Here is a 137,588-nt window from a genome sequence, read left to right as displayed (position 1 = left end):
TCGTAAGAGTCCCTCAAACTATTTGATGTAGATGGGCAGTACAGTAGATTCAAATGCTGTTACTCTAAACATGAAACTTGATGAAGAAAAATTTGGCCCGACCTCTTTATTATGAGACACGTGGTAGAAACGACAGCTCGGCAAAAGGGGTCAAGCCTAAGCGGGAACAAGGGCACACTTCACCGAACTAACCCACCTTGTAACAGCTCGGGGCAGATTTCCGAATTGCCGCCTTGTAACAGCTCGGGATAGACTTCGCCCAACTAACCGCCTTGTAATAGCTCGGGATAGACTTTGCCGAACTACCACCTTGTAACAGTTCGGGGTAGACTTCGCCGAACTGCCACCTTGTAACAGCTCGGGACACACTTCGCCGAACTGCCACCTTGTAACAGCTCGGGACACACTTCGCCGAACTGCCACCTTGTAACAGCTCGGGACACACTTCGCCGAACTGACCCACCTTGTTGCAGTTCGGGATACCTTCGAGCTCAAGACCGCCTCGCTCAGCACTTCGCATCTTCTAGGCACCAAAGCCAAACAAGTCGTACCATGCCTGGCACCAGGGAATTCCGTGCCCGAGGGCGCCACGCCTGACTGACTTGGGATCTGACGTTTTGGCAGCAGCACTCTAAACGGCCACCTACCACCGCCACTGACGCCGCCATCTCCAGTTAGACGGTTAGGCAGTGACGGTTGGGCAGTGACGGTTCTATCTCAGTAGAAGGGACGACAACCGAGTTGACAAGCGCAAGAGTAATCATACCCGATCTGACAAGGGCCTCGGGACGAGTACGCGAAGCGACTATAAGAGCCCCCTGCCCCCCCCCCCCCCCGACAACGGAGGTATGCAAAAACTTTGCGCTATCTGGTATTACCTTGCTTTTGAAAGATTCTAACTTGAGCTTCGGAGCCTCTACACTGGGTTCCCCCCGGAGCTTTCCCATCTCTCCCGTTTCAGGATCCCTGCTACCTCGTTCGAAAGCAAGACAGCGGACAGCTAAGACGGGCCGGATCGCGCACCATCAATTGGCGCCGTCTGTGGGAAAACGCTTCAAAAAGCCTCCCTCCAAACTTTGATACCCCCTTTCTTCTTCAAAAATCCCAACACTCATGGCCTCCTCCAGCAACACCGGACGCGGCACGGAGACAAACGCCACCGGGGAGCAACTTCAGGTCCTCGTAGTGTGCGTTGGATAGTTCACCATCCCCCTTTCGGCGGATGGGATCCCCATCCTGAACACGCCACAAGCAGTGGCACCCGTAAACCCTTCTACCACAAACGTCCCCTTTCATCTCCCCATTGAGACAACTTTCACTGAACCAACTGCCGTCCCCCTGGCAGCTAGCCAAGATCGGTTGGAGGACCTGGTGCAGTGCATGCGGGCAATGCAAGTCCAAATGCAACAGTTCCAGCAACACCAGCTTCACCAGCACCAAGTGCTGCACAACATCTCCCAGTTTCACTACCAACAGCAGTTCCCCCAACTGCCACTGAACCAACCACTACTTCCACCTCGCCACCCCGCTCCGAGGCCGGTCAAGGCCTCCCCGCAGGATGGGCGCCCCCGCCAGGCGAAGGCCTCCCGACCCCAAAACCACCCCAACAGCCAGGCCTTGTCCCCAGGCCGAAGAGAGAGAAATGTCATCCCTGCCTCGCAACCCGCGGGTGGGTCGGGAACCTCGCCCGCGAGGTCGGCACCCGGGCGCTCCAAGCCCGAGCTCCCGCTCACCGAAAATCAATTCAGCGCCCTGGCGGCGGACTACCAGCACTCCGGGCCCATCGAGGTCGGTAACACGGAGGCCAGCAGCGCCAGCACAAGGCCTGCTCAACGGCGAAGGCGCCGGCGAAGCCGCCAGACCACCACCCGCGCCTTGTCGGAAGTCAGAGGCAAAGCCACGAGCTCGGATGAGGTAGGGGCTACCCCGGCTCTCTCCGTTCCTTCCCCCCTCGCATCGGAACTCCTGGCGGTCCCCTTACCCAGAGACTTCAAACTCCCACCTCTGGACAAGTACGACGGGTCCTTCGACCCCAACGACCACGTTGACGCCTTTCAGTCGCAAATGCACCTCGCCAGGGCTAGCGAATCGTGCATGTGCGTGGCCTTTACCACCACCCTCAGGGGGGTAGCCCGCACTTGGTACAGGAACCTGGCCCCCGGGTCGATAAAGTGCTGGGCCCAGTTCATGCAAGTCTTCACCACACACTTCGTCACCAGCTGACGGTGCCCCAGAACAGAGGAAAGCATCTTCGGAGTGGTCCAAAGAGAAGGAGAGTCTATTCGGGGCTACATCAAGCGATTCAACGAGGCATGCTTGCAAATACCACGGTTGGACCCCGTAGTACAGCTCGCGGCGGCCAAAAGAGGGGTGACGCACAAAGAGTTCAAATGGCACATGGTGGCCAGCCAGCCCGCGACCGTGGCCGAATTCCTCAAACTCGCGGATAAGTTCATGAGGACTGAGGAAGAAATCAACCAACGAACCGAAGGCGGGAACGAGAAAAGAAAGAGAGAAGGCGAGCTCCCCAACCCGGTGAGTAGAAAAAACCCGATCCGGGAGCCGAAGCCGAACCAGTCCTTCCGAGCCCCCTTAGCAGTTCGGACATACTACACTCCATTGAACACGAGGCGGACAGAGATCTTAATGACGATCAAAGACGCTCCGTACGTTAAGTGGCCACCTCGCCTGAAGGGAAATCCGAATGATAGAAACAAGAATTTGTATTATAGTTTCCATAGAGACCATGGTCATAGCACCGAACAGTGTAATAACCTCCGGGACGAGATAGAGGGACTCATCCGTCGTGGATACTTGAGAAATTTTGTACAACACAACAATAACAATAAAGCAGGTCGGCAAGGGGAGCAAGAAAAGGATGCACCCGAGTCTAGCAACAGGCCTGCCGAACCGTTGCAGAAGTAGCCTCCGGAAGAGAGGCCAGTTCGGGGAACCATCCATGTAATAGTGGGAGGATCCGTAGTAGCGGGGTGTACCTCGGCAGCAGCCCGGACTTCAGTTCGCGAAGTGGCCCTCGAAGAAAGGAACCCCCCCAAAGAGGCCAAAGACCGAAGAGCCAATCTTTTTCATGGAGGATGACGCGCGAGGAGTCCACTACCCCCATGATGACGCGCTTGTCATTAAGCTAAGGATTAGCGATTTCGAGGTCAGGTGCGTACTCGTAGATTCGGGCAGTTCAGCGGACATCCTCTTCAAATCGGCATTTGACCAGCTGTAGTTAAAGAGGAGCGAGCTGAAGCCCACGAACACTCCCCTGGTAGGTTTCAGCGGAGAGGAAGTTAGGCCCCTCGGGAAAATAACTGTCCTTGTGGAAGTCGGCACATGGCCTTGTGCGGTCAGACTCAACGATGATTTCCTGGTAGTCGCGACCCCCTCCCCATACAATGCTATAATAGGGCGGCCGATCACGCATGTCCTACGGGCGGCGGTCTCCACCTACTATTTGGCCATGAAGTTCCCTACGGACTTCGGCGTAGGGGTAGCGCGGGGCGACCAGCTCGAGTCCCGTAAGTGCTACGTTGCCGCCCTAAAGGGAAAAACCAAGGCGGCCGACGACCTCGAGCTGGAGTGGCCGGCGGAGCAAGGTGAGGAGCGAGCTTCGCCCACGGAGGAAACAGTTGCAATCCAGGCTTCAGCTACGGACCCAGCTCGCACACTAAGCATCGGAGCTTCCATCGAAGATCCCCTACGAGCCGAACTGGTAAGTTTTTTACTCCAAAATTTAGATGTTTTTGCTTGGTCCGCGGCCGACATGCCCGGCATTAGCCCCAGACTGATAACTCACAAGCTTAATACTGACCCTGTAGTCAGACTCGTTAGACAGAAGAAACGCAACTTAGCCCCAGAACGCTGGAGAGCGGTCGACGAGGAGGTTGAGAAGCTCCTCGCAGCAAACTTCATAAGGGAAGTCCACTACCCGAGCTGGGTGGCCAACCCGGTGTTGGTAAAAAAGGCAAGCGGCAAGTGGCGCATGTGCGTCGACTATACCGACCTGAACCGAGCTTGCCCAAAAGACTGTTTCCCCCTCCCCAGAATTGACCGCCTAGTGGACGCGACCTCGGGAAACGAGTTACTAAGCTTCCTGGATGCCTACTCGGGCTACAACCAAGTTAGGATGGACCCATCCGACGAGGAAAAAACCAGCTTCATTACCGAGTTCGGCCTGTATTGCTACAAAGTCATGCCCTTCGGACTAAAAAACGCTGGGGCAACTTTCCAAAGACTTGTAAATAAGCTATTTCGGCCCCTGATTGGTACGAAAATAGAGTGCTATGTAGACGACATGGTCGTCAAAACTCAGTTTTCACAAGAGTTAATACAAGACTTAGATTCTGTTTTCCAAATCCTGCGACACTTTAGCATGAAGTTGAATCCCAACAAGTGTGTCTTCGGCGTCACCTCGGGCAAGTTCCTAGGCTACATTGTCAATCGGCGCGGTATAGAGGCCAACCCGGACAAAATAAAAGCCATTCTAGATATGAAACCACCTCGGAAAGTAAAAGAGGTCCAGAGGCTAAACGGCCGCATAGCCGCTCTAAGCCGCTTCTTATCTAAGTCAGCAGACCGCTGCCTACCCTTCTTCAAGGCAGTCAAAGGCAAAGGGTTCGAATGGACCCAGGACTGCCAGTTCGCGTTCGACGAACTAAAAGGTTACCTCGCTAGTATACCAACCTTAGCCCGGCCCGAGGTGGGCGAGGTCTTACAACTGTACCTCTCGGCAAGCGACGAGGCGGTCAGTTCGGTACTAATAAAGGAAGTAGACCGGGTCCAACGACCCATATATTATGTTAGTAAAATTTTGCAGGGAGCAGAGGCAAGGTACCCGGAGATAGAAAAACTAGCATACGCCCTAGTAATAGCAGCTCGGAAATTCCGCCCGTACTTCAAGGCTCATACAGTCATCGTCCTAACTGACAAACCTCTCAGACAAGTTTTACTCAAACCCGAAGTCTCCGGTCGACTAACGAAATGGGCCATCGAACTCAGCGAGTACGATCTCCAGTACAAACCGAGAACCGCTATCAAGGCCCAAGCTTTGGCAGATTTTATCGCCGAGTGCACTTTCAGCCACGAAGCCCCACAGGTCGAGCCCGAGGTCCCCATTTGTGACGAACCCGGAGCTCCTGAACCCATAGAGTTTGAACTCCGTGAAGTAGCATCCAGTGTGGCATCTCTCCTGATCAGGCGAAGAGCGAATTGGGATGAGGAGCCCTGGATCCTTCACGTGGATGGTTCCTCGAACCGGCAGGGCAGCGGAGCTGGAATAGTCTTGTGCGGCCCGAGCGGCACAAAAGTAGAGTACGCGCTACGCTTTGAGTTCGCGGCATCCAACAACGAGGTAGAGTACGAAGCGTTAATCGCCGGGCTGGACCTAGCGCGAAAGTTAAAGGCAAAACACTTGGTCATCTGCAGCGATTCTCAGCTCGTGGTAAACCAAGTTACCGACGAGTATGAAGCACGCGATCTCTCCATGATCGCATATTTGGCCAAAGTAAAAGAAGCCCTGCTCAACTTCCGGTCACACATCATCAGGCAAATCCCGAGGTCCGAAAACACTGAGGCCGACGCCCTGTCCCAGTTAGCCAGCACGAGTCACAACAATATGAGAACTGTGTACATAGAGGACTTACCTCGGCCTAGTATTCTCGGGGGGACAGAGGAGGTCGCTCCCATCTTAGAAGCAGAGCCGAGCTAGATCGATCCACTCGCGAGCTTCCTGATAGACGGAACCCTCCCTGTAGAACGCAATGCCGCCAAAAGGGTGCAGCGCCAGGCGGCCAAATATGTCATAATAGACGAACGGTTACACCAACGGTCGTACACGCTCCCCTATTTGCGGTGCCTGCGACCTACCGAAGCCGAGTTTGTACTCCGCGACACTCATGAAGGCCTGTGCGGCGGACACTTGGGGGGCAGAGCACTCGCCCAAAAGGCACTTCGACAAGGATACTACTGGCCAACGATGAAGGCAGAAGCTGTCGAGCTCGTCAGAAAATGCGACAAGTGTCAGAAGCACGCTAACATCCACCATCAACCTGCCTCCGACCTCAAATAACTCGCCAGCCCGTGGCCCTTTGCACAATGGGGCATCGACCTCCTTGGGCCATTCCCACCAGCAACAGGCGGGAGAAAATTCTTAGTTGTTGCGGTAGATTATTTTACGAAGTGGATAGAAGCCGAACCTCTGGCAACTGTTACGGCCCGAAACATACAGAACTTCTTTTGGAAGAACATAGTATGTCGGTTCGGATTACCTCGGGTTCTAATTTCCGACAACGGCAAACAGTTCGAGGATATCAAGTTCCAAGAGTGGTGCCAGGACATGGGGATTCGGCAAAATTTCACGTCAGTCGCGCACCCACAGGCAAACGGTCAGACGGAAGTAATGAACAGAGCCATCCTGCGCGGACTGAAAGCACGTCTGGATCGAGCTAAGGGATTGTGGGCCGAAGAGCTACCAAGTGTATTATGGGCTCACCGAACGACCGAAAAAGCAGCCACGGGAGAAACCCCCCTCAACCTCACCTACGGCACTGAAGCGGTGATCCCGGTGGAAATCGAAATACCAACGTTGCGATTAGAAACATACGACGATCGGACGAACGGAGACGAGTTACGCACCAACCTCGACCTACTGGACGAGGTAAGGGACCTCGCGCACATCCGAACAGTGGCATACCAGCAGCAGGTAGCTCGCTACTACAATAGCAGAGTAAAGCGACGAAGCTTCCGAGTCGGCGACCTGGTCCTCCAAAAAATTATGGTGCCCGAACCCGGCGTCGGCAAGCTTGGACCTAATTGGGAAGGTCCCTATAAAGTAAAAACAGCGCTCGGGGGTGCATATGAAATCGAAACCTTGGAAGGCAAACGAGTACCCCGAACGTGGAACATCGTGAACTTGAGGCGATACTACCTATAAACCACCTAGCGAAGTGGACGAAATCAGGCCGTGCCACAAGGCAAGCCAAGGAACTTCAGCACATTATCAGCTCGACAAAAAATCAGTTTGCGGCATAAAAGACCACGGAAATCTAAAAACCCGGCAAAGAAACAGCTCGGGGAAGATGAGCAAGGGAAAAAGACACTCCATTGCAAGAAACAGTACATTGGCAAAAAAAAAAAAAAATTACATGCCCGGAGCCACTTCTTCGCCATCGGAAGGCACTTCAACAACACCCGAAGGCCCTGCCTCTCCTTCAGAGTCCGGCTCGCCATCGGCAGCATTGGCCATCTCCTGAGTTATGCGCGAAGTGGTTATGGCACTTACATCGAGGTCGGGGTATGTATTCCGGATCATCCACCGGCTCAACTTGAACCCCCTCCTGTAAGAGTCCACCATCAGAGCGTCAAAACGCGGGGAGGCAATGTAGTTTTCAATTGCCTTCTTTTTGGCGTCTTCAATGCCTTGGGAGAAAATCTGTGTTCTCTCCCTAATATCCTCCTGAAGATACTCGACTTGATGCTGCAAATCCAACTTCAAGTCCTCCATGTGCTTGACAACTACCCCCATGGCCTCGGCGTCACGCTGAGACCTCGCCTGTCTGGCCATCGCGACGCGAGCAGCCTTTTCAGCAGCGTAAGCAGCCGCCTCAGTAGCCCGGGTATTTGCCTCTGTAGCACGGAAGGCTTCTTCAGCAGCATGAGCAGCAGCCTCAGCAGCTCGCGCCTGTCGCGAGCTCCTCTCCACTTGGGCAGCCAAGGCATGAATTGAAGAATTCACCTACCAAAAGAAACAAGTGAGCAAATAACAACAGAAGCAATAGAATAAAAAAGGAAGACGAAATCTCACTTACCACCATGGCATGTGTTACGGCGCGGCAAGCGACCTGATTCAAGGGAAGATCGGTCCACGCAGCGACCTCCTCGGGGAAAGTAGCATCCCTACTCTTTTGAAGAGCGTAGTTCGGCATCAACACGCTCCTAAACTCCCCTTGAGCTCCCGAGCCTGAGGGCCCAGCCCGCGTATGAGCAGACCCGGAGTGAGGAGCACTTGAGTACGCAGGAGCGCCCGTATGAGTGGTTTCAGCGAAAGGCGCCCCGGCAGTCTCGTGCACCGGTGGAGTCACTTCGGGCTCCCTGGGCAGATCCTCTGTCGTATGGTCTGGGGCTTGAGGCTCCTCATCCAGGGGCAGCTCGTTACGAGTTCGCTTGGCGAGCCGCTTCCTCCTCTTCATACCTTGGAACAAACGCCAGCCGCGAGTTCTCTCCGCATCCATCACACCTGCAGAATGAGTTCGACATCAGAAAAAATGAAGGAACAGAGCAAGCAAGAAACCGCATAGCCAGAAACCTACCCGAACTCAGGCCGGCTACAAAAAGCTTAGCCTCCGTTAAGTAGTGGTGGCACTTTAAGCCTTGCCGTGCCCACTGCCGGAGACCCTTCACCGTCTCTTTATCAAGAGTTACGCCCGAGTCGGGAGCGGCCTCACCCCACCCGGTCAGAAAGGGCCATCCTTGTGCACTTCGCACGCCGAAGTAGTCCCGCTTCCACGCCGGGACCTTGTTAGGGAGATCGTGCAGAAGCTTAAAACCCTGGCGAGGAGTAAGGTAATACGCCCGTCTCCCCCCAGGAAGAGGACCCGCCTGTCTCTTGAGCATCAAGATAGAGGAGAATATCTCTAAGTCCAAGGGGAAATTCTGCTCGCAAAAAAGGGATATCATCCCCACCAGGTTCCGAATAGAGTTCGGATGAAGCTGGCCAATGGTGACACCGAAGTGGTTTATGACTTCGACGAGGAGGGGATGGAAAGGAAGTCGCAACCCTGCGGTGAGCTGCTCTCGAAAAATCACGATCTCGTTGGGACCGTGTTCCCAAGGAAAGCTACCCGAAGGAATGAAATATGTGTACCCCCCAGGAAGATTGTAGGACAGAAGTATGGATTGAAGCCCCTCAGGCATCATGGTCGAAGGACCAAACCTGTCTAGCATCCGACCTCGGCGGGAGGTAGACGCCAAACTGCCCGAAGCAACTCGGCCCACTAGTTCATAGTCTTCAAGCTCCACCTCGGGGTCACTGAGGCAGTCTGGGGACACGGCTCGGTTGGTGGAACCTACGTCGGCCCTACTCGAAGAATCGTCTGAGCTATCAAAGCTAGACATTGGGGAAAAGATAGATTCAAGAAAGTACTCACCGGAAAGTTTGAAGAACAAGCTAAAGAACAGTGAAGACTGTATAACCAGCCTTGACGCGAGCTGGAAGAGACTCGGACGCGAGTTGGAAGGTTGGACGCGAACTCGATAGACAACCGCAGAAGTGACAAACCAACCGGGGTCCCCCACTATTTATAGCTACAGTAACCAAGAATCGACCGTGCAGACTGAAGACGATCCGACGGCCCACGTTCTTACCAACCTTGCAACCCTTAAAGTCGAGACGTGATTGGCGCACATCTTTCCGAAAAAAGTGAAACGTCAGCACGTCTTTTTGAAACCGACGTCGCTTCGACACGCGTCTTTTCGAATCTGACGCGCCGCACGTCTCCCTGACAGTTGACGGCGTACGTACAGCAGTGGCGTGCCTTTTTGAAATGACCCGTTGTCACGTCCCAGCGGCGCGAGTTGGTTTGAAATTTAAAACGCACGGTCACAACCACCAGCGTTCTTGAGTAAGGCACGAAAACCGAAAAAAACCCTAGCAAAAGCGTCTCATACAGTGAAGGTTTGAAGGACGGGACAAATCTACAACCACCTCGTGAAAACTCCCCGCACCATGGCAAGGCCCTTGGCGCAAGGAGTGGGGGGCAATTGATGAAGGAAAATTTGGCCCGACCTCTTTATTATGAGACACGTGGCAGAAACGACAGCTCGGCAAAAGGGGTCAAGCCTAGGCGGGAACAAGGGCACACTTCGCCGAACTAACCCACCTTGTAACAGCTCGGGGCAGACTTCCGAATTGCCGCCTTGTAACAGCTCGGGATAGACTTCGCCCAACTGACCGCCTTGTAACAGCTCGGGATAGACTTCGCCGAACTGCCACCTTGTAACAGCTCGGGGTAGACTTCGCCGAACTGCCACCTTGTAACAACTCGGGACACACTTCGCCGAACTGCCACCTTGTAACAGCTCGGGACACACTTCGCCGAACTGACCCACCTTGTTGCAGTTCGGGATACCTCCGAGCTCAAGACCGCCTCGCTCAGCACTTCGCATCTTCTAGGCACCAAAGCCAAACAAGTCGTACCATGCTTGGCACCAGGGAATTCCGTGCCCGAGGGCGCCACGCCTGACTGACTTGGGATCTGACGTTTTGGCAGCAGCACTCTAAACGGCCACCTGCCACCGCCACTGACGCTGCCATCTCCAGTTAGACGGTTAGGCAGTGACGGTTGGGCAGTGACGGTTCTGTCTCAGCAGAAGGGATGACAACCGAGTTGACAAGCGCAAGAGTAATCATACCCGATCTGACAAGGGCCTCAGGACGAGTACGCGAAGCGACTATAAGAGCCCCCTGCCCCCCCCCCCCCCGACAACGAAGGTATGCAAAAACTTTGCGCTATCTGGTATTACCTTGCTTTTGAAAGATTCTAACTTGAGCTTCGGAGCCTCTACACCGGGTTCCCCCCGGAGCTTTCCCATCTCTCCCGTTTCAGGATCCCTGCTACCTCGTTCGAAAGCAAGACAGCGGACAGCTAAGACCAGCCGGATCGCGCACCATCAAAACTAGCAAAATCAGAGTGAGATTAAGAATTAAGACTGTTGTTTCTAAGGTTAAATTGACTATATTTTTAGACTGCATTTTAAAGGCTCATGAATCATTTGAGACTTTGAATTGCGGAATTAGTAAGGTTCATGCATCAGAGTCCCTTTCTTTAATTTTTCTATGCAAAACTTATAATCACAGCCAAACAACTTCTTTTCCAAAGCTCCCATTAATTTATCTTAAAACTCAACTTCGTTGAGAGCTGATACTGCCATCAGATCTATTGTAAGCACTTGAAATTCTACTAAATGCAAGTATCCTGTTGAACAAATAGCCTTGGTATGTTAGGAAGTGCCAACACAGACAAACGAATACTATTCAGTGGTTTATTAGAAAAGAAATGCACTATTGCCATTAGGCACTGGCTACAATTATTTGCTGAAATTCTATTTTAACAGCTAGCTAATTAAGGGAATCTGGAGACAAGTATGCGTAATTGCAGTTGTCTCACCAGGGCTACATCACCATCAGCTGGTTCCTCAAAGTCCATGTGGCATATTTGTGGTGGCAATGATCCAATTGTTTGCTTCGATGTTGTATGTGTTTCTTAGAAACAATTGACAGTTGTCCTTATTTTTCTTTTTCTTTTTATTTTTTCCTTAACCCGCCATTGGTTTTCTCACTTTTAAGGTCTAGGCCATTCAGAGGTCTAAGACTTTGTCAATTGGTTCTACTTCTATCCATGATTTAAGCCATTCAGGTGCTGGTTCGATTCTGAGAGCAGTCACTTGTTCAAAAAAAATGCCAAAGGTTAGTGCCATATCCGGTCCAACTCTGCCAAGACCCCAGATAGCTGGAATCAACATTAGATAATGGCCTTACTGTGGAGTTTATTTGCATGTAATGAAAGAATTATAGCAATAGTTCTGCCATATCCCTTGACCATGTAGATTTTAAGGTCAGATGAGCTCAGGGCACATGAGTTTTGATGGGAGCACTTAAGAAGAAAGGCATACATCTGATTCTTTCCCTTCTGAAGAGGGTGGCTGAGGTTCTGTTCTGGTGTTGTCAATGAAGTTTGTACTCAGTTCCCCTATTCAAGGTGATGCAGAGGCAGAGTAGCTGGCAAAGATTACTGTCAATAGTTTAGTGGGCTCTTTAGTTCTCCAGTATTTCTAAAGTAGGTGATCCTCTGCATCGGGCCTTGGATTTATAGGGGCACTGAGGAATGAGCTTCATCTTGATAGGAAACCTCCATGATGGTATGTATAGTATAATGCCATTTCTATATGGTCCAGTGGGAATTGTGTCAGGCCTCATCACAAATCATGATAATGAAGGTAGATTGATTTCTTTCACTGACTTTCATTGGATCCATTGCATAACCCATTTAAGAAATTGTCAATGGCAGATGTATATTTTCCTTGCTGCAAAGTTCTTGTATGTTATACTCTGATTTTTGTTGTTGCTGTGCATTTGTTTGCTCTATTCTTTTTGGTTGTATGCCAAGTACCCATGGTGAGATAATGCATGGGCTAATGAAGGAGTTGGCAGGTGTTTTCATGAACTCATCTCCGATGGTTATAGCACCACCAAACCATGAAGCTGCAATTTCTAACCGTTGGACAGAGGCAAATACATTTGCTGGGAGTTGAACCGCCGAAAAGGTATGACACTGGAAGAGCATTGACCAATCAAAACCCTGTAAATTTTTATGAAAACCACCTGATGGATCACCACTTTTATGATACCAGTCAGTTGTAAGTTTTTCTAGCATCATAGTCAAACCTCGATTGATAGGCACTTGAGTTGAGCTCAACTTTGGTTGAAAGACTCCACGTGGGAGATGCAATTTAGATGTGCCCAACCCAAAATTTTATATCTGCTGGGACGGGCCCAGGCCCAGTACGTCGAGCTTTCTTATTTTTGCGTTGGGATTGGGCCCAAGTTCTTAGGTAACTTCAGCCTGGTCTGCTCCTAGCCCAGCTTGAATTTTTTAATATTAAAATTTCAGAAAAAAAAAGTAGCATTATTACCAAAAAATATAACATCCATTTCTTGAGATGACCACTTTGACAATACTTTAAGAATTAGATCAATCCTTTTAAGATCTGTTTACAAAGTGCATTTGATTTGGATTAAATATAACCATTTTTTATAGGTTATGTTAGTTGTTTGTCCCTTCAGCAGTTTAGTTGCTTGTTTGAATTAATTACATAAAACTGAAAATGGGTGGTTCAAGCCCTATGACTTTTACCAAATTAAGTGAACAGTCTTCGACTTTTGCAAATCATCTGGTTTTGTGCATACAAGACAAATCCAGCCTTCTTTTTGCTCAGAGCAGGTATGATAAATTGGTCTTCTTAGTTAAGGAAGAAAACTGAATGATGAAGGAATCTTCCACATGGCAAGTTGGCTTGGTACTGAAAATGGCCAACCCATTTCTCTTGCTCTCCCCATTAATGGGGAAATTTTGATCCCAAAAGCTCTTGCCCTTTATTCAGGATAATCCCTTGACAGAGCAGGTATGAGAAATTGGTCTTCTTAGTTCAAGGAAGAAGTTTTACATAGTCACAGAGCACAAAATATAAAATTTGGGAATTTGTGCTTCACAAATTTCTGAAGGTATGCCAAAGATTCTCCCCGTATTGGTTTAGACATGCATAGCAATTGCTGTTTGTGTTTTCATCGAACATTCATAAAACCAGGATTCTTACTATAACCATATGCATCCTTACCCGATTCATTCTGTAAAAAATCCAAAGCTTTAAATCATGTTTTACCTACCTTGCAATTGCAGGCCAAAACGTCACACTTGAAAGGCAAGGTAATGAGCATTTAGGAGTCCATGGTTTCCTTTTATCTCTGGTTATTCCCTGATAGCCTAGTCATTAACACACCTTAATAACAAGAGCTCTGTTCCAACAAGATCTTTTCCAGTAACGTTCTTTCCTTTCAATAGGTTCATTTCTTTTTTCCATAATATATCTTTAGGTGGGTATGGAGCTTGTAGAAGTCATCCGAGACTCAATGGTCTGTTGTGTCCTTTCTGCAAACAAATTAGACTTTATTACTAATAGCCTCCTTGATTTGCAACAAAACCTTGTGTCCCTGTTGCAGTATTACAGCAATGAAGTAATCCTACCTGCTTTTCAGTTTGCACATACAAGAATTCATGAAAATCCAAAAGGGTGCTGTCCAAATCACAGCACCCGTTAGTAAAGAAAGTGCCACCAAATTCCTTTAACATAAACACTGCACAAAGCCAAGAGGCCTGGTATAATCAAGCAAATTGAAAAAGTTACACCCTAACCATCAAAAGATTGAAAATTAAGTCCTAAACTGTGATGAGTTTATTTCAAGGCAATAGTCCTTGCTTCGCCAAAAGACAGAGCCATCTGATTTCTAGAGAAGAATAACAAAGCAGAAGATGATCCAAAATATTCATTGGATCAGATAGGTTCGAAATAATTCATTCAATGCATCAACATAATGTGCCAGAAAACAAAAAGGATAAAATATTTAGAGATTGAAGAATTGGGTAGGGGCCGCGCGAACGCGTACCCCCTCTACCACAAATTATGACGTACACTCTCCCACTTGGGGAGATGTTAGGCGGGCACCCCTCCTCTGTGCAATGGAGGTCACCAACCTAGGCCATGAGCCTCTTGATCACCCATTGACCCCGTCCAGGTAAGTATGTTTATCTCTTATCCTTTGTTTCTCCTTATACCTCCCTCTCTCACTTGCTTCTTTTCCATCTTACCGATGTGGGACTAGAAGTACATGAAAACCTTACCTTTCCTCTGCTGCTGCCTTTCTACATGAGAGTTTGTTGATTGGTCGAATATGTATATAGGTTTTTCTTTTTCTTTTATTTTGATTAAAAAATTTCCTTGACCGTCCATTAAACTCTCTTTTTAATTGCTTTGATGCATAAAGAATCAACACCCATACAAACTTATGAGACCCCTGAGTCACTCACTCACTCCTTAATATGGGACTTCTACTATCACCATACATCAGCATTCAACATTTTAGAGCAAGGTGTATTGTGTAGGGGTGTTTTCAGGGTTAGGGTTGGAATTTTGTCAATATTTCAATGGCCCAAACCCAAAGCCCGAGCCCTAAACGGCACTCATTTTCAAAACCGGACCGGACTGGAAAAACCAGGGTTCCGTTTTCTTCTAAAACTGCTTTTTCTCCAAAACTGTTGATTTTGGTCAGCAAACCGCTGAACCGGCCGGTTAATCGTTCAAACGGTTTTGACTGTTTTCCAATTTTTTATTTTTTTTTATTTTTTGTCAGAATAGGCTGGCCGTTCGGGTCAAATGGTTGGACCGTTCGAACCGGTATCCGGACCCCTGACCGATTTGGTCACTGGTTTGTTTTTAAAAACCATGCTAAACAGTGTAAGCTGTTAACTCGGGGCAACCTGATTTGCACCCCTAGTATTGTGTATATTGCCTTCCAAAAGCTTCAAAGTTGACATCCTTTGCTGAATTACTTTATTACCTGTATGCAAGCCTACATCATCAGAATATCTTGAACATCTAGCATCTCACCTGGAGTGAATGTCTGTCTTTGCAGATGCTTTTCTTTGCCAACTCTTCAGCTTCTCTTTGAAATAAACATATTTTCAGCTTCATTTCTCTCCTTATGTTTCAGTATCTTGAAATCTAGCAGCTGCAACTACTGTTTTAGGCCAGATTCAGAGGTTCCAAAGAGAGACTGAGAGTTGGTAGGAAAATGCTTTGCCATCCCAAAAAGATAACAACAAAACAGTTACAAAAACATTTGCAGGGCAAGCACCCTTAAAAAATTTGATATATGCCACTAACATCTCATTATAGAGTCAGTGGCGAGTAGAGTTCTCTTACATGCAAATATGGGACTGTTTCATGTGTAATGACTAGCTTTCGGTCAGCTCTGTGACTTCCCAATTTCAACTCTCCTGGCATACTCAAGAAATGTAATTCATGATTTGGTAATTTAGAAGAAAAACCCACCTAGACAACCATTAAGATTTAATCATCTGAGTTGGTTTATGTTTGGAATTATGCAAAAATGTCAAGCCAGATAATCTATAACCAAAACAACCTGAATTAGATGGTGTTGCCTACTCGCCGCAGTTTCAATCAGTTCTGATTGCTAAAACTAGAAATTAGTACTTAAAAGAAGCATAAATAATTTGCAGGGTGGTTCATCCAAGATGTATAACCAACAAATTGGGCACTTGCAATGTTTAATTGATGAAATGTGTTCCAAGTTTTTCCTTCAGTTCTTAGTAAAACCCATTAAAAACCAAGAAGGAACTTACTGCTAATATAACCATGAACTCTACTTTCACTCGTCCCCTATTAGATTCTGAAATCAGTAAGCAACTCCTCTGAGCATGGTCCTTAGAAAATTAAAGCCAAAAACTAATGAACAAAACAAAGAAAAGAAACTCTTGCTGTGAAAATATTATTCATGATTAGAAGCTCATTAAACTCTCCATAACTTTTCAAAATGTACAGGGAGTCTCACATCAGTAAGTTGACATTAAATAAACTAACAAATGTTGGTAGAATAAGTATTTTACCCTTTGTTTTGTTGTAAACGTAAAATAAAAATTTCATTAAAAAAAAAAAAGAAAAACAAAAGTATATATCGAATACTTCGGTCTAAAAAATTTTCTACTCATTTTACATATTTAAGTAAAAAGGGAGCTTCAAATAAAAAAAAAAATAGAATACTTTTTTGATTCACATCAAACTCATCTTGATGCTCCATATCTAATAGTGTACTGAATAAAACTTAAGCTGACATGCCATTGCAGTTTAGTAAAAAAAAGTATGTGGTTTCCTGAACCTTCTGAAAAGTCTTTGGTGAATTTAAGAGATGCTGAGAAGTCAACAATTTCCCTTTTCTTTTTACCGAAGAACACTTAAATTTCATTGTTTCCCCAAAAAATGAGGCCTATAGCTTATTCTAAGTATGAAGACAGATCGGAATGGTACAGTTTAAGTCATCAACTGAACAATGAAGTTAAGAAGAAAGATCAGAATATTAAAAAAAAACAAAAGAGAGGGATGAGGATACAACTAAAGACTCTTCAGTCATCCACTTAACTTACAGAAAACCTTGAGGGTAGATTTGTAAGGGCTCTCAGAAAAGAGAAGATCCCTCCAAAAACTGGGGTATGCCGTTGAATGCAGCGAACACACGGTATTCTTTAGTAAAAGGCGAAAGAATAGTTCGCTCTGTGCTCACTGCGCGGCTGCGTGAGTTTAACCTGTTGCTATGACCATCTTTTATAGTAGGTGGTGTGTTATAAATCCTCTTCTCGTATCCAATGTGGGATATTAGTGATTGGCAATTGTTAACTGCTGTTCCTGGTTACTGTCTCTTAAGACAAACGCAACTCTTCCACAAAGCTAATTCCATCTAATCCGTTCAATTCATGATGTCTACTGGACCGCCTAGGTCAGCCCAATCATAGTCACGATTTTTTATCCAGATGAGCCCGGACGCGTCTTAGTCCAATACACCAAGCCCAGTCTAGGTCAGCTCCTTATTTGGACCTCAGTTGGGGTCCAACTAACTCAAACTCTCACAAAATTTTATGAAATCTGTCCATTTCCATTCTTTTCTTTGGATACAATGTCCAAAAGATGTTCTGAACTTTGCATATTATATGAGGAAAGGTATTCTAATCCAATAAGGATCTTGGCTGCAAGGTGCCAAACGGCTGGTTATAGCCAAAAAGAATCGCATAAACCTGCAACTATATCCTTATTTTTGCCTCCATGAATCGGGGGATTTAAATAAAAACAAAACAAAACCAGCCATGTTTTCAAACGCCCCAAAGTTTTCATATATATGAGTAGTATTATAATTCTGGGAAAACGTAAAACACTTCAAATATTCCTACGTTTTGTGAAATTGACTAACTGTTCCTTTATTCTTCGTAAAATGATTAAACTACTCTCTAGTTTTTTTCACAATAGGACATCGCCATTAAATATGGATGAAAAGATTAAAATGTCTATTTATCCTTCATTATTCTTCAATTTTCAAAACACATTTCGAGACATCCTCCCTTTCTTCATCATAACCATGTCATTTCGTCCCAAACAATGAAAAACCGTTTTCAAAGAAAATTGAAAAGAAAGAAAATGAAAAACTCTATCTAGATTGGTCTCAAAGACACAAACCTTGAAAGAGTTTATGCTTGCAAATGAGACCTTTGAGTGACATGGATAAACAAGAACAACCATTGGAAGTAAATTACCACCCAAGACATTTTCCCAAACTAAGGGTTTGTTTTGTTTAAGAAACTTGTAAAGTGGTTCTGTTTAATCAGGAGTATTGAGTTCATCTATTCAATCTAGGAGTAAGCTAATTTGAAAATTGAAACATTGACAAATCACAAAAGGATCTCACATACCCTCTCCCTCACCTTGAGACTTAAATGCTTGAAACCTAGATTGAGAGGTGACATGGGCATTGACCTTTTTTTTTAGAGAGCAAGTGCTGGAATAGACCATGTTCAATGCTCTCAGATATCTAAATATATACTGAAAATGATCCAGAGCCTATAAATAGGGGTGTAAGTGGGTCGAGCCAACTTACGAACTATTCGGGCTTGGCTTGCTAAATACTCAAACTCGAATTGAAGATTATTAAGTTGAGTCAAGTAGTTAGTCAAACTGAGTTCGGGCTTCATAATACCCGGCTTGAGTAGGACAGAAAGATAACAGGTTTTCCCATCATTCTAACTGGATATCTTTGCAAGAAAATAATTTCAATTCGTGAAGCCACATCCATAGGTTCTGGTGATACAAGAAGACAGTGATGATTAAGAGTGTCAATGGACCGGTTTTGGATTGGACCCCATCCAGTCCAAAATCAGTTTGGACAATGGGCCATTTTGCCTGATTCTATCAATCACTTTGTACATGCTATCCTCCTAAGACCACCACCCCTGCTCTCTCTTTCTCTCAAGGAGTTCCATTAGAAATTCCAATGCTAAAATAGTTATTTGAAAAATACAAAAGTAGTTTTCGGTGCTGTTTCGCGGTTTTTTTTTACAGTTTTTTGACTGTTTACAAGTTGGGAAGACTGAAAATCAGTTTATTCTCGTTTAGCACGCGGAAGATCTAGCCGCCAAAAAATGCATTGCTTAAAAGACGCACGAAACCCATTTTGGGAAGCTCCAAATGAAGCTTCCCGCGTCTTTCACATTTTAATCTCGTGCAGAAAGACCCGAAATGATACATGGAAAAATGTGCATCTGCCAAATGGTCTTCAGGCTGCCCAGATCTTATGTCAAAAGCTCAATGTGTCTATTGATTGTCAGAATTACGAGAAAATGTTCTCAAAAAGACTTGCCAAACGGGCCTTTTATTGGTCTTATACTAAACTTCCAAGCTCATAACTAGTTCACTTCATCTCTAAACTTTTAGACTTTAAACTTGTTAGAGTTAGCCGAATAAGGGTAGATTAGTCATCTCACCTTGGTTAAGTTATGAGCTTATGTGGCAGTCTTATTAGAGGTTCTCTGTCCCATACTTAAGTAGGGGCAGTTTAGTCCTTGTACATTTAATTAGAAGCCTAATCACTATTAAGAAGTCGATTGATAGGGTTTAGCTATCAAGTTCGACAGTTCTTTCATCTTCTTCTTCTTCTCTTCTCTTTCTTCTTCTCCTTACTGGTTCGTACTACTGTAGCTACAGTAACTACAGTGAAAACATGGTATCAGAGCGTGACAATTTCAGTTCGTGACCTGTTTCAGTTCGTGCTTCAGTTCTCTCCTTTTCTTCTCTGGGCTGTCAATGTAGAAAAGTGATTCGTCCCAGGCCTGAAACATCACAGTTTTTTTCTGGTGCTCAAAACCTTCTTTCCTAAGAAAACAACTTCAGTAGTGAATGGTTGGCTGAAGCTCTCAAACGAAGGTTGGTTATCTCTCCTCTGTGTGCTGTTGGTATTTCTGGGTTGAAAATCTTCAAGAACTTGAGAGGACTGATCAGAACCTAGAAAACTAAGTTGGTTGTTGCCCTGGTTCTTGGAAAAAATTCCAATAACAGGTTGTGTTTACAGTGATCAAATGGTGTAAGGGCTACTACTGTAGGTGGCCGAATGGTGCAAGGTGTAATGCAATGGTACTAGTTGAGTTTTTTTTTTGTTGGTCTTGTGGTGCCCTCTTAAAAGCGTTAAAGCAGGTCTGTATTGTGTGTGACAACTATGGCTGTGTGGTGGTGCTTGTAATGCACGAACTCTTGACAACAGTAGTGGTGTGACAGTTAGTTGAGTTTTTGCTAAGTAGTTGTGGTGGTGCTTGTAATGCACAAACTCTTGATAGCAGTAGCGGTGTGACAGCTAGTTGAGTTTTTGTTGAGTAGTTGTAAATGAGCTTGCATGTGGTTAGTAAGTGCTGAGTTAATGTCGGTGTAGTCTGTGTTTTTTTTTTTTTGTGAAATCAATAGTGGTGTGGATAAGAACAAAGGCGTGTGTATCTATCATTGTGTTTAGGGACTGCTATAGGTTCCAGAACATCAAACTCTTGACAGTAGCACTTAGTTGGTGATTGGGAATTCAGATTAGAGGTAGCATTGAAAGAGTATCATGGCAGCAATGGGAGATGGTTGTAGTGATCAGAAACCTAGTGTGGTGGTTTCCTCTGACTATCTAGGTGTACAGATGACCTCAATTAAACTGAATGGTGAGAACTATGTTCCATGGGCCAAGTTGGTGGAAGTTTTTCTCAAGGCAAAGAGAAAAGTGAAGCATGTGAAAGAAGATAAACCACCGGCTGATTCTCCAGGGTTTGATGATTGGGAACAAGAGGATGCTCAAATCATGACATGGCTATGGAACAGTATGGAACCCAAAATAAGTGCCAACTTCATGTTCTTAGATACAGCTAAGGACATATGGGAACATGCCAAGAAGCTGTATTCTGGGCAAAATAATATTATAAGGGTATATAAGCTCTATCAGGAGTACTTTGGTCTACAACAAGGAAATAAAACCCTAGAAGAGTACTATGCCAGTATGAAGAACCTCAGAAATGAACTCAATGTCTATCATCCTCTCACTCCAGATGTTAAAGTTCAGCAACAACAGAGGGAACAACTAGATGTCACAAGGTTCTTAGTGGGGTTGAAATCAGAGTATGAACCAGTTAGAGCCCAAATATTGGGGGGCTCTACCCTTCCTACACTTGAGGAAGTGTTTGCTCGGCTCCACAGGATTTCTTCGGGACAGATAGAGAATCTCACACAGTCTGATAGATCAGCTTTTGTAACAGCCAGAGGAGGTGGACGTGGTACGAAAGGGGGAGGACATGCCTCCCGAGGAGGTCATGGTGGTGGTCGTGACTCAGGGGGAGGCCGTGGCAAAGAAAAAGGCAGCTCTACAAGGAAGTGTACCCACTGTGGCAGGGAAGGACATTCCGTAAATTTCTGTTATGATCTTCATGGCCGCCCTCCCTCTAAATGGGCCAATCATGCTATTGCTGGTGGGGTTGATGTCAGTGATAATCAATAGGCAGACCTAACTCCTTCCACATCTACATCTATTTCCGGAAGGGAGATGGTGAGTGTACCGCGTGATGAGTATGAGCGGTTCCTTTCAGTCCACTTCACAGCACACTACTGCTACTCTTGCCCACTCAGGTATAGTTTGCCTGTCATCTAAAACCTCTCCTTGGATTATTGACTCTAGAGCCTCTGATCACATGACCGGGACTCCAGGTGTGTTCTCTTCTCTCTCTGAAACTTCCACATCTCAAACTGTTACCATTGCCAATGGTTCCTCCTCTCCCATCTGTGGTGTTGGCAATGTTGACATGGCTTCTCTTTCTTTATCATCTGTTCTATATGTTCCTAAGTTTCCATTCAATCTTATGTCTGTTAGTAAATTAACCAAGACTCTTAACTACTCTGTTACTTTTTTCCCTTCCTCTTGTGTTTTTCAGGATCTCAGGACGGGGAAGAAGATTGGTGGGGGGCATGAATCTGGTGAATTGTATTACCTTGACGGTGGTGGATCGTCAGTTGCACTTCAGACTTCACTCACTCCTCTACAGTGGCATTGTCGACTAGGACATCCTTCTCTCAAGGCACTCAAGATACTAGTTCCGTCTTTGAGTCATTTGTTAGTGTTACAGTGTGAGTTGTGTCAGTTTGGGAAACATTGTTGTGTTTCCTTCAGTCCTAGAGTTGAAAGTCGTATGTTGAGTCCTTTTGCTTTGGTTCATTCAGATGTTTGGGGACCGATCAAAATAGAGTCTTATAATGGTTACAAGTATTTTGTCACTTTTATTGATGATTGTTCAAGAATGACATGGATTTATTTAATGAAAGAAATGAGTGAATTATTTTTCATTTTTCAAAAATTTCATGCTGAAATACGTACACAATTTGGTGTTCCAATCAAAGTTCTTTGTTCAGATAATGATAGTGAATATTTTCCAACTTCCTTTCAACAGTATTTAGAACAGCATGGCATCATTCATCAAACTTCTTATGCATCCACTCCTCAACAAAATGGGGTGGCTGAACGGAAGAACCGTCATCTCCTTGAAACAGCTCGGTCTATTATTCATCATATGAGTGTTCCTAAACGGTTTTGGAGTGATGTTGTACTTACTGCGTGTTTCCTCATTAATTGGATGCCCTCCTTTATTCTTCATGGTCGGTCTCTCTTCTCTATCTTGTTTCCCATCTTGTCTCCCTTTCCATTAACACCTCGTATCTTTGGCTGTGTGTTTCCTAAAGGGTACAAGTGTTACAATTCCATTACTCGGAAGTGCTATGTTTGTCCTGATGTCACCTTTTTTGAGTTTGTTCCCTTCTTCTCAGGAACTGAAGCATCTTCGTCTCCACCTTTACTTCCTCTTCCTTTTCCGGTTAGTGATCCCATTCCGGGTGTTCCTGTTGGAGTTGACTCATCATCTCATCCAGTACTGATCCTTACTGAACGACCACCAATTCGGCAAGTGTATACATGTCGAACGACACCGGCCCCTCCTCCAACTTCTACCTTGTCCGCGGATCCTGTCGTTGCTCCTGTTGCTGAACCTTCAGGACTTGACCTACCCATTGCCTTACGGAAAGGTAAACGTAGTTCTACTCTCCATCTCATTTCCAATTTTGTTTCAGTATCTCACCTTTCCGCCTCACATCGCCAGTTTGTTTCACTATTGTCATCTATTTCCATACCTAATAATGTCCAAGAGGCTCTTAGTTCACCTGGGTGGAGGCAGGCAATGGAGGAGGAACTCTCTGCTCTTCAGCATACTCACACGTGGGAGCTCACTACTCTTCCCCCTTGTAAGCATGTTGTGGGTTGTAAATGGGTGTATACTGTTAAATACTTGCCAGATGGTAGTGTGGAGCGTCTGAAAGCCAGACTTGTTGCTAAAGGATATTCACAGTTGTATGGAGTGGACTATATGGAGACGTTCTCTCCAGTGGCTAAGATTAGCTCTGTACGTGTGTTAATTTCCCTAGCAGTTATGTATGATTGGCCCTTATTTCAACTTGACATAAAAAATGCCTTCCTTCATGGTGACCTTATAGAGGAGGTATATATGGAGCAACCACCTGGGTTTGTTGCTCAGGGGGAGACTGGTAAGGTGTGTAGATTGAAAAAGGCAATTTATGGGTTGAAACAATCACCTCGTGCTTGGTTCGGGAATTTTAGTGAAGTGGTGAAGAATTTTGGAATGAAACAATGCCAGGTTGATCACTCAGTGTTCAGCTATGACTCAAAAGCTGGAAAGATTTTATTAGTGGTCTATGTGGATGATATTGTCATAACTGGCAGTGACAAATTGGGGATCGACAAACTCAAGGTCTTTCTACAAAATCATTTTCAAACAAAAGACCTTGGGACATTGAAGTATTTCTTGGGTATAGAAGTTGCTAGATCAAGACAATGTGTAAACCTGTGCCAAAGAAAATATGTTCTCGATCTATTGGACGAAACAGGACTGTTAGGTGCAAAACCGGCTGAGACTCCTATGGAACCAAATGTTAAGTTGAGCGGTGATACAGGGGGAATATTTGATGATCCTAGAAGGTATAGACGACTAGTGGGGAAGCTGAACTATTTGACTATCACGAGATCAGACATCTCCTTTGCAATCAGTGTGGTGAGCCAATTTATGCAGAACCCTCGTATATCTCACTGGGATGCAGTTCTTAGAATTGTAAGATATTTGAAGGGAGCTCCAGGTCGTGGGCTATTGTATAAACCAGGAGGAAAACTTGAAGTAGTTGGGTACACGGATGCAGATTGGGTGGGCTCTGTGTCTGATAGAAGATCTACTACAGGTTACTGCACATTTCTTGGAGGAAATGTTGTGACGTGGAAGAGTAAAAAGCAGACAGTTGTGGCTAGAAGCAGTGCTGAAGCCGAGTACAGAGCCATGGCACACTCTACATGTGAATTAGTGTGGTTGAGGAATCTCCTACAAGAAATCGGGTTCCACATGGATAAACCTATGAAGTTGTACTGTGACAATCAAGCTGCGCTCCATATCTCATCCAACCCTGTTTTCCACGAGAGAACAAAGCACATAGAGATTGATTGCCACTTTGTGAGGGAGAAGGTTCTTACTAGAGAGATAAGCACAGAACATGTAAGCTCAGGTGATCAGTGGGCAGATTTGTTTACAAAAGCCTTAAGCTCAGGGAGAGTGAACTATATATGTAACAAGCTGGGATTATATGATATATATTCTCCAGCTTGAGGGGGAGTGTTAGAGTTAGCCGAATAAGGGTAGATTAATCATCTCACCTTGGTTAAGTTATGAGCTTATGTGGCAGCCTTATTAGAAATTCTCTATCCCATACTTAAGTAGGGGCAATTTAGTCCTTGTACATTTCATTAGAAGCCTAATCACTATTAAGAGGTCGATTGATAGGGTTTAGCTATCAAGTTCGATAGTTCTTTCATCTTCTTCTTCTTCTCTTTCTTCTTCTCCTTAATGGTTCGGACTACTGTAGCTACAGTAGCTACAGTGAAAACAAAACTGATCAAGCCTAGTAAGAATTCAATGCGAGTTAGTAGTAAGGTGGTTAACCTCCTCAGTTTATACTGGTTTTGTCAAATGGAGTGGGAAGGGGAGAGAGAGGAGGGGAAAGCAAGAAAGAAAGAAGAAGGTGAAGAGAGGAGGAAGATCAGCATTGGACTTGGATCACTCCTCTAATGATACCTCTGTGAATTCTTGAGGTAGATCACTTGAAATTAGTGGCTTTTTAGCTCTCTTGCACCAATGAGCATGTTCGTTGGTGGATTCTTGTTGTGACATTCTACTTTTTCCCATTGGGCTTTCCTACATTGATGGAACTCTAAATTCATGGAACGTAACATTCTGATTTATTCTTGTATATTTAATGAGAAATTGCATTTTAACCATTATGGGTTTCTTCTAATCTATTATTTGTTATTTTGATTCTTTTGAGGTGTTTGTTTTAGTGCCCATATTCAAACGTAGACTCAACTCCCTGTATTCATTTACGCTATATTTGATTTGAAGGAAAAAGTATTGTAATTATGTACTCGGTTAACATTATTTTCCTGCTATTTTCTTTTTTCCTTTTTTTTTTTAATTTCATCTACGAGAGTATAGACCAAAACAAAAATAATCAAAACTTGTGAATTTGTATTAATGCAAAATAAATAAAGAACTGAATTACTTGTTAAAACTATTTTATAGGTGGAAACCAAATGTACTTTTGGATCACAACTTTAAATATTGAAATGGGTTTGGTAGGGGTGCACCAGGCCCGTGCAATAGTGCAACGCATGGGCAACGCATGAAAGCCCCAGTAGCAAGCTACTGTGGTGGGCCTTCCCCAAAAGAAATTAATTTAATATCATATGGGCCAATGGCCCACGTATCAGATATTAAACTGATAAGAACAGATACTACACTTGATCTTAGCCAAAAGGCCGAGAAAGGTATGAGTTGTCCAATCTCTTCACATTCATTTTATAACTGAATCATTTTTCTATTGCTCTTCTACATTATCAATGTGGGACTCAACCAAGTCCACTTTTGTGGGTTTGCCAAAAAAATGCATTTAATAGCTATGCAGAAAAAGATAAAGGAAAAGTTTCTTTCTGAAAAATATTTCAATAAAACTAAGGTTTTCCAAATTCAGTTACAACTGGTTGTTGGCTGGGCTTTTCTGTGTACCACATTTTGTTCTGCTTACCAATAATTAATCTATAAGTTTAGTTTGGAAAGAGTATAAATACATACAAAATAATATAAAATACACAGATTTGCACTGTACATATTTGTATTTGTATTCCTTCCAAATTGAGACACAAGGTTAAATACTTCAAGTACCCCTATAGTTTATCAAATGCACAAAAATTTATCCTGCTACTATTTGACAAATGACTCAAAGACCCTTAAATTTTCTAACAATAGACAAAATCCTCCCCTACCGTTAGCATACTGTTACAATTCATTCGTATGTGATGTCACACGATTTATATATATATATATATATATTTTAATTCCAAAACTATCCATTTGTGCTCAATTTTTCCCTTCATTGTTCTTTAATTTTCAAAACAAAACTTAATATACCCATGAAAGAACCCCAAAAGAATTATATTTTTTTCTTCTCTTTCTGCTGTTGCCGATTGATTTCAGGTGAGAAACAGAAAATTTGTGTTTCATGTGAGAAGAGTCTTGAGAAACACAGGAATTTGTGGTGACTTCAGATTTGGGCGGATCTAAAGTAGAGGTAGTAGATCTGGGCAAATTTGGTTTTGAAACTTCAGATCTAAAGTTGGTAGGGCAGATCTGGGTGGAGACCAGGCTAGAAACTTCAAGCTCTATCTCTAGCAGAATGGGGTAGATCTGAATGGAAATCAATGTCAAGTCCATGTCAAAGCCAAAAGAGAATAACAATCTAAGGCATCAAAAGAGATAAAGAAAGCTCGACCTTTGTAGATCCACTAGTTCCCTATGTCCTAAGCTCCAAATAGTCCAAGTACCACTCTAATTATCATGAAAATACTAGCAATTCTAGATATACCTCAGTTTTCCCACCAAAATTATGCTTTGTAGCTAGCTTATGGTGCCGTGGTTAGCATGGAGATAATTACAAATCTAGTAGAGTGAAAAAGAGATGATATGCCAGTCAGCAAGGAGTTAATTGTCATACTTGCACTCCCAATTCCTAAATCTAATGAATAACTTTATTGAGAACAACCTTTTCATGTATAGTTTCTATGCCTAATTATCGGTTTTCATGAATTGATATCTCAAAAATAAAAAATAAAAAAAACGTTCTAAAGTTGGTGTGTTTCATCTAAAAGGCATTTTGTTAGTTTTCTCAATAATGTTACATTTTTTAAAATTTGAAGAAAAATTAAGGGTAAAGTAGTCTTTTCAATCTTTTTGTTACCGATTTTAATGGTTGTCCATTATCAAAAACTATAGGGGTACAAATAGTAGGGTAAGTTCTTGTCTATTTACTAAACCACAAGGGTAGTTTAAATATTTAATTACCCTAATCTACCTCTTTAATTGTTTCATACACAAGTTTTTCAATGAATCTAAACAAAAGGAAAAGGTCAATTAAGAGAGATTTTAAGGCATTCTGGTTACATAATATCTGATTCACGAAAAGAATCATGAATTCACTCTTTTTTTTTTTTTTTTAATTGCAATCCACCTATTTTGTTAACATGTTAAAAGTGTTTCTTACACACCATGCTAGAGTTTTCTTTATTCGGTTAATCCATGTATAGACTATTGTTTGACATACCTTTCAATGAATTAAATTGGTTTTTGCCCTAAAATCTTTAGGTAGATATAGGGATTGTAGCAATCATCCAAAACTCTATGTTTTGTTGTTATCACTTTATTCCTATTGTTGGGTCTCACAACAACCATTCATAGAACAAACCACAAAATATTTGAAATGAAATAATAATAATAATAAAATCCAATAGCAATAAAAATAGTGAAATCCAAGCAAAGACAAATAAAAGCAAACACCACCAATAACACAAAGAATCATCGTAGTCCAGCCTTACCATGCACCAACTATTCTTCACTATAAAGGAAAACGAGAAACAATACAGATGCCTTATGCTTGCAACCGAAACCAACCCTTAACTCTCATACGCTATTTTTCATTTCCTTTCTCAATCTGAAAAATAAAAATAAGAGAAAAAAAATAACTCTAACACCAAAAGCGCTCTCTTTCTCTCAACCTCTCTTTTTTCTTTCAAACAAGAAAATTAACAAAGGATGGACCATACCAAGCGTTAGATTTAAAACTAATCTAATTGTTGAAAAATAAGACAACCCCGCCAAGATCTATGAATGGAAGGATGATTACATTTTCTTTAAAGAAAAAAATGAATCAACTAGAGGAATGTTGAGAAGGTAAAGACTTCCTATAACTAGGCATTCCCGTTTAATTGGAAGACAAGATGGTTTCCAATTTCACCATTTTGTTCATACAATTTGGGTATCCTCAATCTACCCAAATTCTTCATGTTATTACTAAGAATTAGAATAGATAGAGAGTCTAAAAGATGATGGAACTCGCATTACCTCAGTTGCCTTGTGCAAACAAATAAGTCTTTTTATACTGTTTGCATCCTTGATATGTAGATTGTGTTATGTGCATTAAAAACTTGTGTCCCCATAGGAGTATTACAGATGCAGTAATGAAATAATCCTATCTATTTTTCAGTTCACACAAACATGAGTTCATGAAAAACCTAATTGAAGCTGTCCAAAGCACAGCACCTGTTAGTAAAGAAAGTACTGCAGCCAAATTCCAATAAAATAACACAGCAAAAACCCCCAAGAGGCCTGGTGCAATCAAGCAAATCATAACAGTTGCATCCCAACCATCCAACTAATGACTAAGACCATCTGACTTGTAATGAATTTTGGATCTCAAAATTACAGAAAAGAACAATATTTAAAAGAATACAATAAAGAATGGGAAGGGGAAGAACTTGAAAGAAACGAGCCACTCGGGTCTTCTAATCGTATTCAATGTGGAGGATAATCATGAAGGGAACATATTGCTACCAAAATAACATCAAAAGAAGGTTTGTGATCGAAAAAAGTAAATGTACAAGCAATTACTTGAACAACAGAAGCTAACACTAAATGTTGATAAATGAAAATAAAACACCATAACAATCTCTTAACAGTGCAATTTCTTCTTTCTTCATGGCTTTCTGAACTTTCACAATTTGAGACCTCAGCGCACTTGCTACAATCCGAACAGCTAGCATTCTCATTGTTAAAATTTGACAAAGCCAATCGTGTTCTTGACTAATGCTTCCAACTTTTCAAACCATATAGTTTATAAATTAAGGGATACATCATTAGAATAAAAAGTATAGAGCTTGAATGCTAGACTGTGGATAACTCTTGAATTCGGCAACCCAAAAATGTCACCTTCCAGTTGCAGCAACACTTAAAATAATCCAAGAGTCATCAGTAGAGAAACAAAATCTGAGACCTGCTCGAAGGACAAACTGGCTAGCCATAGAATAAGAGAGTTGGCAAAACACGTGAAATAGTTTGGATCGCCAAAAGAAAAATGAAATTTCCAAACTCTAGCACGGGTGAGGATATCCTTGACTAGATACACAACTTACTCTCTTGCAGGGAATTTCCCGACTTTTAAGCTACAGATTAGCTCAAAACAATCAGACTTCAAAACCTATTGCAAAGCCCCAGTCATCTCTGCTAGCATTAATCCTAATCCTAGCTGAAGCTTTAGCCTATAAGACTGAGAAAGCCTTCCACATAACCCAAGAAAGCTCAATTTCAAAAGGGTGAGATATTTTTTGATGGATTACTTTAAAAGTGAGAATTGGGTAGAACTTTTGATGGATTACTTTACAAGTGCCCCCACTGCCACAAATTATGACGTACACTCTCCCACTGGGGAGATGTTAAGCGGGAACCCCTCCTCTGTGCAATGGAGGTCGCCACCCTAGGCCATGAGCCTTGTTGATCACCCATTGACCCCGTCAAGAGTTTGAGAATCTATACTTGCAGCCTTAATGGCTATAATTTTCTCTGGTGTGGACTATGGAGGCAACTCCTTTAGGGGTTTGTTCTTCCTTCAGAATCCAGTGAATGTCTTAGCAGATGCTTTAATTTCTGTCTCCTCTTCATCTTCTGTTGATACAAAAAAAAATTTAGCTTCAATTCTTTCCTTTTGTTTCATTTTCTTGTAATGTAGCAACTGCAACTGTTTTTGGCAATATTCTGAGGTTTCAGAAAGAGAATGAGAATTTGTAGGAAAATGCTTTTCCTTTGGTTTTCCAGTCCCTAACCAACCTTCATAAGCTCAAATCAAATGAGATGGGAGCAAGGTTATAAGAGATGCATGTAGAAGTTCTGGTTTCATCACATTTCTTGCCAAGAGAATTAAACAAAGATATTCTGTTTTTCTATGATTAATAGGCAACCCAAAAAGATTTGAAAAAAAAACAATAATCATGAAATAATTCCTTCATCTCAATCATTATTCAACCTGCAAAAACATTTATAGAGGAAGAGAACCCTTAAAAAGTTTGGCATATGCCCCCAAAGGAAGAAGGAATAGTAAAACTCTGTGCCCCGTTGCCCAGTGTGCAGCTGCTTGAAGCCAAATAGAAGCAAACATCTCAAGCAAACTAAATTCATTCTCAAGCAAGCATCTGCGACTAGGAAAAGCCAAATAGAAGCAAACATCTCGTGTGCCTGGGTCAGCCCAGACCAAAGCCCAAATTCATGATTTGTGATCCTACTGAGCCCCGAACCCATCTTGGTCCAATACACCAAGCCCAGTCTAAGCTCGTTATCTGGGCCTCAGTTGGTGTCCGGCCATCTCAAACCTTTGCAAAATGCTAAAAATATCTGTTATTTTCTTTTTTTTTTTTTCTTACGTCCAAAAGGTTTTTTGAAATGTATTCCATTCATTTGCATATTATATGAAAAAAGGTTTCTTCTTACTTCAGGACGCCACTTATGCCAGTCAAAAATCAAAATATCAGTATTAAGAATTGTACCGAATAGCTTTAATACGGGTACAGATATGAATATATTTAGGAAATGTATGGATATTGACAAAAGATATGGAAAATGCTTAGATATGCTTAGAGGCGGTCACGGGCCATATTAGGCCCAACTTGCACTTATGACAAGGGCTATTGCCTAGACTCAGGCTCAGCCAAACCCAAGGTTCTAGACGTAAAGCATAAGCTCAAGCCCAAGTTTACACGGGCTTGGGCCAGGTTAGGCCTAATGACCTATGTCTTTCATATATAAAATATTATAAATATAATGTTTTGTAATAAATGACATATAGCATGCATATAAATTTTATTTTATATATTATATAATATAAGATATTATAAAATATAAATTACATGTGTCATTATAATAATTATATATTAAATAATATAATATATTATAACATGTGCATATACATTATGCATAAATTGTGTATGTCTAGATATATGCTAGTAGGGATGGTACTAAAAAAAAAACCCAGGCCCAAGCTTGAAAATTTCGGGTCGAATTGAAGTGATCACCCCTATATAACACTACGTTTGGAAGAGGTGTAAATACAAAATTACACCGATGTAAAAGAAAAACGGTCAAATATATCAGTGCAAAAGATGAGCCAGATAGATGTTACTTTTACACTGTTATGTGTTGGGAAGAAAAGTGTAAAATGTGAAAGTATTTTCTACATGTGTTTGGTAGAGTGCAGTTATTGAAGTCGTCAGAAGCTTGGAGCTAGAACGCATTAAAACCATCACCGGCATCCTCCACTGATAACTGCCGGTTGAGACCAATTTTATAGAACAGGAAGAGGCCTCAGAGGCTTGGGGAGCTTTACCAATGCCGTTATTGTAGTCCAAATCCAGAGCATTAGAGTCACGATCAACATCACCAGCACCATCGTCGTAGGTCCGAAGAAGACCTTCATAGGAGACACCATTTTCGCCGTCAATGAAGTCCCTGTAGGCTCTGAAGACCTCATCAAGGATTACACGGATTTGCTCATTTAACCCTAGGATTTTCGGTGACGACGAGATGCATTTCTTGCCTATTGGGACCTCCGTCTTTCATATCAAATTGATGGAATTCTTCCCCGACAAGATATGGCTTTTCTTTCCCTCTTTTTTCTTTTGAGAGGCTCTGGTCTTCTGGGTAGGCGTGAAGGAGTGGAAGAGAGAAGAGAGAGAGAGAGAGAGAGAGGGAGGGAGTGGAAGAGAGAAGAGGGTCGCATGGAGGATGCCGGCGAAACGGAAACAGGAAACTTGACGGTGGAGGATGCCAGCGAAACGGAAACGGGAAACTTGACGGTGGAGGATGCCGGTGAAACGGAAACAGGAAACTTGACGGTGGAGGATGCCGACGAAACGGAAACAAGAAACTTGATGGCGGAGGATGCCGGCAAAACAGAAACGGGAAACTTGACGGTGGAGAATGCCGGTGAAACGAAAAAGGAAACTTGACGGTGGAGGATGCCAGCGAAAGAAGCTCGATGGTGACAGAGCAGAAGAAGAGAGCCGTTGCTTTCTTTTTACACCGATGGGCAGTTCGATTGGTTTCATCGATTGGTTTTACGTTCCAACCAAACGCATACAAAAGTAGACTACGGTGTAAAACTACACCGAACCGGGATTAGTATTTTGCAACGCACATGAAGGGAAGGTTTTACACGTGGGTTTGGCCGAAGCATCTACACCTTGCCAACCACATGCCTAAGCTGATGGAGCCAGAGGAATATAAGAAAGTAAAGACTTCCTATCATAAGCACTCCCCTATGGTTGGAAGGCAAGATGATTTCCAGCTTCCCCATGCTGCTAATACAATTTGGGTGTCCTCAATCTACCCAACCCTTCATCATCATTTGATAAAAATCCTCTTATTGTTACTTCTTGTGGCATGGTGTAACTAAGGACTAGAATAGATACAATATGGAGCTCAAATTACCCCAAATCACATTGTTGGCTTCCTTGATCTGTTGCTTGTGTTTAGTGCAATAAAACTTGTGTCCCCATAGGAGTATTACGATAATATCAATTAATCCTATTTTCTTTTCGGTTAGATAAACATGAGTTCATGAAAATCAATGATGGATTTTGCAACTAAAATTACAGAACAACAATATTTAAAAGAATCCAATAAAGAATGAGAAGGGGAAGCCAGAAAGAAATGAATCGCTCTGGTCTTCTAATTGTACTTAATGTGGCTAATCATGAAAACAAAACGTATTGTTACCAAATAACATCAAAAGAATGCTTATGATCGGTAGAAGTAAATGCATTACCAATTTACTTGAACAACAGAAGCTACACCAAGTGTTGATTAATTAAAAGAGAACACCACGACATGTTCTTAACAGTGCAGTTTCTTCCTCCTCCATGGCTTTCTGAACTTTCACAATTTGAGACCTTGACTAATATGCTGACGTTCTCATTATTAAACTCAGTCAATACCCAATTCGTGTTCCTGACTAATGTTGCTATTCTTCAGTCCTCAGTTTCATTAGAAACTCAAACCAAAATCATATAGTCTGAAAAGGAAAAGATCATTAGGAACAGAGAACAGAATATGTTCGGGAGATTGCAGATGACTCTTGGGATTGAAAATGTTGCCACAATTGAAAGGTGATATTTCCTGGGTCACTAAGAAAACAGACACACAAAGTCACAAACTAAACAGATACATCAAACGCCAAACCAAACTAACAACAGTCTGTCACAGCTTATCTTTTCCAAGGTCTGCAAACAGCCATTCGAGGGGAGAGCCAAACCAAATCTAAAGCCCAAAGAAACCCTTTTCTGCAACTTTGATGGGCCACAGAATTCGAGCATCTGTTCACAAAAGAAAAAGGAAATCTCCAAGTTTCAAGCATGGGAGAGTATCCGTGACCAGAAATATAACTCTCTTGCAGGAGACTCCGACTCAATAAGCTTTTGATCGGCTCAGAACTATCCAATAACGAAATGCAATGCGAAGCCTCCATCATCTCCAGATGAAGCTTTAGCCTTCGGCTTGAATTCAACTCAGAGATACAAATTAAGTTCGGTAGGTTAGCTCTAAATTTGCTTTTAGATTAGGAATAAAGGTTGGGTGATGATAGAAGGTTAGATCCAATTACAACGTCAAGATGGGTTTGAAGCAATAAATGAAGTTTCAGTCCAAAATCCATTTTAGGCTGGCTGAATCAGAAATGAAGCTATGAATTCACATTCAACGAATAAAACATGATTTTAGTATTAGGTAGGGGCCGCGCGAACGCGTACCCCCTCCTACCACAAATTATGACGTACACTCTCCCAATTGGGGAGATGTTAGGCGGGCACCCCTCCTATGTGCAATGGAGGTCGCCAACCCAGGCCATGGACCTTCTTGATCGCCCATCGACCCCGTCCAGGTAAGTATGTTTCTCTCAAATCCTTTCTCTCTAATTATACCTCCCTCTCTCACTTGCTTATTTTCTATCTTACCGATGTGGGACATGAAGTAAATGAAAACCTTAGGCCTACTGTTAGCATCCGACCTTATGCTTTCCACATGAGAGTTTACTGATTGGTTGTCACCTAAGGCATAGAACCAGTAGTGGGATCTGGGCACACAATGACCATGAGGAGACTCCTGAGTCACTCCAAATATGGGACTTCACCATCACCACGCATCAGCATCCTATTTTTATAAAGCAAGGTGTATAGAATATACTGCCTGCAATAAGCTCCAAAACTAAGCATCCTTTGGTGAATTAGTTGATTACATATATGTAAGCAGCCATTTTCACCATGAAAGTTGGTCAGTACCCACCAGTAAATTAAAGAGGGGAGCTTCCTCCACTGTAATGGGCAGATAATTTCAGCATCACACCACTGTTTAGTGTATAATGCAAATATGTAGTCAAGAATGCAATTTATGAATGGTAGTTTAGAAGAAGAAACCCACTTAGACAACTATTAATATTGAATTGTCTCTTTGAGTTTTTTTGGGTTTATGCAAAAATGTCAACCTGGATAACTCTATAACCAAGGGCAATCTGAATTGCCATCCAGAATACAGAAATAGAATACTGTTTCAATGTGATCTTATGTTGCAGTTTCTATCGTTTCAGATTCATAGAACTAGAAACTTTCGTCCTCATACCATGCATAAACAATTTGTAAGGTTGCTCATCCAAGATGTAGAACTAACAAGCAACAAGTCAGGTATTTGGATGTTAAATTGATGAAATGTAGTCAAGTTCTGCTTTCAATTCTAGTAAAAACCAGGAACTCGCTTATACTACAACTAACTCTACTCACTTGTCTTATATTTTGAATCACAAAATTATTTTAACATATGAATCTATATGATTTTGTGTGAGGTTGGCATTTGATGCTTGCTTGAATATGTTGAATGTGCATTAAATTAATTAAGATTCAAAAAATAATTCCAACACCAACTGGAAATTTTCCTGAAAATGAGTTTCAGCAGACAAAACAACCTATCATAAAAGAAAATTTCAAAAAGAGTTGAGAAAAACTTAAAATAATAGAATTGGTAGGTCTTTCTTAAAAGAGAGAGAAAACCGAATAAAAATTGGCGTGTGCCGCTGAATGCGGCGAGCACACGGTATTCTTTAGTAAAAGGCGAAAGAATAGTTCGCTCTATGCTCACCGCGCGGCAAAGTGAGTTTGAAAGAGTGCCGATGACCATCTTTTATAGTTGGTGCTGTGTGTGGAGTTTTGTTCTCTCATGCGATATGGGATATTAGTGTGCTATGCATTTGGTCTGCTCTTCTTGGTTACTGCCTCCTATAGTAAGACAAATGCAACTCTTCAACGTTTGTCTACCTAGGTCAGCCCACACCAAAGCCCAGACCAACAAGACAACCAGTCAAGATTTGTGATCCAGCGGAGCCCGGGCCCCATCTTAGTCCAATACACTAAGCCCAATCTAAGCTCGTTATTTGGAGATCGGTTGGGGCCCGGCCAACTCAAACTTCTACAAAATGCCAAAAAAGTCTGTATATTTTCTACTTTTCGTTTTTTTTTTTTTTTAATTTGGATCCAATTTCCAAAATCTCTTTTGAAATGTTTTTCATTTATTTGTACATTATATGAAGAAAGGATTTTAAAACTCATAAAGAAATTGGCTACAGAACCCCACCTATGCCCATGAGAAAATAGAAAGTTGAGGCAAAGTTTTCAGGGAGTAAGCTAGAAGGAGATCGAATTTCAGATTATTGAGTTGGATGGACGTAGTTGTTGACTGCTTTAATCACCCATATGGGATCAGGTGTTACATTATCATACAATTCTCTGTTTCTGACATCCCATATAAGTCGAAGAGCAATAACAACCCACTGCTGAAACTCATTTTGTTCCCTCTTTGGTCATGTCCGGAGGCAGAGAGCATTTTACCAATCTTGAATCCATGAATGAATCATACCACTTGTTACAACACACACATTGACTTGTGTATATATCAATCCAAACAGCTCTTGCAAAAGAATAAAAGAAATGTAGCTTCCATAAAAACAGTTGGAACCAGAAAGAAACCTTCACCTTCCAAATGCACTTCGATCCATGGCACTATGTGAGTTCCTATCACTGGGTATTCGGTATTCCCCTCTGGTTGGAAGTCAAGATGATTTCCAATTTCACCAAGCAGCTCATACGACTTGGGTGTCCTCAATCTACCCAACTCTTCATCAATATTTGATAAAAAATCTCTTGTTACTTTTTGTGGCACATGTTATTACTTAGAATTAGAATAGATAGACTGAGATAGTGGAACTTGCATCACCTCAGCTGCCTTGTGCAAACAGACAAGACATTTTATATTGTTGGCATCCTTGATCTGTTGCTTATGCTCCGTGCAATAAAAACTTTGTGTCCTCATAGGAGTATTACAGATGCAGTAATGAAGTAACCCTATCTACTTTTTAGTTTACACAAACATTAGTTCATCAAAAATCAAAAGGAAACTGTCCAAATCACAGCACCCGTTACTAAAGAAAGTGCAGAAAATTCCTATAAAATAACACAGCAAAAACCCAAGAGGCCTGGTACAGTAATAGTTGCATCCCAACCATCAACATACTTAGATCATTTGACTTGTGATAAATTTTGGAACTCAAAAAAATTACAGAAAATAACATTATTTAAAAGAACCCAATAAGAATGGGAATCGAAAGAGAATGAAACAAAGAGTCACTTGGGTCTTCTACTGAAAAAAAAAAAACAAGTCACTAAGATCTTCTAATTGTATTTATGTGGATAATCATGAAAAAAAAAACATATTGCTACCAAAATAACATCAAAAGAAGGTTTATAATGGACCAAAGTAAATGTACAGGCAATTACTGTTTGATAAATTGAACAACAGAAGCAACACCTACTATTTGATAAATTGAAATATAACACCATAACATCTTAATAGTGAAGTTTCTTCTTTCTTCAAGCCTTCTGAACTTTCATAATTTAAGACCTTGGAACATAACTTATCACAATTCGTAGAGTCAGCATTTTCATTGTTAAAATCGGTCAAAACCCAATTCATGTTCTTGACTAATGTTGTTATTATTCAATCTGTCAGTTGGATTGGAAACTCAAACCAAAGACATATAGTTTCAGTAGGAACAGATCACTAGGAGAAAAGTACAGAATTTTTATGCCAGACTGCAAATGACCATTGAATTGAAAATGCTGCCACAAACAATTGAAAGTTGACCTTTTGGGTTGTTAAACCACTGCTACGTGTCAAAATTGCATAAACAAGATACAAGACCTGCTCAAAGGGATAAGCCACAAAGAAAAGAGATGAAGAGTATTATTAAGAGAGTTAATATTCCAAATCACTGAAGAAGTCAAGATCAAGAAGTACAAGTGTTTCTTTTCCAGTTTTCAGAGTAATTCTTAGTCATTAAACCAGAAATGAATTCATTGAATTGTATGTTTATAGACTGAAGAGAAAAACAATTTGACAGCTTGCTCATCCAATAAGCAGCACCAACCAATCGAACACCCGGAGATATTAGCTCGACCAAAAGTATTTTAGTTTTTTCCTTCAGTTCCAAAAATAAAAAATAAAAATCCAACAGGAAACAAAACCTTCTGTAGCAGGCTGCCGGCTTATCTCCCGGTTTTCATGAAAACAGAGAATACCAGTTGAAACAAATTACCATCAATGTGCAGAGCTGAGAGATGGCTTGAATCCCATCAGTAGTGATGATTAGTACGCAAAGACCTTTTTCTTTTTTTTTTTTTTGAGATGTTTTAAAAACGAATAATGGATATCGGCAAAAGGGTTTCTCTGAATTCTAAAATGAACAAGAGACCCAGTACTGGACACCATGAAAGAGAATTAAGAATTCATTAAAATACTTTGAACCAATGATTTGTTGAGGCCTTCCAAGAAGTGAGAAGGCTCTCCAAAAGTAAGCTAGGCCGTCACAGTTGGGGGCAACCGAACTGTTATGGTTCTATTTACTACTTATTCGATTAAAAACAGCCTCACTTTTGGTTAAGAATATTTTCCATTAAAATAAAGAAGGAAGAAATGACTCAGAGCTTTATCATCTTCAAGATGTGCAATCAACCAATCTGGGGGAAAGACACTGAAGATTTTGCTGCAACTTGATGAGCCAGGGAAATCGTTGTCCAGAAACATAACCTAACAGTCTTGGAGATTCACACTGGTACTTGAATAACAAGGGAATGAGAAACTAAATTTGATAAAACAATGAGTAATGAGAAATAAACATTTGGAGGGGGGGAAGCGAACGCGTACCCCCATTGCCACAAATTATGACGTACACTCTCACACTTGGGAAGAAGTTAGGGGGACACCCCTCCTCTGTGCAATGGAGGTCGCCAACCTAGGCCATGGGCCTTCTTGTTCACCCAACGACACCGTCCAGGTAAATATGTTTTTCCTTTATTTTTTGTATCTACTTATACCTCCCTCTCTCACTTGCTTCTTTTCTATCTTATCGATGTGGGACTATGAGTAAAGAAAAAACTATGACCAATAGACGTTCCTTTGCTTCATAGTTCATACCTACTGCATTCCACACGAGGGTAGTGAGATATGGGTAGACAATGACATTGATCAAGCCAAAAATCGTGAATCAAATCATGTTTAACCACCTTGATTTGGACCTTGTATATAGATTTTTTTTTCTCTTTTTATTATTTTGATGAATAATTATCCTTGACCTTCCAACAGAGTTGATGTCATGCACACCCAATTGATCTAACTAGGTCCAGTTGTACAAAATATGAAACAAATGGCAATTTACAACTGAGATGGCAGCCTTAATTGAAGCATGAGCAAAGTAGTAAAATACTAAAATATTTTGGCCCTGTGTTGTTAATTAAGCCGCTTTGGTTGAGTACTTGTATATTGCAGTTACAGTTACAATTTCAGCGTTTGGAATGTCCATATTGAGTTTCTGGATTTTCACCAAATACGGCTTCAAAAGTTCTATATGGAGCTCAAATCGGAATGGTGGAAGCCATGTTCTGAAGAGTCTGAATTACCTGCCAACGAAACATGTTCCAACCCACAATCAACATTATCTCACACAGCACATCTCATATATAATGGGTCCCAATCTCATAATGGGATGTGCAGTGTTAGATCAAGTCGATAGAGGGTTGGAACGTATTTTGTTTGGTAGAAAGTCTCAACTCTGTTATGAAAATCTTGTCAATTTATTTTAAAAGATTAATGTTGTTGGGTTCTTGATGAAGGAAGATTTGGCCCGACCTTACAGTTATGCGACATGTGGCAAAGGCAACAGCTCGGCACAAAAGCAAGCCTAAGGCGCGAGCACCGAGGGGAGAAACCAGCGGTCTGAACTCCCTACTAGGGGCCCGAACTCACCCTTGGCCCCAAACCAGAAAGTAATCTGAACTGGCATGCATGCAACAGTTCGGGACATACTTCGTCGAACTGGCATGCCTTGTAACAGTTCGGGATACACCTCGCCGAACTGGCCTGCCTTATAACAGTTCGGGATACACATCACTGAATTGGCTTGCCGTGTAACAGTTCGGGATACACCTCACCGAACTGGCTTGCCGTGTAACAGTTCGGGGTACACCTCACCGAACTGACATGCCCTATACATACCTCCGAACTCAAGACTTCGCCTCGCTCACCACTCCACCACATCGCCCTTAGGGCACCGAAACCAAACAAACCCTACTATGCCTGACACCAACGAAGTCTGTATCCAAGGGCGGCGCACCTGACTGATTTGGGATCTAACGCTTGACGGCCGCACTCCAAACGGCCACCTGCCACAGCCTCCTGACACCGCCATCTCCAGTTAGAGAGACGGTTCTTACAAAAGGCAGTGATGGTTCTGTCCCAGCAGAAAGGACGACGCCCAAATTGACAGATGCAAGGGTAATCATACCCGACCTGACAAGGGCCTCGGAGCGAGTGCGCGAAGTGATTATAAAAGGCCCCTACCCCCAACAAACAAGGTATGTGAACTTTGCGACATCTGGTCTATACTTTGCCTTTGAGAGATTACTAACTTGAGCTTCGGAGTTATCTCATCGGGTTCCCCCCGGAGTTCCCTCATCTTTCCCGTTTCAGGCTCTCCGTCGCTCCAGCTCAGAGGCGAAATCAATGACAGCTAAGACCGGTCGGATTGCGCTCCATCAATTGGCGACGTCTGTGGGAACACTTCTAAAAGCCTCCCTCTAAATCTCTCTTACCTACCCTTCTTTCAAAAACCCCAACACCCACTCCAACACCAAAATGGCCTCCTCCAACAGTGCCAGACGTGGAACAGAAACAGCCACTACCGAAGAGCAACTCCATGTTCCAGCGGTGTGCGTTGGGCAGTTCACCATCCCCCTTTCAGTGGATGGGATCCCCAGTTTGAATGTGCCACAGGCGGTGGCACCTCTGAACACTCCTTCGTTGAACATTCCTCTTCCACTCCCCATTGAAATGAACTTCGCGGAACCAACTGTTGTCCCACTGGCAGCTCGCCAAAACCAGCTAGATGATCTATTGCAATGCATGCTGGGAAGTTCATGCAGAAGCTTAAAGCCAAGGCGAGGAGACAGGTAATACGCGCATCTTCCCCCAGGAAGAGAACCCGCTTGTTTCTTAAGCATTAAGATGGAGGAGAATATCTCCAAGACTAAAGGGAAATTCTGCTCGTAAAAAAGGGAGACTGTCCCCACCAGGTTCCGAATAGAGTTCGGATGAAGCTGGCCAATGGTAACACCGAAGTGGTTTATGACTTCAACGAGAAGGGGGTGGAAAGGCAGTCGCAGCCCTGCAGCGAGCTGCTCTCGAAAAATCACGATCTCGTCAGGACCATGTTCCCAAGGAAAACTACCCGAAGGAATGAAATATGTATACCCCTCAGGCAGATTGTAAGACATGAATATAGATTGGAGCCCCTCAGGTGTCATGGTCGAGGGACCAAACCTGTCTAGCATCCGATCTCGACGAGAGGTAGACGCCAAACTACCCGAAGCGGCTTGGCCTACAGGTTCATTGTCATCCTCAAGTTCCACCTCAGGATCACTAAGGCAGTCGGGGGATACGGCTCAGTTTGTAGAACCTACAGTAGTCCTACTTGAAGAGTCGTCTGAGCTATCAAAGCTAGACATCGAGGAAAAGAGGTGGATTCAGGAAGGTACTCACCGGAAGAAAATTTTGAAGGCTCCGGAGACAGGAACAAGCCAAAAACCTTGAAGGCTAAGTAACCAACCTAGACGCAAACTGAAAAAGTTGGACGCGAGCTCAAGAGGCAAACCGCAGAAGTGACAAATCGACTGGGGTCCCCTACTATTTATAGCTACAGTAACCAAGAACCGACAGTGCAGATCAAAGACAATCCGATGGCCTGCATTCGCGCTGACCGCACGTCCCTTGAGATTGAGACGTGATTGGTGCACGTCTTTCCGAAAAGAGCGAAACATCAATGCACGTCTTTTTGAAACCGACATCGCACCGGCGCACGTCTTTCTGAAATTGACAACACGCCGCACGTCTCCCTGCAACTGACAAATCCGCTAGCGCACGTCCCTTCAAAATGGCAGTGGCGCGCTTTTTTCAAAATTGAAAGACCCATTGTCACGTCCTAGCAGCGCGAATTTTTGAAATTTAAAATAAACGCGCGTTGCCACGTCCGTCAACATTTATGAGCAGTAGGCACGTCTCCCGCCTTCTCGGATGCTCCAGAAGACCGAAAAACCCTGGCAAAAGCATCTCGCGCGGTCAAGATTCGAAGAACGGGACAAATCCACCTACCACCTCACAAAACTCCCCGCGCCAGGGCAAGACCCTTGGCGTGAGGATTGGGGGGCAATTGATAAAGGAAGATTTGGCCCGACCTCACAATTATGTGACACGTGGCAAAGGCAACAGCTCGGCACAAAAGCAAGCCTAAGGCGCGAGCACCAAGGGGAGAAATCAGCGGTCCGAACTCCCTACTAGGGGCCCGAACTCACCCTTGGCCCCAAACCAGAAAGTAATCCGAACTGTCCTGCATGCAACAGTTCGGGACATACTTCGCCGAACTGGCCTGCCTTATAACAGATCGGGATACACCTCAACGAACTGGCCTGCCTTATAACAGTTCGGGATACACCTCGTCGAACTGGCCTGCCTTGTAACAGTTTGGGATACACCTCGCCGAACTGGCCTGCCGTGTAACAGTTCGGAATACACCTCGTCGAACTGGCCTGCCATGTAACAGTTCGGGATACACCTCGCCGAACTGACCTACCCTATACATACCTCCGAACTCAAGACTTCACCTCACTCACCACTCCACCACATCACCCTCAGGGCACCGAAACCAAACAAACCGTACTATGCCTGACACCAAGGAAGTCCGTATCCAAGGGCGGCGCACCTGACTGATTTGGGATCTGACGCTTGACGGCCGCACTCCAAACGGCCATCTGCCACCGCCTCCTAACACCGCCATCTCCAGTTAGAGAGATGGTTCCGACAAAAGGCAGTGACAGTTCTGTCCCAGCAGAAAGGACGACGCCCAAATTGACAGATGCAAGGGTAATCATACCCGACCTGACAAGGGCCTTGGAGCGAGTGCGCGAAGTGATTATAAAAGGCCCCTACCCCCAACAAACAAGGTATGTGAACTTTGCGCCATCTGGTCTATACTTTGCCTTTGAGGGATTATTAACTTGAGCTTCGGAGTTATCTCACCGGGTTCCCCCCGGAGTTCCCTCATCTTTCCCGTTTCTAGCTCCCCGTTGCTCCAGCTCAGATGCGAAATCGTTGATAGATAAGACCGATCGGATTGTGACCCATCATCGGTTTTGAAACCTAACAACCTTGATATTGTATCCACACAGCCGATTATAACCCAATTCTAGCCATTGCAAATCATCTAATTCATTGTCATTGACGATCTGTTCCAGAATACCTCCTTGGACCTTGAATCATGTTATGTGGCAAATCCAACAATGTCAGGTTCTTGGGAAATCTGACATCGGACAAACCAAAGTAGTCGAGTTAGTTCCATCACAAATCCATCCACGTCATGATGATAGCATTCTCCCTCAACAACATTGATGCATCCCTATTCCCTGGTGAGCTTGTTACCTAAACATAGGCCCTCACAGTCCAAGCAAGGTTGGGACTTGGGAATATAACCCCTTCTACTTCTGTCGATGATGTCTCAGTTCAGCGGGTTCTGTTTTGAGGTTCAGTTGGTTCACCCCTTCTTGTAGCATAGGAAGACATGTCAATCATACATCTAAACAGTCCCCTTAGAGGGCTCTTATGGAACTCCAAGTGCAAGAAACCAAACTCAACATCACTAGAAAATTAAGCCTCATTTTCGAAGCTCCCGAAGCAGCTGTAAACTTGGGAGTTGGGGTTAGAACAACTTTTGCCCTACATTTTGCATTCTATATATTTGTATTTGTACTCCTTCCAAGCTTAAGCTCAGCTTGGAAATAGTACAAATACAAATATCTAGAGTGCAAATATATACAAAATGTAAGGTTTTGCACTATATTTGTATTTGTTCTCCTTCCAAGCTGAGAGCTCAGTTTGGAAAGAGTATAAACGCAAATATGTACAGTACAAATACATAAAAAAATAATACAAAATAGAAGGTTTTGCACTCTACATATTTACATTTGTACTCCTTCCAAACTGAGGCTTAGGGGCAATTTTGATATTATGAAAACCATTGGAGTGGGTTGTTAATGGCTCTAAATGGTGCAATGACAAAGGTCTTGTTTATGTTTTGTGGGGCCAATTAGGGGTGACCACAAGTCGAGCTATTTGACCTCGGCTCATGAAAAGATTGATTTAGCTCGGTCTAAATTGAGCTTCAAGTCAAGTGCGAGCCTAATGTATAGGCTTATTTGCTAATCAAGCCAAGCTCAAGCCCCGTAAAACTCAGCACGTGAGGCTCATAAACCTAATTGAGCTTTTACATATATATGTATATTAGTATTTGTATACATGCTTTGCACGTGACAACTTTTTTGATGATGATAACATATAATATATTTCCAAAGTCTTTTGCATTTTTTTTGTATTTCTACGTCTATAAAAATTATTCTTATTTATCACATTTATTTTGGTTCATTAATATAGAGATACGTCAAAATAAAATTCTTGCAAAAGTAATGAGAATTAATAAAATTCTTATTGTTCTTATTTATCATTAATAAAATTCTTATTATTCTTATTTATTATGATCCATTAATAAAATCAATAAAAATAATAATTTTTATCAGTTATCTTCATCTGAATTTTATTTGAATTCTCGTTATCTTTGTAATAATTAACTTCCATATGATAAATCCAACTTCATCTCCTTCAATCGCTAAAAACCTTACAATGAACTACAATAAAATTATCACTTACTCTTGAAAATATCTTGTCATCCGATGATGTGGGATTTAAGTTAACAGAAATTAAGAATTAACCTTACCATATGGTGGAAATAAAGAAGAGCTTAATGATCAAGAACTGAACCAATGAAAATAGGTTAAAATATTTTTGAAAAAACAAAAAAATGTTTAAAGAATAAATTGCTCATCCATTTGCCAGCCAGTGGGAAATCTCTTCATGGTGATTAATGTGGCCCAAAATTGGCTATTGAGAACATAAGATGTACTTTCCGGTATCTTTCAATTTAATTAAATGAAATGGTAAATTGCTAAAAACTCCCATAAAATTTTTTATCACTGCTAAAACCTCCCCTGATGTTTGGTAAATGCAATCACATTCCATGAACTTTTTGACATAGTTGCAAGTACATCCTTTGTTAGAATCTTCTAACAAAAAACACAAAAAAGTCAAAATACCCATGTAGTTACTTTTGACCAAAATGTTTATTTTCCAAATTTTTCTTCGTATCAATCACTACCCCAATCCCTTCTCATCTCTTTTTTCGGAATTGATGTATTTTCAAAATTTGCCCTTCATATCAATTGTTGAAAGGTAAAATTTCAACTTTAAAGTCTTATTGTGTTGCTCAGAACATTTATATTGTTTTTTATGTATAAATCAACCTCAGTAATAATTACATGGGTATTTTGGGCATCTTTATGCCTCTTGTTAGAGAATTTTACAAAGGGGATTTACTTACAACTATGTCAAGAAGTTTAGGGGAGGTGATTGCAATTATCGAATTTCAAGGGAGCTTTGGGTAACAATCAAAAACTTCAAGGGCTGTTTTACCAATTACCATGGTTTGTTTTCCAATTATTGAACAAAAAGAGAGATGTTTGTGTATTTTCCCTAACAAGCATTAAATGGAAATGTAAAATAACATTTTTGCCATTAACATGTTTTACAATTATGAACAAAAATGATGGAATTTTGTATCTTTTTGGTAATAAACATTAAATGAGAAAGAAAGTTATTTCCTAATAAGCATTAAATTAGGAAACAAAATTACATTTTTACCGTTGCTCTCTCTCTGAGTCAAACTTTGAAGATAGGGTATTTTAGTCTAGTGAAAATTCCAAAAGCCAACCACTTTTATTCCTACTTTTATAGCTATACATACATACATACATACATACATACATACAAGCATGCATACATACATATGTATAATATAAATAAATAATAAATATAAAAATATTATATATAATATTTTTTATGTATAATAATTCTTAACATTTTATATGTCAAATAAAAAATAATGTCTATATATTTATTTTTAAAAAAAGTTTGTCTCATAGTCGAGCTCGAACTTGCGAGCTTTTGACTCAAGCCGAATTTGAGCTCAAGTCTCTATCTTGATTCGAGCTCGAGGCTGATATTTATTGGCGAGCTGAGCTCAAATAGCTAGATATTCAGCTTGCCTCAAATCTACCCCTAGGACCAATAAACAAGGCATATATAAGTTGCTTTTAAAATTTGGAGATATATACATATATAAGTAGTTTCTCAAATGTACATTGTATATATAAGTAATTATCCATAAAATTAAATGAAAAATATAAAATAGGTGAAGTTTGCAATGTTATATCCAAAAACAAATTAAAGACAAAAAGAAATAAACCTAATAAATAGAAAGATAATGCATCCATTGTCCCCATAGCAATCATAATTACCTTTGCAGATCACCATCTGCGTTAGATATGATTTTTTTTATTAGCATGTGTGAGAGAAGGGGGTGTTCTCATTGGTCAATAGATTGGGTGTTCTTAAATATAAAGGGAAAAATCCTTATTAGTATCATGTACTTTGGGTCTAGTGTAACTTTGGTCCCTGAACTTTAAAATGCAACAATTTAGTATCCAAACTTTCAAAATGTGACAATCCAATACCTTATGTTAACTAGCTATTAATAAGCCGTTAAGTGATATTTTAAAAAGACACAAATGCCCTTCAAGTGTCATCTAATTTTCTTTATCGACTATTAGGATTGTTCATAACAACCCACACCGACCAACACGCCCAACCCAGTCTGATCCAACCCGAGTTGGTTGGTTTTTCTTTAGTATCGGTCGGTTTCGGGTTACAAAAAAACATAAATCGATAGTTCGGTTTGGTTTCAGTTTTTATGTATGAAAACCAAAACTGAACCGACCCGAACCGACTTAGATATATTATATATATAATATATTTCAGATATTATATATATATATATATATATATATATATATATATATATATATATATATTTCAGCTTTATTTCAGAAATATACATATTATATATAAAATTTCTGATATATAAAATATTAGTTTTAATCCATCAAATCATTTTTAATTTTCAGGCATCCAGCCTTTGCTTTGTTAGACTTGAATCCTTTACCGTCCACACCAAAAGAATCATTCACAAAACCGACCTAAACCGATTCAAACCGACCAGGTCGATTTTACTTAGTATTGGGTCGGTTTCGGTTTCATTTCTAGGTAAACCGACCAGGCCTGGTCGATTGGAAAAATGCTAGTAAACCGACCCAACCCGACCCGTGACAGCCCTATCAACTATCCAAACATAGACAAAAAAATAATAATAGTCCCAACCTGACCCGTCACCATAATGTCCACTCAAATGTAACCCCAACTTTCTTGAATGGAAGGAGTAAGTATTTGGGACTGTTAATTTTTTGTCAACGTTTAGATGGTTGATAAAGAAAATTAAATGAGACTGGAAAGGCATTTATATCCTTTTCAAATGTCACTTATTGGCAGATTAACTATTGATTAATGACAGGTACTGGATTGTCAGTTGTCACACTTTAAAAGTTTGAATACTGAATTATCGCATTCTGATATTTTGAAACTAAAGTGGCACTAGACACAAATTACAGGGCACGAATGAAGAATTTTCCCTAACTATAAACACATACTAATACGCACTCAAATTAAAGTTGAATGCTATCTAGGAGTTTAAGATCAACCCAAACCCAACCCAAGTTTAATTCAACACAATTCGGATCAAGCTTTGATTCCAGTTAAGGCCAAACTTAATTGGGCTTGGGCAGTTTGATTGGGTTTGAGAGATTTTATGAATATATGTTTGGTGTAATCATCTCTACATTTTTTTTTTTACTTTAGATCCAATGCCCAATTCCAAAAGCTTTTTTTATTGAAACAAAGTGTTAATTGAGAAGGATAGTCGTTTACAATAAGATCGAATAAGAAATGTGGAATTAAATCGAACAAGCACACTTGGCAATGCTATGGGTCACCCTATTTGCACTCCTAGGGCTAGGAGTGTCACGGACAATACAATCAACAAAGAAAAACACATTAAACTTCTACAATCTCCTACCTCACTGGCAAGTGGCAATGCTCCAAGGTGCCTAAGAATTTGCCAACAGAAGCTGGACGAAGACAAGGCAATCAGTTTCACTTCAAGCTGGATGGCAGTAAGATATTGATTCTTTGACGAATATAAGAGCAAAAGAGGATACTAAAAACTTCAGATTTTACAAAAAACTCGATATGTTTCTTATTCATTTGTTATTTTCCTGTTTAATCTGATGATATGGACCAAGTGTTGATGTGGAATCATCTCTTTGCTTAATATGAGAAAACACTCAGACATAAGCCAAAAAGAACTTACTCGCAGAAACCTACCCTATGTATTTACTTAATTAATTCTACGGTTCTACCTCCATGAATCAAGAGCATATCTGCGAACTATAGTTCTTTAATTTCGCCATTTTATTGAATTTCTTGTGATGAAATCTCTCAACAAAGATAGCAGCCTCTCCACCCCCTCCCAAACCATCTCTTGTAAAGAGGAGTGTGAGTAAGCAACGTCGGCTGAATCATGGTCTATGAACCCATCTGATTAATACAATTGCTCTTTTAATCTACTTTCCTTAACCCAAATAACTAGAGGCCTAGATTGTTTTGTTTGCGTTAATGTCAAAGTGAATTTTGGAATATAGTAAAATTTATAGTAAACAAACAAAATGAACCCACTTTTATCATTCATACAGCAAGACAATCGGACACTAAATGCAAGAATAATTTTGATTAAGATTTGGTAGGAGTGCGCCAGGCCCGTGCAGTAGTGCAACGCATAGGCGACGCATAAAAGCCCCAGTAGCAAGCTACTGAAATGGGCCTTCCCCCAAGAAATATTAATTTAATATCGTGTGGAACGATGGCCCACGTATCAGATATTAAACTGATAAGAACAGATACTACACTTGATCTTAGCCAAAAGGCCGAGAAAGGTATGATTTTTTATTGTCTTCATTTTCATTTTATAACACAACCATCCTTGCATTGTTTCTCTTCAATAACGATGTGGGACTAAAGCAAGTTCCCTGTTGCGGCTTTTTAAGTTCCATTTACCACCGGTGCAAACAGGTATCAATTCTTCTTTACTGCTTACGGCTTACCTGGATCATCCATCAAATGGGACCCATTTAAGGTTGTCTGGGACCTCTGGCTTGATAGTCCTGAAGGTTTTCTGGGACCCATTTTGTTATTACTTATCACAAGAGTATCTCCCTGTAAATTCATTAACGGTTTACATTTTCTTCGAAGGAAAAAGTTGGATCGGCCATACGAATATGTTCGGAAGGTGAAGACTTCCTATACAAGGCATTCCCCTCTGATTGGAAGAAAAGATGATTTCCAACTTCGCCATGCTGCTCATACAATTTGGGCCAAACAACCAATCAAAGGGGAAAAGCCAAACCAACTCCGAAGACTAATGAAACCTTTTGCTGCAACATTGTTGGGCGACGGAATTCGAGCATTTGTTGACAAAGGAAAAAGGAAATCTCCAAGTTTCTAGCACGGGAGAGGATATCCTTGACTAGAACGTCAGATAAAAACTTGTGTCCCCATAGGAGTATTACAGTAATCAATTAATCCTATTTATTTTTCAGTTTAGATAAACATGAGTTCATGAAAACCAATGATGAATTTTGCAATTCAAAATTACATAACAACAATATTTAAAAGAACCCAATAAAGAATGAGAAGGGGAAGCCTGGAAGAAATGAGTCACTCTGGTGGTCTTCTAATTGTATTTAATGTGGCTAATATTCTTAAACAGTGCAGTTTCTTACTTCTTCATGGCTTTCTGAACTTTCACAATTTGAGACCTTGACTAATATGCTGGCATTCTCATTGTTAAAATCAGTCAAAACCCAATTCGTGTTCCTGACTAATGTTGCTATTCTTCAGTCCTCAGTTTCATTAGAAACTCAAACAAAAATCATAGTCTGAAAAGGAAAAGATCATTAGGAGCAGAGAACAGAATTTGTTTGGGAGATTGTAGATGACTCTTGGGATTGAAAATGTTGCCACAATTGAAAGGTGATATTTCCTGGGTGATTAAGAAAACAGACACACAAAGTCATAAACTAAACAGATACATCAAGCACCAAGCCAAACTACCAGCAGTCTGTCACAGCTTATCTTTTTCAAGGTCTGCAAACAGCCATTGCAAGGGAGATCCAAACCAAATCTAAAGCCCAACGAAACCCTTTGCTGCAACTTTGATGGGCCACAGAATTCGAGCATCTGTTCACAAAAGAAAAAGGAAATCTCCAAGTTTCAAGCACAGGAGAGAATATCCGTGACCAGAAACATAACTCCCTTGCAGGAGACTCCCTGACTCGATAAGCTATGGATCGGCTCAGAGCTATCCAATAACAAAATGCATTGCGAAGCCCACATCATCTCCAGCTTAAGCTTTAGCCTCTAAGACTGAGGAAGCCTTCGACAGAATTCCAGGCTTGAATTCAACTCAGAGTAAGTTCGGTAGGTTAGCTCTAAATTTGCTTTTAGATTAAGAATACGGGTTGGGTGATGATAGAAGGTCAGATCCAGTAACAACATCAAGATGGGTTTGAAGCAATAAAAGAAGCTTTCAGTCCAAAATCCATTTTAGGCTGAATCAGAAATGAAGCTATGAATTCACATTCAACGAATGGTTAATCGAATTAAAACTTGAATTTAGTAATGGGTAGGGGCCGCGCGAACGCGTACCCCGCTACCACAAATTATGACGTACACTCTCCCACTCGGGGAGATGTTAGGCGGGCACCCCTCCTTAGTGCAATGGAGGTCGCCAACCTAGGCCATGGGCCTTTTTGATCACCCATCAACCCCGTCCAGGTAAGTATGTTTCTCTCTTCTTCATTGTCTCTACTTACATCTCTCTCTCACTTGCTTCTTTTATATCTTACCGATGTGGGAGTAGAAGTAAATGAAAACCTTAGGCCTACTGTTAGCATCCTACCTTGTTCTTTCCACATGAGAGTTTATTGATTGGTCGTCACCTGAAGCATAGAACCAATAGTGGGATCTGGGCACACAATGACTTTGTATATTGTGTTTTTTTTTTTTTTTTATGAGAAATTTTCCTTGAACATCCATTAAAGCTCCTCTTTTTTAGTGCTTTTATGTAAAAGAATCAACATCCATACAAAGTTACAAACTATGAGGAGACTCCTGAGTCGCTCCTAATATGGGACTTTACCATCAGTCCATCACCATGCATCAGCATCCTATTTTCATAAAGCAAGGTGTATAGAATATACTGCCTGAAATAAGCTCCAAAACTAAGCATCCTTTGGTGAATTAGTTGATTACATATATGTAAGCCGACATCTTCACCATGAAAGTTGATCAGTACCCACCAGTAAATTAAAGAGGAGGGGATGAGCTTTCTCCATAGTAATGGGAAGATAATTTCAGCATCGCTCCACTGTCCACTCATGGAATAATTTCAACATTGACAAAAAAAGAAAAATCCCCAAGTCACCCAGATATCATATGAGAGAGCAAAAGGAAACATCTTTTAGTAAATCAGCAAGAGGAAAGACCTTCACTCCTCAAAGCCTGTTCAAGCCTTGAAACTTCTTCAAGAGTGTCAGAATCTACAACTGCAGCTTTAATAGCTATAATCTGGTCTATTGTGGGGGCAACTGCTTCTTCCTTCGGAATGTCTTGAACATCTGGCAGCTCACATGGAGTGAATGTCTATGCAAATACACTTCTATCCTCCTTTGTAGCTTCTTTTGATGCAAACAGATTTCAGCTTCAAATCCTCTCTTTATGTTTCACTATCTTGAAATCTAGCAACTACAACTGTTTTTAAGCCAGATTTGGAGGTTTCAAAAGGAGACTGAGAATTTGTAGGAAAAATGCTTTGTCATTGGTTTCCCAGTCTCTAACCAATCTTTAAAAGCTGAGATCAAATGAGCTGGGGAGCAAGATTCCATGCAGAGATGCATATAGAAGTTCTGGTTACATTATATTTCTTGCCAAAGGAATTGAGCAGAGACATTCTGTTTTTCTACGATCAAATGGCAACCCAAAAAGATAAAAAACAATAATCATGAAATAATTCCTTTATCTCCATCATTATTCAGCCTGCAAAAACATTTTCAAGAGTAAATTGGAAAATTAACATTTGAAAATTAGTGTTCTTCAAGGGACTGCAAGATTCAGGAAAGCAACGTAATAAAATTTGGTATTTGCCGCTTTGAGTGGCGTTCACACAGTATATTCTTCAGTAAAAGAAAAAAAAAAGTCAGAAAGAGTAGTTCGCTTTGTTCCCACTGTACAGAATTTTGAAGCCAAATACATCTCAACATAGAGTCAGTAGTGGGTAGAGCTCTCCTGCATGCAAATATGGGACTGTTAAGTGTATCATGCAAATATATAATCAAGAATGCAATTTATGAATGGTAGTTTAGGAGAAGAAACCCACCTAGACAACTATTAAGATAGAATTGTCTGTGCTGGATTTTATTTGGGTTTATGCAAAAATGTTAACCAAAATAACTCTATAACCAAAGCAATCTGTAAGCAAAAATGTCCAACCCAGATAACTCTATAACCAAGGCAGTCTGAATCAGATGGTGTTTGCCCATCCAAAATACAGAAATAGAGTGTTTCGATATGTTCATAACTTCATAATTCATATGTTGCAGTTTCAATCGTTTCAAATTCACAAAAGTAGATACTTTTGTCCTCATGCCATTTATAAACAATTTGTAGGGTGGCCAATCCAAGATGTAGAGATAACAAGTAACAAGTCAGGCACTTAGATGTGAAATTGATGAAATGTATTTAACTTCTTCCTTCAATTCTAGTAAAAACCAGGAACTTACTGCCACTACAACATCGAACTCTACTTTCACCTGTCTTCTATTATATTTTGAAAGCATCGAAAGAAACTCTCAACTATGAATATTGTTTAGTGTTTACGATTTGAATAAGTTCGTCTTCTCCCTAATTTCCATGGTCCAGGTTCTACAAGACTGTCAATAAGACCAGTTGTGGAGAAGATATATGTATAAACTGTGTTACTCTGTTGAGAACTAATAGCCTTGCCCAAACGATGTTCAATTAACCATTTATGGAGGCTTGGGATGGAATCCCCCGGTGAATCTGATGAGGTCTACATTGATATTAAATGGACAAGGGAGTAAAGATCCTGATCAAATACTATATCCTAACCCCAGAATATGGGAATTCGCCTGAATAACCCTGAGATTCAATAAAGCAACTGCTTCAATGGGATGTATTTGTCAACCTCAGTTACCACAAAACTTGAAATGATAGATTTGCTGGGGCTTTCTCAAACGAGAGAGAAGCCTTCCAAAAATAGGCGTATGCCGCTGAATGCGGCGAGCACACGGTATCCTTTAGTAAAAGGCGAAAGAATAGTTCGCTCTGTGCTCACAGCGCGGCTGCGTGAATATTTGGAATCGCTGATGACCATCTTTTCTAGTTGGTGGTGTGTGTGGAGTTCTCTTCTTGCATCCGATATGGGATATTAGTGATCGGCAATTGCTTGTACTGTTGTTCCTACTTACTGACAGCTCTCCTACACAAATGCAATTCAACCTTTTCAAAATGCTAAAAACATCCTGTATATTTTCTATTTTTTTTTTTTCGATCTAATATCCAAAATCTCTTTTGAAATTTTTCTCATTTATTTGCATGAAGGATTGATTTCTAAACAAACAAGGAGATTGGCTACAGAACCCCACCTATGCCCATGGGAAGATTCTTTGTTGACCAATCTGTTTTTTTTAGCACTAACGCTATGTTTGGTTTGATAGAAAGTAAGAAAATAAAAAAAAAAATGTTGAGGCAAAGTTCTCGAAGAATTTTATGAAATTTATTAAGAGCTTTCTGTAAACCTCCGATTCTGTTTTATTTGCTATCAGACGGGAAACAAACAATCTATAGGTAGGCTTTCTTTTTTGTCAAAACAGGAAGATGAACTTATATTAAGAGCTTAAACATTCAGCTGCTTGATATTTTTGCTCTTTGCTTCCTTGAGAGTCTCAAAATGAGAGCTTGGCATTCAGCTTGAGTTGATTGCTAGGCTGTAGACTTGTACACTTTTGCTGCAATCACCTTACAATAATATCTCATCTCATTAGAACAAAAGCAATAGAGGCTTTTAATTTAATGTTTCCTATAGAAGCCATCAGCATATGAGCAATGTTTGAATGTCTTAATAATTAATAGCCCGATGCAAGCCAGAAGGAGATCGAATTTCAGATTATTGAGTTGGAAGGACATGGTTGTTGAGTGCTTTAATCACCCATATGGGATCAGGTGTTACACAATTCTCTGCTTCTGACTATGGTCGTCCCCTATTGGGATGTACTATTAAACCAAAATTGGGGTTATCCGCTAAGAACTACGGTAGAGCGGTTTATGAATGTCTACGTGGTGGACTTGATTTTACCAAGGATGATGAGAACGTGAACTCCCAACCATTTGTGCGTTGGAGAGACCGTTTCTTATTTTGTGCCGAAGCAATTTACAAAGCACAAGCCGAAACAGGCGAAATGTCACTGGATCGGTTTTGGATTGTACTTGTTCCAAATGAAAATCAATTTGAAAGGAATGGACCGACCAACAAGACATATTGAATTGAACCAGTACAGACTTAATGGTCCAAAGTATTTATTGGATTGGATTGGACATGTTCATCCATGATGAGTTTATATTGAATTGGTTTGGATTGGCCCATGGATAAAGATAAGAATATAAATGTCATTGGACCAGGTTTGAGTTAAAATTAATCTAAATTAAAACAAATTTGATGATCCAGACATTGAATTGGACCGGTCCAAAATGATCCAAAATATTCATTAGATTGGATTGGACCTGGTCCATTTGTAATGGATTCACATTGGACTGGATCGGATTGGACCAAATCCAGTCCAATTGACACCCCTACTCCTGACATCCTATATATAAGTTGAAGAGCAATAACAACTCTCTGCTAAAACTCATTTTGTTCTTTCTTTGTCATGTCCGGAGGCAGAGCATTTTACCACAATCTTGAACCGATGAATGAAACATTGAAAACTTTCGTGTATATCAATCCAAGCAGCTCTTGCAAAAGAATTAAAAAAAGAGAGGTTGTTGTTGTTTCAACATCTTGTCGATAGAGAACACTGAGATTGTCCTCTTCTTGAAGCGAGAGAATACCACTCCAATCCCATTGTAGCTTCCAGAAAGAGTTGGAACCTGAAAGAAACCTTCACCTTCCAAATGCTATTCCATGGCACTATGTGAGTTGAATGAAGGGAGTAGTTCTCCTGTGAAGTTTTGGTAAGCGGATTTTACAGTATAACAAGACCCATATTCACACCATCTTTACGGTCACTTGCAACCATGCATTGGGAATATCTCCCTATGAAAAAATAAATATACAACTATGGGGATATTGTTCCCAATGCACTCATGTAAAAAGCTGCGAGAACAGCTCTTTTTGAGGACTGAATCCGAGCTAGTACATCTGTCCCCCCCTGATCAGGCATTGGTGAGGAGCCTTGTGCACTGAGCCATCCTACTTGCGTGCCTCCCTCCAAAGCATTATGGAGTGAGTACACACCCTCACTATCCTACCCTCACTATCCTCACCGGAAGTTGAGTAAATCCTTGACTCTGGAGTTTTGCGCCCTCTCTTGAAAATGATTTTGGTCCGGTTTCCGACTAAATGTAGAAACCCAATTTCCTACATTTCTGAAAAATAAAATTTTTATTTTCCTCTACCCTGTGATACCAAATTAACAGCACTTTTTACCATCGTTAGTCGTCGAAGTTTGTAGTAGATTTGGGAGGGGTACGCCAGGCCCGTGCAGTAGTGCAACGCACGGACGACGAATGAAAACCCCAGTAGCAAGCTACTGCAGTGGGCCTTCCCCCAGGAAAAATTAATTTAATATCATGTGGACCGATGGCCCACGTATCAGATATTAAACTGATAAGAACAGATACTACACTTGATCTTAGCCAAAAGGCCGAGAAAGGTATGACTTTGTTAATCTCTTTGTTTCCATTTTATAACACAACTATCCTTGCATTGTTTCTCAACATTACCGATATGGGACTCCATCAACTCACACTTTTGAGGATTTTTGAGTTCCATACTACAACTACTACCACTCGAAACAACTATCATTTCTTTTTTAATGTCTATGGCCCATGTATACCATCCATACCAAACGGGACCCACTTACTTGAGGTTGAGATTGGCATTTTTTATCTTGTTATTAAGACATAGAAAAAGAGTTTTTACAAAGTACGTAGGTCTAACAGCCAACCAGGTATCTCTTCAACCAGAAAGAGTTTCATGAACTATCTATCTCATTGAGAGACCTCTGGCCATCATCCCTTATGCTTAGCTGTACGAATAGCTTCCCTTATTGCTTCTAACTCTGCACCAATAGCAGAGCCTTAGCCATCCAAAGGAGCACCTCCAGCAGTGGCCCACCATCACAAAAGATAATTCTCACAAGTTTCTTTCTGAAAATTATTTTCAATGGATCTTATATAACAGCTTAAGCTTTTTGGTTGAATGGTTCTTTCTTTTCTATGAATTAAGTTGATTTTTGCTATAATATTCTTAAATGAGTGTGAAGCTTGTAGCAGTCATCCAAGACTCCATGCTCTACTGTTCTTACTTATCATAACAGTATCTCCCTGTAAATACAAGGATGGTTACATTTTCTTGAAGGAAAAAAGTTGGGTCAGCCAGGGGAATATTGGGAAGGTGAAGACTTTCTATCACAGGGTATGCCCTTCTGGTTGGAAGTTAAGATTATTTCAAATTTCAAGAAGCTGTTAGGTGTCCTCAATCTACCCAACTCTTCATCAGTATTTGATCGAAAAGCTCTTCTTACACAAACATTAGTTCATGAAAAAACAAAAGAAGCTGTTCAAATCATAAGCTACCAAAGCCCAGGCCCAAGCCCGAAGCTTGACCAAGAAATTGGGCAAAAAGTTTTTTTAATATTTTTATCCAGCAACAAAAGTAATTTATTTATATTAAATGACCTCAAAACCCAAAAACATTGAAAGATCTGAATATAGCTTAAGGCTCAATGACAAAATTCATCATAATAAGGTTCTGCTTGGATAAGCCTTTGATTTCAAACCATCATTTATAACTAGATTTATAATATGTGCAATACACTTCATATGAAGCAATTTCCCTTCTAGAGTACTAATTCCTTAATTAACAATTTTCATTTTCATGTAATTACAACATCATTTGAGTTTACATTGTCAATTGCAATAATAAAGACTCTGGAGGCATTTGGAAAATCTTTTTAAGAAGATCTTTCAAAAGCTCAAGACCTTAAAAGACTAATGAGCTTTCATAGAAAGACCTTTAAAGACCAAAGACTGTTTGGTTGTAATTTTTTAATAGATCTTCTTAAAAGCTAAAAAGACAAAAAGACTATTTGGTAAGCATACATACCACAACAAACAAGTGCTGAACATCTAAATGAAAATGCACCTATGAAATGTCATGAATGGACCCAGTGATACATCCAAATGTACATTTAGCACTTATGGGCCCCACATACACTTTTATTTGTACAAAATAACACTTGTAGGTCCCACTTACACATTCACCTATGCAAAATAATTGATTTGTACCTCAAGTTTATCTTTTAATTTCTAATAACTCAAATCCATAAAAAAGAAAGATTTATTGATGATCATTGAAATATTAAAACCCTTTTTCCATATATGCATCATTCTCTAAGCATGATATATCTTGGACCATGATATAAAATATGGCAAGAAAAAATTACATAGAAAAGAATTTATTAAAGAAAAAATAGATTGGCATGAAGGAACTCATCTTTGTTCCTACAAAATCCTTGTTATAGGTGAGGGTCTTTGATAGCATTGTTGCCACCACTACTAATGCTACTTTTCCCCCAAACCTTTTGTATCCCCCATCATTGTTATGGCATCTCTCTTGGAAGGTATATCCTTTGGGAACAAAGCAGTACAAAAGAATGTGATTCAGAGGATTGTATATACTTGCACTAACCCGGTAGCAGATCTGCACTCCCCCAACATACATGTCAAAGTTTAACAAATGAACTACTACTTTACTAATTAGGGAACTATTGCATCAAACAGTATCTCACATCACTATTCGGCCATCTGAAAGATATGGAAGAATTAATGTGTTTCACAACAACTAGTGTTCCACGCCAATAGGTGTCAACACCCGATTTTTGCTCGGTTCGTCGCATAAACCCCAATTCACCCCAGATTCCCAATCAGACACTGCCAATCTCTCCGAAACATGATAAGATTTTTGCTCGATTTGCCCCTCGATCACACACAAATTCCATTTTGAGGTTCCAGGAGCTAAATCAAGCCCTTTCTGGAGTTGCCCAATTGGGCCAATATGACCCTACTAATCAATTCAGAATGTCCGAAAACCCCACCTTGTAAAATTTCAATAAAAAATACCATCATTTACCCTTCCATCTAAAAGATTCTATTTCGGCTAATCACATGGGTTCACACACACAAACCCACTCTCTGTGGTCAGACCCATTTCAACCCTCCATTTTTTGACCCGAAACTAGGGGTGAGCAAAAAAACCTAAAAACCGAACTGGCTAAAATCAAACCGATTAGTTCGGTTTCGATTAACCAATATAGAAAACTAGCAATTAATCGAACCAACAGGTATACATATATTTCTATATATTTTATATATATTTATGTATATTATATACATTTTTTTATATTTTTTATATATTATAAATTAATAAATATGTATTATATATAAATATATATTTATAACATATGATATATTATTTTTAATTAAAATATAATATTTTTATAATTTTTTTATTATATACGTATATATATTTTTATAATATATTATAAAAATTAAAAAAAAAAAAAACCGACGGTTAACCGAACTGGTCAACCGATTAATCGACTGGTTTCGATTTGATTTCGGTTACCAATTTTCCAAAAAATGGCAGTACCGATTTAGTCCAAGAAAAAACCCACCAAACCAAGAGCACCCCAACCCGAAACCACCCACCATTGGACTGAAACTTGGTTCAACCCCTGAACCCGGTTTGACCAAGTTTACTGAACATTACTAAAATGCCACCAATTTTTCAAAATTACGAAAGTGCTCCTAGATTTTCCCAATTTTACAAAACTGCCCTTAACCTACCTATAAAACTCTAAGTTTTCATTCAAGGATACACTATTCATTACCTGCCTCCTGAACGAAAAACAGAGTACAAGCGGCGATGAACCCACTGGGGCAGACGCATCGGGAGTTTCAATCAACCCTTTTGGAATTTTTGTGAGACACATGGGAAAGCTGGGAAGCCTGAAAGAGCTTCACTTGTAGCTTATCAAATCTAGACCACTCTGGGCTTTTATGGTCTTTTTGGAGTTTTGTCTTTTAGTCTAGCGGGCCTTTAGTAGCCAAATAGAAAAAGACCGTTTTTGGTCTGCTGAACTTCTAAAAGCCCATCATATCTTTCAAAAAGATTTGCAAAACAGGGCCTTAGTTGATTACATACGTCTACGGTCTACCCACCAGTAAAGTAAAGAGGAGTGGAGCTTTCTCTACAGTAATGGGCAGATAATTTCAGCATCACTCCACTCATGGAGTAATCTCAACATTTAACAAAAACTCCCAAGTCATTCTGACATCATATGGAAATGCAAAGGGAATCATCTTTTAGTAAATTAGCATAGAGCAAACACATTCACTCCTCAAAGCCTGTTCAAGCCATGCAACCCCTTCAAGAGTTTAAGAATCTATAGTTGCAGCCATAATGGCTATAGTTTTCTCTGGTGTGGACTGTGGAGGCAACTCCTTTAGGGGTTTGTTCTTCCTTCAGAATCCAGAGTGAATGTCTTAGCAGATGCTTTCTTGTCTCCTTTTTATCTTCTGTTGATACAAACAGATTTTCAGCTTCAATTCTTTCCTTTTGTTTCATTTTCTTGAAATCTAGCAACTGCAACTGTTTTAGGCCATATTCTGAGGTTCCAAAAAGAGAAAGAGAATTTGTAGGAAAATGCTTTGCCACTGGTTTCCCAGTCCCTAACCAACCTTCAAAAGCTCAAATCAAATGAGATGGGAGCAAGGTTATAAGAGATGCATGTAGAAGTTCTGGTTTCATCACATTTCTTGCCAAGAGTTAAAAAATATATTCTGTTCTTCTATGATTAATAGGCAACCCATAAAGATTTGAAAAAAAAAAACAATAATCATGAAATAATTCCTTCATCTCAATCATTATTCAACCTGCAAACACATTTATGGAGGTAGAACCCTCAAAAAGTTTGGTATATGCCCCCAAAGGAGGAAGGAATAGTAAATTCTGTGCCCCGTTGCCCAGTGTGCAGCTGCTTGAAGCCAAATAGAAGCGAACATCTCAATTCCACTAAATTCATTCTCAGAACAGTAAGAGATACGAAGGGACGAGAACGGAGGGGTATTACCGAAAACGCATTGCAAATCTTTAAAACGGTTCGATTTGTTGGGGATTTCTCAAAACAGAGTAAAACCCTACCAAAATTGGCGTATGCCACTGAATGCGGCGAGAACACGGTATTCTTTACTAAAAGGCGAAAGAATAGCTTGCTCTGTGCTCACCGCGCGGCTGCGTGAGTTTCTTCGCTGCTGATGACCATCTTTTATATTTGGTGGTGTGTGTGGATTTCTTTTCTCGCATCCGATATGGGATATTAATCTGTTATATTGCGGCGTTTACTCGTGTGCCTGGGTCAGCCCATACCAAAGCCCAAATTCAGGATTTGTGATCCAACTGAGCCCCGACCCCATCTTGGTTCAGTACACCAAGCCCAGTCTAAGCTCGTTATTTGGACCTCAGTTGGTGTCCGGCCATCTCAAACCTTTGCAAAATGCTAAAAATATCTGTTATTTTCTATTTTTTTCTTACGTCCAAAAGCTTTTTTTGAACTGTATTCCATTCATTTGGAATTTCCGGGTCAAGCTGAAATGGTCATCCCTATATACGATAAGGAAATGCAATGAAATCACATAAATACATTAATAACACTAAATCTATACCTCATATATCTATGAACAAGATATAAAGACATGAGAAATGCACACTTTTTATAGGTCATATAAAAAGAAAGATTATAATCAACAATACTAGGACTTGAACATGTATACATCATACAATAATTATCACTCTACTTTAATTTTTATAATTATATTTTTCAATTTTTATTAATTTTTTAGAAAAACTTATTTATTTTGTATTTTTATATAAATAATAACTTCATTTTCTTAAATAATAAATATGTTTTCATTTTTAACATATTATTGTAAAATAAAACATGTAAATCATTTAAGATAGATAAAATAAATCATTTTATAATTTTTGGTTTTTATAACTTCATTTCAATTTTTTAATTATGGTGTTCAGTACTTATTTATTTAGTGTTTTTATATAAATAATAACGATGTTTTTTCAAATAACAAACATTTTTCATTTTTAGTATATACTTTATATGTAAAATAAAACATATAAATTATTTAAGAATGAAAAATAAATTATTTTTAGAATTTTTTGTTTTATTAAAATTTTTTGGAAACTAAATCTTAAATTATCTATTTCAATTTTTATAATTATAACTCTATTTTAGTTTTTATAATTAAAATTTTCAGTTTTTATTAAAATTCAAAAACAGTTCAGAAGTGGTCAATATACAAACTCTTCAAACTAACCACCGATGTCGTAATACACTTCCATATCAATGCATATCGAAATATATCCACCAATACGGCACAATACAACTCAACTCATGGGATACATACCAATTATAGTGTGTCATGTATCAATGGCTATGCCATGGATATATAACACCTCGTTTCGAGAGTACTGTACCGATACTTTAATCCTTGAAGCCAATGAGAGTGAAATAGAAAGTTGAGGTAAAGTTCTCAAAGAATTTTGTGAAATTTATTAAGAACCTTCCCTCAACTTTCCGTTTCTCTCTTATCATACTGGACACAACCTAGAGGTAGAAATTTTTTTCAAGGTAGTACCATTGAAGGGGAGAAAATAATAGTTGTACAAGTATTGATGAGGAAACAACAATAAAAAGTTAAAAATAGCTTTAGTAAGGAGGTACCAGGCCCATGCAATAGTACAATATGTGTCATGGTTTGTACACATTTAATCTACCTATGATTAGTGGCATTATTGTAAATTTTGTCAGTATGAATTTTTTCAGAAAAGTAATGTTTATTATCCTTGATACTCCCATTATCGACCTCTTTGGGTACCTATCCTTGATACTCTCAAAACCAACACCCCTTACAAGGTGGCCCTGGTTAGTGGCTAGCATGGCTATCAGGGTTCGTCATGGGGACAGTGCATGGATCAGCATTGTGCAATGTACATGAAGGGGAGGTTTCACACGTGGGTTTGGCCTAAGAATCTATACCTCACCAACCACATGTCTAAGTTGATCAAGCTAGAGGAAAGTTAAGAAGGTAAAGACTTACTATCATATGCATTTCCCTATGGTTGGAAGGCGAGATGATTTCCAGCTTCCCCATGCTGCTCATACAATTTGGGTGTCCTCAATCTACTCAACCCTTATCGCCATTTCATGAAAAATCTCTGATTGTTACTTCTTGTGGCATGGTGTAACTAAGAACTAGAATAGATACAGTATGGAGCTCAAATTACCTCAACTCACATTGTTGGCTTCCTTGATCTGTTGCTTGTGTTAAGTGCAATAAAAACTTGTGCCCCCATAGGAGTATTACAATAATATCAATTAATCCTATTTTCTTTTCAGTTTAGATAAACATGAGTTCATGAAACCAATAATGGATTTTGCAACTCAAAATTACAGAACAACAATATTTAAAAGAATCCAATAAAAAATGAGAAGGGGAAACCTGAAAGAAATGAATCAATCTGGTCTTCTAATTGAACTTAATGTAGCTAATCGTGAATACAAAACATCATGAAATGTTCTTAACAGTGCCGTTTCTTCTCATTCTTAAAATCAGTCAAAACCCAATTCGTGCTCGACTAATGCTGCTATTCTTCAGTCCTCGGTTTCATTAGAAACTCAAACCAAAAGCATATAGTCTGAAAATGACAAGATCATTAGGAGCAATGTACGGAATTTGTTTGCGAGATTGCAGATGACTCTTCGATTGAAAATGTTGCCACTAAGTAAACAGACACACAAAGTCACAAACTAAACAGATACATCAAACACCAAACCAAACTAACAACAGTCTATCACAGCTAATCTTTTTCAAGGTCTGCAAACAGCGATTCTGGGGGATAGCCAAACCAAATCTGAAGCCTAATGAAACCCTTTGCTGCAACTTTGATCGGCCACGGAATTCGAGCATCTGTTCACAAAAGAAAAACAAAAACTCCAAGTTTCAATCACGGGGAGAGGATATCCGTGATCAGAAACATAACTCTCTTGCAGGAGACTCCCTGAACTTGATAAGCTACGGATCAGCTCAAAACTATCAAACTCCAAAATGCATTGCGAAGCCCCCACCATCTCCACTAGCTTCAATCCTGCAAGAATAGATGAAGCTTTAAGCCTCTAAGATCGAGGAAGCCTTGAAAAGAATTCCAGGATCGAATATGATATTAAGGTTAGATAAGTTCAGCCCAAAATCCATTTTCCTAAGAATTAACATAAAAACAATGGTTAGTCGTACTAAATGTTGAATTTGGAAATGGGTAGGGGCCGCGCGAACGCGTACCCCCGCTAGAACTTATCTAACATTTAGGTGCAGAGATACAAGAAATCTGGGAAGCTATTTGATAGGTCCCAGTCAAAAGCGCAAGAAGTAAATTGCTCTCTTAGGGTGAGAACAGACCTCAAGGTTTTGGGATAAATTTTCACTGCCTGCCTGCATTCATCAAAGGGAAATATATACAAGGAATAACTGACAACTTCTTCCTAAAATTCAGACCACTACTACGAGTATTTACATCCTAGAATACCACTAAGTACATAACCAAAATAACTTGCTGGAAAATAGGAATTCATAAATCTAGTGGAAGCAGAGATAACTGACAACTAAGTACTGGTTGTTGCTGCCATGACTTAGTCCATGAACCTTGGATTTGGCCAAGGAATACGCTGGCTTCTTCGTGGCTTATCACATTACAGGAAAAGTTTCTTTCTGAAACTTATTTTCAATGAAACTAAGTTGTAAGGAAAAGTTCCTTTTTGAAAGGTTCTTTGAGATGAGGATTTTCGGGTTCAGTTACAACTGGTAGTTGGTTGGACCTTTCTGTGTACCATATTTGGCTTTGCTGTACCAGTAATCTACATCCTTAATTGTTTTATATTCCAATTTTTCAGAAAATCTAAACAAAAGGAAAAGGTCAAAAGGTGTATTGCTTCCACCGTAGGCATCAACAGATGATGAATTTACTTTTTTCCAGAATTGCAGCCCACCTCGTTTATTAACATGTGAAAAGTGTATTTTACATCAGTTGTGTTTTTTCCTTGTTGACTATTCTCTGCCACACCTTGTGTCGAGAGCTCTGTTCCAGCAAGATCTTCTACGATTATGTTCTTTCCTTTCTATGTAAGTTGGTTTTTGCCATAATATCTTAGATGGGTGTGAAGCTTGTAGCAGTCATCCAAGACTCCTTGCTCTGCTGTTCTTACTTATCATAACAGTATCTCCCTGTGAATACAAGGATGGTTAAATTTTCTTGAAAGAAAAAAGTTTGATCAACCAGGGGAATATTGGGAAGGAGAAGACTTTCCTATCACTGGGTTTTCGGTATTCCCCTCTGGTTGGAAGTCAAGATGATTTCCAATTTCACCAAGCTGCTCATACAACTTGGGTGCCCTCAATCTACCCAACTCTTCATCAGTGTTTGATCAAAAATCTCTTCTTGTTACTTTTTGTGGCACATGTTATTACTAAAAATTAGAAAAGATAGACTGATATAGTGGAACTTGCATCGCCTCAGCTGCCTTCTGCAGACAGACAAGACTTTTTGTATTGTTGGCATTCTTGATCTGTTGCTTATGCTCTGTGCAATAAAAACTTGTGTCCCCATAGGAGTATTACAGATGCAGTAATGAAGTAACCCTATCTATTTTTTAGTTTACACAACCATTAGTTCATCAAAAACCAAAAGGAAACTGTCCAAATAACAGCACCCATTACTAAAAAAGTGCAGAAATTTCCTATAAAATAGCACAGCAAAAACCCAAGAGGCCTGGTACAGGAATAGTTGCATCCCAACCATCAACACACCGAAAACATAGATCATTTGACTTGTGATAAATTTTGGAACTCAAATTACAGAAAAGAACAATATTTAAACGAACCCAATAAGAATGAGAATGGGAAGAGAATGAAACAAAGAATCACTCAGGTCTTCTACCGAAAATGGAAAAAAAAAAAAAAAAAAAAAAACAAGTCACTAAGGTCTTCTAATAGTATTTATGTGGATAATTATGATAAGAAAAAACATATTGCTACCAAAATAACATCAAGAGAAGATTTATGATGGACCAAAGTAAATGTACAGGCAATTACTGTTTGATAAATTGAATATAACACCATAACATATTAATAGTGAAGTTTTATCTTTCTTCAAGCCGTCTGAACTTTCATAATTTAAGACCTTGGAACATAACATATCACAATTCGTAGAGTCAGCATTTTCATTGTTAAGATCCGTCAAAACCCAATTCATGTTCTTGACTAATGTTGTTATTATTCGATCTGTCAGTTGCATTGGAAACTCAAACCAAAGCCATATAATTTCAAGAGCAACAGATCACTAGGAGAAAAGTACCGAATTTGTATGTCACACTGCAAATGACCATTGGACAATTGAAATTTGACCTTTTGGGTTGCCAAATCACTGCTACATGTCAAAATTGCATAAACAGGATATAAGGCCTGCTCAAAGGGCTGAGCCACAAAGAAAAGAGATTAAGAGAATTAATATTCCAAACCACTGCAGAAGTCAAGATCAAGAACTACAAGTGTTTCTTTCTCCAGTTTTCAAATTGATTCTGAGTCATTAAACCAGAAATGAATTCATTGAATTGTACGTTTATAGACTGAAGAGAAAAATAATTTAACTGGTTGCTCATCCAAGAAGCAGAACCAACCAATTGAACACCCGGGGGTGTTGGCTCGACCAAAAGTATTTAGTTTTTCCTTCAGTTCCAAAATATCCAACAGGAAACAAATCCTTCTGTAACAGGCTGGCGGATTATCTCCCAGTTTTCATGAAAACAGAGAATACCAGTTGAAACAAATTACCACCAGTATGCAGAGCTGAGAGATGGCTTGAATCCCATCAGTAGTGATAATTAGTACACAAAGACCTTTTTTTTAGATGTTTTAAAAAAAAACATTGGATATAGGCAGAAGGGTTTCTCTGAATTCTAATATGAACAAGAGACCCAGTACTGGACACCATTAAAGAGAATTAAGCATTCAATAAAATACTTCGAACCAATAATTTGTTGAGGTCTTCCCAGAAGTGTTCACAGTAAGCTAGGCCGCCACTGAGTGCGTTAGGGACAACCGAACTGTTATGGTTCTATCTACTACTTGGTCAATTCAACAATCCATTAAAAACAACTTTCTTTTCACAAAGAGTATTTCCATTAAAATCAGGAAGGAAGAAACGATCCAGAGCTATCATCTGCAAGATGTGCAATCAACCAATCGGGTGGAAAGCCAAACCAACACCGAAGATTAATGAAACCATTTGCTGCAACTTTGATGGACCACGGAAATCCTTGTCTAGAAATATAACCTCACTCAGCAGCCTTGGAGGTGGGCGTTGGTCATGAATCATGATACAAGATCATGGTTAGAGATAACAGAATTGAAACACTAAATTTGATAGAACAAGGACATTTGTGAAAACGAAATCATTGAGATTTAACTATTAGTTTGAGGCACTAAAAGCAGTGTACTCTGGAAACTTCTAGAAACAAGATAAATTTGGGTAGGGGCCGCGCGAACGCGTACCCCCGCTAGCACAAATTATGACGTACACTCTCCCACTTGGGGAGACGTTAGGCGGGCACCCCTCCTCTGTGCAATGGAGGTCGCCAACCTAGGCCATGAGCCTTATTGATCACCCATCGACCCCGTCCAGGTAAGTATGCTTATCCCTTCTCCTTTGCATCTACTTATACCTCCCTCTCTCACTTGCTTCTTTTCTATCTTACCGATGTGGGACTATGAGTAAATAAAAAACTAGGACCAATAGACGTTCCTTTGCTTCATAGTTCATACCTTGTGCATTCCACACGAGGGTAGTGAGATATGGGTACACAATGACATTGATCAAGCCAAAAATCGTGAATCAAATCATGTTTAACCACTTTGATTTGGACCTTGTATATAGATTTTTTTCTCTTTTTATTATTTTGATGAATAATTATCCTTGACCTTCCAACAAAGTTGAAGTCATGTACACCCAATTGATCTAACTAGGTCCTGTTGTATAAAATAGGAAACAAATCCCAATTTACAACTGAGACGGCAGCCTTAACTGATCCCGTTAGAGGAAAATGGAAGCATGAGAAAAGTAGTAACATACTAAAATATTTTGGTCCCGTTTGGGATGGCTTCTATGTTTGGGGTGAGCTGTGTTGTTAATTAAGCCGCTTTAGTTGAGTACTATATATGTTCCAAATATGTAACTCAGAGTAGATTTATATTACAGCTACAATTTCAGCATTTGGAACGCCTACGATTTTCTCCAAATACAGCTTCAAAAGGTTCATATGGGGCTCAAATCGGAATGGCAGAAGCCATGTTCTGAAAAATTTGGATCACCTGCCAACAAAACATTTTTCAACCCTTTACCAACATCATCTCACACCTCAAATCTCATATATAGCAGATCCAACTTTTATAGTGGACGCCAGTCTCATGATAGAATATGCGGTGTTAGATCATGTTGGTAGAGGGTTGGAACATGTTTTATTAGTAGATCTCAACTCTATTCTGAAAGCCTTGCCAATTTATTTTAAAAGATTAATGTTGTTGGGTCCTGAAACCTAACAGCCTTGATAATCGATTCACACAGCCGATTATAACCCAAATATCCATTGCAAATTAATCATGCAATTCATTGTTCCAGAATACCTCCTTGGACCTTGAATTATGTTATGTGGATAATCGAAAAACGTAAATTCTTGGGAAATATGACATTAAGCACAACACAACACTGGGTTGATTCACAAATCACAACCATTCAACCAAAATCATATTAAATTAGATTTGGTAAGGGTGCGCCAGAACCGTGCAGTAGTGCAACGCATGGACGACGCATGAAAGCCCCAGTAGCAAGCTACTGTGATGGACCTTCGCCCAAGAAAAATTAATTTAATATCATCTGGTTATTCCCTGTAGTCTGTAGACTATTCTTAGGCACACACCTTTGTATCAAGAGTTCTATTCCAGAGAGATCCTCTCTAGTTATGTTGTTTACTTTCAAGTTTCAATGGGTTAAATTGTTTCTTGAAAAAATATATATATCTTTAGGTGGCTGTGGTGCTTGCAGCAGTCATCCAAGGCATTACCCTCTGATTGGAAGACAAGATGATTTCCAACTTCGCCATGCTGCTCATACAATTTGGGTGTCCTCAGTGTACCCAACTATTTATCATCATTTGATCAAAAATCTCTTATTATTACTTCCAGTTCTTGTGGCACAAGGTGCAACTAAAAACTAGAATAGATAGAGAGGGACAGTGCAGCTCACATCACCTCAGCTGCCTTGTGAACTTTTTACATCGTTGGCTTCCTTGATCTGTTGCCGGTGCTAAGTGCAATAAAACAATTAATTCTATTTGCATTTCAGTTTAGACAAACATGAGATCATGAAAATTAATTCAATTCGTTTTCTGGACTAATGTTGCTATTCTTCAGTCTGTAGGTTTCATTAGAGACTCAAACCAAAAGCATATAGTCTGAAACAGGACGAGATCATTAGGAGCAGAGTAGAGAATTTTCTGGGTTTCCAAAACCATTGCAACATGTCAAAATTGGAATAAAAAGGATCACTTGCTCAAAGGGCTATGCCACAAGGAAAGAGAGTCATATGGCTTAACACATGAATTAGTTCGGGTCTCCAAATCCACTATAGAAGTCAAGATTAAGAACTGCATGCGTTTCTTTTTCCAGTTTTCAAAGTGTTTTTGATTCATTAAACAGGAAATGAATTGCATCTTTATAGACCGAAGAAAAAGCAATTTAATAGGTGGCTCATTCAAGAAGCAGCACCAATCAATTGGACACGCCGGGATGTTAGTTTGATAAAAAAGTATTTTAGTTTTCCTTATAAACCCACTAAAATAGAAAACCTTCTCTGACAGTCTAGCAGCTCATCTCCTAATTTTCAAATGATCCTCTGAAAGCTGAGATTACCATTTGAAACAACTTACCACAAATATGGAGCAGAGAGATGGCTCAAATCACGATAGTGGTGGTAGTAAACGAAGACCACTTTTGAGATGTTTTAAAGCAAACAATGACTTTTCTGCATCTTCTCAAAGATTTAAAAAAAAAAATGCTTGAGCATCAAATATAGAAAGCTTTCAGTGACTTCTGAAATCTTTTCCTTTCTTCATTGAAGAGCCAACATGTTTAGGGGAGAATTCAGAAACCCAGGTGGCTTTAAGGCAATAGTCTCTGCTTTGCCGAAAAAAAAAAAAAAGGGCCAGCCGAGTGCATGCTCCATTAGCAACCTGTTAGCAATTAGCATGAAAAACTGTTTGAGCAGGAGATTTAATATGCTAGCCGGTCCAGTACCGTAAAAGAGAATTAACATTCAAGAAAATACTTGGAACTAATGATTTGTTGAGACCTTCTCAGAACAGAGAAAGGCCTTGAAAAGTTAGCTATGCTCTACGGCCAAGGATGCTATACTCTCCGATATGGGATTTAGGGACGAGCAGCTCATATGAACCGTGAACTTAAGGGTTCAGTTTACTATTAGTCTATTCAACAATTCATTAAAGAAAGGATATTTTTTTCTGGTATGTAAAAAGAGCATTTCCATTAAAACCAGGAAGAAACAACAAGACAATAAACAAACAAATTAAGCCACTAAGAAAACAGACAGACACACAGTCACAAACTAAACAGATACATCGAACACCAAAACAAACTAACAACCATTCCATCATAGCTATCTTTTCCCAGTGTCGACAAATAACCAATCAAAGGGGAAAAGCCAAACCAACTCCGAAGACTAATGAAACCTTTTGCTGCAACATTGTTGGGCCACGGAATTCGAGCACGGGAGAGGATACCCTCGACTAGAACGTCAGAAACTTGACTCCCTTGCAAGGGACTCCCCTGACTCGATAAGCTAAGCGACGGATCAACTCCAAAATGCTTGCCGAAGCCAACAAGCCTTCGACAGAATCCCGGGCCCGAATTCAACTCAGCTATGAATTGGGAAGTTTCATTAACAAAGAATACCCAAGCTATCAATTTGGTTCTAGATTGGGGATTCGAGTTGACTTACGATAGGAAGATCGAGTAACAACTAACAACGTGAAGATGAGATTGAAGCAATAAATGAAGATTTTGTCCAAAACAAAAACTTCGATTAGTGTTGGAGTTGGAATTCTGTCCTCCACAGTCGTAAACTCAAATAAAACTTTGATTTTAGAACAGTCGTAAGCTCAAATAAAACTTTGATTTTAGAATTGGGTAGGGGCCGCGCGAACGCGTACCCCCGCTAGCACAAATTATGACGTACACTCTCCCACTTGGGGAGATGTTAGGCGGGCACCCCTCCCTGGTGCAATGGAGGTCGCCAACCTAGGCCATGGGCCTTCTTGATCACCCATCAACCCCGTCCAGGTAAGTATGTTTCACTCTTCTCCATTGTCTCAACTTATACCTCCCTCTCTCACTTGCTTCTTTTCTATCTTACCGATGTGGGACTATGAGTACATGAAAACCTTAGGCCTACTGTTACCATCCTACCTTGTGCTTTCCACATGAGAGCTTATTGATTGGTTGTCAACTGAGGCATAGTACCAGTAGTGAGATCTGGGCACACAATGACTTTGTATATTGGTTTTTCTTTTTATTTTGATGAGAAATTTTCCTTGAACATCCATTAAAGCCCCGCTTTTTTAGTGCTTTTATAGGACATTACCATCACCATGCTATCAGCATCCTATTTTTATAAAGCAAGGTGTATAGAATATACTGCCTGCAATAAGCTCCAAAGCTAAGCATCCTTGGGTGAATTAATTAGTTGATTACATATATGTAAGCCGCCATCTTCACCATGAAAGTTGGTCAGTACCCACCAGTAAATTAAAGGGGAGGGAAGCTTCCTCCACTGTAATGGGCAGATAATTTCAGCATCACTCCACTGTCCTTTCATGGAGTAATCATAACATTAACAAAAAAAATACGTAAGTCACTCTGACTGATATCATATGAGAGTGCAGAAGGAATCACCTTTTAGTATTGGCAAGAGGAGAGACTTTCACTCCTCAAAGCATACTCAAGCCTTGCAACCTCTTCAAAAGTTTGAGAATCTATAGTTGCAGCATTAATTTAATAGCTATAATCTGCTCTGTTGTGGGGACAACTTCTTTAGGAGTTCAATCTTCATTGTCCTCGCAAGTACATTTTTATCTTCTTCAGCTTCTTCTGATGCCAAAAGATATTTCAGCTTCAATCCCCTCCTTATGTTTCACTACTTTCAAATGTTTTAGGCCAGACTCTGCTTCCAAGGATTTGTAGGAAAATGCATTGCTTTGAGTGGCGATTACATAGTATTTTTTTTTTTAGAAAAAAATAATAGTTCGCTTTCTGCTCACTACACAGCTGTTTAATGCCAATAGCATCTCAGTATAGAGTCAATAGTGAGTAGAGTTCTCGTCCTTCATGGAAATATGGGACTGTTTCATGTATAATGCAAATATATAGTCAAGAAATGCAATTTATGATTGGTGGTTTAGAAGAAGAAACCCACCTAGCCGACTATTAAATATTGAATTGTCTGTTTGAGTTTTTTTGGGGTTTATGCAAAAATGTCAACCTGGATAATCTGAATTGCCATCCAAAATACAGAAATAGAGTACTGTTTCAATGTGTTCTTATGTTGCAGTTTCAATCGTTTCAGATTCATAGAACTAGAAGCTTTTTTCCTCATACCATGCATAAACAATTTGTAAGGTTGCTCATCCAAGATGTAGAACTATCAAGCAACAAGTCAATCACTTGGATGTTAAATTGATGAAATGTAGTCAAGTTCTGCCATCGATTCTGGTAAAAACCAGGAACTTACTGCTACTACAACTACAGACTCTACTCTCACTTGTCGCCTATTATATTTTGAATCAGTGAAAGAAGCTTAACTGCAAAACTATAGTTCGCATTAGAAGTAAGAAGTTCAAAATCTTGCTTGATCAAAGTAGTCTGCCCTGAATGCGACGAACACACGGTAAAATTGATTGAAAAACTTGAAATGATAGAATTGTTGGGGCCTTCTCAAAAAAGAGAAAAGCCCTCCAAAAATAGGCGTATGCCGCTGAATGCGGCGAACACACGGTATTCTTTAGTAAAAGGCGAAAGAATAGTTCGCTCTGTGTTCACCGCGCGGCTGCGTGAATGTTTCCTTCCGCTGATGACCATATTCTATAGTTGGTGGTGTGTGGGGAGTTCTCTTCTCTCATCCGATATGGGATAACAGTGTGCTATATATTTCTGGTCTTCTTTTCTTGGTTACTGCATCCTATAGACAAATGCAACTCTTCAACGTTTGTCTACCTAGGTCAGCCCACACCAAAGCCCAACAAGACAACCAGTCAAGATTTGTGATCCAGCTGAGCCCGGGCCCAAACTTAGACCAATACACCAAGCCCAATCTAAACTCGTTATTTGGAGATCAGTTGGGGCCCGGCCAACTCAAACTTCTACAAAATGCCAAAAAACTGTATATTTTCTACTTTTAGTTTTTTTTTATTTATTACTTGGATCCAATGTCCAAAATCTCTTTTGAAATGTTTTTCATTTATTTGTACATTATATGAAGAAAGGATTTTCATGGAGGGTGATTTGACCCGACCTCGTGAGCAGGTGAAACATGGACTTGATTCGATATAAGTGACGGCACAGCACAACATCCTAACTACTCGGTGCGGCAAGCTCACTAAAGCCCTCGCGGAACAGCTCGCTACATGACAACTCGCTATGGAACAAGTTCGCTATGGCACGAGCTCGAACACGTCGGTAGACAAAGGGGACACTCCAAGCTAAGTCTATCCCACCTCGCGAGCTAGGACAATCAGCTCGCTCCAATCCTTAGGCAAAAGGGTCGTCTCAAGGACCTGACGGAATCACCTCGGGACGCCTCCAGTAGCTCGCTACAAGGCAGCTCGCTATGGGATAGCTCGCTATTAAGTGATGCGGCATTTTTAGGAAGCTTCTTATCTGGCAAGACCGTACACACCAGACTGCACCCACGTCTCTTGACTGACGACGCAGTCTCTGCCAACACTAGTGGTATGCGCCCACGTCTCTCGACAGGTGGCGGCGTGCCTGTCCTTTCTGGGTCATGCCTTTCACTTGATTGGGCAGTACCCTACAATGGTTACCTGCGCAGCCCTGGCAAATAATGGCTGCGACAAAGGGCCAGAGACGGTTACATCCGATTTGACAAGGCATCAGTATTAAAAGGACCCCGATCCCCAAGGAGCAAAGGTATTGAACTTGAGCCATCTGCACTCTTAGCTCTCTCTTTGCATCCTCTATAGTTCTCTCTGAATTCTAACTTAAGCATCAGAGTGTTCCTGCCAGATGAGCTCCCCGGGAATTCTTCACCTTCCTCTTCGTCTCAGGTACCGTCCGTCAGCAGCTAGGAGCTAGGTTTCTGCCAACAAGGAGTGTCCGGATCGCACTGCATCATTTGGGGCTGTCTGTGGGAATCACTTCAAAAAGCCTTCCTCCAATCTCTACAACTCTCAGAACTCAGCATCCATGGCTTCCTCCAGCAATGCCAGACGAGGTGCCAACCAAAACGCCTCTGAGGCGCAACCCCAGCTTCCCACTATTAGCATTGGATAGTTCACCGTCCCCCTCTCTGCAGACGGAGTTCCCAGCCTGAATGTGCCTCAAACAGTGGCACCTGTGAACGTCCCACTTCTTTCCACGATTGGAACACCTTCACTAAACCCTCTATCGTTCCTCCGGTGACCAACCAAAACTAGGTTGAAGGCCTGATGCAATGCATGCGAGCTATGCAAGCTCAAATGCAACAATTCTAGCAGTTTCAACTTTATCAACAGCAAGTACTGCATCAAGTTTCCTAGTATCAGTATCAACAGTAGTTTCTTTCACTGCCTCAGGCCCAGCAGCTGCTCCCTCCTCGGCATCTGGCCACGCAACAAGCCAAGCCTCACCGTCGAAACAAATGTCCTTCTCCCCGGGGAGAGACTTCGGCATCGTCTCACGATAGGAAAGAGAGACTGGCTACCCCTACCTCGCAGCCTGCAGTCAAGTCGGGGACCTCTCAGCTAGTTAGGCCTACGTCGCCCTAGCATTCGCAATTCCCGCTCCCACTCGCCGAAAACCAGTTCGAGGTACTGGCCACGGACTTCAGGCAAGGCCCCTCAATTTGCAGCTAACAACAGAAGTCTGAGCCCCTCCCTAGGCCCATCGAGCTCGGTAATACAAAGGCCAGGAGTACTAACGCCAAGCCAGCGAAGAAGCAACGAAGGCGTCGCCGAGCGCACCAAACTACCACTCACAACCTACCCAAGCTCAAGGGTAAGGAAAAGGTAAGCTCGGGTGAAGCAAAAGCTACTCCACTTCTCTCAGTTCCATCCCCCTATCTCTAGAACTCTTTGTTGTTCCCATGCCCAAGGACTTTAAAGTTCCCTCGTTGGATAAGTATGACGGATCCTTCGATCCAAATGACCACGTTGACGCCTTCCAGTCCCAGATGCACTTAGCAAGGGCCAGCGAGTCTTGTATGTGCTTGACTTTCTCCACCACCTTCAAAGGAGGTGGCTCGCACATGGTACCGGAACCTTGCGCCTGGATCAATAAAAAGTTGGGCGCAGTTCGTGCAAATCTTCACTTCTCATTTTGTCACTAGTAAGTGGTGCCCCAGAACCCAGGAGAGCCTCCTTGGCATAGTCCAGAGGTAAGGAGAGTCCATCCGAAGTTATATCAAGTGGTTCAATGACGCTTGCCTATAGATACCCGACCCGGACCCCGCAGTTCGGCTCACTACGGCCAAGAGCGGCATCACGCACAAAGAATTCAAGTGGCATGTGATCGTTAACCAGCCTAAGACTGTGATTGAGTTCCTCAAGCTCGCAGATTAGTTTATAGGGATGGAGGAGGAGATCAACCAGAAATGTGAATCGGCCCTTGAGAAAAGGAGAAGGGAAACAGAGCCCTCAACTCAGGGTGATAGCAAGAAGAAGAAGGACCGAGCTCGGAGGGGCAAGGCCAGGTCAGCCTTTTCGAGCTCCAGCAACAGAGAGGACAGACTACACGCCCCTGAAAACCAAGCGGGCCGAGATCCTTATCGCGATCAAGGATGCCCCGTATGTGAAGTGGCCATCTCTGTTGAAGGCAGATCCTAGTGTAAGAAATAAGAATTTGTATTGTAATTTCCATAAAGACCACAGTCATAGTACCAAAAATTGTAAAAACCTCCGCAACGAGATAGAGAAACTCATCCGTCGCAGATACTTAAGAAAATTTTGTACAGAATAATAATAATAGAAAAGCAGGTCGGCAGAGGGAGCAGAGTAGAGATGCCCCCGAATCCAGCAGGCAAACAAAGGCAGCCCCCCTGAAGAAAGACCAATTCGGGGAACTATCCATGTCATCGTCGTAGGCTGCACCTCGGCTACAGCTCGGACATCAACTCACAAGGCCACCAGGGAAGAGCAAAATCCCCCAAAGCGGCCAAGGATGGAAGACCCGATCTACTTCACAGAGGATGATGCGTGCGGGGTCCACTACCCTCATGATGACGCGCTCATCATAAAAATAAAGATCAATGACTTTGAAGTCAGGCATGTCCTCGTCGACTCTGACAGCTCGGCAGATATCCTTTTCAAAGCAGCTTTCGACAAACTTCAGCTTCGGGAGAGTGATCTCAAGCCTGCAAAGACTCCATTGGTTGGTTTCATCGGAGAGGTGGTCAGGCCCCTGGAAAGAGTCATCGTACCTGTGGAGGTCGGCACCTGTCCTAGCATGATAAGACTTAACCATGATTTCTTGGTGGTCACAACTCCCTCCCCGTAAAATGCCATAGTAGGTCGGCCCATCACCCACGCCTTACACGCGGTGGTCTCCACCTATTATTTGGTGATGAAGTTCCCTACGGACTTCGGAATCGAGTGGCGCAAGGCAATTAGCTTGAGTCCCGCAAATGCTACGCCAGTGCCTTCAAAGGAAAAACCAAGGTGATAGACGACCTCGAGCTAGAGTGACCTACGAAGCAGTGCGAGGAGCGAGTTGCACCCACAGAAGTGACTGTCTCCATCCCGGCGTCGACAGAGGAACCATCTCGGACACTTCAGATCGCCGCTTCTATCGAGGAACCTCAGTGATCCCAACTAGTAAGTTTTTTACTTGAAAATTTAGATGTTTTTGCATGGTTCGTGGCAAAGATGCCCGACATAAACCCTAGCATCATAACTCACAAGCTAAATATTGATCTTGTAGTTAGGCCCGTTAGACAGAAAAAATGCAACTTAGCCCCAGAACGCTAGAGAGCAGTTGACGAGGAGGTCAAGAAGCTCATCACAGCCAACTTTATCAGGGAAGTCCATTACCCGAGCTAGGTGGCCAACCCCATTCTAGTAAAAAATGCTAACGGTAAGTGGTGCATGTGCGTCGATTATACCGACCTGAACTAAGCTTGCCCAAAGGACCGCTTTGCACTACCCAGGATCGACCGTTTGGTGGACGCGACCTCAGGGCATGAGTTGCTAAGTTTCTTAGACGCCTATTACGGCTACAACCAGATCAGGATGGACCCAATTGACGAAGAAAAAATTGCCTTCATAACCGAGCTCGTCATGTACTGTTACAAGGTCATGCCCTTGGGGTTAAAAAATGCCAGGGCAACCTTTCAGAGACTTGTAAATAAATTATTTGAGCCTTTGATTGGTCGAAAAGTAGAATGTTATGTAGACGACATGGTCCTCAAAACCCAATTTTCACATGATTTAATACAAGACTTGCATTCAGTTTTTGAAATTCTGCATAAATTTAACATGAAATTGAACCCGAATAAGTGTGTCTTTGGTGTCACATCGGGTAAATTCATGGGTACATCATTAACCGGCACGGCATTGAGGCTAACCCAGACAAAGTCAAGGCTATCCTAGAAATGAGACCATCCCGGAAATTGAAGGAAGTTCAGAAATTGAATGGCTGTATAGCTGCCCTGAGTCGTTTCATGTCCAAATTGGCATATCGTTGCCTGCCTTTCTTTAAGGCAATAAAAAGCAAAGGCTTTGAATGGACCGAAGAGTGTCAGCTCGCGTTCGATAAGCTCAAAAGGTACCTCGTCAGCATCCCAGTCTTAACCCGACCCAAAGAGGGTGATGTTTTAGAGTTGTACCTCTTGACAAGTGACGAGGTGGTCAGCTCAGTACTAATAAGAGAAGTAGATCGGGTCCAACGACCCGTCTAATATGTGAGTAAAGTGTTGCAGGGAGAAGAGATGAGGTATCCAAAGATAGAAAAGCTGGTCTACGCACTAGTCATGGCAGCCCGGAAGCTCCATTCGTACTTCCAAGCTCACATTGTCATCATCCTTACCAACAAACCTTGGAAGCAAGTCCTGCTCAAGCCCAAGGTCTCTAGAAGGTTGACGAAGTGAGCCATCGAGCTCAGTGAGTACAATCTCCAATACAAGTCGCGAACTGCTATCAAGGCCCAAGCCTTAGCAGATTTTGGCGCAGAATACACCTTTAGCTTCGAAGTCCCTAGGCCGGTCAAACACGAGGCCCCCAGCTTGAGCGAGCCTAAGGTTCCCAGGCCGGTTGAGCTTGAGCACCATGAAGTAGCAACCAACACGGCATCTCTCCTATTTAAACCAAGCGCAAACTGTGATGAGGAGCCCTGGATCCTTCACGTAAATGGCTCGTCAAACCACTAAGGTAGCAGAGCTGGGATCGTTCTGTATGGACCAAGCGGTGTGACACTGGAGTATGCACTACGCTTCGAGTTCGCGGCATCCAATAATGAAGTAGAGTACGAGGCGTTACTAGCCGGGCTGGCTCTATCAAACGAAGTGAAAGCCAAACACATTGTCATCTGCAGTGATTCTCAGTTCGTGGTCAACCAGGTTACGGGTGTATGAAGAATCGCGAGCCAAGCATGATCGCTTACTTAGCCAAAGTAAGAGAGGCTTTGCTCAACTTCCAGTCACACTTCATCCGGCAGATCCCGAGATCAGAGAACGCTGAGGCCAATGCCATATTTTGGTTAGCCAGCACCAGTGATAACACCATGAGAACAGTGTATATAGAGAACTTACCTCGGCCTAGCATTCTCAGGGCGGTAGAGGAGGTCGCTCCCGTCGTTCACATAGAGCCGAGCTGGATCGATCCACTCGTGAGCGTTCTGCTATAAGGGACCCTCCCTACAGATCGTAATGCTGCCAGAAGGGTAGAGCGTTAAGCGGCCAAATACGTCATAATAGATGAACGGTTGTACCAGAGGTCTTACATGCTCCCCTATCCTGCGCTGCTTGCGACCTTCTGAGGCCGAGCTCGTTCTCTGCGACACTCATGAGGGCCTGTGCGATGGACACTTGGGGGCAAGGCCCTCACCCGGAAAGCGCTTTGACAGGGGTACTACTGGTCAACAATGAAGGCAGATACGATCGAGCTCATCAGAATATGTGGCAAGTGCCAGAAGCACGCTAACATCCACCATCAGCCCACTGCCGACCTCAAGTATCTCAACAGTCCATGGCCTTTCGCACAATGGGGGATCGATATACTCGGACTATTTCCACCAGCGACAGGCCAGAGGAAGTTCTTAGTGGTGGCAATTGATTATTTCACTAAGTGCGTAGAAGTTGAACCTCTCGACCTAGCAGTAGAGAGTAGCTCGGTACTATAACGCCAAGGTCAAAAAGCTGAATTTCCGCATCAGAGACCTGGTTCATCATAAATTTATGGTGCTTGAGCCCGGCGTTGGTAAACTTGGGCCAAATTGGGAAGGACCCTACCGAGTAAAGCGGGTGCTAGGGGAAGGTACATACGAGCTCGAAACCCTAGAAGGGAAACAAGTACCTCAGGCATGGAACATTGTCAACTTAAGGCAATATTACCCATGATCGTCGAGCTGAGTGGACTATAAGTCGCTCCTAGAGCCTAAGGACCAGAACGCCGAGCTAACGAAGACCTCGGAGCTATAAGACTCAGTCGCCTCTATGGCTTGGGCGAACTCTAGGAGAGTGGACCATAAGTCACTCCCCCAACCTAAGGGCTAAAACATCGAGCTAACAATGACCTCAACACCAAATAAAACCTAACAGTCTCATCGGCCTAGGCTAAGTATTAATACCAAAAGTGCAGGCAGCTCGGGTGTGAACCCTATGATGCATAGCTCACCTCGGTACACAAGTTGAACCCATTAAGGGACAACCTATGCCAACTTAACCTAGGTGCATGCAGGTCAGGCATATTCTTGCTATGTTCACCACCTTGGGGTGCATTATAAAATCCCTCCAAGTGATTGGGAAACAGTTCGAGCTAACAATGACCGAAAAACCCCACTTCGTGTGTTCAGTTCTAACAGTTCGAGTGATAAAGTCACTTCGGCAAAAAGTAAAGGGCATAGCACTTAGCAAAAAAAAAGGGAATACTTCATTTCCAGTTTAAAAGAAAAAACTGGGCCTAACAGCCCGAGAGAGGGTCCATCAAGAGAAAGAAAAAAGGAGATGCATAAAATCGAGTCCAGATGCCCGGGGACAACCATTCAGAAAATCCAGCCAAAGAGAAAATAAGAGCAACAAGCCTCAAGGTTCCACCGCCTCCTCGTCGTCCTCCGGAGAGTCAGGCTCCTCCTCCTCAGCCATGTCCGCCGTCTCCGGGTCCAGGCCCTTCATCGTTACGCCTTCATGGTTGAGCCCAGAGAACTTCTTCCGGATCAGCCACCAGCAGAGCTTGAAACCCGAATGGTAAGACCTCGATCCGTACTCGACCTGGAGGTCCTAGAACTGTTGGGATTCCTTGAAATCCTCCACCACCTTAGCCCTCTCTTCCTCCACCACGGCATCGAAGTTTCGGATCCGATCATGGAGCATGAACTCCAAGCTCTGGACCTGTAGCGGGCGCTCTCCTCAGACAGTCGGGAGATTCGTGCCTCCTGGTCCTTGACGAGGAGCTCCTGGGCCTCGCTCCCCTTCCGAGCCTAGAGGACCTCGTTCCGGGCCCGGTCGAGTTCGCGTTGAAGCTTTCACACTTCAATCTTCTGATTGATGGCGTCCTGGGAATGGATAGCAGACCGGCAGGCCATGACATGGATGGCGGAGTTGAGCTGCCAATAACAAAGCCAAGGTGAGTAAAAAAAAAAAAGAAAAAAAAAGAAAAAAGAGGAGGAAGAGAAAAAGGCACTTGCCACCATGCAGTGGGACGAAGTCAACCTGAAGAGCAGCTTGGGGTGCATCCCGGACCAATCCACGATCTCCTCATTGGTGATCGCATGCCAACTCCTCTGTGAGGCCACAAGAAAATTAGTGATGCTCTCTTCTCTCCCCTTAGTAGGGAACCGTGGGAAGACGGTGGGATCACACCGTGCAGACGGGGTGGACTCCTCAGGAGGGGGAACTTCTTCCTCCCCCCCCCCCCACGGCTACCCCCTCGAATTGCATGGGTGGGACCTCTGGCAGCGAAACAAAGGCTGGATCCACAACAGTCGCGAACTCAGTGCCCTAGAAGAGGACGCCCGGTCATGGCGTGACCTCTTCGCCCTGCGCTTCTGGTTGCTCAACAGAAGGCGGCGTGCATCTACACTCGATATGGCTGCAAAAGACCGCAAGTATTAGTCTAGTTCACAAAAAAAAGGAAGAAGAAGAAAAAGAAAAGAAGGGAAAGGAAACCTAAAGGTAACCTACCAGGGCTCAGACCGGCCTGCGCGAGCTTCTCCTCGGTCAAATAGTCCGAGCAGAGGAGGCCAACTCCCGCCCAAGACTATAGCGTTTATCGAACCTTCCGGTCCAAAGTAACGCCCAGGTCCTAAATGCCCTCCCTCGAATGGGTCAGGAAGGGCCACCCCTCGGGGTTGCCAACAACGAAGTAACCCCGCTTCCAGGCGGGGATCCTATTTGGTAACTCATGCAAGAGCTTAAAGCCTGGGCGGGGGGAAATGTAGTAAGAGCGCCTTTCTGGAGGAGCTCCGAGGGAAGCATTCCTAATAGATAGGATAGAAGCAAAAATATCTAGAGAGAGGGGAAGACAGTACTCAAAACACAAAGAGATTGTCCCAACCACGTTCCGTATCGCGTTGCGGTGAAGCTGGTCTATAGTGACATTAAAGTGGGAAAGAATCTCCACTATTAGAGGATGAAGAGGGAGCCGGAGGCTGGCCACAAGCTGCTCCTCAAAGATCATGATTTCGTCGTGATCATGCTCCTAGGGATAGTCGCTAGAGGGAAGACTGTAGATAAGATCTCTGGGGAGGTTAAAGTAAGAAACTAGAGCCTGTAGCCTTTTCATCGTTATGGTGGAAGGGTCGAAGGTGTTTGGTTCCCGCCCTCGAGAAGTAGAAGCCTGATTCCCAAAGGCTTCTCGAGCCTCCACAGATTGACCCTCAGGGAGCCCCAAGCTCCCCCTGAGCTTAAAGGGACTTCATCTTGATTATCGTCCTGGGGGAAGACACCGTTGTGTGGGTACCAAAACATGGTTGATGGAACATAACACTCACCAAGAAGAAACTAAAACCGGAAAAACGATGTGAGCAAAAGAAGAGCTCGAGCAACTAGACAAAGGTGCAACCTCAAATCCGAAAGCAGAGCAAGTTGGCGTAGAAGAAATGAGGCCTGGGGCCCCCTCTATTTATAGCCTCAGTGCCTGAAGACCAACGGCTCGGATAAAGGCAAATCCAACGGTTCGCAATCAACCTGGTTGCACGTCTTGCAGGACTGGAGTAATGCCGGCTGCACGTTTCCAAAACTGAAAGCCGCTTGGCACGCTTTTAGGAGCCCAAGAAATCCAGAAATCGCGTTATATCCGTGCATGTATTTAATGCAGTCAGTCAACCCAGTTTGAATTACGGGTCAAATCAACTCGTCGCTTCATGAACTCCCCGCGCTAAAGTAAGACCCTTAGCCCGAGGAGTGGGGGGCATTTGATGGAGGGTGATTTGACCCGACCTCCCGAGCAGGTGACACGTGGACTTGATTCGACATAAGTGATAGCACAATGTGACAACCTGGCTACTCGATGCGGCGAGCTCGCTAAAGCCCTCACGGGCCAGCTTGCTACATGACAACTCGCTACCGAACAAGTTCGCTATGGCACGAGCTCGAACACGTCGGTAGACAAAGGGGACACTCCAAGCTAAGTCTATCCCACCTCGCGAGCTAGGACAATCAGCTCGCTCCAATCCTTAGGCAAAAGGGTCGTCTCAAGGACCTGACGGAATCATCTCGGGACGCCTCCAGTAGCTCGCTACAAGGCAGCTCGCTATGGGATAGTTCACTGCAAGGCAGCTCTCTATTAAACGACGTGGCATTTTCAAGAAACTTCTTATCGGTCAAGACCGTACCCGCCAGACTGCACCCACGTCTCCTAACTGACGGCATAGTCTCTGCCAACACCAGCAGTCTGCGCCCACGTCTCTCAACAGGTGGCGGCGTGCCTGTCCTTTCCGGGTCGTGCCTTTCACTTGATTGGGCAGTACCCTGCAACGGTTACCTGCACAGCCCTGGCAAATAATGGCTGCGACAAAGGGCTAGAGACAGTTACATCCGATTTGACAAGGCATCAGTATTAAAAGGACCCCGATCCCCAAGGAGAAAAGGTATTGAACTTGCGCCATCTGCACTCTTAGCTCTCTCTTTGCATCCTCTATAGTTCTCTCAGAGTTCTAACTTAAGCATTGGAGCGTTCCCGCCAACGAGCTCCCCGGGAATTCTTCACCTTCCTCTTCGTCTCAGGTACCGTCCGTCACCATCTAGGAGCCAGGTTTCCGCCAGGTAGGAGTGTCTGGATCGCATTGCATCAAATTTTAAAGCAAATAAAGAAATTGGCTACAGAACCCCACCTATGACCATGAGAAAACAAGAGAAGATAGAAAGTTGAGGCAATCACCTTGCAATGATCCCTCATTAGAACAAAAGCAATAGAGGCTTTTACTTCAATGTTTCCTAGAGGAGCCATCCACATATATATTAGCAATGTTTGAATGTCTTAATAATTAATGGCCTGATGCAAGCTAGAAGCAGATGGAATTTCATATTATTGACTTGGATGGGTGTCATTGTTGACTGCTTTAGCATTTGTTTGGCATAATTGCCGTTGCACCAAAAAACGACACCACATTAGTATCACGTCAAAAAAAAACTGTGCTCTAAGAAACATGTGTTTCTTTGGAACTATTTTTTCATAAAAAAATGGTACTCCAAGCCACGTCTTGGAAACTAGAAAGGCATGGCTTGGAGCAACGCCAAATTTAGCGTTTCCTGGAGCTACAGCTCGTTGTTGCCAGCAAGGATGTGAAGTGGCAGTAATGTGGCACTGGATAATGGGTAAAACGTTTCTTGGAGCATTGGTACCAAACATAAAAAATTGTTGTTGCTCCAGAAAACATCCAACCTGACAACAACGATTTCAAACAAAAAAATACACCATTTTGGTGCTTCCAACCCACACATCAACAGCATGTATCTGCAGCACCGATGTCAAACATTTACTTAATCACCCCATATGGGATCAGGTGTTACATTATCATACAATTCTCTATTTCTGGCATCCGATATAAGTCGAAGAGCAATAACAACCCACTGCTGAAACTCATATAGTCATATTGTTCCTTCTTTGTCATGTCCGGAGGCAGAGCATTTTGCCAATGTTGAATCCATGAATGATTCATACCACTTTTGACAACACACATTGACTTGCGTATATATCAATCCAAACAGCTCTTGCAAAAGAATAAAAGAAATGTAGCTTCCATAAAAACAGTTGGAACCTGAAAGAAACCTTCACCTTCCAAATGTTCTTCCATTGTCGTTGCGTATATATCAATCCGAACTGGCTTGAACACTGAGGTGCCGCGATGCCGAGGTGAACCTTATACCGAGGTGAGCCTTATGCTGAGGTGGCCTTGCACCGAGGTGAGCTTTATGCCGAGGTGGCCTTGCACCGAGCTCAATTGTCGCGAACTATGCTTGCCAGGCTGAGTTGCCTCCTCTTTGTCAGGTCGTGTCCACGTGTCCCCTCTTCGCTAGGTCGGGGCCAAATCACCCTTCATCAAAATCAATGCACCGTCACTATTTCCTACACCATGCTTTGAGTGCCTCCAATGCAAGAACTCCAATCACCGGAAGTTTAAGTAAATCCTTGATTCTGAGCTTTTGTGCCCTCTCTTGAAAGACTTGCCCACCTAGGTGGGTAAATAACTTTCCCACCTTGGGGAAGGTTGTGAACACTTGAATGGGACAAAAATGCTCCCTGTAATGATGGATTTTTATGGCTAAAATGGTCATTGTCTTGTTTGCATGGAAAATAAAAGAACATGAGTAAATGTACTTACCCGGGTAAGTGTCTCCCAGAGAAGACTTACCCGGATAAGTAACTTACCAAAAAGAAAACAAGGCCTTAGTGTCTATGGCCATCTACACCATCCATATCAAATGGAACCAACTTGAGATTGGCTTTTTTTATTTGTTTTGATGGATAAATTAACCATATATTAAGACATAGAAAAAAGAGTTTTTAGAAAGGTCTAACAGCCATGAGAAAACCATGTGGCTCTTCAACCAAATTTCATCATCTTCACAAAGTTTTCATGAACTATCTATCTCATTGGGAGACCTCTGGCCATCCCTTATGCTTAGCTATACGAATAGTGATAAGCCACGAAGAAGCCAGCGTATTCCTCGGCCAAATCCAAGGTTCATGGACTAAGTCATGGCAGCAACAACCAGTACTTAGTTGTCAGTTATCTCTGCTTCCACTAGATTTATGGATTCCTATTTTCCAGCAAGTTATTTTGGTTATGTACTTAGTGGTATTCTAGGATGTAAATACTCGTAGTAGTGGTCTGAACTTTAGGAAGAAGTTGTCAGTTATTCCTTGTATATATTTCCCTTTGATGAATGAAGGAAGGCAGAGAAAATTTATCCCAAAACCTTGAGGTCTGTTCTCACCCTAAGAGAGCAATTTACTTCTTGCGCTTCTGACTGAGACCTATCATGTGGTAATAAAAATAAGAAACATGCATCTTCTCTTCATGTGGTAATATCAACCTTCAGAACTGTCTACCCAATCAAATCATTTCTAGTAGGCCAGTTATTATCTTTTGTGATGGTTCCACTGCTGAAAATGCTGAATTTATAGGGTTGTTGAGTCTATCTAATTTGGGTCTCATCGTTTGTGCTGCAGGTGCTCCTATGGATGGCAAGGGCTCTGCTATAGGTGCAGAGTTACAAGAAATCTGGGAAGCTATTTGATAGGTCCCAGTCAAAAGCGCAAGAAGTAAATTGCTCTCTTAGGGTGAGAACAGACCTCAAGGTTTTGGGATAAATTTTCACTGCCTGCCTGCATCCATCAAAGGGAAATATATACAAGGAATAACTGACAACTTCTTCCTAAAATTCAGACCACTACTACGAGTATTTACATCCTAGAATACCACTAAGTACATAACCAAAATAACTTGCTGGAAAATAGGAATTCATAAATCTAGTGGAAGCAGAGATAACTGACAACTAAGTACTGGTTGTTGCTGCCATGACTTAGTCCATGAACCTTGGATTTGGCCAAGGAATACGCTGGCTTCTTCGTGGCTTATCACATTACAGGAAAAGTTTCTTTCTGAAACTTATTTTCAATGAAACTAAGTTGTTAGGAAAAGTTCCTTTTTGAAAGGTTCTTTGAGATGAGGATTTTCGGGTTCAGTTACAACTGGTAGTTGGTTGGACCTTTCTGTGTACCATATTTGGCTTTGCTGTACCAGTAATCTACATCCTTAATTGTTTTATATTCCAATTTTTCAGAAAATCTAAACAAAAGGAAAAGGTCAAAAGGTGTATTGCTTCCACCGTAGGCATCAACAGATGATGAATTTACTTTTTTCCAGAATTGCAGCCCACCTCGTTTATTAACATGTGAAAAGTGTATTTTACATCAGTTGTGTTTTTTCCTTGTTGACTATTCTCTGCCACACCTTGTGTCGAGAGCTCTGTTCCAGCAAGATCTTCTACGATTATGTTCTTTCCTTTCTATGTAAGTTGGTTTTTGCCATAATATCTTAGATGGGTGTGAAGCTTGTAGCAGTCATCCAAGACTCCTTGCTCTGCTGTTCTTACTTATCATAACAGTATCTCCCTGTGAATACAAGGATGGTTAAATTTTCTTGAAAGAAAAAAGTTTGATCAACCAGGGGAATATTGGGAAGGAGAAGACTTTCCTATCACTGGGTTTTCGGTATTCCCCTCTGGTTGGAAGTCAAGATGATTTCCAATTTCACCAAGCTGCTCATACAACTTGGGTGCCCTCAATCTACCCAACTCTTCATCAGTGTTTGATCAAAAATCTCTTCTTGTTACTTTTTGTGGCACATGTTATTACTAAAAATTAGAAAAGATAGACTGATATAGTGGAACTTGCATCGCCTCAGCTGCCTTCTGCAGACAGACAAGACTTTTTGTATTGTTGGCATTCTTGATCTGTTGCTTATGCTCTGTGCAATAAAAACTTGTGTCCCCATAGGAGTATTACAGATGCAGTAATGAAGTAACCCTATCTATTTTTTAGTTTACACAACCATTAGTTCATCAAAAACCAAAAGGAAACTGTCCAAATAACAGCACCCATTACTAAAAAAGTGCAGAAATTTCCTATAAAATAGCACAGCAAAAACCCAAGAGGCCTGGTACAGGAATAGTTGCATCCCAACCATCAACACACCGAAAACATAGATCATTTGACTTGTGATAAATTTTGGAACTCAAATTACAGAAAAGAACAATATTTAAACGAACCCAATAAGAATGAGAATGGGAAGAGAATGAAACAAAGAATCACTCAGGTCTTCTACCGAAAATGGAAAAAAAAAAAAAAAAAAAAAAACAAGTCACTAAGGTCTTCTAATAGTATTTATGTGGATAATCATGATAAGAAAAAACATATTGCTACCAAAATAACATCAAGAGAAGATTTATGATGGACCAAAGTAAATGTACAGGCAATTACTGTTTGATAAATTGAATATAACACCATAACATATTAATAGTGAAGTTTTATCTTTCTTCAAGCCGTCTGAACTTTCATAATTTAAGACCTTGGAACATAACATATCACAATTCGTAGAGTCAGCATTTTCATTGTTAAGATCCGTCAAAACCCAATTCATGTTCTTGACTAATGTTGTTATTATTCGATCTGTCAGTTGCATTGGAAACTCAAACCAAAGCCATATAATTTCAAGAGCAACAGATCACTAGGAGAAAAGTACCGAATTTGTATGTCACACTGCAAATGACCATTGGACAATTGAAATTTGACCTTTTGGGTTGCCAAATCACTGCTACATGTCAAAATTGCATAAACAGGATATAAGGCCTGCTCAAAGGGCTGAGCCACAAAGAAAAGAGATTAAGAGAATTAATATTCCAAACCACTGCAGAAGTCAAGATCAAGAACTACAAGTGTTTCTTTCTCCAGTTTTCAAATTGATTCTGAGTCATTAAACCAGAAATGAATTCATTGAATTGTACGTTTATAGACTGAAGAGAAAAATAATTTAACTGGTTGCTCATCCAAGAAGCAGAACCAACCAATTGAACACCCGGGGGTGTTGGCTCGACCAAAAGTATTTAGTTTTTCCTTCAGTTCCAAAATATCCAACAGGAAACAAATCCTTCTGTAACAGGCTGGCGGATTATCTCCCAGTTTTCATGAAAACAGAGAATACCAGTTGAAACAAATTACCACCAGTATGCAGAGCTGAGAGATGGCTTGAATCCCATCAGTAGTGATAATTAGTACACAAAGACCTTTTTTTTAGATGTTTTAAAAAAAAACATTGGATATAGGCAGAAGGGTTTCTCTGAATTCTAATATGAACAAGAGACCCAGTACTGGACACCATTAAAGAGAATTAAGCATTCAATAAAATACTTCGAACCAATAATTTGTTGAGGTCTTCCCAGAAGTGTTCACAGTAAGCTAGGCCGCCACTGAGTGCGTTAGGGACAACCGAACTGTTATGGTTCTATCTACTACTTGGTCAATTCAACAATCCATTAAAAACAACTTTCTTTTCACAAAGAGTATTTCCATTAAAATCAGGAAGGAAGAAACGATCCAGAGCTATCATCTGCAAGATGTGCAATCAACCAATCGGGTGGAAAGCCAAACCAACACCGAAGATTAATGAAACCATTTGCTGCAACTTTGATGGACCACGGAAATCCTTGTCTAGAAATATAACCTCACTCAGCAGCCTTGGAGGTGGGCGTTGGTCATGAATCATGATACAAGATCATGGTTAGAGATAACAGAATTGAAACACTAAATTTGATAGAACAAGGACATTTGTGAAAACGAAATCATTGAGATTTAACTATTAGTTTGAGGCACTAAAAGCAGTGTACTCTGGAAACTTCTAGAAACAAGATAAATTTGGGTAGGGGCCGCGCGAACGCGTACCCCCGCTAGCACAAATTATGACGTACACTCTCCCGCTTGGGGAGACGTTAGGCGGGCACCCCTCCTCTGTGCAATGGAGGTCGCCAACCTAGGCCATGAGCCTTATTGATCACCCATCGACCCCGTCCAGGTAAGTATGCTTATCCCTTCTCCTTTGCATCTACTTATACCTCCCTCTCTCACTTGCTTCTTTTCTATCTTACCGATGTGGGACTATGAGTAAATAAAAAACTAGGACCAATAGACGTTCCTTTGCTTCATAGTTCATACCTTGTGCATTCCACACGAGGGTAGTGAGATATGGGTACACAATGACATTGATCAAGCCAAAAATCGTGAATCAAATCATGTTTAACCACTTTGATTTGGACCTTGTATATAGATTTTTTTCTCTTTTTATTATTTTGATGAATAATTATCCTTGACCTTCCAACAAAGTTGAAGTCATGTACACCCAATTGATCTAACTAGGTCCTGTTGTATAAAATAGGAAACAAATCCCAATTTACAACTGAGACGGCAGCCTTAACTGATCCCGTTAGAGGAAAATGGAAGCATGAGAAAAGTAGTAACATACTAAAATATTTTGGTCCCGTTTGGGATGGCTTCTATGTTTGGGGTGAGCTGTGTTGTTAATTAAGCCGCTTTAGTTGAGTACTATATATGTTCCAAATATGTAACTCAGAGTAGATTTATATTACAGCTACAATTTCAGCATTTGGAACGCCTACGATTTTCTCCAAATACAGCTTCAAAAGGTTCATATGGGGCTCAAATCGGAATGGCAGAAGCCATGTTCTGAAAAATTTGGATCACCTGCCAACAAAACATTTTTCAACCCTTTACCAACATCATCTCACACCTCAAATCTCATATATAGCAGATCCAACTTTTATAGTGGACGCCAGTCTCATGATAGAATATGCGGTGTTAGATCATGTTGGTAGAGGGTTGGAACATGTTTTATTAGTAGATCTCAACTCTATTCTGAAAGCCTTGCCAATTTATTTTAAAAGATTAATGTTGTTGGGTCCTGAAACCTAACAGCCTTGATAATCGATTCACACAGCCGATTATAACCCAAATATCCATTGCAAATTAATCATGCAATTCATTGTTCCAGAATACCTCCTTGGACCTTGAATTATGTTATGTGGATAATCGAAAAACGTAAATTCTTGGGAAATATGACATTAAGCACAACACAACACTGGGTTGATTCACAAATCACAACCATTCAACCAAAATCATATTAAATTAGATTTGGTAAGGGTGCGCCAGAACCGTGCAGTAGTGCAACGCATGGACGACGCATGAAAGCCCCAGTAGCAAGCTACTGTGATGGACCTTCGCCCAAGAAAAATTAATTTAATATCATCTGGTTATTCCCTGTAGTCTGTAGACTATTCTTAGGCACACACCTTTGTATCAAGAGTTCTATTCCAGAGAGATCCTCTCTAGTTATGTTGTTTACTTTCAAGTTTCAATGGGTTAAATTGTTTCTTGAAAAAATATATATATCTTTAGGTGGCTGTGGTGCTTGCAGCAGTCATCCAAGGCATTACCCTCTGATTGGAAGACAAGATGATTTCCAACTTCGCCATGCTGCTCATACAATTTGGGTGTCCTCAGTGTACCCAACTATTTATCATCATTTGATCAAAAATCTCTTATTATTACTTCCAGTTCTTGTGGCACAAGGTGCAACTAAAAACTAGAATAGATAGAGAGGGACAGTGCAGCTCACATCACCTCAGCTGCCTTGTGAACTTTTTACATCGTTGGCTTCCTTGATCTGTTGCCGGTGCTAAGTGCAATAAAACAATTAATTCTATTTGCATTTCAGTTTAGACAAACATGAGATCATGAAAATTAATTCAATTCGTTTTCTGGACTAATGTTGCTATTCTTCAGTCTGTAGGTTTCATTAGAGACTCAAACCAAAAGCATATAGTCTGAAACAGGACGAGATCATTAGGAGCAGAGTAGAGAATTTTCTGGGTTTCCAAAACCATTGCAACATGTCAAAATTGGAATAAAAAGGATCACTTGCTCAAAGGGCTATGCCACAAGGAAAGAGAGTCATATGGCTTAACACATGAATTAGTTCGGGTCTCCAAATCCACTATAGAAGTCAAGATTAAGAACTGCATGCGTTTCTTTTTCCAGTTTTCAAAGTGTTTTTGATTCATTAAACAGGAAATGAATTGCATCTTTATAGACCGAAGAAAAAGCAATTTAATAGGTGGCTCATTCAAGAAGCAGCACCAATCAATTGGACACGCCGGGATGTTAGTTTGATAAAAAAGTATTTTAGTTTTCCTTATAAACCCACTAAAATAGAAAACCTTCTCTGACAGTCTAGCAGCTCATCTCCTAATTTTCAAATGATCCTCTGAAAGCTGAGATTACCATTTGAAACAACTTACCACAAATATGGAGCAGAGAGATGGCTCAAATCACGATAGTGGTGGTAGTAAACGAAGACCACTTTTGAGATGTTTTAAAGCAAACAATGACTTTTCTGCATCTTCTCAAAGATTTAAAAAAAAAAATGCTTGAGCATCAAATATAGAAAGCTTTCAGTGACTTCTGAAATCTTTTCCTTTCTTCATTGAAGAGCCAACATGTTTAGGGGAGAATTCAGAAACCCAGGTGGCTTTAAGGCAATAGTCTCTGCTTTGCCGAAAAAAAAAAAAAAGGGCCAGCCGAGTGCATGCTCCATTAGCAACCTGTTAGCAATTAGCATGAAAAACTGTTTGAGCAGGAGATTTAATATGCTAGCCGGTCCAGTACCGTAAAAGAGAATTAACATTCAAGAAAATACTTGGAACTAATGATTTGTTGAGACCTTCTCAGAACAGAGAAAGGCCTTGAAAAGTTAGCTATGCTCTACGGCCAAGGATGCTATACTCTCCGATATGGGATTTAGGGACGAGCAGCTCATATGAACCGTGAACTTAAGGGTTCAGTTTACTATTAGTCTATTCAACAATTCATTAAAGAAAGGATATTTTTTTCTGGTATGTAAAAAGAGCATTTCCATTAAAACCAGGAAGAAACAACAAGACAATAAACAAACAAATTAAGCCACTAAGAAAACAGACAGACACACAGTCACAAACTAAACAGATACATCGAACACCAAAACAAACTAACAACCATTCCATCATAGCTATCTTTTCCCAGTGTCGACAAATAACCAATCAAAGGGGAAAAGCCAAACCAACTCCGAAGACTAATGAAACCTTTTGCTGCAACATTGTTGGGCCACGGAATTCGAGCACGGGAGAGGATACCCTCGACTAGAACGTCAGAAACTTGACTCCCTTGCAAGGGACTCCCCTGACTCGATAAGCTAAGCGACGGATCAACTCCAAAATGCTTGCCGAAGCCAACAAGCCTTCGACAGAATCCCGGGCCCGAATTCAACTCAGCTATGAATTGGGAAGTTTCATTAACAAAGAATACCCAAGCTATCAATTTGGTTCTAGATTGGGGATTCGAGTTGACTTACGATAGGAAGATCGAGTAACAACTAACAACGTGAAGATGAGATTGAAGCAATAAATGAAGATTTTGTCCAAAACAAAAACTTCGATTAGTGTTGGAGTTGGAATTCTGTCCTCCACAGTCGTAAACTCAAATAAAACTTTGATTTTAGAACAGTCGTAAGCTCAAATAAAACTTTGATTTTAGAATTGGGTAGGGGCCGCGCGAACGCGTACCCCCGCTAGCACAAATTATGACGTACACTCTCCCACTTGGGGAGATGTTAGGCGGGCACCCCTCCCTGGTGCAATGGAGGTCGCCAACCTAGGCCATGGGCCTTCTTGATCACCCATCAACCCCGTCCAGGTAAGTATGTTTCACTCTTCTCCATTGTCTCAACTTATACCTCCCTCTCTCACTTGCTTCTTTTCTATCTTACCGATGTGGGACTATGAGTACATGAAAACCTTAGGCCTACTGTTACCATCCTACCTTGTGCTTTCCACATGAGAGCTTATTGATTGGTTGTCAACTGAGGCATAGTACCAGTAGTGAGATCTGGGCACACAATGACTTTGTATATTGGTTTTTCTTTTTATTTTGATGAGAAATTTTCCTTGAACATCCATTAAAGCCCCGCTTTTTTAGTGCTTTTATAGGACATTACCATCACCATGCTATCAGCATCCTATTTTTATAAAGCAAGGTGTATAGAATATACTGCCTGCAATAAGCTCCAAAGCTAAGCATCCTTGGGTGAATTAATTAGTTGATTACATATATGTAAGCCGCCATCTTCACCATGAAAGTTGGTCAGTACCCACCAGTAAATTAAAGGGGAGGGAAGCTTCCTCCACTGTAATGGGCAGATAATTTCAGCATCACTCCACTGTCCTTTCATGGAGTAATCATAACATTAACGAAAAAAATACGTAAGTCACTCTGACTGATATCATATGAGAGTGCAGAAGGAATCACCTTTTAGTATTGGCAAGAGGAGAGACTTTCACTCCTCAAAGCATACTCAAGCCTTGCAACCTCTTCAAAAGTTTGAGAATCTATAGTTGCAGCATTAATTTAATAGCTATAATCTGCTCTGTTGTGGGGACAACTTCTTTAGGAGTTCAATCTTCATTGTCCTCGCAAGTACATTTTTATCTTCTTCAGCTTCTTCTGATGCCAAAAGATATTTCAGCTTCAATCCCCTCCTTATGTTTCACTACTTTCAAATGTTTTAGGCCAGACTCTGCTTCCAAGGATTTGTAGGAAAATGCATTGCTTTGAGTGGCGATTACATAGTATTTTTTTTTTTAGAAAAAAATAATAGTTCGCTTTCTGCTCACTACACAGCTGTTTAATGCCAATAGCATCTCAGTATAGAGTCAATAGTGAGTAGAGTTCTCGTCCTTCATGGAAATATGGGACTGTTTCATGTATAATGCAAATATATAGTCAAGAAATGCAATTTATGATTGGTGGTTTAGAAGAAGAAACCCACCTAGCCGACTATTAAATATTGAATTGTCTGTTTGAGTTTTTTTGGGGTTTATGCAAAAATGTCAACCTGGATAATCTGAATTGCCATCCAAAATACAGAAATAGAGTACTGTTTCAATGTGTTCTTATGTTGCAGTTTCAATCGTTTCAGATTCATAGAACTAGAAGCTTTTTTCCTCATACCATGCATAAACAATTTGTAAGGTTGCTCATCCAAGATGTAGAACTATCAAGCAACAAGTCAATCACTTGGATGTTAAATTGATGAAATGTAGTCAAGTTCTGCCATCGATTCTGGTAAAAACCAGGAACTTACTGCTACTACAACTACAGACTCTACTCTCACTTGTCGCCTATTATATTTTGAATCAGTGAAAGAAGCTTAACTGCAAAACTATAGTTCGCATTAGAAGTAAGAAGTTCAAAATCTTGCTTGATCAAAGTAGTCTGCCCTGAATGCGACGAACACAAGGTAAAATTGATTGAAAAGCTTGAAATGATAGAATTGTTGGGGCCTTCTCAAAAAAGAGAAAAGCCCTCCAAAAATAGGCGTATGCCGCTGAATGCGGCGAACACACGGTATTCTTTAGTAAAAGGCGAAAGAATAGTTCGCTCTGTGTTCACCGCGCGGCTGCGTGAATTTTTCCTTCCGCTGATGACCATATTCTATAGTTGGTGGTGTGTGGGGAGTTCTCTTCTCTCATCCGATATGGGATAACAGTGTGCTATATATTTCTGGTCTTCTTTTCTTGGTTACTGCATCCTATAGACAAATGCAACTCTTCAACGTTTGTCTACCTAGGTCAGCCCACACCAAAGCCCAACAAGACAACCAGTCAAGATTTGTGATCCAGCTGAGCCCGGGCCCAAACTTAGACCAATACACCAAGCCCAATCTAAACTCGTTATTTGGAGATCAGTTGGGGCCCGGCCAACTCAAACTTCTACAAAATGCCAAAAAACTGTATATTTTCTACTTTTAGTTTTTTTTTATTTATTACTTGGATCCAATGTGAAGTGGCAGTGATGTGGCACTGGATAATGGGTAAAACGTTTCATGGAGCATTTGTACCAAACATAAAAAATTGTTGTTGCTCCATAAAGCATCCTACCTGACAGCACCGATTCCAAACAAAAAAATACACTATTTTAGTGCTTCCAACCCACACATCAACAGCATGTATCTGCAGCACCGATGTCAAACATTTAGTTAATCACCCCATATGGGATCAGGTGTTACATTATCATACAATTCTCTGTTCTGGCATCCGATATAAGTCGAAGAGCAATAACAACCCACTGCTGAAACTCATATAGTCATATTGTTCCTTCTTTTCTATGTCCGGAGGCCGAGCATTTTGCCAATCTTGAATCCATGAATGAACCGTACCACTTTTGACAACACACATTGACTTGCGTATATATCAATCCAAACAACTCTTGCAAAAGAATAAAAGAAATGTAGCTTCCATAAAAACAGTTGGAAGCTGAAAGAAACCTTCACCTTCCAAACGCTGTTCGATCAATGCACTATGTGAGTTGGATGAAGGGTATAGTTCCCATGTGAATCATTGGTAAGCAGATTTTACAGTATAACATATGGGCATTTGAGTGCCTCCGAACTCTCTATATGTACAGGGTGAGGCTGTGTACATCTGGAAATCGGATTTGGTCTTCATAAGACCGTGCTCACAGTCAATTACAACCATGCAATGGGAATCTCCCCATGAAAATAAAATAAATATACAACTACAGAGATATTCCCAATGCATGAATGTAAAAGCCTGTGAGGACTGTGTGAGAACAGCTCTGTGAGGACTGAATCTGAACGAGTACATCTATCCCCCCAAAATCTCACATTGGTGAGGAGCCTTATGCACTGAGTTGTCCTATTTGAGTGCCTCCAAAGCAAGAACTCCTTGAATATTATGAAATCTGATGTAGTGTGATCTGACTATTCCCTGCTAGAAGATGATCCGGCTTCCAGTTGGACGGCGAGCTAAGTGAATCTGCAAAAAAAGATCAGAGAACCTGAGGTGGCTAACCCGGCAAGGTCGCTCCAATGCTTAAGTTAGTAATCTGATGCGAGCTAAAGAGTTTTGAGAGCTTAGAGAGCTAGAGAGCAGAAAAAATCACACATACCTTGAGCCATTGGGGTTGGTGCCTTTATATACTGAAGTAGTCATGGAGCTCACAAAAGGGCTTCGGGATATCCGGGGTGTAGAGATAGAGTTCGCTCCACTTCTGAAGGAGCAGTATATAGGTAAGGCTTATCTCATTCCACTTTTGATTATGGCTAAGTTAGGATAAGTCCTCATCGTCATCCTGAAAAAGTCGGGATCTGTTAGCTCATCGTGATCTCAAGAGATTCGGGATCCGTTGGAGAGACCTCTAGAGTTGGTTACGCGAGAGTCAATTACGTGGCGATTCGAGTTGTTGGTTCTAAACTGATACTTCGGTCTTTTAGTTCCGAACTGGCTTAAACACCGAGGTGCCTAGATGCTGAGGTGAACCTTATACCGAGGTGAGCCTTATGCTGAGGTGGCCTTGCACCGAGGTGAGCTTTATACCGAGGTAGCCTTGCATCGAGCTCAATTGTCGCGAACTATGCTTGCTAGGCTAAGTTGCCTCCTCTTTGCCAGGTCGTGTCCACGTGTCCCCTCTTCGCTAGGTCGGGGCCAAATCACCCTTCATCAAAATCAATGCACCGTCAATATTTCCTGCACCATGCTTTGAGTGCCTCCAATGCAAGAACTCCAATCACCGGAAGTTTAAGTAAATCCTTGACTCTGAGCTTTTGTGCCCTCTCTTGAAAGACCCTCTTTGACTTTCAGGATATCCTCCATATCCATATGTAGAAGGTACCCAAGGATCATTCAGTGAGAATTTTTTTCTCCATTTTTGATTTTTCCATATGAAATCATAGAAGAGATTTGTACCAAACTACCAATCAAGGTTCTGGTTTGAGGGTTGATTCTAGCAGAAAGAAGTTAATGGATCAATTTTTGGTGAGGTATCAATTTTTCGTGCTAAATACCTCGACATTTGGTCTGCTTCCAAGTGGCCGATGACTCAGAAGCCGAAGTGGAGAACTTTTGCTGGATGAGGACCTGGATGCCAAGCTGACCAGGCCGAGCTGGGGGCAAATTAGGTGCCAAGCTGACTGAGCCGAGCTGGGCGCAAATTAAGTGTCGAGCTAACTGAGCCGAGCTGGGCTGGTTAGGTGTCGAACTGACTGGGCCGAGCTGGGTAGGTTAGGTGATGAGCTGACCAGAGGGCCAAGATGCCTATTAGGTGCTGAGCTGACTAGAACGTCAAACTGCCTACTAGGTGTCGAGCTGACCAGAGTGTCGAGCTGCCTATTAAGTGCCGAACTAACCAAAGTGTCGAGCTACCTATTGGGTGTCAAGCTAACCAGAGTATCGAGCTGGCTGGTGGCGAGCTGGATTGATTGTTGAGCTTCGTAGTTCTTTAGAGACTTGCAAGGAACCAATGTCAGAGGACTCAGATTGGCTAACCCGGCGAGGTCGCTCCAATTCTTAAGGCAGTACTCTCATAGTAGACTGCGAGTTAAAAATCACAAAGTATGGGAGCTAGAATATGCTTACTTGCCCCCCCTATGCCATTGGGGTTGGTGCCTTTATATAGGCATTGTTTGGCGTGGGCATCATGCACCGCATCTGAGATTTCCGAGAACTCGTCTAAGTGGTCCAAGATTCCCCAAGGCAATCGCCATGCACGTTGATCACCCTCCGAATCATTCGGCACGTGGGCCAACTTCCAAGGATCGTGGGAGTGTAAGGATATGCATGCCGAATTTGTCAGCAAGCACGACTCGTAGGTCGCCAGGTCGGCGCCTATGCCAGGCCACCAATTCGGCACCTGGGCCAGGCCACCAGTGTGGCGCCTCGGCCAGGCCTCTAAGTCACGCCTGTGCCAAGCCACCAGTTCGCGCCTATGCCAAGCAGCCTTCTCGTGCCTAGGCCAGGCTACCAGGTCGCGCCTGGGCCAGGCCACCAGGTGGGACACCACCAACTTGGCTAAGGCAAGTTGTTACCTAAGTGGTTTCGGGTGTCACCTAGTTGTTCCGAGGTGCCATGTGTCACAATATCATTGGAGGGCCAAATCTGCCCTCACCATTTTCCCCCACTCCCGAGCTAAAAGTAACTTAGCGAACGGAGTGGATTGCTCTTTTGGCCTAAAATGACTAATTCGATGACCTCGTAAACGTCGATTCAATTCCTTGGGCTCTGGGAGCGACTCATAGTCCACTCTCCTTACCCTTGATTTTGCCCATGCCGAAGAGGCGACTAGGTCTTATGTGGTGTCGAAGTCTTTACCAGTTCAGCACTTTTAGCCCTTAGGCTTTATGAACGACTCGTACTCCATTCTCCTTGATCTTTGATTTTGCCCATGCCGAATAGGCGATTGGGTCTTATGTGGTGTCGAGGTCTTTTATCAACTCGGCACCTTAAAGCTACGGCTGCGTTGCATTAGCCTCGTTAGTGACGTCGGTTACCCACTCCTACAAGAAGCTACTAGGAGCTCGACCTACGGGGGCAGCACTACTAACTTTAGGTCACCAGCTCGCACGGGAGCCTTGGAAGGCTCAACCGGCAGGGGCGTCCACATAGTCTGTTGGTTGCCTACTCTTGCGAAAGCCACGAAGAGCTCATCTTTGTAGAGGGTACATTGCGAAGATGATTGATAAGGCTTTATCCGAGTTGAAATAAAGTTGGTAGAGCTGCTTAGTCTGTTGGCCATCAACTTCCTGCATAATCTTTGAGTTCATAAAAAATTGTAACTAGAAAGTGAGAGTTTTTAGTTTTTAAAAGGTGAGAACTTAGCTTTCTGGAAGAAGAGGACTTAGCCTTTCGGAGGATGAGAACTTAGCTTTTTGTAGTGTTTCCCACAGACGGCGCCAATTGATGGATCAATTTTTGTGATTGTATCAATTTTTCGTGCTAAGTACCTCATCATTTGGTTTGCTTCCAAGTGGTCGATGACTCAGAAGCCAAAGTGGAGAACTTTTGTTGGATGAGGACCTGGATGCTGAGTTGGGTAGGTTAGGTGCCGAACTGATTGGGTCGAGCTGGGTAGGTTAGGTGACGAGCGGACTAGAGCGCAGAGCACCGAGCTACCTACTAGGTGCCGAGCTGACCAGAGTGTCGAGCTGCCTATTAGGTGCTGAGCTTACCAGAGTGTCGTGCTGGCTGGTGCGAGCTGGATTGATTGTTGAGCTTCGTAGTTCATTAGAGGCTGGCAAGGAACCAATGTTAGAGGACCCGAAGTGGCTAACCCAGCGAGGTTGTTCCGATTCTTAAGTCTCATAGTAGACTGCGAGCTAAAAATCAGAAAGTATGAGAGCTAGAATATGCTTACTTCCCCCCCTATGCCATTGGGGTTGGTGCCTTTATATAGGCATTGTTTGGCGTGGGCTTCACGCACCGCATCCGAGATTTCCGAGAAGTCGTCTAGGTGGTCCGAGATTCCCTGAGGCAACTGCAATGCACATTGACCACCCTCGGGATCGTTCGGCATGTGGGCCAACTTCCAAGGATTATGGAAGTGTTAGGATATGCATGCCAAATTTTTCGACAAACACGTCTCGTAGGCCGCCAGGTCGGAGCCCGGGCCAGGCCACCAGGTGGGACACCATCAACTTGGCTAAGGCAAATTGTTGCCTAAGTGGTTCCAAGTGTCACCTATTTGTTTTGAGGTGCCATGTGTCAATATCATTGGAAGGCCAAATCTGCCCTCATCAGAAGTAATTTATGGGGCAATGCAATATCACTCCTACATCTAGCATTTTGTCTAGAATGAGAAAACAAGGATTTGAATTTTGGGCTCTCACCTATTGCAGTAATGCAACGCATAACATATCAGATATTAAACTGATAAGAACAAATACTACACCTGATCTTAAACAAAAGGCCGAGAAAGTTTGCCTTTCACCCACTCTTCGTTTCCTTTTTATATCACAACCATCCTTGCATTGTTTCTCTAAATTGCCGATGTGGGATTCGTCCAACTCACACTTTTGAGGCTTTTTGAGTTTCAAACTACTACTACCACTCGAAACAGTAATCATTTCTTCTTTAGGGGGTGTTCTTTTTCTGGATTTTGAGAGGGGGGAAGTTGGTCAATGGGATTTTGATTCCCATTGACCAAAAATCCTATGCTCTTTTTTCAGATTTATGTGGGGACTAGGGAAAATTTATTTTCCTGTGTACCACTCATAGGTGGGTAAATAACTTTCCCACCTTAGGGGAAAGTTGCCAACACTTGAATGGGACAAAAGTGCCCCCTATAGTAATGGATTTTTATGGCTAAAATGGTCATTGTCTTGTTTGCATGGAAAATAAAAGAACATGAGTAAATGTACTTACCCGGGTAAGCATTTCCCATAGAAGACCTACCCGGGTAAGTGCATTTACCTGAATAAGTAACTTACCAAAAAGCGAACGAGGCCTTAGTATCTATGGCCATCTACACCATCCATATCAAATGGGACCAACATGAGATTGGATTTTTTTATTTGTTTTGATGGATAAATTAACCATATATTAAGAAAACCAGGTGGCTCTTCAACCAAACTTCATCATCTTCACAAAGTTTCATGAACTATCTCTCTCATTGAGAGACCTCTGGCCATCCCTTATGCTTAGCTATAGGAATAGCTTCCCAGATTGCTTGTAACTCTGCACCAATAGCAGAGCCCTGGCCATCCAAAGGAGCACCTGCAGCACAAGTGATGAGACCCAAATTAGATAGACTCACCAACCCTATAAATTCAGCATTTCCAGCAGTGGCACCATCACAAAAGATAATAATTGGCCTACTAGAAACGATTTGATTGGGTAGACAGTTCTGAAGGTTGATATTACAACATGAAGAGAAGATGAATGTTTCTTCTTGTTAACACTACATCTTCCAAAGTGCAGGATCATGATAACTTCTTTTACTAGAAGACCCATCCCACAAAGCTTTTCCCCACATTGTATTTGTTAAATTTCTTAAACTAAGCATCCGATTTACCAACTCCAATTTCACATTCTTACTCTTCTCTCTTTCCACTGGCTCAATTCTCACACGCATTTATTATGTTTTACAATCAATAGGTATAAACAAAAAATAAATACATTACAGGAAAAGTTTCTTTCTGAAACTTATTTTCAATGAAACTAAGGTGTTAGAGAATAAAAATCTTTTCAGGGACCTCAACTAACAGCTTAAGCTTTAAGGTTGAAAGGTTCTTTGAGATGAGGATTTTCGGGTTCAGTTATAACTGGTAGTTGGTTGGACCTTTCCGTGTACCATATTTGGCTTTTCTGTACCAGTAATCTACATCCTTAATTGTTTTATATTCCAATTTTTCAGAAAATCTAAACAAAAAGGAAAAGGTCAAAAGATGTATTGCTTCCTCCGTAGGCATCAACAGATGATGAATTTACATTTTTTCCAGAATTGCAGCCCACCTCTTTTATTAACATGTGAAAAGTGTATTTTACATCAGTTATGTTTTCTCCTTGTTGACTATTCTCTGCCACACCTTGTGTCGAGAGCTCTGTTCCAGCAAGATCTTCTACGATTATGTTCTTTCCTTTCTATGTAAGTTGGTTTTTGCCATAATATCTTAGATGGGTGTGAAGCTTGTAGCAGTCATCCAAGACTCCATGCTCTGCTGTTCTTACTTATCATAACAGTATCTCCCTGTGAATACAAGGATGGTCAAATTTTCTTGAAAGAAAAAGTTTGATCAACCAGGGAAATATTGGGAAGGTGAAGACTTTCCTATCACTGGGTATTCGGTATTCCCCTCTGGTTGGAAGTCAAGATGATTTCCAATTTCACCAAGCTGCTCATACAACTTGGGTGCCCTCAATCTACCCAACTCTTCATCAATATTTGATCAAAAATCTCTTCTTGTTACTTTTTGTGGCACATGTTATTACTAAAAATTAGAAAAGATAGACTGATATAGTGGAACTTGCATCGCCTCAGCTGCCTTCTGCAGACAGACAAGACTTTTTATATTGTTGGCATTCTTGATCTGTTGCTTATGCTCTGTGCAATAAAAACTTGTGTCCCCATAGGAGTATTACAGATGCAGTAATGAAGTAACCCTATCTATTTTTCAGTTTACACAACCATTAGTTCATCAAGAACTAAAAGGAAACTGTCCAAATAACAGCACCCATTACTAAAAAAGTGCAGAAATTTCCTATAAAATAACACAGCAAAAACCCAAGAGGCCTGGTACAGTAATAGTTGCATCCCAACCATCAACATACCGAAATCTTAGATCATTTGACGTGTGATAAATTTTGGAACTCAAAATTACAGAAAGAACAATATCTAAAAGAACCCAGTAAGAATGAGAATGGGAAGAGAATGAAACAAAGAATCACTAAGGTCTTCTAATTGTATTTATGTGGATAATCATGAAAAGAAAAAACATATTGCTACCAAAATAACATCAAAAGAAGATTTATGATGGACCAAAGTAAATGTACAGGCAATTACTGTTTGATAAATTGAATATAACACCATAACATATTAATAGTGAAGTTTTTTCTTTCTTCAAGCCTTCTGAACTTTCCAAATTTAAGACCTTGGAACAGAACTTATCACAATTCGTAGAGTCAGCATTTTCAGTGTTAAAATCCGTCAAAACCCAATTCATGTTCTTGACTAATGTTGTTATTATTCGATCTGTCAGTTGCATTGGAAACTCAAACCAAAGCCATATAGTTTGAAGAGCAAAAGATCACTAGGACAAAAGTACCGAATTTATGTCACACTGCAAATGACCATTGGACAATTGAAAGTTGACCTTTGGGGTTGTCAAACCACTGCTACATGTCAAAATTGCATAAACAGGATATAAGACCTGCTCAAAGGGCTAAGCCACAAAGAAAAGAGATTAAGAGAACTAATATTCCAAACCACTGCAAAAGTCAAGATCAAGAACTACAAGTGTTTTTTTCTCCAGTTTCCAAATTGATTCTGAGTCATTAAACCAGAAATGGATTCATTGGAATGTATGTTTATAGACTGAAGAGAAAAACAATTTAACTGGTTGCTCATCCAAGAAGCAGCACCAACCAATTGAACACCCGGGGGATTGGTGGATTATCTCCCAGTTTTCATGAAAACAGAGAATACCAGTTGAAACAAATTACCACCAGAGTGCAGAGCTGAGAGATGGCTTGAATCCCATCAGTAGTGATAATTAGTACACAAAGACCTTTTTTTTAGATGTTTTAAAAACAAACATTGGATATCGGCAAAAGGGTTTCTCTGAATTCTAAAATGAACAAGAGACCAGGTACTGGACACCATGTAAGAGAATTAAGCATTCAATAAAATACTTTGAACCAATGATTTGTTTAGGTCTTCCCAGAAGTGAGAAGCCCTCCAAAAGTAAGCTAGGCCGCCACTGAGCGTTAGGGACAACCGAACGGTTATGGTTCTATCTACTACTTGGTCAATTCAACAATCCATTAAAAACAACTTTATTTTCAAAAATAGTATTTCCATTAAAATCAGGAAGGAAGAAACGATCCAGAGCTATCATCTGCAAGATGTGCAATCAACCAATCGGGTGGAAAGCCAAACCAACACCGAAGATTAATGAAACCATTTGCTACGACTTGATGGACCACGGAAATCCTTGTCTAGAAATATAACCTCACACAGCAGTCTTGGAGTTGGGCGTTGGTCATGATACACGATTTCGGTTTGAAATAACAAAGTGAATTGAAACACTGAATTAGATTAAACTGGGACATTTGCGAAATTGAAATCATTGAGATTTAACCTTTTAGTTTCGGCCACTTGAAGCTGCTGTAATCTGGGAAGTAATAGAGACAGAAGACTTGGTAGGGGCCGCGCGAACGCGTACCCCGGCTGCCACAAATTATGACGTACACTCTCCCACTGGGGGAGAAATTAGGCGGGCACCCCTCCTCTGTGCAATGGAGGTCGCCATCCTAGGCCATAGGCCTTATAGATCACCTAACGACCCGGTCCAGGTAAGTATGCTTCTCCTTTATTCTTTGTATCTACTTATACCTCCCTCTCTCACTTGCTTCTTTTCTATCTTACCGATGTGGGACTATGAGTAAATAAAAAACTAGGACCAATAGACGTTCCTTTGCTTCATAGTTCATACCTTGTGCATTCCACACGAGGTTAGTGAGATATGGGTACACAATGACATTGATCAAGCCAAAAATCGTGAATCAAATCATGTTTAACCACTTTGATTTGGACCTTGTATATAGATTTTTTTCTCTTTTTATTATTTTGATGAATAATTGTCCTTGACCTTCCAACAAAGTTGAAGTCATGTACACCCAATTGATCTAACTAGGTCCTGTTGTATAAAATATGAAACAAATCCCAATTTTCGACTGAGACGGCAGCCTTAATTGATCCCGTTGGAGGAAAATGGAAACATGAGAAAAGTAGTAACATACTAAAATATTTTGGTCCCGTTTGGGATGGCTTCTATGTTTGGGGTGAGCTGTGTTGTTAATTAAGCCGCTTCAGTTGAGTACTATATATGTTATATTACAGTTACAATTTCAGCGTTTGGAACGCCTAAACTGGCTTTCCGATTTTCACAAAATACGGCTTCAAAAGTTCCATATGGGGCTCAAATTGGAATAGCAAGTCATGTTCTGAAAAATTCGGATCACCTGCTAACAAAACATTTTTCAACCCTCTACCAACATCATCTCACACCTCACATCTCATATATAGCGGATTCAACTTTTACAATGGATGCCAGTCTCATGATAGGATGTGCGGTGTTAGATCATATAGATCAAGTTGGTAGAGAGTTGGAACGTATTTTTTTGGTAGATCTCAACTTTATTGTCCTGAAACCTAACAGCCTTGATAATCGATTCACACAGCCGATTATAACCCAAACTTATACATAGATCGTCTCTTTGTTCCTTGAATCTTGTTATATGCAGCTAATCGAAAAACGTCAGGCTATGGGAAATCTTACAACAAACAAACCAAAGTAACCCTTAGAACAACACAACACAGGGTTGATTGACAACCATTCAACCTCAAAAACATTAAATTAGATTTGGTATGGGTGCGCCAGGCCCGTTCAATAGTGCAACGCATGGGCGACGCATGAAAGACCCAGTAGCAAGCTAATGAGATGGGCCTTCCCCCACGATAAATTAATTTAATATCATGTGAGACGATGGCCCACGTATCAGATATTAAACTGATAAGAACAGATACTACACTTGATCTTAGCCAAAAGGCCGAGAAAGGTATGATTTTGTAATTGTCTTCATTTTCATTTTATAACACAACCATCCTTGCATTGTTTCTCTTCAATACCGATGTGGGACCAAAGCAAGTCCCCTGTTGCGGCTTTTTAAGTTCCATTTACCACCGGTGCAAACAGGTATCAGTTCTTCTTTACTGCTTACGGCTTACCTAGATCATCCATCAAATGGGACCTATTTAAGGTTGTCTGGGACCCATTTTGTTATTACTTATCACAAGAGTATCTCCCTGTAAATTCATTAACGGTTTACATTTTCTTCGAAGGAAAAAGTTGGATCGGCCATACGAATATGTTCGGAAGGTGAAGACTTCCTATACAAGGCATTCCCCTCTGATTGGAAGAAAAGATGATTTCCAACTTCGCCATGCTTCTCATACAATTTGGGTGCCCTCACTGTACCCAACTCTTTATCATCATTTGATCAAAAATCTCTTATTATTACTTCCAGTTCTTGTGGCACAAGGTGCAACTAAAAACTAGAATAGATAGAGAGGGACAGTGCAGCTCACATTACCTCAGCTGCCTTGCGAACTTTTTACATCATTGGCTTCCTTGATCTGTTGCTTGTGCTAAGTGCAATAAATCAATTAATTCTTTTTGCATTTCAGTTTAGACAAACATGAGTTCATGAAAAATCAATGACAAATTTTGCAACTCAAAATTACAGAACAAAAATAATTAAAAGAACCCAATAAAGAATGAGAAGGGAAAGACTGAAAGAGATGAGTCACCCGGGTCTTCCAATTGCATTTGATGTGGATAAACATGAAAACAATATATTGCTGCCAAATAACATCAAAAGAAGGCTTGTGATCGACAAAAAGTAAATGCATTACCAATTTGCATGAACAGCAGAAGCTACACTAAATTTGATTAATTAAAATAGAACACCGTAACATGTTCTTAGTAGTGCAGTATCTTATTTCTTCATGGCTTTCTGAACTTTCACGATTTGAGACCAAGGCTAATGCTGGCATTCTCATTAAGTCAAAACTCAATTCGTGTTCTTGACTAATGTTGCTATTCTTCAGTCTGTAGGTTTCATTAGAGACTCAAACCAAAAGCACATAGTCTGAAACAGGACAAGATCATTAGGAGCAGAGTACAGAATTTTCTGGGTTTCCAAAACCATTGCTACATGTCAAAATTTGAATAAAATGGGTCACTTGCTCAAAGGGCTATGCCACAAGGAAAGAGAGTCGAATGGCTTAACACATGAATTAGTTCGGGTCTCCAAATCCACTATAGAAGTCAAGATTAAGAACTGCATGCGTTTCTTTTTCCAGTTTTCGAAGTGTTTTTGATTCATTAAACTGGAAATGAATTGCATCTCTATAGACTGAAGAAAAAGCAATTTAATAGGTGGCTCATTCAAGAAGCAGCACCAATCAATTGGGCACGCCGGGATGTTAGTTTCATAAAAAGTATTTTAGTTTTCCTTATAAACCCACTAAAATAGAAAACCTTCTCTGACAGTCTAGCAGCTCATCTCCTAATTTTCAAATGCTCCTCTGAAAGCTAAGATTACCATTTGAAACAAATTACCACAAATATGGAGCAGAGAGATGGCTCAAATCACGATAGTAGTGGTAGTAAACAAAGACCACTTTTGAGATGTTTTAAAGCAAACAATGACTATTTCTGCATCTTCTCACATATTTAAAAAAAAAAATGCTTGAGCATCAAATATAGAAAGCTTTCTGTGACTTCTGAAATCTTTTCCTTTCTTCATTGAAGAGCCAACAAGTTTAGGGGAGAATTCAGAAACTCAGGTGGCTTTAAGGCAATAGTCTCTGCTTTGCCGAAAAAAAAAAAGGGCAGCCGAGTGCATGCTCCATTAGCAACCTGTTAGCAATTAGCATGAAAAACTGTTTGAGCAGGAGATTTAATATGCTAGCCAGTCCAGTACCGTAAAAGAGAATTAACATTCAAGAAAATACTTGGAACTAATGATTTGTTGAGACCTTCTCAGAACAGAGAAAGCCCTTCAAAAGTGAGCTATGCTCTACGGCCAAAGAAGCTATACTCTCCGATATGGGATTTAGGGACAAGCAGCTCATATGAACCGTGGACTTAGGGTTCAATTTACTATTAGTCTATTCAACAATTCATTAAAGACAGGACATTTTCTGGTATGTAAAAAGAGCATTTCGATTAAAACCAGGAAGAAACAACAAGACAATAAACAAACAAATCAAGTCACTAAGAAAACAGACACACAGTCAAACTAAACAGATACATCGAACACCAAAACAAACAAACAACCACTCCATCATAGCTTTCTTTTTCCGGTGTCTGCAAACAACCAATCAAAGGGAAAAAGCCAAACCAACTCCGAAGACTAATGAAACCTTTAGCTGAAACATTGTTGGGCCACGGAATTCGAGCATTTGTTCACAAAAGAAAAAAGGAAATCTCCAAGTTTCTAGCACGGGAGAGGATAGATATCCTTGACTAGAACGTCAGAAACTTCAACTCCCTTGCAAGATACTCCCCTGACTCGATAAACTGAGCTACGGATCAACTCCAAAATGCTTTGCGAAGCCCACAAGCCTACGACAGAATTCCAAGCCTGAAGAATTCCACCCCGCTATGAGTTGGGAAGTTTCATCAACAACAAACACCCTGGCTTAGAATTGGTTTTAGATTGGGGATTCCAGTTGACTCGTGATTGTTAGATCAAGAGTAACAACCAACACCACGAAGATGAGATTGAAAAAATGAAAGAAGAATTTGCACAAAACCCCTCTTCCACAGTCGTAAAATCAATAAAAATTTTGATTTTAGAATTTCGAAGGGGCCGCGCGAACGCGTATCCCCGCTAGCACAAATTATGACGTACACTCTCTCATTTGGGGAGATGTTAGGCGGGCACCCCTCCCTAGTGCAATGGAGGTCGCCAACCTAGGCCGTGGGCCTTCTTGATCACCCATCGACCCCGTCCAGGTAAGTATGTTTCCCTCTTTTCCGTTGTCTATACTTATACCTCCCTCTCTCACTTGCTTCTTTTCTATCTTACCGATGTGGGACTAGACGTCTAAAAACTAAATGAACACCTTAAAGCTTACTTTGCTTTATACCTGTGCGTTTCACATGGGATACTGGATACGCGATGAATCAAATAATGTTTAACCACTTGATTTGTACCCTGTATATAACTTTCTCTTTTTGTTATTTTGATCAAATTTTTTCCTTGACCGTCCTGTTAGTGTTAGAGGAAAATGGAAGCATGAGAAATGTAATAAAATATTTTGGCTCACTTTGAAACGGTTTCTGTATTTGGGGTGAGCTGCATTAACTGAATCGCTTTGGTTGAGCACCAATGTTCCAGATTAATTATTCAAACTAACTTCATGTTATTAAAATTCCAGCATTGAAATGCCTATGTTGGTTTTGTGGATTTTCACCAAACACGGCTTTAGAGGTTTCTATGCGAGGCCCAGATTGGAATGCTAAAAGCCGTGTCCCAAAAACCTTCCCAAATGGGCACTTTGTTGACAGAATGTAAGTGTGGATAGCTACTTTACATTTATATATAAAAAATCTTATTTTTCACGTACTAAATGAATCATATTTTATAGCATTACTGGAATAGGTGGTAAAGGTGGATGGAGCCCCATTAAGATTCTAGTGAAGGTCAATTTAGTTAATATGGTTGCATATATAAAATTATGAGAAATGCAAAATGGGTGAAGTTTGTAGTGTTATGTCAAAAAAACAAATTAAACACCAAAAAAAGAGATAAACATAATAAACAAAAAGATAATGCATCCATTATCCACCTAGCAATCAAAATTAACTTTGCACATCATTATATATGAATCTTTTCTATTAGTGGGTGTGAGGGGAGGGGTTGTTGTCAATGGTCAGACTCGGATTGGATGTTCTTAAATATAGACACATACTAATATTCTTATTAAATTTGAATGCTATTTAGGAGTGCAGTTAGGTAAACTATGTCGGGTTCAATATCAACCCAAATCCAACCCGATCTTAATAAAACACAATTCAGGCTGAAGTTTGATTCCGGCTTAAGAAGGCTTGGGCAAGTTGATTGGATTTGAGAAAATTTGTAAATATATGTTTGTGTAATCATTTTTTCTTTTTTTTTTTCTTACTTTTGATCCAATGACCAATTCCAAAAGTTTCTTTTAAGGCATGGTTCATGTTTTAGTGAGTTACTTGCCCAAATAAATGCAGTTAGTTGGGTAAGTTTTTCCTTAGAAACACTTATCCGAGTAAGTACATTTACCCATGTTCTTTTACTTCTCATGTAAATAAGGCAATGAACTTTTTAACCATAAAAATCCATTATTGAAAAAGGGATTTTTTGTCCCATTCAAGTGTTGGCAACTTCCCCCTAGGTGGGAACATTATTTACCCACCTAGGAGATGGGTATCACTTACCAAGAAAATAAACTTTCCTTGTTCCCACATAAATCTGAAAAAAAAAAACAATATGGGACTCTTGGTCAATGGAAACCAAAATCCCATTGACCAACTTTCCCCCTCTCAAAATCCGAAAAAATAGCTTCCCCTAAATGTATTACCAAATAAAAGCTCTTTTTAAATGTGTTCTATTCATTTGCACATTGTATGAACAAAAAAGTAGTTCTTTTGAAGGGGCAATGCAATTTAATGGTTGGCATCTAGCAATTGTATGGGTTTCCCTACCATTCCCTCCTTCCTTTCCCTACTTTTTCCAACCTAAAGGGCAGATTGGATTTCAAGTTTTACAAAAATTCCGTTTCTTATTCATTAGGTATTTTCCTATTACTATGGACTAAGTGTTGATATGGAAACATCTATCTGCTTAGTATGATAAAACACTTGTAGACAATCCAAAAGGAGCTTGCAGAAACCTACTCTATGCGACTATGTACTTAATTCTGCCTCCATGAATCAAAGAGCATATCTAGTTCTTCCATGATTTTATTGAATTTCTTGTGAATGTCTCAACAAAGATAGCCTCTGCACCCCTCCCAAGCCATCACTAGTAAAGGGGAGTATGAGTAAGCAACCGGCTTGTGAATCATCTGCTTGATACAATTTCTCTTTTTACCTAATAGGGAAAAAATGCTCAATGCAGATTTCTGAATCTGCAAATCTATAAATATTCAAAATCTCAAATACCCTCACTCTTTCACTTTAACCTTAGGTTCTGTTTGAAAAAAACAAAAACTATCTGGACTATAATCATTTGAGCCCAGACATTGGAAAAGAAAAGCACATTATATTTCAAAGCATAACAACATTTTGTTAAGTAAGAACACGAAATTTTATGTTTCATACCACACGCCAGACACAATGTAAAATCAAGACAACCCTTATCCAATTACTTGAGTTTAGGTTTGGCAGGGGTGAGCCAGGCCCGTGCAGTAATGCAACGCATGGGCGACGCATTAAGGCCCCAGTAACAAGCCAACGTGGTAGGCTTTACCCCAAAACAAAATAATTTAAACTGATATTAAACTGATAAGAACAGATACTACACTTGATCTCAGCCATAAGGCCGAGAAAGGTATGAGTTGGTTATTCTCATCGTCTCATTTTTATCACCCAACCATCCTTGCATCGTTTTTCTGCATTACCGATGTGGGACACAACCAAGTCAATAACTCTAGTTTGTTGATAGCTTCTTTCTTTTCCTAGCTTCAATCTATACCTCCCAGATTATGGTAGTAGGACATTTGTAAGACTTATGATAGTAATTGTCCCTTCTTCTTTAATGTTTTCACATTTATTGTCAGATTTAACTTTATCAACTTCCTGCTTTCCCATTCTCTTGTCTAGCGGGAGATTTCGAATCCATTCGAGTACTCCTCAGTCGTCATCGCATCTCTTTTGATTTCAATTTCTTCCTTTTTATGATTGGACATTGTCAAACTTGAGCCATAATATCTGATTTGTAAATAACAGATTTGCCCTTTTCATATTGACTAATTTTCTTCTATGAGCCACCCATGGCACCATCCCTGGTGTCAGGATCTATATTTTTTTCAAACATGAGAAGACACCACTTTGAGTATCCCGGAGATTGGCTCTATCATTTCCGTAGGGCTCCACTTTCTTGTTCGGATCATACTTTTTTATTTTCTGATAGTGTTTTGTTCCATTACCTTCATTTTTCCAAATATACCTCTGTATAATCTTTGGTCATGTGGTTTTAGCCTTTCTCACTTCCTTCATAAGATTATTCCCATACGTAGTTAGGTTTATACTTTTACTTTTATTTACAGGTATAAAGCCATTGCTCATTTTCCCTTTACTATCCTTATAACTCCTTACCCCCTGGGCCTTAACATCCCCTTGCTGTTGTCCTTTCTTTACACTATTTTCCTATTCATTTTTTTTTGTACCAATTCAGTTTGAATTTCACCATATTCTTCTACCTTAAGCTCTTTCCTTCTAGTTCTTCCTTTTTTTCCTCTTTCCTCTAATATCAATTACGTTTAAAATCCCAAATCTCTTTATGGGCTTGGATCTAGAAGGCATAATATAATAAGATCGTTCAATGAACACTTGATGAATATTCTGACAACTGTCAAAAGTGGTTTTTAATATTTTTTCAAGAATAGGCTGGGGTATTTTAAGGGATAGGTGTCAAAAAAAATTTTAAGTATTCATTGAAGATGCTTGCAAAGCTGTGCCTATTTACCTAATCCAGACTGACTCAAAACTTCTTAATAAGAACTGGATACCTACAAAACCACCAAATGCATTAGGTTACACAACTACTAAGAAGAATAATGATACATCAGAACATCCATAAAAACTCGAAATGAAGAACCAGCTAAAATTGTAACCAAATATCAACTTCCCTTTCATGGGTGTGTGGTCCTCAACAGGAACAATAACAATATGGTCACTTTTCACATCTCACTTTGTTGGGTTTCGGGTGCACCCTTTTGGGACTTGTTTAAAATTTTAAAGCACACATTCTCTCATTTTTTCTTCTTGCCATCTCATTTACCCACCTAGGAGATGGGTAAATGAAAATAAATTTTCCTCAATCCCTACATAAATCTGAAAAAAGAACACTTGTTTTTTTGTCAATGCAAACTAAAATCCCATTGACCAACTTTCTCCTCTCAAAAAAAAAAAAACAGAACACCCTATAAGAATTTCTCCATTTGAAGTGAGGCATCGAAAAAAAAAAATTGTTTTGAGGCTTTGACCTCTTAGGACCCATAGCCATAAATTTATAGTCTTTCTCCTTCTTAACTCCCTCAAACACCATGCACCATTAATAACTTTCTTTCTTTTTTTATATTTGGTTCCATGCACCATTAATAACTTCCCCCTTACCCATTTTTCTCAAAGTGAAATTTGTGGGATTCAATTCCACATCAATGTTGGAATAAACCAGCTAACACACCAAAGATCCAGCCCTCGGTTGATTGCAACACCTTGCTTCAAATGATAATTGATTTTGACTTGATTTCATTGTGGGATATTTCATTGAACATAGGCTCGGCTTACTTGGGGCTAAGGTAGCCCAAGTGTTATAAAATGAAGTAAGGAAATGGCAAAATTAGGCTTTTGAAAGCCACCAACTGATTTGGTCATACCCCAATAATTGGACTTGCTAAAAATCCATTGAAAACTAGTTGACCGATTGGTTGAACCAAAAAACTGGTTAGTGATCCCGGTTTCATGAAACCACCTAGGTACATACGTAAGTAGAATTTTAAAATATTGTTAACAAGATTCAAATCGAATACCTCTTATTTTCACAAATTATTTAATTACCACTAATCCGCTTTTTTACTTATACTAATTAATGATTATTTATTATACATATTACATTATTATTCACATATTTTTAAGAAAATGTAAGTCAAACGACTTGAACCTTAGTCATTTGTTTTAAAAATTATGAAATTTACCATCCATTCACCATATTTAAATATATTAAACATTGTAAAATATATTATATTTAGTATTTATATGACCTGCAGTATATATATAAATATATGATGTCATCATTCATCATGGTTCGATCTCTGATTCGGCCCCAACCAACCTCTATGACCCATGAACTTCTCTCTTCTCCGGACTCCGTTCTATGCCCGGTCCGATTCTATGAACATTGTGAAAAAATGACGTGGGTAAGACATCCTAACACTATAGACATCACATTTGCGCCCCAAAGAGACGCCCCACATGCACATCTAAGCGTGCATTGGGAATATCTCTCGAATTTCTCTGGGGCAGATGTGAACTCCTTTGTTTTTGCTCATTAGAGGCGTCGCCGATAGGAATTTCCGGTCCAATTTTTCTATTCCCGCCATTTCATTTCCCGCTCGACTGTAAAATACCGGTTATTGGAAACTTGTATAAATTTTTGGTACAAATCCCTTTACTTCGCAGACCACCCAGTACAAAGCCAACATCTCTCTCTCTCTCTCTCTGCGTTTGTCTCTGGGGTCTCACTCCCATGGCGTCTAAAACTCTGACCGAGTACGAGCGCCGAAGGCTCGAGAACATAAAACGTAATGGCGAGATGATGGCTTCTCTGAAACTCCATTCCAGAGCTCAACAACTCTCTTCTGCAATCAAGCGTGATAGGTAACACACACATACTCTGTCTCACACACAAACGCACCGTAGATTACTATATTCTCTTCTGATTTCTATATCTAATCATCTATCTTTTTTTTTTTTTTTGGGGGGGGGGGTCGGCTTGCTTGCTTTCTCATGGCAGAGCTGAGAAAAAGGTTTATAAGATCTCCCCTAAAAAGAAACTCAAAACCGAAACCCCAGTTGTAATCCGGCGGTCAATGCGTGCCCGAGGAATACCGCCCGACTCAAAATCCGCAAAAGGCCTCGAAGACGACCTTGTTCCCTCCCCCAAGAAGACCTCCAAATCTCCTCCTGAACCGAAGCCTTGCCGCAGAACCTTGGGTCCCATCAGTATGCGAGATGCTTATAGCGGAATTTCATCTGACCGGCACCTTATAGATATCATCATGACTATGTCGGAAAACGCTCCATTGGGCTCCTCAATCAACAGGAAGACCTCTCCAATCAAAACGGAACCTTCCGGTGATAATGGTTCTCAGGAAGCGGTGGGTGATTCAGAACGTCCTCCATTGAGTCGTGCGGTCAAGGAGGAGGTTTGCCCAGTTAAGGGGGGGCCTACCATGAACGGGAGCTCTCACGATTCAGTGACGAATGTGTCAGAAAATCATATGAACGGGAGAAAATCCTGTTCAATCAAGGCGGAACCTTCCGATCATTATGGCTCTCAGGAAGCAGTCATGGGTAACTCGGGAAGTCCTCCATCGAGTTATTCAGTCAAGCAGGAGGTTTGCCCAGTTAAGGGGGAGCCTACCATAAACGGGAGCTCTCACAGCTCAGTGACGGGTGTGTCGGAAAATCACTCTTTTGGTCGATTGATCAAGAAAAAACCTGATGAGGGTGGGAGTTTTTGTCACATGACCAAAGGCATAGCAGAAAATGTTGCATTTAGTTGCCCAACTCCAATCAAAAAGGAAAATACTGAAGCTGGTGGTTGCTTTAATTGGGTTTCCCTGACATTGAAACCGGAGAATATTGCACGAGTCATGCCTGGAAGGATATTGAATGTGCGATTCTTTCCTACCAAGGACCAAACGCTTATTGTTGCTGTAAACAAATTTGGAAATCTTGCATTTTGGGATGTTGACAGTGAGGGGGAAGGAGATGGGATCTATTTGTATAGCCCCCACTCGGGTCCCATCTCGGGAATTTTGATTCAACCATATTCATTGTCCAAGGTATGTTGCAATGCTACAATGAATTGTTGAATGGTTTTACTTCTTTTCACTTGGGTTTAACTTGGATAACATGGAATATTAGCCATCTAATTTCCTTTTTTTTTTAATTGAGGTCACAAATGAAATCTAATGTGAAAAATTGAGTTGGGCCATACTTACAACTTGGTTTATGGAAATTCGTCTTTGTTTTATTGGTATAGGATCTATGGGAATGCATCTAGACCTTCAATTTTTATAATCTCTTATTTTTTGTTTGGCTATTCTGTCACAAAAGAAGCTAAGCTGTTAATGGGAAACACTGACGCCAGTCCATTAAATGGTTCTGTTTCTCTTTGATGCGTTTGGTTTAACATCTATTTGTTAGTCTTGCAAAACATTTGGGCCATCTTCATGTAACTCTATCAGTGTCATTGAACTCTACTCTTGGGATGGAAGATTTGGATCAAGTGATCAATATTTCTATTGCTGTATTGACATTTCTACCCAAGTTGGCTTTGGGGTTGGGCATGGTTTTTCTTCTAAAGAAGACATGCCATCTGTTATAATTGTAACATCCCCTCATGGTGTCATTGGTCACTTAAGCATATAGATAATATGATGATGGATTGAGGGTGCTCACTACTCAATCAGTTACTAAACCTCTGTAAGTGAATGTGCCATACACAGCAATATTATGTTAAAATGAATAGCTTCTTGTGAAATCTATTGTAGCAATCAAGTCAGAGTAGGTTCTTTTGGAAATGATTATTCAACTAGCATCTTTATACTTGAGTTCCTTGCTCATGATATTGCAGAATCAATAAAGAGTATATACATATTATTTATTTTTCCAATAAAGTTTTCTGATGGCAGAAGTCAGAAATGTGTGTTGCTATGCTTGGTTTCTATTCTTGATTGGGGGATATACATGCTGTTAATTTTCTTTTCATTGAGAACACATTACTAGGTCATTGGTCTGTAATGTAAACCTTTTTATTGATGATAAATCTCCTACAGTCCTTTCACTAAAATTTGGTAACATTAGATATGTTGGAGTTGCATTTCATTTATTGGAAGAAAAGTAATGCTTGCTGAACACCATATCCAGGTTTTCACCAGTTGCTATGATGGATTCATTCGTTTGATGGATGTTGAAAAGGAATCATTTGATCTGGTTTACTCCACTGAAGATGCTATTTTTTCTCTTTCTCAACGTCCATGTGATGCAAGGTCATTGTATTTTGGTGAGGGTCAAGGAGAGTTGCATGTTTGGGATGAGAGAGCAAGAAAATTCTCAGGTTCATGGATATTGCATGGTCAAAGGATCAACTCCATTGACTTCAACTCACAAAATACCAATTTGATGGCTACGTGTTCTACTGATGGGACAACCTGCATCTGGGATTTGAGATGTGTTGGTAATGATGGGCCAAAAAACCTCAAGAGGTTTAACCATAACAGAGCTGTTCATTCTGCTTATTTCTCTCCTAGTGGAAGCTATCTTGCAACAACAAGGTATACAATCATTGTTCAACATCGAATACTTCTGTTGTCTTGATTTTCAGGAAAGCACCTGACTATCTCTTTTATAATTTAAGATTTACTAACTTACTAGATGAACATTATTCTTTTTCTGATAAACAATGAAATGAGTGGTTTTGGCGCTTCTTTTTTTTTTGCAAAATAAACATATTTTAAACTTAAGATGGTCTCTTAATGAGCTCAATTAAAGTTGGTACTTGAAAATACTGAATTGCATTATCATGTTCACACTGAAAAGTACTTAGAAACTCTAAAACCAATCAAACATTAAAATCAGCAATGCTAAAATCAATTAAACATTAAAATGCCAGTTTGATGCATCTTAATTACCAACTTGTATAAAATAAGTTTCAGTACTGTATTGATGTGTGTGAAAACCTTATTTAGTCCTAGGTTATAGTAGAGAAGAAGGAGAAGAAGAAGAAGAGGAGAAGAAGAAGGGTTCGACAAGTAGAGGAAAAATCAGTCCTCTCTCTAGTCGACCCACTTGTATTTATCTCCAATAACATAGTTACAAGAAAGATCATATTGTCTCTCATAAGTGATGGGACACATAACTTAAACTTAAATAAAACATACATTTCACTCTCAAATAAATAAACACAAATGACCAAAATACCCCTGTTTTGTGTACTCTAACACTCCCCCTCAAGTTGGAGAGTATATGTCATATAGTCCTACCTTGTCACAAATATAATCTACTCTACCCCGAGACAATCCCTTTGTAAAGAGATCTGCCCACTGATTTCCTAAGCTCACATGAGATGTGGTTATCACTCCACTTATCACTTTCTCTCACAAAGTGACAATCGACCTCAATATGCTTGGTTTTCTAATAGAAGATTAGGTTGGAAGAGATGTGAACAACAACTTGGTTATCACAGTATAGTCTCATGGGTTTGTCCATCGAGAACCCCCTCTCTTGTAGCAAGTTCTTCAACCATACTAGTTCACATGTGGTATGAGTCATAGCCCTGTACTCAGCTTTTGCACTACTTCTTGCCACCACTGCTTGTTTCTTGCTCTTCCAAGTTACAAGATTGCCACCAAGGAAGGTACAATACCTTGTAGTTGATCTCCTGTCTGATATAGAACCAACCCAATCAGCATCTGTATACCCTACTATTTCAAGAGTCCCTCCACTTTGGTATAGCAAACCACGACCTGAAGCACCCTTCAGGTACCTAACAATCCTTAGAATTGCTTCCCAATGAGGAATCTGAGGATGTTGCATAAACTGGCTCGCCATACTCACAACAAATGATATGTCTGGTCGGGTAATAGTCAGATAATTCAACTTTCCCACCAACCTCCTGTATCTTCCAGGATCATCAAACTCTTCACCTGCATCAACACTCAACTTGACATTAAGTTCCATAGGAGTCTCTACTAGTTTAGCACCTAACAGTCTTGTTTCTTCAAGTAGGTCAAGAACATATCTTCTTTGACATAAGTTAATTCCATGCCTTAACCTTGCAACTTCTATTCCCAGGAAGTACTTCAGCTTACCCAAATCTTTCGTATTGAAGTGGTCTTGTAGGAATTTCTTCAATCTGTCAATCCCATTATTGTCACTACCAGTTATGACAATATCATCCATATACATCGCTAGCAAGATTTTCCCATCTTTTGAGTCATGGTTGAACACAGAATGGTCTACCTGACATTGTTTCATTCCAAAGTCTTTCACTACTTCACTGAACATGCCAAACCATGTGTGTGGAGGTTGTTTCAGTTCATAAATTGCCTTTTTGAGTTTATAAACCTTATCGTCCTCCCCCATGAGCAACAAATCCCGGTGGTTGCTCCATATACACTTCCTCAATGAGATCACCATGTAGTAAAGCATTTTTGATGTCAAGTTGCACAAGAGGCCAATCATACATAGCAGCTAATGAAATCAACACATGAACTGAACTAATTTTAGCCACATGAGAAAATGTCTCCATATAGTCCACACCATACAACTGAGAATAGCCCTTGGTCACTAACCTGGCCTTCGATTGCTCCACATTGCCATTTGGAAGATACTTCATTGTGTAGACCTGCTTACACCCAACAACTTGCTTATTAGGAGGAAGAGCAGTGAGTTCCCATGTGTGATTGTGTTGTAGAGAAGAGAGTTCTTCTTCCATGGCTTGCCGCCACCTTGGAGAGGTAAGGGCTTCCTGGATAGTTTTGGGAATGGAAATAGATGATAGCAATGATATAAAGTTGCGATGAGAAGCAGAAAGGTGAGCAGTTGAAACATAATGTGAAATAGGATGAGAAGTACAAGTGCGTTTACCTTTTCGCAGGGCAATAGGAAGATCAAGGTCCAAGGGAGAAGAAGCAATGATAGGATTTGTCGACAAGGGCTGAATTGGAGGAGGGGCCAGTGCTCTTCTGTGAATATACACTTGTTTAATTGGTGACCTTTTAGTAGTAACTGGCATGAGAAGTGAATTTGCAACTGGAATGGGAACCACGGGAAGGGGATCCGCAATAGGGACGAGAAGAGGAACTATGGGGGAAAGAGAAGAAACCACAACATCTGAGAAAAAAGGAACCGATTCAAAGAAGGTGACATTGGAGCACATAAATGACTTATGGAAGTTAGGGTTATAGCACTTATGCCCTTTCTGAGTCCTTGAGTAGCCAAGGAAGATACACTTGGTAGCTCGTACATCTAACTTGTCTAAAGTGGGCCCCAAGTTTTAAACAAAACAAACACATCCAAAGACTCTTGGAGTGAGAGGAAATGGTGATAAAGTGGGAAACAACACTTAGAAGGGGGATTGACTTCCAAGGATGGACATGGGCATCCGATTGATGAGAAAACAGAATGTGAGGACAGTATCACTCCAAAAATGCTTTGGGACATTCATATTAAGCATCAAAGATCGAGTAGTTTCAAGGAGATGTCAATTTTTCCGTTAAGCTACATTGTTCTGTTGTGGGGTGTAGGCACAAGAAGTTTGATGAATTATCCCATGGTGCTTTAAGTATTGATGAAATGGTATTGAGGTGTACTTTTTGGCATTAACGGAGCGAAGAATTTTAATATGAACACCAAATTGGGTACACATTTCAATATAACATTTTTGAAAAATAGAGAACAATTCACTACGATCTTTCATAAGATAAATCCATGTCATCCTTGAAAAGTCATCAACAAAAATTATAAAATACTTATAGCCATTGTATGACATCACTTTGATCGGACCCTAGACATCAGAATGAACTAAAGAAAAAAGGACTCAAGACACGATTATCAGCTCTTGGACTAAAAGAGACTTTATGATGTTTTCCAAGTTGACATGATTCATAATCTAAAGATGAAATATGACTCAAGGAATGAATCGGCAACTTCAGAGCCTTGAGAGAAGGATGACCAAGTCTACAGTGCCATTGAAGAGGAGTAAGAGACGACTGAAAAGCTACTGGAGGGCCACTACCATCAAGGTAATACAATCCACTTGCCTCATGCCCTCCACCAATCTTCATCCCCGTCTTGAGATCCTGAAATACACAAGAAGATGGATAAAAGGTTATGGAACAACTAAGTGACTTGGTTAATCTACTAACAAACATAAGGTTAAAGGGGAACTTGGGGACATATAAAATAGATGATAAAGACAAGGAGGAGAGATCAACATCACCAACACCACAGGTGGGAGATGTAGAACCATTAGCAAGAGTAACTGTTTGAGATGTGGATGACCGAGAAAGAGAAGAAAATACATTAGGAGTCCTAGACATATGGTTCGAGGCTCCAGAGTCAATGATCCAGTGTGAAGGCTTGGAAGCCAAGCAAGCCATACCTGAATGGGCAATGGTAGCTATGTTCTACTGAGAAGATGTCTGAAGGAACTTTTCATATACTGCACAGGGTACATTCACCATCTCCTTCCCAGAAACACCAGTAGATGTGGAGGGGATCGTCCGTTTGCTGACTTTCAGTAGCTGTACCACTACCCTTAGTCATAGCATGGTTAGCCCAAGTGTTGGGTGTTCTACTGAGAAGATGTCTGAAGGAAGTTCTCATATACTGCACAGGGTACACTCACCATCTCCTTCCTAGAAACACTAGTAGATGTGGAGGGGATCGTCCGTTTGTTGACTTTCAGTAGTTGTACCACTACCCTTAGTCATAGCATGGTTAGTCCAAGTGTTGGGTGGACCATGTAAATCATAGCAGAAATTAACCGTGTGCCCCTCTAATTCACAGTATGTACACTTCCTAGGGGCATTACTTCTTTTACCACGACCTCCCCCTGAGTCCCGACTTCCACTCCGGCCACCAACACGGTTAAACATGGGACCACCACGATTACTTGGAAGTCTACGACCACCACCACCACCTCTATTTTCACGGCCTCCTCCTCTAGTCACCACAAAATCAGATCTGTCTGAGAGAGACAAATGCTCTATAGGCTCAACAAATGTCCTCCTAAGATGGACAAAAACTTCTTCAAGTGAGGGAAGAGTAGACCCCCCCCCCCCACAATATTTATTCTCGGACAGACTCATATTCAGCCTTCAAACCCACTAGAAACCTTGTCACATCAAGTTGCTCATGTTATTGTTGCTGAATCTGAACATCCTGTGTTAGAGGATGATACACATTGAGCTTATTTCGAATATTCCTCAGACTTGCATAGTATTCCTCCAAGCTTTGATTGCCTTGCTTCAGATTAAGGTACTCTTGGTACAACTGATACACCTAAGTTGTATTTTCTTGCCTGGAATACAGTTTCTTAGCATGATCCCAGATTTCTTTAGTTGTATCTAGGAACATAAAGTTCATGCTAATTTTTGGTTCCATGCTATTCCACAGCCATGCCATTATTTGTGCATCTTCCTGTTCCCATTCACTAAACCCTAGAGAATCAGAGGAGGGTTTCTCCTCTCTCACATGTTTTACTTTTTTCTTGGCTTTTAAAAACACCTCCACAGATTTTGCCCACGATACATAATTCTCACCATTCAACTTAATAGATGTCATTTGAACATTTAGGTAATTTGGAGAAATCATAACGCCTGTTTTATTGTCAATCCCATCTCCAATCGATGCCATCTTAACTAATTCACCTTACCTCACAAAGAAATCATTTCTATATGTAGAGTATTCACCTTCAAATATTCAGCACAACCTCACGCACTTCCACAAAATTTATCTCACTTTCAGCACCACTAACTTCTTCAAATACACATTACACATCAAATACAAAAGCTGAAATCACTTAGTCATTAAATCAAACACCTGTACTGTACACTGCAGAACTACTCACACACCAAATACAAGGGCTGAAATCACTCAGTCATTAAACCAAGCACTTACACTGCACTCTGCAGAACCAACTTGTACTCAGCTGAACACTGTTCACCCGAACCTGCTCTCTTCATACCATCGAATAGAGAGCTTCCTACCAATCACCACAAACAGTCACTGCACCACAAACCGGAGGCATGAAGGCCTCCTATAGAAAAAAACGACCACTCCTTTTCAACCTTTCCCTTAATCTCCCAGTGGTTCTTGAGAAATCTGCAAAACCCTGGAGAGAAGGGCGATAAAAAAAAACTGGGTAAACCAGAATAAAAGAGCAAGACAAGCAGATCTGAACTTGTTACATGCGCTCTGATACCATGTGAAAACTTTATTTAGTCCTAGTTTACAGTAGAGAAGAAGAAGAAGAAGAAGAAGAAGAAGAAGAAGGGTTGACAAATAGAGGAAAAATCAGTCATCTCTCTAGTCGACCCACTTGTATTTATCTCCAATAACATAGTTACAAGAAAGACCATATTGTCCCTCATAAGTGATGGGACACATAACTTAAACTTAGATAAAACAGACCTTTTGCTCTCAAATAGATAAACTCAAATGACCAAAATACCCCTGTTTTTTGTGTACTCTAACAATGTGAAACAGAATGTTTGAACACTGAAAATTAAGGGCCTAAAATGGTCATTCTCAATGCAGGTCCTAGGTATCTAGGGTCTTGGGAGGCTTGGACTGGATGCTGAAATTGAAGTTTGAAATGAAAATTATATTTTAGGATCCTGATTGATAAATGATAGTGATATTGAGCCTTCCGTTTTTTTCCTCTTTTTTGCATAATGTTCATGTGGACTCTGGACAAATGCTTTAAATCTGAGATTCATCAACTAAGTCCAGTAAAGCTGCTGGTAGATTAGATTATGGTTGGTATACAATCTGGTTAGGATGGATTCAATTCCTATTAGTGATTCATTAAATGTTATACACGGTATACTACTACTATCAGAGATTGATGAGCACATGTTAACTTTAAGTGTGATTTGTAAATTTGCAAGTGGAAAATTTTAAGTAAATACTTATTATCTTATTTAGTTTAAGTCAAGGTTCTAAATATCGATACAGGCTGATGCGTTGGATGGGGCATATCTGCCTGTATCTTTGGCTGCCTTTTATTTTTATTATTTTTTAAATTGGTTCAGGGGGTCAGTTTAAGGCCTGTCTACACAGTGATTTAAAAGGTGCACCTAAGCGCACAATTGAGGCACATTTTAGGATATGTGCCTTGCATAGGTCCTAGGCATGTGCCTGGTGCACCTTGCATTTCAGCCTAGGCGTGTGCCCTTTGAAAATCTGTGCATTTTTTTTTTCTATTTTTCGTATCACTGAAGCTTTGAAAATCCATATTTGCTAATGTTGCTTATTCATTTATCCTAATAAAAGACATTTTTAAAGACACTTAAAGTTATAAAACCTTTTTTTATAGGGATTCAGAATTTAAGACCCTAATATGGAATTGCTTGGGCTTGCCTCGAGGGGTTTGGTACAAAGTCAGCTTGTAGAATTAGGAATACATAATTTTTAACATCAGTTTAGCTATTTGATGAAATGCAAGTAGGAGAAAAAAGAGAGTAAGAGTTTACATGCTTGAATATGTTTTATATATTATGCTTGATTTTATTTTTAATTTTTCATTTTAAATGTGTTTTACATGTTATGTTTATGTATTTTAATATGAGATAAAAGGTTTTTTAAAGCATTTATTTTAAAATTTAAGTTTATATTTATAATTAATAATGTGTTTAATATTTTTAATATTTTGCAACTTTTGAATTTTTTAGATTTTTTTTTTTTTTTGCATTTTTGTGCCTTGCTTCAAAAAGGCACGCACCTCGCCTTGCGCCTTGTGCTTGAGCACAAAATGGTCCTTGCGCTTTTTCTTTGCACCTTGTGCTTTTAAAACACTGCATCTACCCCCCCTGAAACAGGTCAGACCCCGAAACACTCATGTAGGGGTGTATTGGAGGGTCACTGATATGATATGTATTGGCCGATATGCTTTGATATGTTGTGAAATTTTAATCCTTGGTTTAAGTGTTTGCTATAATCAGAAAGATGAAGGCTTGGAACTTACAATGCATTGTTATTTAACTTTGTGTTATTCAAATCTGATCAGATTTGCACCCAAATCCTAGATTCTTAGATCCTTCAGATGATTCGGATCTTGATCAAGTCTAGTTCTTGTAAGTGTATGAATGGATTGAATTTGTAAATAAAATGGCTTATAGGAAATGGAAACATGGTTCTCTATGACTAGGTATGATTAAAAATAAAGAACAACAAGTACAGAAAATAGAGAAGAAAGTTTAGAAAGCAAATGGTCCATTCTGTGGTATATCAGAAATGCTCTTTTGTGGGTCTTTCAATTGTGGGGGTTCTGGAAAATAGAAATTCAGCTACAGGGTATGTATCTTTTCTAAAAGGAGGACCTACAAGATAGAAATTAATGCTACAGTCAACAGTCCACAACTGTTTGTAGAGTATACAGCAATTAGAGGCAACTAAGAAAGCATTATAGTTGAATGAATTGACAAGAGATGGTTTGAAGAAAGGTGATGTTAAAGTTACACTGTGACAATCAAAGTGCAATGCATCTATCAAAGCATGAAGTGTATCATACAAGAAGTGAACACATTGATGTGAGGTTCCACGAGATATGAAGTTGATTGTGACATGTAAAATAGTCTTTGACAAGGTTCATATGCTTGGCAATGCAACTGATGTGGACACTGCCGATTGCCAAAAGGAAGTTTAAGCATAGGTATGCAGGGAGGAGGCATCTAGAATGGTCTTTAAGGTGGTGAAATACAATCTAAGATGGGAATTTAATAAAATGTTATCTTGTATTTCAAGAGATATGTTACAAGTAAAAGGGTCCAATAGGGGGTTTTGCTTGCAATGAATTTGCAAAATTCCCCTATTGTCATTACTTGGAAGATGTTATATCCAACAATTGGGATGAAATGTGCTTGAGGAGTTGAGGGGTGGGACAATGTTGTAACATTCTTAACACTCAGATTTGATGAATGGATCCAAGACGTTTTAATGTTTTTTGGTATTTTTGATCTTTGGTCAAAGTGTTTGTGGTGAGAAAGTTAAAGTGAAAGAACTTGTTACATATGCGTTTACTGAGGATTTTGGTACACTAAATATCGTCTTATGATTCTTGAAAATCTTTGTATATATGTGTGCGCTTTTAACTATTTATCAAATTTAAATTATATTGTAGATAGGGACCATTGTCCACCGTAATGGTAAAACCTTGGGCTGATAAGAATGAGAAGTTAGGTTTGAGTGTGAGAGAGGCCACATCCAGTCCACCCCTCCCAAGACCCCAAATAGTTGGGACCAACACTAGGTAATAGCCTTTATCAAAGTTGAATACTTGAATTATGTTGTAGATGCTAATTATGGTATCAAGGAAACTTTATGAAATCTATTTTAATCTGTCAGAGTATGCTATATATTGCTGTTGATGTTTTTCAATTCTAATCTTTTTTTTTGATATCTTTTCAATTTTAATCTTTTTATGTAGCATCAATGACACGGTTGCAATATTTAGTGGGGTTGATTTTGAGAATGTTTCTCTGATCCAACATAATAATCAGACTGGTAGATGGCTGTCCTCCTTCAGGTATGGCTTTGTTTCACTGAGTGCCAATGTGATTAATTGCCTTGTCTAAACTGCATGCTTAGTTTAAGTCATGGTGTTGCTTTTTATATGATTTCTGATGGTCTTTGATGAATATAGCAGTAATTTCTCGTTGTTTATCAGCTTAGCTAAATCACTTGTAATGCTAAAGTTATTTTTAAGTGATCTCAGGTTGTTTTTTTGGTCTAATCTGACCAAGGTTTAGACAAACGTTCAAAAATTTCCAAGCTTACATGCTTTTGAATTTTAGCTTATGTTTTCCATTCTCATCACGACCAGGTTTGGTTGAAGTAATAGCATTACTGTACTTATTCCTTTTCTTTAGCTTCGTTTAGATCAATACAGAATGATCTTTTAAATCTCCACTCTCTTAGATATTATCAATAGGAAGAATGATGAAGATGCCTTCTATTACCCGTGCTTACAAACATCTATTAACTTTGGCAAAACATGAGCACTGAAAAGTTCTATGTAAAATCATCAACTTTCTTGGTATGTTTGCATATAAAATGCTAAGTTTACTTGTATTGGAATGGTAAGATTTTATTGCCTTTTAGACATTGCTAAAAAGCTAAAGTGTTTAGTGTGAGGTTTGCACAACTTGCTAACTATGACTCTGACGTGTTAATATGGTAATTCATTGTGCATTGATGTCACAACTTTGGTCCAATACTTGTCATCTATTATGGGTATAATGCACTGCGAGAGGACTGCATAGGAAGAAAAGGAAAATGAATTGGATGATATAGGACTGTAGTCCATTAGACCATATAGGGTTTCTGCCTATAATTTTTTAAAAAGATTGGATAATCTGTGGATACTTGGGATGGTCTTATTGAAAACTTAGACCAGAAAGTGACCATTTAACTCCAAAAAGAATTGGTACTTGCAACACTGTAGAGGAGAACTTTACCCAAGTCTTATAGACAACATTTGACCCAATGAGGTGAGCAATAATATACTTGACATTGTAAAAGATCTGGACCTTACCCTATCTATAATCCAGCATACATCATCTTATCAACTGTGGGGCCATTACTTGATGCAATGATAAAATCTTGGACGGACGAGCATAAGAATGTGGGTTTTAGTATGATATCCATTTTATGTAAAAAATGCCAAAGGTTAGGTCTGTATCCAGTCCACCCCTTCCAAGACCCCGAATAGCTAGGAGCCTAGTCCAACATTGGGTAATGGTCCTTGTGCATGTGTTTGTGTACACTGTAAGATGGTAAGACTAGGGATGAGCATAGAAAGGTAATAATTAGCTACATGAACCTTGAAAGGTAGTAGTTAGGTAGGATAGAGTATAGGGATGATTTTAAAGCTACATGTATAGATTTGCTAGGTAGGAAGGATCTCAGGGCTTGTAAGAATTTTCCTCAAAATGCTGAATACTTTTAAACGAGGAAATAAGTCTAGGATTGGATTTTTCAGTAAAATTTTTGGTAGGTTTTGGAGTATGTCTTGAACAAACTACAAAGTGACGGGGTCTGCTCCTCACAAATGAGCGCCTCACAGGCACATCCACCATGCATTGGGAACATCTCCCGTGAATAATAACTAATAAGTATGGGAGATGTTCCCAATGCATGATTGGATGTGCGTGTGAGGCGCGAGGTGTGAGGAGCAGATCCAATCTCTTGAACAAAAGAATGAAAATACTATATTGTATTAAATATGGAAACAATTGAAGATGATTTTGGCACAAAAGGACGGAAATGGTTGGAATGGAAAAATCTGGGTTTTGATGAAAAATCTGGGCACAATTGAAGATGAAGTTTTAGTCCATTGAGAATATTGAATTATCACCTTTAATTGTGTCTGTTTATGGTTATAATGGCTGTTTGCATGATTAAAGAGAAGATAGAATGGCTTTGATGGCTGTTGATGTAACTGCAGGCTCTAGGATACTGTCTGAATAGCTCAATCTGGTGGGTCCCTAGGACTACAAATGTATTGGCCAATACTCTAAACAGGGTGACCAAGGAAAATTTTGTATGGGGAAAACTAGGGCTGGGGACAGATTTTTAAAACTTTTTAGTCAAGTATTTATTGGTCTTATTTCTTCCTATTATCCAGCTTATTGGCTGGTAAGGTTTTTGAGTGAATAAAATTCTACTGTTACTTATCAAATATAGTGGGACCAACATATAGGATATCCATTGCTGTAATTTTGCTAGCGGACCTTTGTCCTGCTTTGTGACCCCCATGTCTATCCATGTCTACACCTAGATCAGATGTCAGTAATGCAACTACTGTTTATGAAAACGTATGTGGGCCGAATGCTTGGAATGACATTTATGAAACTTCCTGAGATCTTGTTTCTATTAATGGTTGCTTTTGTTTCATTTGGTTTGTGCAGAGCAATATGGGGTTGGAATGATTCTTATCTCTTCATTGGCAATATGAATAGGGGAGTTGATGTTATCTCCACCATCCAAAGGAGAATAACACAGACTTTAGTGAGCCCAGACATGTCTGCAATTCCATGTCGGTTTGCTGTACACCCATACCAGGTTGGGGCATTGGCAGGAGCGACAAGTGGGGGACAGGTTTATATGTGGACACCAAGTTAGGAAAATTTAAGAATTAAGATGCTCTTTATAGCAGAATCTGCAATCTCAGAGCGGGTGGAGTGACGTACATTTTTTGTGCAATTTCTTTTTTTGACGCCACATTTTTGTGCAATTTCCCCATTACAGAGCAAGATCTCATTTATGTAAATGTGCAAGAGCAAAAACTTTCTTTCTGGTAAATTTGCAACTGGGAGTCAGAGACCATCTACGTTACTTGTATAATTATTTTGTCAATATTTGATAAACTTGCACTTCTTTAGAAATCATGTTACTATTCTAGCAGAATCAGCTAAACTGCTGTGAGAAGAAATGCTTTAGAACCAAGGATCAAAATATCGATATTATATGTTCGACACAATGAGACAGAAGGGGTTACGGAGATGCACAAAAGATTTGGGCTTTTCAAAGTTTGATCTGTATTGATACAATAATATGCTATACCTACGGTGTTGGCATCCACCGGATTGATGTTTTCATCCTTGTTTAGAAATTAGAACCTGCGGCTGATAAAATTGCATTGGCTCTCCACGCAGTGTGCCCCCGCACCACATCCTAACTGAGAGTTCACATCTGCACCCCAAAGAGGGCATCTTACAAATGCCCCACATCACATTTCAACTGTGTATTGAAACATCCCCCAATGTCAAATAAAAGAGATGTTTTCAATGCACGCTGAGATGTGCATGTGGGGCGTTTGTAGGGTGCAGTTTGGTCTTCACACTATACACAGTACATCTCCTTATGACAAGTGTGGGAAATGTTTTCAATGTACATTGAGATGCGCTGTGGGGCACATGTGGGGTGTGTCTGGTGGGGAGTTAATCCCAACATTCAGCTGATTTGACTGATGAAACTGCATGAAATCTTGTTGGTGAAAATTTTTTGATAAATGGTTCTCATGTACCAAACATCTTCACAGCTTCTTGATTAGAGGGGAAAGAAAAAGCCATGCATCGTGGCACTAGAAAAGTAATGAAATGGGTAGAACAGATGGAAAGGGTAAAACGTAACCCTACCATTCTTTAGACTCTACAATCAGCATAATTAATAAAACAATGTTTAATTCATGTCAACTTGGTCATCCTTATGTTGTCAAATTTCTGCAGGCTTACGGGACCAAAATAAACCTATAGAAATACATCTGATGCATCATTTTGGGCATTATTTCAATTATAGGAAGCATGGAGTGACATACCAGCAACCCAATTTCACCGTTGAATTATTTGCCCTTATGCAGATACCCTTGATGCTGAAGGTACCACAATGCACCTTCTGCTGCATGCTCTGCTGCAGCTTTCTTTTTTCCACAAGGAGCACTAAAGCACTCTAAGACCAAATTGGCTTCTTCTTCTATCTCCACAATGACCTTGAATGTGAACCTATGCCATATTCAGAGTAAAACTAGCTTGCAAGATACTCAGTAGTGATGCAAGTTAATTATAATATCCCTAAAATTAATTCCAAAGCATCTGTTCAATGTGAAGTAGTAGTTCAAAACTTCAACTGATAATTTAATTCACCACCCCTTCATTGTCTGAGGCTGTGTATGGGAGCAAGGTTCAAAATATTGATACACCCGTGAATTGATACCCTTTTCTTAACCATTTTTTTTTATTTTTTTCAAAACCGGTTCAGGGGGGCCGGTTTAGGGCTCCTCGATACTTTGAACCTTGTATGGGAGTGCTTTTTCTTTCTAAACGGGCTTTTGAACAAGCACTTTTTGATTAAGTGCTTATTTAGATAAGCACATTTGAGTGTTTGGTTAATGTTCTAAACAGGTATTCTCTTTATGAAAAGGCTTCTCCAAAACATAAAAGGCCAAAAGCTCAGAATTTTTGGCTTCTTCTGAACGGACTTTTTAGGCTTTTTTACCAAACGCCAATTCAGGCTTTTTTGGGTGCTTTTGGCTTCTGATAAGCAATAAGCTCATTAAGCACTTGATATAAGCACTCCCAAACACATCCTGAGACTAAAGAAACTTGAGCACATTTGCTCAGTTCCTCTAGCATAAATGAAAAAGAAAAACAGAGCCAAATGGGTTCAAGCCCTTAAAACCTTGTAGTTACAAAATGCTATGGCTGTTTTGCTACACTTACAGCTTATGGTGGTCTGGTCCATCTTCCTTCCAGCATTCAAAGACCGGAGGATTCCAGTAATGGTAAGCACAAATCTCATATAAACGAGATTTTGCTGTTTTGTTTCGTTTAATACCTACAGAAAACACAAATACAAGAAAGAGTCTGGTTAGATCCAACTGATGAAGGATGGTGTCCATAGACTATTGAAGTATAATTATCTGCACTCCACAGATGCTTTATCAGAATTCAGGACCATACCCAAATTCTGTGAGTCCCCCTCATTGATGCCAGATTCTCTAGTTTCCCTACGACGCCCTTCGGGTTCCTCAGATGTAGTTACGGGCTGCTCACTGGCGTTTATGTTGTTGGGTCTCTGTTCAGTGGAAGCCAAAGAAGTGTCTGGGTCCTTCATGGGGTTGGGGTTAGGAATTTTGACATCTGTAGGCTTTCCAACGTAGCCAATAAGCTCGGCCTCCTGCTTTTGGCTTAACTTTAGAATGTCTTCTTCCAGTGAATTCCTGATTTTATAATCTCTAGCCTGCACAATCTGACATAATTGGCTCCTGAGAAAGATTTGATAAACCAGGAAGTTCATGACAACAAAATCTAGAAATTACTAAACTTGCAGCACTATGGTAATTGGTTCAATCCCAAAAACTTACCAACCAAACCAGACAATCAGAACCAAACATATTAAAATACCTCAAAGTTAAAACAAAACAAGTGCCAAACATCACAAGGTTCTGCAGTGGATGATGAACGTGTACTATCAGCACAATTGAAAGAGAGGGAATGCTCCAACTCTCACAGAAACTTCATCGAACACAAAGCAAGAAAGCCAAGAGATAACAACCTCAAGTAAAGCCCATCAAACCCCATGAATCAGTTCCAACTCCCCACACTCCCCCAAACAAATAAACAAAAATTTAAGTTACCCACCAGACAAAATCTGTCTCAATCCCAAACATGGAAAGCCCAGAGAATCTCACATGCCTTATGGGTGATATTCTCTCTTATAAACCATAAGAGAAAGAATCTCTTTTACCTGTGTAGCAGTAGAACTGATGGGTTGTTCTTGTTCCATAAGGAATATATCTCTGAGATCATGTTTGAAATTTTCAGGAAATGAATTTGGTCCCTCCATGAATCAGAACAAGAGGAGAAGACTCTTCCTTCTCCGCCCATATTTAATATTGAACGACGTCGTCCTAACTTCAAAGAAAACGAGAATTCAGGCTCTCTTATCAAGCTTCACGAGTTGGTAGTTGGGACACTTTACTGTGATGCCACGTTTGCTTTGTCGAGGAGTGTGGAACCAAACAGAGCAGACTGAATAGGATCTTTTAGAAGAGCTAACCCTCATCAACTGTGAATCTGTGATAAATCTAACCAAGATTGGATAATTATGAAAGCGAAAGAAAATACGGATATACAGAGCAATTTGTTGAAGCGGTAATCGTAATCATTAGATTTCTTTTAGTGAATAGTACTTGCAATTGGGGCTGGTGTCATTTTTTATCTTTAAAGCGACAATTCAATACCCAACGTGTAAATTTAATAGTTAATCAAGTGACATTTGAAAAAACATAAATATCCTTAAATGTCATTTAATTTATTTTATAAATCATCCAAATGTTGAAAAAACACTAATAAACTCAAATGCTGAAGTTTATTATAATAGGGTAAAATACAAAAAACTCAAATCCAAATGTTGAAAAAGACATTTGTATGGTTTATAAAATGTATTAGAAGTTTCTGTTAATCATAAAAACGTTTCCTCTAGTTTTATTTTAATACTCCTCTAAACTTTTGAAAAATTTGACAAAAACCTCCCTTTCGTTACTTTTTTTAGATGAAAAACTTAGATTGATGTACCAGTTTCTTCCAAATACCATTTTGCTCTTTTAAGCAATCCGTATAATACACGAATTAGACCTGTATGGTGTACGGGTTTGGTTGTACGGACTGGATCGGCTGGACCCGTCTTTTGTATCCAGGCTTTTCGAAAACAAGTCTCATTGACCCGTGTAGGTCCTCTTCTTCGCTCGAACTGTCAGACGGGTCATGCGCCGACCCGATTAGCTTTTTTGAGTGTTTTTACTTTTTTTTTTATTAAATCTTTGTTTTTTCACAATGAAGAAGACATTTGGCCTCCTACCTACTGTTTGCAATGGTTTGGAAGAGCTGAAACGTCCACGACATATGAAACGTCTTTCTCTCTCTCCATCTATCTGCATATATAAAGGGTTGAAACCTTACTTCGTCTTTGTCTTCCAAACCCATTTAATTTGTTTTTTCGGTCACCTTCTCTCTAGATTACTCCAGACAAGATGATGCGTTCCCCTGAGAAAGATCTTGGAATCAGTACTAATGGGTCTAACAATAATGTCCTTGCTGTGAACCGCAACTTGGACAATATCATGGGCATGCCACGCTCTGAGCTGCTTGCTTTGTCCAATAACGTTAGCTTGTCTTTGGATGATCAGATGCTTGAGCAACTACAGGCAACCATGGGCGGCCAGTGCTCACTACTACGTGGGTCGTTGCACCCTATCACCCTCAAGGTAATTAGGTGAAGCTTATGCTCTTCATGCTCTCAAGTTACGTATGGATCGTTGAATTTTAATTTCGTCGTACATGTATTCGTTCTTTGCAATTTGAAGATGTGAGTTACAGTATAAAGCTGAAGAAGTCCGATGGATGTTGGTTTTCTACACCGGAACCCAAGCCTGTTGAATGCACCATACTCAACGGTGTTACTGGGGTTGTTCGACCGGGCGACCTCCTAGCAATGCTCGGCCATCTGGTAGTGGGAAAGTGATGCTCTTGATGGCCCTGGAAGGTAGGCTTCTGGGGAAGTTCTCTAGTAGCATCACCTACAATGGGCAGACCTTCTCTGGCTCCATAAAGCGCAAGATCGGGTTTGTGTCACAAGATGACATACTGTATCCCCACCTCACCGTGCTGGAGACGCTAACCTACATCGGGGAAGTTCTCTGGCAGCATCACCTACAAGCGGGTCAGTATTGGGCAAGAGATGCTGGTGAACCCGAGTCTGTTGTTGCTGGATGAACCCACGTCAGGGCTCGACTCCACCACCCCTCAGCGTATCATGGCAACATTGTAGGGGCTCGCAAGAGGCGAAAGAACGGTGATGATAACGATACACCAGCCATCGAGCCGGCTGTATCGGATGTTTGATAAGCTAGTGGTGTTATCGGATAGGTGCCCGATATACAATGACATCACATCTCAGGCACTCGAATATTTTGGTTCTATTGGTTACATACCGAGGGTTAATCTCATCAATCTAGTTGATTTTCTATTAGATCTAGCCAGGGGTTAATCTTGGTCCTATCGGTTACACGGGTTGCTTAAAAGAGTAGAACGGGTATTTGGAAGAAACTCGTAATGTAATGTTTTCTGGAAGGTGATGGAAGGGAGGTTTTTGTGAGTTTCTCAAAATTTCAGGGGAGGTATTTATTAAAATGAAATTAGAGAGGAGGTTTTTATAATTGTTAAAAATTTCAGAAGAGGTTTTTGTATTTTACCCAATACCTTAAAGGGAGAATAATCGTTGATCAAAATTTATAGGTTTAAATTATTGTCAAGGTAAGTATTAGCTCGGAATTATGCCAATTTACGGGTAAACGTTGGTGCATTTCTATAAGTTGTCGTCCTTTGAATGTTTCTAATTCATAAGTCTAAATAAAAAATATGCATTGGACAATTTCGTACTTCTCGCAACACTCAAAAAATATGTCTTTTTCAAATGCTATTTAACGGCTGATTAACTGCCGAAAAATTTCCCTTTCTTTATACTTCGATCAATTAGCGGGTCAGCCAACATGAATGAATGGACGTTACACTCCGTAAAAGTCTCGAATAAAAAAGAAACTTTCCAAACTTCCAATACGCTTTCAACATATGATATGATCATGCATAATGGTGAGGATACGAATGACGTTGGAAGTGTATTGGGAGGATATCTTAAACTCTCTTTGTCATAGAGTTGAAGAGTCTAGCTGTTTAGGCTCAGGATGTTGGAGTGGAGACCGGATCTATTCCTCACACCTGGCGCCTCATGCGTATGTCCTATCATGCATTAGGAACATTTTCCGTATTTATTAGTTAAAATTCATGGAAGATGTTTCTAATGCATGGTGGATGTGCTTGTGAGGCGCCTATTTGTGAGGAGCATATCTCATCACGTTGGAGTGTGATCTTTATCCAGTGGTTTCATATAGAATATTGATGGAGTGTGATCTGGTCGGTCTTAGCTGTCCGTAGCCTTGCTTCCGAACGGGGTAGTAGGGAATCTGAAACGGAGGAGATGGGGAAGTTCCGGGGGAACCCGGTGTGGAGGTTCTGAAGTTCAAGTTAGAATCCTTCAAAAGCAAGGTAATGCCAGATAGCGCAAAGTTTGCATACCTCCGTTATCGGGGGGCAGGGGGATCTTATAATCACTTCGTGCATTCGTCCCGGGGCCCTTGTCAGGTCAGGTATGATTACCCTTGTGCTTGTCAATTCTGCCGTCGTCCTTTCTGCTGAGACAGAACCGTCACTGTCTAACCGTCTATCTAACTGGAGATGGCGGTGTCAGTGGCGATGGCAGGTGGCCGTTTAGGGTGCTGCCGCCAAACGTCAGATCCCAAGTCAGTTAGGCGCGGCGCCCTCGGGCACGAACTTCCTTAGTGTCAGGCGTGGTACGACTTGTTTGGTTTTGGTGCCAGGTGATGCGAAGTGCTGAGCGAGGCGGTCTTGAGCTCGGAGTTATCTGTAGGGCAGGTCAATTCGGCGAAGTGTATCCCGAGCTGTTACAAGGTGGGTCAGTTCGGCGAAGTGTATCCCGAGCTGTTACAAGGTGGGTCAGTTCGGCGAAGTGTATCCCGAGCTGTTACAAGGTCAGTTCGGCGAAGTGTATCCTGAGCTGTTACAAGGTGGGTCAGTTCGGCGAAGTGTATCCCAAGCTGTTACAAAGGGTGAGTTCGGGCCCCCGGTAGGGAGTTCAGTTCGCTCGTGTCTTGTTCCCGCCTAGGCTTGGCCCCTTTTGCCGAGTTGTTGTTTCTGCCACATGTCACGTAATAGAGAGGTCGGGCCAAATCTTCCTTCATCAATTGCCCCCCACTCCTTGCACCGGGGGTCTTGCCATGGTGCGGGGAGTTTCGCGAGGTAGCAGGTGGATTTGTCCCGTCTTTTGAACCTTCACTGCGCGAGTTGCTTTTGCTAGGGTTCTTTCGGTTTCCAAGAAGGCTGGAAACGTGCTTACTCAAGAACGCTGGTGGTTGTGACCGCGCGTTTTTAAATTTCAAACCAATTCGCGCCGCTGGGACGTGACAGCGGGTCATTTCAAAAAGGCGCGCCGCTGCTGTACGTGCGCGGGCGACTGTCAGGGAGACGTGTGCGCATCAGTTTCGGGAAGACGCATGTCGAAGCAACGTCGGTTTCAAAAAGATGTGCGCTGACATTTCGCTTTTTTCGGAAAGACGTGCGCCAATCACGTCTCGACCTTAAGGGTTGTGCGGTCAGTAAGAACGTGGGCCGTCAGATCGTCTTTGGTCTGCACGGTCGATTCTTGGTTACTGTAGCTATAAATAGTGGGGGACCCCGGTCGGTTTGTCACTTCTGCGGTTTGTCTACTGAGTTCGCGTCCTACCTTTCAACTCGCGTCCAAGTCTTTTCCAGCTCGTGTCAAGGCTGGTTATACAGTCTTCACGGTTCTCTGGCTTGTTCTTCAAACTTTCCGGTGAGTACTTTCCTGAATCCATCTTTTCCCCAATGTCTGGCTTTGATAGCTCAGACGATTCTTCGAGGAGGGCTGACGTAGGTTCCACCAACCGAGCCGTGTCCCCCGACTGCCTCAGTGATCCTGAGGTGGAGCTTGAGGACTATGAACCAGTAGGCCGAGTCGCTTCGGGCAGTTTGGCGTCCACCTCCCACCGAGGTCGGATGCTAGACAGGTTTGGTCCTTCGATCATGACGCCTGAGGGGCTTCAATCCATACTTCTGTCTTACAATCTTCTTGGGGGGTACACATATTTTATTCCTTCAGGTAGCTTTCCTTGGGAATACGATCCTGACGAGATCGTGATTTTTCGAGAGCAGCTCGCTGCGGGGTTGCGACTTCCTTTCCATCCCCTCATCGTCGAAGTCATAAACCACTTCGGTGTCACCATTGCCCAGCTTCATCCGAACTCTATTCGGAACCTGGTGGGGACAGTTTTCCTTTTTTGCGAGCAGAACTTCCCCTTGGACTTAGAGATATTCTCCTCTATCTTGATGCTCAAGAGACAGGCGGGTTCTCTTCCTGGGGGGAGACGGGCGTATTACCTTTCTCCTCGCCAGAGTTTTAAGCTTCTGCACGATCTTCTTAATAAGGTCCTGGCGTGGAAGCGGGACTACTTCGGCGTGCGAAGTGCACAAGGATGGCCCTTTCAGACCGGGTGGGGCGAGGCCGCTCCCGATTTAGGTGTGACTCTCGATAAAGAGACGGTGAAGGGCCTCCGGCAATGGGCACGACAAGGCTTAAAGTGCCACCACTACTTAACGGAGGCCAAGCTTATTGCAGCCGGCCTGAGTTTGGGCCTGAGTTCGGGTAGGTTTCTAGCTATGCGGTTCTTGCTTGCCCTGTTCTTTTCGTTTTTTCTGATGTCGAACTCGTTTCTACAGGTGTCATGGATGCAGAGAGAACTCGTGGGGGGCGTTTGTTCCAAGGTATGAAGAGGAGGAAGCGGGTCGCCAAGTGAACTCGTACCGAGCTGCCCCTGGATGAGGAGCCCCAAGTTCCAGACCTTATGCCGGAGGATCTGCCTAGGGAGCCCGAAGTGACTCCACCGGTGCACGAAATTGCCGGGGCGCCTTACGCCGAGACCACTCATACGGGCGCTCCTGCATACTCAAGTGCTTCTGCTCACTCTGGGTCTGCTCATACGCGGGTTGGGCCCTCAGGCTTGGGAGCTCAAGGGGAGTTTAGGAGCGTGTTGACGCCGAACTATACTCTTCAGAAGAGTAGGGATGCTACTTTCCCTGAGGAGGTCGCGGCGTGGACCGATCTTCCCTTGAATCAGGTCGCTTGCCGCGCCGTAACACATGCCATGGTGGTAAGTTAGATTCCGTCTTCCTTTTTTATTCTGTTGCTTCTGCTGTTATTTGCTTACTTGTTTCTTTTGGTAGGTGAATTCTTCAATTCATGCCTTGGCGGCCCAAGTGGAGAGGGGCTTGCGACAGGCGCGAGCTGCTGAGGCTGCCGCTCATGCTGCTAAAGAAGCTTTCTCAAGTATCCGCGACGGATGAGCCCCTCTATCTTGTCCCGGAGGTTATTACACTGTTCGGTGCTATGACCATGGTCTCTATGGAAACTACAATACAAATTCTTATTTCTCTCGTTCGGATTTCCCTTTAGGCGAGGTGGCCACTTAACGTACGGGGCGTCTTTGATCGTCATTAAGATCTTCGTCCACCTCGTGTTTAATGGCGTGTTGTCCGTCCGAACTGCTAGGGGGGCCCGGAATGACTGGTTCGGCTTTGGCTC

The 137,588-nt window shown here is 41.0% G+C and overlaps 2 protein-coding genes, 3 long non-coding RNA genes, 21 other non-coding genes and 5 pseudogenes across 30 annotated transcripts; 2 read left to right on the top strand and 29 right to left on the bottom strand.

The window, feature by feature from the left end:
* Window positions 1–13,131: 13,131 nt before the first annotated feature.
* Window positions 13,132–16,922, bottom strand: LOC148869607 (uncharacterized). The gene is made up of 2 exons (XR_016106554.1): window positions 13,806–16,922; window positions 13,132–13,709 (listed from the first exon to the last, which is right to left on the bottom strand). It is a non-coding gene; the product is annotated as an uncharacterized LOC148869607 (long non-coding RNA).
* LOC148869608 (U1 spliceosomal RNA) lies at window positions 14,203–14,361 on the bottom strand. The gene has a single exon (XR_016108487.1). It is a non-coding gene; the product is annotated as a U1 spliceosomal RNA (small nuclear RNA).
* On the bottom strand, window positions 16,805–16,924 carry LOC148869606 (U5 spliceosomal RNA). Its single transcript, XR_016108521.1, has one exon. It is a non-coding gene; the product is annotated as a U5 spliceosomal RNA (small nuclear RNA).
* Window positions 16,925–25,427: 8,503 nt separating this feature from the next.
* On the bottom strand, window positions 25,428–25,622 carry LOC148869605 (U2 spliceosomal RNA). Its single transcript, XR_016108532.1, has one exon. It is a non-coding gene; the product is annotated as a U2 spliceosomal RNA (small nuclear RNA).
* A 3,922-nt stretch (window positions 25,623–29,544) lies between these two features.
* Window positions 29,545–29,699, bottom strand: LOC148869604 (U1 spliceosomal RNA). Its single transcript, XR_016108539.1, has one exon. It is a non-coding gene; the product is annotated as a U1 spliceosomal RNA (small nuclear RNA).
* Window positions 29,700–33,947: 4,248 nt separating this feature from the next.
* On the bottom strand, window positions 33,948–34,109 carry LOC148869603 (U1 spliceosomal RNA). Its single transcript, XR_016108421.1, has one exon. It is a non-coding gene; the product is annotated as a U1 spliceosomal RNA (small nuclear RNA).
* A 1,127-nt stretch (window positions 34,110–35,236) lies between these two features.
* LOC148869602 (U5 spliceosomal RNA) lies at window positions 35,237–35,357 on the bottom strand. The gene has a single exon (XR_016108519.1). It is a non-coding gene; the product is annotated as a U5 spliceosomal RNA (small nuclear RNA).
* Window positions 35,358–38,444: 3,087 nt separating this feature from the next.
* On the bottom strand, window positions 38,445–38,603 carry LOC148869601 (U1 spliceosomal RNA). Its single transcript, XR_016108534.1, has one exon. It is a non-coding gene; the product is annotated as a U1 spliceosomal RNA (small nuclear RNA).
* Window positions 38,604–48,664: 10,061 nt separating this feature from the next.
* On the bottom strand, window positions 48,665–48,860 carry LOC148869600 (U2 spliceosomal RNA). Its single transcript, XR_016108533.1, has one exon. It is a non-coding gene; the product is annotated as a U2 spliceosomal RNA (small nuclear RNA).
* Window positions 48,861–50,605: 1,745 nt separating this feature from the next.
* Window positions 50,606–50,764, bottom strand: LOC148869599 (U1 spliceosomal RNA). Its single transcript, XR_016108432.1, has one exon. It is a non-coding gene; the product is annotated as a U1 spliceosomal RNA (small nuclear RNA).
* Window positions 50,765–53,224: 2,460 nt separating this feature from the next.
* Window positions 53,225–53,343, bottom strand: LOC148869598 (U5 spliceosomal RNA). The gene has a single exon (XR_016108522.1). It is a non-coding gene; the product is annotated as a U5 spliceosomal RNA (small nuclear RNA).
* A 2,395-nt stretch (window positions 53,344–55,738) lies between these two features.
* LOC148869597 (U2 spliceosomal RNA) lies at window positions 55,739–55,934 on the bottom strand. The gene has a single exon (XR_016108530.1). It is a non-coding gene; the product is annotated as a U2 spliceosomal RNA (small nuclear RNA).
* A 4,522-nt stretch (window positions 55,935–60,456) lies between these two features.
* Window positions 60,457–60,575, bottom strand: LOC148869596 (U5 spliceosomal RNA). The gene has a single exon (XR_016108525.1). It is a non-coding gene; the product is annotated as a U5 spliceosomal RNA (small nuclear RNA).
* Window positions 60,576–63,117: 2,542 nt separating this feature from the next.
* On the bottom strand, window positions 63,118–64,117 carry LOC148869595 (uncharacterized). Its single transcript, XR_016106659.1, has 2 exons — window positions 64,011–64,117; window positions 63,118–63,501 (listed from the first exon to the last, which is right to left on the bottom strand). It is a non-coding gene; the product is annotated as an uncharacterized LOC148869595 (long non-coding RNA).
* Window positions 64,118–66,934: 2,817 nt separating this feature from the next.
* On the bottom strand, window positions 66,935–67,094 carry LOC148869594 (U1 spliceosomal RNA). The gene has a single exon (XR_016108454.1). It is a non-coding gene; the product is annotated as a U1 spliceosomal RNA (small nuclear RNA).
* A 1,129-nt stretch (window positions 67,095–68,223) lies between these two features.
* LOC148869593 (U2 spliceosomal RNA) lies at window positions 68,224–68,342 on the bottom strand (annotated as a pseudogene).
* A 2,320-nt stretch (window positions 68,343–70,662) lies between these two features.
* LOC148869592 (U1 spliceosomal RNA) lies at window positions 70,663–70,822 on the bottom strand. The gene has a single exon (XR_016108382.1). It is a non-coding gene; the product is annotated as a U1 spliceosomal RNA (small nuclear RNA).
* A 1,637-nt stretch (window positions 70,823–72,459) lies between these two features.
* LOC148869591 (U5 spliceosomal RNA) lies at window positions 72,460–72,578 on the bottom strand. Its single transcript, XR_016108517.1, has one exon. It is a non-coding gene; the product is annotated as a U5 spliceosomal RNA (small nuclear RNA).
* A 16,237-nt stretch (window positions 72,579–88,815) lies between these two features.
* On the bottom strand, window positions 88,816–88,975 carry LOC148869590 (U1 spliceosomal RNA). The gene has a single exon (XR_016108476.1). It is a non-coding gene; the product is annotated as a U1 spliceosomal RNA (small nuclear RNA).
* Window positions 88,976–90,104: 1,129 nt separating this feature from the next.
* Window positions 90,105–90,223, bottom strand: LOC148869589 (U2 spliceosomal RNA; annotated as a pseudogene).
* A 2,320-nt stretch (window positions 90,224–92,543) lies between these two features.
* On the bottom strand, window positions 92,544–92,703 carry LOC148869588 (U1 spliceosomal RNA). Its single transcript, XR_016108804.1, has one exon. It is a non-coding gene; the product is annotated as a U1 spliceosomal RNA (small nuclear RNA).
* A 1,637-nt stretch (window positions 92,704–94,340) lies between these two features.
* Window positions 94,341–94,459, bottom strand: LOC148869587 (U5 spliceosomal RNA). The gene has a single exon (XR_016108518.1). It is a non-coding gene; the product is annotated as a U5 spliceosomal RNA (small nuclear RNA).
* Window positions 94,460–99,668: 5,209 nt separating this feature from the next.
* LOC148869586 (U2 spliceosomal RNA) lies at window positions 99,669–99,772 on the bottom strand (annotated as a pseudogene).
* Window positions 99,773–100,330: 558 nt separating this feature from the next.
* LOC148869584 (uncharacterized) lies at window positions 100,331–103,871 on the bottom strand. Its single transcript, XR_016107008.1, has 2 exons — window positions 103,650–103,871; window positions 100,331–100,566 (listed from the first exon to the last, which is right to left on the bottom strand). It is a non-coding gene; the product is annotated as an uncharacterized LOC148869584 (long non-coding RNA).
* On the bottom strand, window positions 103,711–103,871 carry LOC148869585 (U1 spliceosomal RNA). The gene has a single exon (XR_016108516.1). It is a non-coding gene; the product is annotated as a U1 spliceosomal RNA (small nuclear RNA).
* Window positions 103,872–104,937: 1,066 nt separating this feature from the next.
* LOC148869583 (U2 spliceosomal RNA) lies at window positions 104,938–105,133 on the bottom strand. The gene has a single exon (XR_016108536.1). It is a non-coding gene; the product is annotated as a U2 spliceosomal RNA (small nuclear RNA).
* Window positions 105,134–107,942: 2,809 nt separating this feature from the next.
* LOC148869582 (U1 spliceosomal RNA) lies at window positions 107,943–108,103 on the bottom strand. Its single transcript, XR_016108443.1, has one exon. It is a non-coding gene; the product is annotated as a U1 spliceosomal RNA (small nuclear RNA).
* A 2,401-nt stretch (window positions 108,104–110,504) lies between these two features.
* LOC148869581 (U2 spliceosomal RNA) lies at window positions 110,505–110,674 on the bottom strand (annotated as a pseudogene).
* Window positions 110,675–113,290: 2,616 nt separating this feature from the next.
* Window positions 113,291–128,242, top strand: LOC148869580 (DNA damage-binding protein cmr1-like). 2 transcript variants are annotated; one of them, XM_088973318.1, is made up of 5 exons: window positions 113,291–113,720; window positions 113,857–114,910; window positions 115,998–116,404; window positions 125,284–125,382; window positions 127,766–128,242. In XM_088973318.1, exons 1-5 carry the CDS (start codon window positions 113,590–113,592, stop codon window positions 127,977–127,979), a joined length of 1,905 nt encoding a protein of 634 aa, XP_088829444.1. In that variant the 5' UTR covers window positions 113,291–113,589; the 3' UTR covers window positions 127,980–128,242. The 2 variants fall into 2 exon arrangements, with proteins under 2 accessions (XP_088829444.1, XP_088829445.1); XM_088973319.1 differs by having other exon boundaries at window positions 113,473–113,720; window positions 127,817–128,242.
* On the bottom strand, window positions 119,553–131,319 carry LOC148869579 (endoribonuclease Dicer homolog 4-like). 4 transcript variants are annotated; one of them, XM_088973322.1, is made up of 5 exons: window positions 131,103–131,311; window positions 130,316–130,604; window positions 130,076–130,190; window positions 129,175–129,358; window positions 119,553–119,932 (listed from the first exon to the last, which is right to left on the bottom strand). In XM_088973322.1, exons 1-4 carry the CDS (start codon window positions 131,199–131,201, stop codon window positions 129,199–129,201), a joined length of 663 nt encoding a protein of 220 aa, XP_088829448.1. In that variant the 5' UTR covers window positions 131,202–131,311; the 3' UTR covers window positions 119,553–119,932; window positions 129,175–129,198. The 4 variants fall into 4 exon arrangements, with proteins under 4 accessions (XP_088829448.1, XP_088829449.1, XP_088829450.1 ...); XM_088973323.1 differs by lacking the exon at window positions 119,553–119,932 and adding an exon at window positions 121,948–121,968; XM_088973324.1 differs by lacking the exon at window positions 119,553–119,932 and having other exon boundaries at window positions 128,956–129,358; window positions 130,316–130,595; window positions 131,103–131,319.
* Window positions 131,320–132,387: 1,068 nt separating this feature from the next.
* Window positions 132,388–133,403, top strand: LOC148869578 (ABC transporter G family member 21 pseudogene; annotated as a pseudogene).
* The last annotated feature ends 4,185 nt before the right edge of the window (window positions 133,404–137,588 follow it).

The sequence above is a fragment of the Nelumbo lutea genome, chromosome 2 (genome assembly GCF_056320005.1).
Source record: "Nelumbo lutea isolate HS-2025 chromosome 2, American lotus-T2T, whole genome shotgun sequence".
NCBI lineage: Eukaryota > Viridiplantae > Streptophyta > Magnoliopsida > Proteales > Nelumbonaceae > Nelumbo > Nelumbo lutea.
The sequence above is the reverse complement of the archived record's forward strand: the minus strand, read 5'-3'. Positions and strand labels throughout refer to the sequence as shown.

Coding starts and splice junctions, on each gene's coding strand:
- LOC148869580 (XM_088973318.1), top strand. CDS start 113,590: ATGGCGTCTAAAACTCTGACCGAGTACGAGCGCCGAAGGCTCGAGAAC. Junction 114,911..115,997: donor AACCATATTCATTGTCCAAG/GTATGTTGCAAT, acceptor CACCATATCCAG/GTTTTCACCAGTTGCTATGA. Junction 116,405..125,283: donor AGCTATCTTGCAACAACAAG/GTATACAATCAT, acceptor CTTTTTATGTAG/CATCAATGACACGGTTGCAA.
- LOC148869579 (XM_088973322.1), bottom strand. CDS start 131,201: ATGGAGGGACCAAATTCATTTCCTGAAAATTTCAAACATGATCTCAGA. Junction 130,605..131,102: donor TCAGTTCTACTGCTACACAG/GTAAAAGAGATT, acceptor CAATTATGTCAG/ATTGTGCAGGCTAGAGATTA. Junction 129,359..130,075: donor GGACCAGACCACCATAAGCT/GTAAGTGTAGCA, acceptor AATATGGCATAG/GTTCACATTCAAGGTCATTG.